Source organism: Nicotiana tabacum, chromosome 17, assembly GCF_000715075.1.
Source record: "Nicotiana tabacum cultivar K326 chromosome 17, ASM71507v2, whole genome shotgun sequence".
Classification (NCBI taxonomy): Eukaryota; Viridiplantae; Streptophyta; class Magnoliopsida; order Solanales; family Solanaceae; genus Nicotiana; species Nicotiana tabacum.
The window spans coordinates 112,352,915-112,497,093 of record NC_134096.1 but is presented as its reverse complement, the minus strand read 5'-3'; the positions used below and the strand labels follow the sequence as shown (position 1 = coordinate 112,497,093).

Genomic DNA, 144,179 nt, shown 5'->3' with positions numbered 1-144,179 from the left:
CCAACATCCAGACTTGTAGCAATAGATTACAACCCTCAAAGTCTGAATCCCTACTTGCACCAATCTAGAGCGCGGTACATCTCAGCTAAGATCATTGGGATGATAGTATAATTTTATCCTTCGATACCATCCATTAAGGTCCTGGCGATCATGGCTAAGCAGGTATGAATTCTTCCTCCTTTCATTGGAAAGATCAACAACCCCAGGAAGCAGACAATGAAAACATAAAGCTGACGATGCACCCACCCCAAAGAAGAAATGGCTATTTCATCATGATAAAGACGATATGACTTGTTATCCCCATAACGCTCGTGAAGAAACTCAAAAGGGATGTATGATTTATTTAGACAGAGCGGTTCGTCATTCTTCTTAAAACCTAACATTTTCAAAAAATCGCTAGGAGTACGATTCTCTGGTACCAGTAATCCTAGACTATCCCATGGCAACTTGGCGAAACCTCCTATTTCTTCTAGGAGAGGAGTCATTTCTATATTGCCAAATCAGAAAACAACTCTTTTCTCATCCCAGAACATGGTGGCGGCCTCGATCAGCTCTCTATTTGGTTGAATGTTCAACAAAGATGGCAGGTCACCAAGTACTCTCCTCACATGATTCTTGTCACAAGGCGCAAGATCTTTCCAGCAGTCAAGTAGCAAAGGCGAGATATTCTGGACCATAATGAACCTGGGGATTTCCTGCTTCATTTTCTGCAAACAAACAAAGGTTATCCCTTTCCCCCTCCAGATTTGACTACTTATGCAGTAATGATCAACACGTTGGCACATTTTCTCAAAGTAATGCACATAATGTGATAGTGTCCATTGGGATTGTGGAAATCTCGTCGGACTTTGTATAAGGCTCATCTTAGCAGGTTGTTACGTTAACAACGCTTCAACCCATACAAGGTTTAGCATGATGCATGTATATTTCAAATTGGAGTAGGGTTTCTAGAAGGGTCTATACTGGTACACCCAAGTGGACAACTTGAGAGGAAAAGGCACGGGGCTGTCGACTGCACCGCTGATCGACTAGTCTACCTTAAATAAGCCTTTCCAATTTAAGAAGGGTTATTACAGGAAAGCGCGGACACTCATCAAACACCGCTATGTTGATAATTGGCACGATTGGAGAATGATGCGGGGCATGCTTTATGCAAAAATAATAACACATTGACAAATATTTGCATGATAAAAGTACGTAAAAGCAATAAATAAAATAGTAAAAGTGAACATGATGAGAAAAGAAAAGAAAGACAAAGAGAGAAGTTAGTTTAGCTCATGAAAAATGTGCGAGAACGTAATGAAGCAGGTAGGGAAATAGGGATAGGAGAGTCAAAATATAGCAGTCTTAGACAAGATGAAGGAGATGAAGAGAGATCATACATGTCATAGCAAATAAAGGAGAATAAGGGAAGGGATGTGCATATAATAACGTTTTAAAACAAATAAAGGTGAATAAGGAAAGGGATGTGCATGTAATAGCAGTTTAAGACAAACAAAGGAAAACAAGGAAAGGGATGTGCATGTAATAGCAGTTTAAGACAAAGAAAGTAATCCACATAAGTCAAGTTCATTATGGTAAAAGCCTAAGTATGATCCCCAGCAGAGTAGCCATGCTGTCGCGCCCCGTTTTCTCGCGAAAGTGGGTTTCAATGTGTGAAAACTCTTTTAAATGAGGTATTAAAAGAGAAGAGTCTCCACCTAACAATTTTGAGGTGTGTTAGGGAACTTATTTTCAAATAACTCTATTCGATTAGTCCGTGTCACCAAAGATCGGGTAAGGGCTCAAAGTACCTCAAAGAGAAGGTGTTAGGCACTCTTCGAGGTCCACAATTGTGGGTCCCAGTCGAACTTTAAATTATGTGGATTACATAATTAGACTAGGTGATCAAATAAATAAAGGGAAATTTAGAAGCCGAAGAGTCTTATTAGAACACGTGAGAATCGGCACAAATCTTAATGACTACAAGGATACAACTAGGTAACAAATATGTAAGAAAATGGGGAGGGGGGTCCTAAATTTTTTAGCCTAACCCCGTGCAACATAAATAATACATCGCAACTACCTTAAGGTGGGGGTTGTTCATATTATTCAGCGGGAACGAACTATCATCTCCTACTACCCAATTACTATATTTAAGTTATTTACCTAAAGGCGCTCTAATTCATTTCTAGGTCGTACCCTACGCGTGCATTACTCGTCCCATGCCTATGATCCAGGAGGCTTTGGACTTCTATTTAGATGGTTCTAGACTCTTCTTAGGATGCTCAAAATGATAAAATTAGCGCACATTCAAAAACATGCAGGACTACACATAAATACAAGTAAAGGAACAAGTTAACCTACACACATAAACAACAAATGTACGCGGGCAGTTTAGGCAGTACAAATTTTAGGGGGATTAAGATGCATTAGAGTTGTCAAATCTTATAGGCATAATTTTTAGGCGATTCTGATTTCCAGTATCATACACACATCATTGTTATTTCTGACTAATGAATCCGCAGATTAAGGTGTTAAAAAGCCCCTATAGACATGATCTCTAAATCGCTTATGTAATGAGGCAGTAAAACTATTTGAACACCCCGAATTAACGACGTTTGATTTCATAAACACTTTCCAGATGAGTGATAATATCCTATAGGCAGGATTGACAATTGAATTTGATTTTATAATGCATCATCCCTATAGGCATGTCATCTAGGCGGGGCAGTGTAATGAAAATAACAGAAGTGTCGATCAATTGATCAAGATCCTATAGTCATGATGTCTAAATGAGCAGCGTGCTGAGAGCAGTCAGTGGATTAATTGAAACCCTATAGACATGGTATCTAGGGGGACATTAGCAAAACATGTGTTATTGTATCCTATAGGCATGCTATATAGAATCGTTTAGTAGTACACATGGAAACAAATATAGCAATTACTTGAGCCAACATGTTTTGACAAGTTAAGTGAAGTGTGTGCATGATTCCTATAGGCATTTTTTCTATTAGTGTACAACAAACTAAACATATAAGGCATGTTGAACAAAATAGCAAATAGAACACACAGACCCTATAGGCATGTTCTCTGCTCTTTTGTGCAAGCATTAGAATATACCCGTCTTCCCAACTTCATTAGCACCCCAATTGTTTATTTACAAATTATTACAGGCCCATATAATGAATATAAGTAAAAATATTACACAAGGAACAATAGCAGGCCCAAAAGGAGATAACCCAGTACTACCTGGGTCTTCAGCAAGCTTTCTTCGCACCAGCAGCAAACCCGGACCCAAACTCGACTCGGGCATTAGAGTATACCAATTACAAGCTTCAAACTCATATATAGACCCATACATGGAAACCAACCAGACAGTTCTAAAGCAACACCTCATAGAGACGAGGTTGTATGACATTAACAAGATTCGCAAATACATTGGTATTTTAGAAGCAAGAGTGACAGTATTGGTTAAATAAAGAACACAAAATTAGGAGAGTCAATAGACTCAATTTGCAACATGGTAAATACAATATAAGTTAAGTCATTGAGCAGGGGAGAGCATGATAAGGATAGTCATAACACTAGGAGACATGCCACTTTGGATCAACAGGGTAAACATATTAAACACATATGAAGTGAACACGCTAGGCTTTTCAGAATGAATTCAGAATAGAGCATTAGTCATAAAGGATTTTACAACTTAGGGAGGTCTAAGTCATAAGGGGTCAAGCAAGATCATAGTCAAGAAATGACAATTGTACATGACAAACAGGCAAGCAGGCAATCGATGAGAAGCCTAATCATGCTGAGTATAACACAAAGATCTCACAGTCAAAAGGTATCATGACAAGAGGACATATTATCTTAAGGTTAATAGAACAGGCAGACTCAGAACTTATGCCAGTCAACTATACATGATCATGGTATCTAAATGTATTAGGATTCAACTAGAAGCATAAGCAATACCAAAGAATGCAAGATTGGCCAAGCATAGAACAAAGCAACATTACGACAACGAATATGGTTCATATAAGCAGGTAAAGAGAACAGAATTCACATAAAGGAATCATCAGCAGAAGTTCATCAAGGCAAATTCTGGGTAAGATATGAATCTTTAGGAATTTCAGTGCGAGAATCCAAAATAAGGCATGAGAAAACTCACAATAAATAATAGAACAACAAAACAAACTTAAAGATACCAAGTCATTCAAGCTGAACATATAGGAGTTTAAAGAATTAGGCAGGTTGTGACACTAAGAGATTTAGAATTGCAGAATGGCTACAATGCAATTAAAACTTCCAATGATTACAACACAATATTGGAGTCATATTGGTTCGAACAACATGGATATGCGAAGCACTGGAAACAAGCAAAAGAGGATAGAATTGCAAAAGTCAAGACACTCACCAGTTTGCAAAATCAACAAACAAAATGGAAGAGGAGTGTCAGAAACAACTCAAATATCACCAGCAAAGAGAACAACCAAAAGACTCAAATCCTAGTACGTCAGAGTTCACATGAGCCTCAAATGAGCCCCGAGTAGTGCTCGCACTAGGGAGGTCGTTAGAGAGGGTTCCAATGGCCTTGCCTTTTAGCCGACCAAGAGCAATAGATTCATAATAGTATCGAGTGAGTGAGAGTATGAGAGAATAACAGTGGTAACAATAATTAAGTAATAATTGTTCCCTCTAAGGGGAACTGGAAAGGGGGGTTTATATAGTAGCAAGCTTGGACGAACAAACAAGGAAATATAATCAATCAACATAAAAAAAAAAGAATATCTTCCATGTATGCTCAAAATAACAGAGAAAGTAAGAAACTCCGAACCCTAGTTGGAATCGGATTTAGGGCAAATTGTTCACAAGCCCCAATCACGACAGAATCACCGGGGACATATCATATACAAGAGAAATTTTCTCTTCTTAAGTATATAGAACCACAATCTTACCCAGAACCATAGAATCAAAGCCAGATCTGCGAGTACCAAACTTGCCATAAGTATAATGGTAACGAAAGTTACCATAAATGAGTGATAGTAGCAGAAAAGGTAAGTAGAATCCGCGTATGAACACGTACAAGGAAGGAATAAGAGAGAATCTCCATGGTCGGCTAGGGTTAGTATGAGAGTGGAGAGATGAGAGAATACAGAGGTGGCTGGGTGGGGAAATGGCACTATTGGAAAATTGATCTATGGTAACGCATGGAAAACCGTTCCAATAGACAGTCAAACAGTTGCCATAGAGATATCGGAACGGTTTAGAGCCCGTTCCATCAGCCCGCGTGCCAATAGAGCTATAAGAACGGTTCTTGCAACGGTTTGTGTCGATGTTGCTATAGAGGCGTCTATCGCAACGGTTTTCGCTCCCTCTGTTGGAACAATTATTCTTTCCAACTGGAACGGTTTACAACTGTTACTATAGTGTGCATGCAACGGTTTATAACCGTTACCATATTCTTTAATGCAACACTTAGGTAAGCTATTGTTACGGTTATGTATGGGGATGGGAATTTATTATGGGTCGTTGATCATTGAAGATCAATGGCCAAGATTGAATAAGAAATGGGACGGGTTAAGTGCAACAGGTCGCGACAGGATTTTAAAGGGGTCATTTGGTTGGGCTGCTGAAGAGCGAAGTAGAGTGGGCCAAAGGTTTTGGGCCTGATTCGGTCTGGAATTAGCCTTGTATTGGGCTAGATTTTAAGTACAAGAAATTAAGAAAAAAATAATTTAATAAAATAGCTAAATAAATATAAAAAACTATTTATGCAACTCAATATGTTAAAAGATGAAAGTTGTAAATAAATAAAAAATATTTTGACTTTGAAAAAATGACAAAATATAATTAATTGTAAAGCATAAGCTATTATTGCAAAAATGTGTAAATAGCTCAAAGATAAAAAATGTAATTATATGAAATGAAATAAAATGTTATAAAATATGCATGTGGGTATAAATAATAAATTTGGATGATTAAATCATCATAAAATAATTTAAGGGGTAATTAATGAATATTCAAGTAATTTAAATGCAAGAAAATCTATTTTAAAGCCTTAATAATTATAGAAAATACTTGTATAACTCTTGTAGATTAAGTAGTGATGCAAAAAATGATATTTTGAAAGTATATATACTATTTGAAAAATATGAGGGTAACATTGGATATCAACAGTGTATAATCGAATACATGGCACAACAGTCTGTAGGTACTCTTTTGTAGCTTGCTGTAAAAGAAGAAACACAACATTAGACAGCAGCAGAAGCTCCGAAAACAAAACAATGTCAATCAAACTTAGAGTAGCCCTTTATGGATAATAACACGAGTTGTTTTTTTCCTTTCACCTTCTTCGTGTGCGCCATCAAGCCTTTGCATTTGAACTTCTTCTTGTCCCAGCATTGATTCCATGAGAGATCACTACATAAATAACCCACCATGTTAAATAAACTTCGTTGATTCAACTTTTAATCCTTAGGGGAAGTTCATCAAATCAATTTTACATATAAAATGAGGATACTATGTATATAGCTAGTCCCTAGAGTAGGATTATTTTGTCCATTTATCAACAAAAATATTAGATTCATTGATTAAATCTCTAATTTGAATCTAAAATTTCAGGATTACATACATGATAAACGCGTTTAGCGAGTTGAATTTTGTTAATAATGTTACCTCCGGTTCGGGTTAATGCAGTAGATAGTGGAAGTTGTTTGGAAATTCAGTAAATGAGCAAAATAAACAAGCTTTGAATCATTCAGTTAACGAGAAAAACAGATATAATGCATTCCACATTTGACTAAAATACGCAGATATAAAGAATATCAGAAACAATAATAATAGTTAAGATAAACTACAGATGTACGTTATGCAATTATCATAAGCGTTTCAATTCAAAAAGAGAAACAGATAAAATGTTTTCCGCATTTGACTAAAATGCGGGAACAGAACATACTAGAAATTTCAATGTTGTAGCGTAAACTTTAACTAATTTCGAATCTATCGATAATATTACTAACAACAAACTATGGAAAATCTAATTCCAAATCGATTCAGTTAACAGGGAGATACTAAAATGCGCAGAAAAACAGAGAAAAAATTTCAGTTCATTTGTGTGTAGCATACCTTCTGGCAATGCATGTTCAATCTGAACTTCCTTTTTGTCAAGATTTGGTGATAAGTGTAGGTATTATTTATACTTGATAATGCAAAGTCAAAAATTTCTTTTTGGTCCTTTTTTCTTTTTTACTTCTTTGTCTTTTGTGAAAGACAAAGTGTCCCTCATTAGTTGTGGAAAGTCTTTTTCTTCTCTTTATATTGAATTGCTCTTTGTTGGACTCGTAAAGCGCTAGTAAAAGGGAGAGGCACATGAGAAATTGTTCCTGAAGGTAAAACGGGTTGATTTACCCACTCCCCCCTACGCGCGAGATATACGTGAGGTCTAATCCAAATCTGGTTTTGCTAAAATTATTTTTTTATTTTTTGAGGTTACCAAAATATGTCTAAATTCATTCTCTTTGAATTGAATTTTGTAATGTCTCATTTATTTCTTTGTAACTGCCATGCTTTAATTTTTGTAACAACTGTAGTTAATCTTTTGTAACAACTCCATCTTTAATTTCTATAACAACTACAGATTAATTTCTTCATCTGTAATTGTCCAACAGCTTTGCCTACAAAACGCAGTCTTCTTTGTGAATTATCTAATACAGAAAACACCTTTATATCTTCTCTTCTTTCTCGGCAATTATTTTATGCGAATTCTAAATTTTCAGCCACGAGTGCACGTGTTTGGAGGTGATGTGGAATCTTGGGAAGCGACCGGTCTTAATGATTTGCACCTAGTCGGGCCGAAATCGCTTTCAAGACAGTGGCTTGCCACGATACAGTATTTTCGATAAGTTGTTCTTGTTTCATTCTTGTTCTTGGTCAATATTATCTACTATTTTTCTTATAATTTGATAGCAATTTTTACATATAATATTGATTAATGGCTATCACTTTGAACAAAACACTTCCTGATCTGTCAAAACTTGAGCCTTTAGATGAAAACTATTATAAGCGTTGGTCCCAAAAACTTTTAATTTTTTTTGAACAATTAAAAGTTGATTACGTTTTGCTTAACAAACCACCTGCTGATGTTGTTGCTGATAGTTCTAATACTGCTACTACTACTGTTGTTGTTGATGATGATGCTAAGAAAAAATTTGAAAAGGATAATAAAATTGTTTAAGGGTATTTGCTTAACCATATGACTAACCCTCTCTTTGATTTGTTTATAAATTATACATCTGTTAAAGTCATAAGAAGAAGTATATGGTTGGAAAGTGGATCAAGTTTTAGATGGTTGATGATAAGCCGATCATAGAGCAGGTTCACGAGTATGAGAACTTGATTGTTGATATTTTGAACAAAGGCATAGAGATGTGTGAGATTCTTCAGGATAATGTTCTTCTTGAAAAGTTTTCACCTTCCTAGAGTGATTACAGGAATCAACTGAAACACAAGAAAAAAAATTTAACTCTTCAAGAACTGATCAGTCACATGAGGACTGAGGAAGCAACCCGTGTCATAGATGAGGAAGCTGAACGGTTTAAGAATAATATGAAATCTCTCTCTCTTAATTCTTCTAAAGCTAACCTTGTGGAATCTTCTAGTACTTTTGTGAAAGACAAGTTTAAAGGAAAACAGAAGAAAGGACATGTGAAGAAGCAGAATTACTTCAATAAGCTGGAGGGCCATATTCAAAAGATGAAAGGATCTTGCTATAGATGCGGAAAAATTAGTCACAAGGCTTTACACTGCAATCAGAGACAAGGACAAAGCTCAAAGCATGGAGGGAAAGCTTCAGTCCAAGCTAACCTTACTAAGGGTGATGATGTCATTGTAGTTGTGGTCATTGAGGCAAACATGGTGGCTAACAAGACTGACTGGATACTGGACATAGGCACGTCAAGGCACCTAACAAGGATCGGTTTCACGACTTTGAGGAATCTGATGATGGCGAGTGCTTCTACATGGGTAACTCCACTACATCTATAGTTATGGGTAAAGGAAAAATTCTCCTTAAGTTAACTTGTGAAAAAACCTTAGCCTTGAATAATATTCTGTACGTACCCTCCCTTCGTAGAAACTTAGTTTCTGGTGCGCTTCTCAACAAAGCAGGTCTTAAACTTATTTTTGAAGCTGATAAAGTTATTATTTCTCGTGGGGGAGACTTTTTTGGGAAGGGTTACCTCAGCGGGGGTTTATTTGTACTGAACATCGCTCAAGAGATTACGAATAATGCTATTACTTTCAATTCTGATTTTATTGTTGAGTCTATTGATTTATGGCATGATAGACTAAGTCATGTTAATATTGCTTCTATTAAAAGACTTAAAAATAGAATTAATTCCTGCAGTTACTATTAATAATTTTTCCAAATGTCATGTTTGTGTAGAAGCAAAACATACCAAAAAGCCTTTTAAGAATGTAACTAGTTGAAAGACAGAATTGCTTGAACTAGTACATCTAGACTTAGCATATTTCAAGAACATTGTTAGTAAGGGTGAAAAAAAATACTACATCACTTTTATAGATAAATTTTCTAGATACACTAAGGTATATCTTTTTAAGTCAAAGGATGGGGTTGAAAGCATATTTTTGAAATACAAGACAGAAGTAGAAAATCAATTAGACAGAAAAATCAAGAGATTTAGATCTGACATGGGTGGTGAATATAGTACTAATACTCTAGAAGTCGTTTTTGAGAAAAATGATATTATACATGAGGTTAGTGCTCCCTATACTCCCCAACAAAATGGTGTAGCCGAACGAAAAAATAGAACCCTTCAGGAAATGATGAATTTTATGTTTTTGAGTTCGGGTTTATCTGATAATATGTGGGGGGAGGGGGGGAACTGTTTTATTTCCATGTGATATTGTTAATACATTCACTCATAAGAAGTTAGATAAAACTGCGTATGAGTTATGGAAAGGGTTTGCCCTTAACTTGAAAATTCTGAAAGTGTGTGGGGCTTTGGCTAAGGTTAGTCTACCTTATTTTAAACAACTGTTGGACCCAAGACTTTTGATGCTACTTTCATTGGTTATGCTCAAAATAGTGTTGCGTATAGATTTATGTCTTTGAATAATAGTTCTATTTGTGAATCTAGAGATGCAGAATTTTTTGAGCATGTTTTTCCATTAAAAAATAATGTGCCTAGTGATATGCTTAATAATGCTTATACATCTATGTATGTTAATTCTCATATTTTGCCTTCTTCTAGTGTTACTGCTAATGAGCATGAAAATGAACTTAGAAGGAGTAAGAAACGTAGAATTGAAGCTAGCTTTGGTCCTGACTTTATCACTACTTTCTTGACTGAAAATATTGATCTTGATATTTTGAATGATGAATTAGTATCTATCTATTTAATAGAAAAATACCCTAAGACTTATAATGAAGCAATGATGTCAATAGATGCTAATTTTTAGAAAGAGGCCATTAGAAGTGAATTAGACTCTATAGTTTCTAATCACACTTGGGACTTGTCTGATTTGCCTAAAGGTTGTAAACCCATAAGTAGCAAGTGGATATTTAAGAAGAAATTGAGACCTGATGGTACAATTGAAAAATATAAGGCTAGACTTGTTATTAGGGGTTTAAACCAAAATAAAAGCATTGATTACTTTGACACTTATCCTCCCGTGACTAAGATAGCGACTATTAAAACTCTTGTTGCTTTAGCCACTATTCATAATTTAGTGATACATCAAATGGATGTTAAAATGCCTTTCCTAAATGGTGATTTAGAGGAACAGATCTATATATCTCAATCTGAGGGATTTGTGATCCAAGGGCAGGAGAATAAAGTATGCAAATTAAGAAAGTCTCTATATGGTCTAAAGCAGGTACCTAAGCAATAGTATGAAAAATTTAATAGCACATTAGTGGGTAATAATTTTGTTATTTATGCATCTAATACTTGTGTTTATTTCAAGACGATAGGATGAGATTGTGTGATTATATGTCTGTATATGGATGACATGTTAATCTTTGGCCCTAATGTGAATGTTGTTAACGAGACTAAGAATTTTTTGTCTTCTAAATTTGAAATGAAAGATCTTGGAGAAGCAGATGTGATTTAAGGTATTAAAATCAAAAGAACTTCTAATGCTTTTTCATTATCTCGGTCTCATTATATTAAGAAAATATTGAAAAGTTTTAATTATTTTGATGTAGCTCATGTGAGAACTCCTTATGATCCTAGCATACACTTGAGAAAGAATAAGGAATCCTCTATTTCTCAAACTGAATATGTTAAGATAATTGATAGTGTAATATTTTTCATGAATTATACACGACTTGATATTGCTTATGTTGTTAGTAGATTGAGTAGATATACTCACAACCCCAGTAGTGAACACCGGAATGCTCTTCATTATTTGTTAAGGTATTTGAGAGGTAATATGGATTGGTGTTTGTATTTTAATAAATTTTCTGCTGTTTTAGAAGGATTTTGTGATGCAAACTGGGTTATTGACAATGATGAAGTTAGCTCCACTAGTGGCTATGTGTTTACTTTGGGTGTAGGTGATATTTCGTGAAGTCTTCAAAACACACTTGTATAGCACGATCTACTATGGAGTCTGAATTCATTGCTCTTGAGTTGGCAGGGCAAGAAGCCGAGTAGTTGAGAAACTTATTGGCATATGTGCCTTTGTGGGGAAGACACGATTCACCAGTTTCTCTACATTGTGACTCACAAGCGGCAATTAAAATTGCCAAAAATAGTGTGTACAATAGAAAAAGAAGACATATTCGCATTAGGCATGGTTGCAGTAAAATAATTGTTGAAACATGGTGTTATTTTCTTGGAATATATAAGATCCGAAAAAAATTTAGCGGGTCCTTTAACCAAGGGTTTGGCAAGGAGAGTTATCCTTAAAATGTCGAGAGGGATGGGGCTAAAGCCCATGGATTGAGGAAGTATGGTGGATACCTGTTTGTGGTCAAACGAAGCCATATGAGACCTCAATATGCACTATATTTTCTATCTCTATGACGTGTGGTAGTGCTTTATAAGGTTGAGCTTATTTTGGTCTTAATGATTCCATAGCCTTAAGGTGGTCTATATGTAGATAGACTTGATAGAATCACCTACGTGAGTGTAAAGGTGCGGTCGCCTTATATGAAAGACTTGGGATATCTTACTAGAGCACTCATGAGACCCAGGGTATGTGCATGACCATAAAAGAACTTTGTTAGTATCGCGGAGTTTGCAGAAAATTAAGGATATAGTATGTGTTGTGTGGGTCTCAACTAATGTTCATTCAGTTCAAGAGTACTTCACTTTATGGATGTTAGTTGTTGCCTCATTTATACGTGTCAATTCAAATCGAAAGATATTGACACTTAAGTACATGTTCCTTTTTTTGCCCAGAATATTCTAACTTTGTCTTTGCATTAGTGTGGGATTGTTAGTATTATTTATACTTGGTAACGCAAAGTTAAAGATTTCTTTGTGGTCATTTTTTCTTCTTTACTTCTTTGTCTTTTGTGAAGACAATTGTGGAAAGTCTTTTTCTTCTAATCAAAGTCTAGTTTTGCTAAAATTATTTTTTTATTTTTTTAGCTTACCAGAATATGTCCAAATTCATTCTCTTTGAATTGAATTTTGTAACGTCCCATTTATTTCTTTGTAACTGCCATGCTTTAATTTTTGTAACAGCTATGTTTAACTTTTGTAACAATTGTAGTTAATCTTTTGTAACAACTCCATCTTTAATTTCTGTAACAACTATAGATTAATTTCTTCATCTGTAACTGTCCAACTACTTTGCCTACAAAAAGCAGTCTTCTTTGTGAATTATCTAACACAGAAAACACATTCTTGTTCATAACGATTACAGCCACGAGTGCACGTGTTTGGAGGTGATGTGGAACCTTGGGGAGCAACCGGTCATAACGATTTGTAACCAGTCGGGTCGAAACCGCTTTCAAGGCAGTGGCTTGCCACGACACAGTATTTTCGATAAATTGTTCTTGTTTCATTCTTGTTCTTGGTCAATATTATCTACTATTTTTCTTACAATAAGAGCTTTACAGTCATCTTCAGTTTGTTCTCTAGTTTCTGTCGGAGTTCCGACGGATCCAATTTTCCAGCCATTGTAATCTTGTACACAGTTGCAATTTGCTCTATCTTCAACCATGAATTAAGCCCTATTCAACAGAAATTAGGAAAAACAAGTAATAACAATGCAAAATTCTTAAATTCTAAAATTATCGGATTGTTACCATGCAAATCGTGAACACATTTGAGAACTTTTTTTGTGCAATCTTCACAAGAACAATGCATGTCAATTTGGAGTATTGCAACTTTTTCTTCTTCCATTTCGTGTGAAATCTTTTGCCCTGTTAGTTTGATGCAAAATTTTCTTTGGAAGTTGCTGAGGCTGTTTAAAAAAAACTAGGGGGAAAAGTTAGTTATATGGGGAGCTGAGCTGTAACAGGCCACGAGATACGGTTAAGCAGTAAGAAAATATTTCTATTTTAAAGAAGACTTATTACACTTCACACATATTTAGCGAAAAATACAAAATACACGTCATGTATGTATATTATATACCCTTGTAATACCATTAAGGTCCTAAGTCAATCTATAATTTTTACAAATAGAATTATTTAGGCCACAATTTAAATTGGGGCAAGTGCACAGATAGCCATTTTTGGGATGTTATTTAGAGATTAGCCAGTACATATTTTATCCTGAAATTTTAAACTAAAAATCTTTACTTCAGGACAATTCAGAACACTTTTGTCCCAAAAAATTAAACTGAAAAACTGAAATTCAAGACACACTGGCTAATTTCTAAATAGCGGTCTTTTAGAGTGGCTACATGATGTCATTTCTACATCTACATTTTATTTTTGTGTAGTGAATTTATGTGAAACTAACCTCGCGGTTATTTTTACAAGTTTCACAAAGTTATGATGGCCAGAAAAATGAAAAATTACGTGTTCTCAAATTATGTCGGACGGTTCATAACTTTCACAAAGTTATGCTGAGCAGAAGAACGAAAAATTTTGTGTTTACAAGTTATGCCGGACGGACCATAATCTTGATACAAATAATTCTACGTGTTGGAGAATTTTCACATTTATACTATTTCTTTTATACAATGTTTGGATAGACCGCCGTTTGTTATAATTTAATAATATTTTTATTATTTGGTTGAATGCGGTACTATATAATATGTAAGTTTATTAAAACACCCTTAACTCTTAATTACAATTATATATAGTAAATTAAGGTAAAAGATAAAATAGAAACTTTAAAAAATAATTAGGTGGTGCAGGGATGGGTGGTGGTGAGGGGTCGTGAGTGGCGGTGGGGTGGTTGGCAAGAGGGTTGGGGTGGGGGTGTGTGATGGATGTGGTTGGGCAGTGTGGGGGTATAATGCAAAAATGAAATACGTAATCATGCAAAAAATCCTATAACGACAAAGGGATCGTACTTGCACCACAAAATCAACTTTCAAGGAATATAAGGTTTCTGTGAACAAGAAAATAGTGAATTCACCTACAATAAAGAAAGACCTAAATAGTACAATAACAGATCTCAGACGTTCAGTGCAACAAAACGCAGCAGCTATTGTCCGTCTCGAACCAATAAAATAGTAGTAGAATGGCACAGAAGGTAGTAAGTGATACAAAATTCATAAAGAAAAGAGTTATTTTGTAGAGGACAACACATTACACATTAAAGATTAATGAAATTAGGCACAATGGCAATCATTCTGCAGCAGTAGGTTCTTCTGATGTCTGAGTAACTTTGGCATCACTGGGAGGTGCATCTGAAGTTCCATTTGGTGCTTCATCTTTAGCATTCTTGGAATCTTTCCCCTTGGCGTCTTTTCCATCCTTGGTGTCTTTTCCATCCTTCGCAGCTTTGGCGTCCTTGGCAGGAGGGGGAGGGGGTGGTATCATGTGAGGTGGTGGGCTGTGCTTAAGCTTCAGCAGTATGTGGCGCATCCTTGAAAGTTCAGTAGGTTTCCCAGGTTTAGGCCCTTGGAGAACTGTGACGGATGGCTTCTTCTCTTGATCCTTCTTCCTTCCCTTCTTCTCAATGGTGGCCACCTCCTTAGGAATGAGCTCAGCTATGGCTTTCCAATATTGTTTGTCAGCTTCTTTATGGAACTTTTCTTGATTACTCAAGTACAACTGTCAAGGCGAAATAACTTGTCAAAGTTATAGATAAAAAAGTTTTAAGCAAGAGTATGAAGGATCAAATGTAACTCCAGTTAGTAAGAGTAACTATACTCTCTAAAGCTTCACCTTCTCTTTCTCACGGTTTGTTGACTGGTTGGTCTCAACAGTGAGCTTTCTTTTCTCATAGAATGCTTTCTTATATTCTTCACCTTCCTCAATAATTTGGTTTCTGATTTCCTTTTCCCTCTTCTCCTTCTCCTCAAGACGGATAGCATTTTGCCTGCATTCACCAAAAAACAAGTGAAAAATGGATTATAGCAAGGCACATATATACGAGCACCTTCAAAATTCCCAACAGAGAATTGCGCACATATCCATAATTTGATCTAGTATATGCTAATTAAACCTCCAAAATTTGTCACTCATTTGACATTCTACATGCATATGAATTGCTCGCTATTCCTCCTTTCAACTACGGGGAGTTAGAAAAATCTGTGGCCAATAAGAAGCATGTGCTACTGTCATGGGATTCTTTTTTATTTATGGGAGAAAAGCAAAAAGAAACATCGCCTAGATGGCTAAAATTCTCTTCTCCAGCAACAGTCGTTCGTTGCTGTTCAACACCTCACCTCCTAATACAAAGCCATAACCCAATCCCTGCCCCCACACACAATTGTTACGTTTGCAACTGCCCTTCATTGTTATCAAAGGCGACTGGTAGTGGAGAGGATAAAAGTAAAAAAATAAAAATGCATATATTTATTATTTAATGCAAGGAAAAATAATTATAAACACAATTAATAATCATATTGGGAAAGGATTGAGAGAGCTATAATTAAGTGAAAGACAGTAAAATCACGTCAACCAAATTCAAGAGCTGTATACATTTTTTTAATGAGGTGCAATGCAGTTTTAAGTTTCTAATCACGATCTTAAGGCTAATTTTATTGCACTAAATTTCTAATTTCTTAATTCTAATAACTAAAAACTCATTCACATTAACAATTAATATGTGACTTTGCGACTTTATTTATTACAAAGTGTCATGGCGTTCAACGTAGTGCCTTCAATGATCTGTTGTCTAAACACGATAAAGAGTTCAACAAGTAGTTCCCTATGCACCTAGTTTCAAGGCTGAAGGCATGCCTCAAGTTATAACATCACTACTCCCCGTTCTAATGTGATCGACAACAATCCTATCCCTTTACTGGTTCTCGTTTATTTCAATCTTTGCTTCTTGTTTTTGTTGATGTAAATGCCTTCATGCAAAAAAAAAAAACTCCCCTATCATTTATTTGAACAATTATTATTAACTACTACATTTGTATAGGTAAAAGGATGGGATCTTGATGGATCAGGAGGATAAAAAGGTCCTGTTGAGCCATTGCACCCCAGCTCATTTGTTGTTACTACTATTATGACTGAGTTTGTCTTCTTCTTTTTTTAAAAAAGGCAAAAGTATCCCTTTGTGTCGCTCACATGAACTACATGCGTCTTTTTTTAGACTTAAAATGCACATAAGAATAGTTGAAGGTTATATTTGTAATTATTAAAGTGCAAGAGGGATATTTTCTAGAATGTCCCTTTAACCCTCTCTATTGCGATAAAGATCAACTGCTATGGAATAGGAGCAACATCTGGTCCTAATCCAGCCAATAGCACCAATAGAGTGCTACTCCATATGTATCACCCCCACGCCACCAATAGAATGCTACTCCATTTGTATCACCCCCACGCCATACCTCCCCCATTTCTTTTTTTCCCTTTTTGGAAAAAGCCACAACCCCCAATTCAAACAAAATGATGATTACCAAATGGAAAAGGAATTGTACAGAACCAATCATTCTCAATAAAGAATTAGCCAAGCGAAACTTGGCCGATATTTTCCTAAGCTAACTTTCCAGAATATGCTTTTTTAGCACACTACTACCAGTAGAACAAAGTCAAATCAACTTTAGATCTCAATTAACAATGAGATGCAACCACTAATGTAGAACTTTGTATCATCTGTCTAAGTTCTTTCTCCATACGCGACGATCTATGAACCAATTCCAGAAATTAATCTAGCTCTAACAATATCTTTTTTTAGCTTTAAATATAACTAACTAGCTATTGCCACAAACTTTACTTAATTTTACCACTAAAGAATAACTAACTTATTGGGGATATACCACACTAAAAATTATTCTGTCCCATGGCACAAAGAAGTAATCTTTACACCACTCAATGCAGTAGAAAATCAGCACCAATAAAGTTCTCACAAATTTTTGATCGTTATGCATCACCTCCGGCAAAAGATGACTAGCAACAAAATACTCGAAAAGATAAGATCTAAAGAATCCAATTTTTCTATTTTCAGTCTCTTTTCTCCGCTAAGAAATCATAAGGATGAGCCGTTTACACAACTAAATCTATTTAAAATGAGAACAAACCGAAAACTAACAGATCTATTAATATCATCACCAGATCTGCAAATCAAACCATAAAATAAAAAATTGCGGAACTAAAATCACAGTTCGATATAGCTCACTAAAGAGCTTACGAACTATAAAATAAAACTGATCTTATCAATGAACTGGCATTTACAGTAATTAACAATAAGCAATAGATCTATCAATATAAGTTAAAATCTAAAAAAACAGCTCAATTTCGATTTTTTCCAATTTTGGCAATATAGTGAATTAAAATAAATTCGCAATAAAATAGGAATGAAGTAGAACAAACCTACGCCATTCGCGGAGTGCAAAACCTTCCTCTCGCATTTCATTAGGAGGAGGAAGGACGGGTCCATCGGAGCTGAAAATTCCCTCAGAATCATCACCTAGATCGTAGGGCTTACCATTCCCATTCGGGATCGGAGCTCCGAATGGATCGGTTTGGCTATCCGACACGAACCCGTAGGGATCGGGACTATCGACGGTATGAGAAACGTGTTCCACCGTCACTTCCTCCTCATACTCTCCACCGAATCCGCCAGAGCCATGGTACGGCGACGTGAAAGAGGATTCTTCGTAGCTGCCGTAGTCTCCGTCGTCGAACGGAGTTGATGCCGCCGGTGCCGGTGCCGGTGCCGGCGACTCACCGTCCATACTGAACGCATCGAATGAAGCCATTCCTCTTCTCCTTCTCTCTTCTTTCTCTCTCTAGCTCTGCAAAATCCCTGGATTAAGAGATTTTTCTCTCTCAATACATATATATAAGCACACACATAAACGTGAGAATCTCTGTATATATATGTGTTAATTATGTTCTTATACTGTTTATTCACTTTTTTTACTTTATGTTTGCAGTCAAAAATGGGGAATTTACAAGATGAATTTACTATAGACAAGGGTAAATTTATTACAAGAAGATATGTAGTCAACTTTAAGTAGTTGGATGGAGATTTTGTTGACTAAAGAAGATCTTATTTGTGGTTATACATTTTTTACTTAATTATGAATAATAACATTTATTTCATGAAAAATATATAAATTTTGTTCGATTTTGTAAAACACCTCGAATGAAAAGAAAAAAAAAATTACGTAAGAAGAAAAGAAGAGAAGAAGGAATCATGGAAGAGAAATAAATATTAATTGTCATTAAACACTAATAGCATTAATGAAACAACTTGGCTAGAAGTTTATGGATTTCACTCTTTCAATCAAGTATGCCTTTAACATTCACAATGTAATTGAATATGCTATGTATTTTTTATAATAGTTTATTTTGCTTTAATTAAAAAACTATAAGACGAATATTTTTCAAAGTTGTTACGATAATGTTTTTTAACATGTTATAAGATATGTACTTTTTCAATTTACCTATTTTAATTTCGTTCACCCTTCAACGAATATTCTTTGACATTTTAAATTTTGTCCATAATCTTATTATCACCCTAAAAAGCAATATGAATTTAAATTTATCTATTAGTTATTGTCACGACCCAAACCGATAGGCGGTGACGAGTGCCCGAGTTCTACCTATTGAACACCCATAAGCATTCGTCTAAGATATAAACATGAAATAAGTGTAGGTCATGCATAACGTCTGAAAATAAACTATTAATTCATATGAACAACCTACGTGGGAAAACATGCCCAAAAGACATATATACATACATATATATACTGTAGGGCGAGCCGACAAGGCCACATACTATATAAATATACATGACTGTCTACAGACCTCTAATAGAGTGTACAACTGTATAAAGGAAGAGACTGGGCCCCGTCGTACCCATATATATATATATGTAAACACATCGTACCAAAACTCAAAGCAGCTCCGGATCAAATGGAGCACACCAACTCTCGCTGATCAAGGATCCTAAGAAGGGGGGCCGTCAGCCTGTCTACCTGCACCTGCGGGCATGAAACGCAGCGTCCCCAGGCAAAAAGGGATGTCAGTACGAATAATGTACTGAGTATGTAAAGCATGAAAATCAATACATAAAAGACATAGATGAAACATGGGGTAAAGAATTTCACCTGTGAGTCTAAATAACTTTGTGAATCCTGAAACATTTATAATATCATGCACGTGCGTGTAAATGCCGTATCATGCATAGGTATAGGTGTACATAACATTATCAAGCCTCTGAGGGCATCCCATCATATCATCTCGGCCACTGTGGGCAAAATCATCAACATATACCAGCTCATCAGGTAGTGGTGATATATAACGCCGTAACCTTTTTCCATATCCCATATACATATAATATACGCGTATATAACGCCTTCTGGTCATGGGTCAATGTACATGTATAAATGCATGAAATGCATAAGAAATACGTTAATAAGATTTCTCGAATATCATAAAATTTATATTCCTTTCGGACAAACTTTATCAAATACATATTTTTCTGGGACTCATGAACAGAGGATATAATAATAATTCACATGGGGAATCAAGAATATAGACACCCCTAGTATTTCTATGAATAGAGTCATTTATGAAAGTTGCGTATTTTGCTCGTTTCGTTTGTATCATTTGGATCATGCCAAAAAGAAAGAAGGGATAGCCTTAACATACCTCAAGTCGTCAATGCAACTCAACAACAAGCTTATGACAACTAGCGCGCCAACCCTATAACAAAGAAATACGTGTACAATTTAGATGGCGGTAGTATATTATGTATCTCAAATGATAACTCGATTCTAAAATAAAACGGGCAGCATTTCCCCTGATTTTACTGCTCCCTCAAGCCTACTATAGGCGAGATACAAACATAATACAATCAGCAACTTAAAACCAACCTAATTACAATTCGAGACCTTCAATACAACAAAACCCTCAAATAAACCATAATACACCCAATAAACAAATTATCAATTAGCCTGCAACTACAACGACGAGCGACCAGCCTACTACCCTACCACATGTGGCGTTTCTCCACGCCATTTTTATCTTTCCAAACTCCATAAATCAGCAGCACAATAGACTGCCCAAAAGCAACACAAAACAGCCCACAAAACAGTCTACTACAAATCAAATAATTCGAACTCACAGCTTTCGATCACCGTCCCGTGTGGTCTAACTATTAAGAAACGAATTTATCAACTTTTCTTGATATTTTAAAGCTTAAATACAAAAATTATAAATTTTTATTAACTATTAAATACATTCCAAAACTCAAACTACAAAGAAAAAGAGGGATGATATAGTGATACTTACGTCGTAGGGATCGTTCTGATGTTATCGCTTCTCGATTTCGTATCCGGGATGTTAGTATTATTTGAAACTATTAGAGAGCTCAAAGACCGTTCTTTTATGGTGTCTCTGGTCAGATTCTATGTAAAATGAAGAGGGAGAGACGAGTTAAAACATATTTATCAAACTTTTGAAAAGTCAAAAGGTGCTAGCTTGGCACCCTCTGATTCGCCCATTTTCCAATACTTATATCTTTTTATTCGGATATCGTATGAACAAACGGTTAAAAGCGTTGGAAACTACATTCCAAGACCTTCAATTTGGTATATAATATGTCCCAAAAAGACCTCATATAGCATACGAAATTTATTTCTCAAAAAGCTCTGTTATATGGCAAATTCTTAGTCGATTTTTCCGCAATTTTAATCCGATTTTCCCCAAACTTTATGTATTTTTTCCAACCATCATATATAGTCATATTATGACTTTAAACTCATTTAAATCATGATTAACAAATATCATATTCATTGTACGTCACCTTCGGACGTACATGGTGTAACAGTTATCCTCTCCTCTCCTCATTTTCTTCAATGCAAAAGATCGGAACTTTTAACTAACTATTTCATCTCTTCTCTAAAACAATCAGTACTCGTTAGAAGACTGTTGTTTGCGTATAGATCCCCAGTCGTGCTTCTGGTTTCGTTCCAATCATCATATTGATGATATCTTCTAATAACATGGTTTGAAAGAAACATCGTTTTTTTTTTCTTTAATTTGTTAGTGCCATGTTTTCATTTACTTGTTTATCTTCCCTAGATCACCCAAATTTCGAGTTCATTACTCAGATAGTTACTTAGCCATTTGAAATTATCTGCTAAAGTCATCTTTCTTTCGTTTGTAACAGCAACGTCACTTAATTATGCCTTCAACACTCAGAAGGTGACTCAAATAGATTTCTCAAACTTTTAATCACCAAATACCTATTTTACCCTATAAATTATCAACTTTTACCTTCTTTATAATTTTTAAGTTTTTAATATTATAACTTTTTCTTTTTTTAATTTATATTATGGACCTACCTTAGAATAAATAAATTTTATTTATAACTAAACAAGTAAAACTAGTATTTAAGCATATATATAATGTTGGAATAATAAAATATTGAGCATAGTAGAATGAAAGAAATAAAAGTTTAAAAAATATATATTCCATGCACGTACTATAGAAAATAGTTATTTAAAATAAAAGTATTTTTATAATATACATTATATACTCTTGATAATTATGCTCAATTATATTATTATTCCGACATTACATATGCTAGAAAAGTTTTTTTATTTTATTTTTAAATAAAATTTATTTGTTCTATAGGTAAGTCCATAATGTTGATTAAAGAGAGAAAAAATTATAATATTAAAAAGGAAAAAAAACACAAGATAAAAGTTGATAATCTAGAGGGTAAAGTAGGTATTTGACAATTAAAAGTTTGAGAAATCTGGTTGAGTGAGATTCTGAGTGTTATAAGCATAGTTAAGTGACTTTTCTGTTACCAACAAAAGAAAGATGACTTTACAAGATAATTTCGAATAGTTGAATGACCATTTAAGTAATGGACTTTCCCAATTACTTTATAAACAAATTAATTAGAACTTAGAGCGATCAATGTACGAAAGTGAAAGAAATAATAAGAAGACAAGACAAAAAATATACTACAAGTGAAATTATTTTGTGGGAGGTCTGGGTGTTTTGCCCCCCTCCTCTGTATCGATAGTTTAACTAAGAAAAATGCATAAGTGTATATATATATATATATATATATATATATATATATATATATATATATATATATATATATATATATATATATATATATGTGTGTGTGTGTGTGTGTGTGTGTGAAAGCAAACAAAATATATGATATGATGTGTCCAATTTTTTTCTCCTCCCTTCCTTTTCGCCTTTATGTCGATTCAACCACAATTTTCCCTCTTTATTCACATCTTTCTAATCCTTGCACTCCAAGTGAAGGGAAGAAAACAAAAAAAGAAAATCGGATTAAAAGATACACTTTTATCCAAAATAACCTTCGGTTTCACCTCTTTCAGTTCCACTCCCATAGTCCCATTTTATTTATTTCCTCTTCATTTTTCATCATTCATTTCCTTCTTTTCCTCTTCTCTGCATATGGAATATCTCCAGAAGTTGAAACTCACAATATTTAAAACAAGTTTGATCCATTTTCTCAGTTCCATTTGACTTTGCTTTTTGTTCAAGATTCACCTTTTGCTTTGCCCCGTCAAAATATCAAAATTGGCGAGACTCCGTATAAGAAATTAAAAGTTGTATTAATCAGTTATCCAGGTTACATTGGACAGTAATTTGTACCTCGTTGGTACTAAAGACAATGCAAAAACTAGACTACAATAAGCACAAAATTTTCCGCTTATCCTATTTGGTATTCTAAACCAGGAGAGAGGACGCTCGAAAAAGAAAAGAAAAGAAACGGTCAATCATACCCTCAATTAGCTATGGAATCGTCAAATTTGAAATGTCCTCCAGAAAACCCATTGGGCATAGCCATTACAACTTTACATCCCATCTATTTTGCCTATCCAAATGTACGATGAAAAGGGAATTCAGAGCATGCAAGAACTCCCCAAGTATGTGGCTTATGAAGTGAACCTCATTCCGATCTCTAAGTTGGTTTTGCGTCTCAGGGTCACAAATCCACACGGAAAATCACAGGGCATCCACACTTTACAGATTTGAACTGCTTGCAAAGGGTAAAGAATCCACCTAGCTGGGCTCCCAAGAGGTGATTCAATTTGCTCTGTCAATCCAGAGACTTGCTTCTGTTGTGGGAGTGCATCCGGATATAGTTGAGCTGGAACAGCAAGGAGAGCAATTCGTGGTAAAGATCCCAATTGGCTTCACAAATCACAGTGACATGCATTCCCATGTGTACAATCTCCATGCAGTTGATGTACAAGCGGAGGTCAAGAATTCTTTATATACAGTTCATGGCATAGCAGAAGTGTTCTTTGGGAATCTACCAGAAGATGGTAGTCGCTGCATACCCCGAGAATACTCAGGTCTCAATCTTTTATTGGAGAATCCCTGCTGCAATGATCTGGATCAAAGAGCAACATTAAAATGCATCCAAAGAAACAATAAAACTAGTTTGCCTCAAACAAAGCCATGGAGAACGCAAATCCAAAACAAAGAAAACATAAATTAGGATCAGATGGCAGCAAAAAAACAAATAAGCAGAAGAATCTGTATATAACCACCCCCACCCCAAAAAAAAAAACCCCAAGACACAGTTTCATTTAGGTTCTCTCTGGGAGGCGACATAAGTAAATCGCCTTCCAAGTAGAGCAAAATACATTAGTCTAGGAAGAAAGTCAAATGGCAGAAATCACTTGCCTCGGAGAACCCTGACGCTTGTGAGAAAATTGACCCAGCTCTGACTTCAAAGCAACTAGAGCCCTTTCAGCAGCCTAGGGAGACAAATGTGCAGCCAAAAATTTTAAACCAAAGAGAAAAGGGATCAAAGAGGAACTAAAAATGTAAGCTCTACAATCTAAGGTACCTGTGCTTTAGCATCATCCCATGTTGAACCAATTCCCTTGCCAAATACTTGTCCATCTATTTCCACCTGTATTGTTATCACCAAGGGACACAAGTAACTAAGCAAAATGTCAGCAAGCTAAAAAAAAATATTAACATACATGGCAACTCCGCCATCTTAAGTGCATACTTGTTTCTTGTAACTATGAGAATCACTACTTTGCAAACAAAATAACAAACCATATCTCCACCGACCACCATCTATGCATTTCTAATATCGACCTTAATATTAGCAAACAATGCTTTCCAGAAACCTCGATATCAGATTAAACGTTAAATATTATTTAACCTACAAAAGAGAGCACTGGACACAAAATTCTTCTGTTGGTGCAGGAATTTCAAGGCAACAACAATGAGGACAGTTTTCGAAGGCCAGACAAGAAAGGTGAATTTATGGTAAGATCCTATGTCAGAGATTTTACAGTAGAGAATGTACATGAACAGTTAGCCATGGAGAAATACTGGAAAACTAGTGCACAAGGTGGAATGTTTTTCTTGGTTGGCAACGCATGAATGTTTGATTGACACAGTAAAAAAAGTGGGCTAGTCAATATTCATCCTCAACAGATGTTATCTATGTGAGAAGAATAGAGGAAAAACAGTAACATTGAAGTGCAACAGTTTCAAAAATGTCTTCAAGGTTAAATGAACAATGCCAAGACCAACCAAGAAGTTATTTGAATAGAATAACAGAAATGCTATATCTCATCAGCTCCCTTCAGGCTTAGCGGGTCTTGAACTTCTGTTGTACATATTCAAGCAATCTCATAGTGATACCTCTAAATTAATAAAAATCTTTTCTATACTGATTATTAAATAGATAGATAAAACACACACACACACACACACACACAGCGCACTAAATGCCAATGATAAAAGATGACCAAGATCCACTCTGCCAATGTAGCACAACGTCACAATTAGTGCAAAATCATAAATGGTACATCGCCTCTAAACCATGAGTAAAAAAGATGTAAGGAAGAGTTCCTAAAACTACAACTGTGCATGTTGTTTCGATCAAACAGCAATAGCAAAGAAGAAAGAGAAGTAAATAAGCAACCTGGGCGTATATTTCAGTTTTCCCCGGATTAGCTGAAAGTTGAGGCTGAGTTTGGAATGCCAAACCAAGTCCTTCAATCGCACACTGAAGAATCAAAATAATCAATGGCATAATCCAAGACCTCAAAGAAAAACTGAGGTAAATAGGGTACACTAAAATAGCAAACTTATAAAATCTTACCAGTTCTCTAAGGGAGGCAACTGAACCCACTGACTTCTTCAAGACCTCCAGCCTTGGATCCAACACTCTGGAAGGCTCTGATGCAAACGAATGTGACACACGATCCTCCTTGAGATATGATTGATACCCAAAAGGACTCATGTCGTCAACAAACCCATTATCACTTGCATTTGGAAACCTAAATCCATCCCCTGCTGTGGAACTGGGATCAGGTTTGAGACGTGACAAGTATTTGTCTGCAGATGCAATATGAAAAAAAGTAAGAAAGATCATACACATTTGGCAACATTAACATCTGACCACGATGACCATCAAAATCCCCAGATATTGCATATCGCCAGTTAATTTTTAAAAAAAAACGCTCTGCACCAAGTGTCCCGTATAAGACTAGTAGAGATGGATATCATCACCAAGAGCAAAGATAATTCGTTATCCCCCCTTAACCCCAATCTTCCCCAACCACAAATCTTATGGCTAATTTATATTTATACCAAAAATCTATGTTGCTCGGACTCTCCGAAAATGTTGTCGGGTGCGTGTCGGATCCTCCAAAAATAGTGTATTTTTGGAGGATCCGACACGGGTGCGGCATCATTTTGGAGAGTCTGTGCAACATAGCCAAAAATAGGTCACATTAGATACCTATAATATCTCTCAAAAGTTCCTTAACACAAGGATTCAACAGCTAATATCAACATAAAAAAGTCTGAGCAAAATGAAGTAATATGATCACAGCTGTTCCACTAAAGAAAGAAACTTTCTTCTCTCTCTGGCCTTTTTTTGGGTAAGGAGCTGGTTAACTGACATCACACACATCGTTCATAGAATATTCTACCGAAGCATTAGTCACACGTAACTAGAAGGATGACTTGAACGAAGGAAAAAGCAGCATCTATATACACTGCAAAACCTCCTATCTTTTTTTTCTTTTTCTTTTTTTGGGTCATTTTGGTTAGGAGGGAAAGGCGATGCGAGGCTCATTTACAAGTGATAAAGGTCAACATCAGCTGAAAATAAAGCATAAATGTCAGAGCTCGCATTGAAGTAACGAACAACTTAGTGAATTAGTAGGAAAAATCGAACTCTGTGGCGCGGCAGCATGAAATCCTTTTAGCATGACTATTGTTATTCCCACCAGGGCTTTTCAAGCTTATTCTTTTTTTCTCTCTTTTTTGATAAGGTCCACCAGGGCTCTTCAAGCTTATTCTCCATGTTCAAATAATATTCCCATTAGACCAAACAAAATTCACAAAGCAAAATGTCACTGTTAAGAGGCATCATTTACAGCGGAATCCTTTAGACAACTTCAAAGTCAGCACAAAATGAAAAACCCCAACCCTCTCTGAAGACTGCACAGGAATACTCATACTTCCCAGCAACAATGACATCAGTTCAGAACTTTACTCTATCACCACGTTTGCTCAAAGTACACTCCATGACCATGGAAATACATATTTGGTCAGCTAATACAAGAAGAGGTGATCTAATTGCAGTAAAGCCAACTTCTGCAAATGTCGAATCATTTCCTACTGTCAATTGTGACAGACAACAACACAACTTACCTGCCAGATTCATAAGAGATTCCTCAGCAGCCTGACGCTGTGCTTCCCTTCTCGTCCGGCCAATTCCTTCTCCAATTTTTTCTCCAGCAAACCACACCTACACAAGCAATAGAAACCACGATTCAATAAGATGGCTAGACCTCAGTAAAAAGAAAGCAGAAAACCAGGGAGGAAGCTCGTCTTAACAAAGCTGATGACGAGCAATTACGAGCACATCAATTGCTGACGTTCATGCTACTGAAACATGGCTTTACAAAGCTCACCAGAGACACAAGCAAGATCCATAGGAACTTGCAGATAGTGCTCCATGCTCCATTAAGTAAAAGTGAGACATAAAGCTCATTGGAATAGTGGAATGCGGATATAAGCGCTACAACATACCTCCACAGAAAACTGCAGTTCTGGACTTGAAAGCAAACCTGACTTGAATTCCACCTGCAAGTATTTGTCATAAGCATTCAGAGACCTCACAAAGAGGAGGGAGGAAACTATATTATAGTGCCGCATGATGACTGGGCATAGGGGGGAGAGTACCTTTGCTCCACACTTGAATGCAATATCCTGTAAAGCTCCAGCAGGTGTTTCTAAATATGGATCATAATGTCCAGGTTCAAGGTCAAGATCCCTGTTGCTGGAAGATGACCGACCCAAGGAGACTTCCTCACCTGTGAAACTAGAATTTGTGAACACAACATGATGTTCTGAATATAGATTTAGCTCATTTCATGTCTTTCGTCCAATGACATTCACACAGTAGTAGTATCAAAAACCTGTGTTGTTATCTTGTTTTTTCTTCCAAATTTCATGTGTGTACTTTATTAGAACAAAGTGCAGTTAATTAGGCTGTACGCATAAAACACTTCTACTTAGATCAGCACGGATGATAATATCTCATCACCTATTCATGGGCAGAAAAACGTATGCAAATACGCACTCCTATAAACCAAATCACATTTCCCTTTTATACAAGAAGTTTTTTTTTGGGTGGGGGTGGGGGTGGGGGGTGGAGGAGGTTAAACCAAAGCACTAAGCACGAGCCCGGACTGCTTAGTTTTGTGTCTCTGGATGTTATAGGAGGTCCATACCCCACAAACTTTGTAATTTCTCGTAAAATAGCCAGTCACTTTTCAGTTAGCTGTTTCCACTTCTGAGTTCTGAGAAGGATTATTGAATTAAAGCATCTATTATTGTGAATTTCCGGTACTTGACAGGCTTTCGGATAGCAACTTAACAACTAAGAAATAATGTTGGTCAATCAGAAATTGTCCAAGTTAAAGTGTCAAAACGGTTAGGAAAGATTTTACAGGAGTGATCTCAAGCATGGTTCATGAGTATACCTGGCATTGGATGAAAAGTAGGTTGTGACTGAGAAAATCTCATCCTGTCATCCCTAGGGATTACCTGGAAAAGGAACGCAAACAAACCACAGGTCGGCCATAAGTTCCTCATAAATGAACTTTCAAAGCTGTTGCCGTTAACAAATAGATAATTTACCTCTTTTGGCAGCCTCTGGCTTTCAAAAAGAACTCTATCAGATGGGACAGAGGTCTCCATTTTGGGAAGAAAAGGTGGATGAGGAGGCCGATTCTTGTTAATATGCATAGTCTCTGAATTTAAAGGAAATTCCTTGGGAGGCAATGCTCGATTAAGTTGTCTAGGGCTCATCTCTTCCTCCACTGGAAACCAACCGTGTGGCTGCACCCGAGGTGGTACAGACACTTGTAATGGAGTCCCCATAGGAAACTGTGGTTCACTTGATACTTGATCTCTCGTGTCTTGACCATGTTGCAATATAAGCAGTCTCCTCCTTGTATCAGGATCTAGTTCAGATTCTGGTACCTCGCCCTCTTCCCTAGCAGGAGAACTTTGCAAGCTTGTGTCCTGAGGACTTAATTGAGTTACTGATGATTTAAGAACAGAAGTCACTTGAGGGAGATGCTGAGCAGGAAAAGGCACCACTGGCGCTTGAATTGTTGATTGTGAAATAGCAGGTGGGACGGGGTACTGGAGAGCTGGTGCGATTCTTGGATCCGAATTTGTCATTTGAGAAGGAACACTGGTTGAAGCCAACATTGCTTCCTAAAAGGTCAGGATAACTAAATATTACGCTACAGCATTCGACACAAATAAAACAGGAGTTCCACTACATGCCAGAGGCAACGATAAACTGTAGAAGCGAAAATTAAAAATAGGGAACAGAAAAAGCACATCCATCGCTTATGAACCTCATGAAAAGTATGAATACAAATTCTCAAACTGAATGAAAGCACTCAACCATTACAATGTTGTACCTTTAGTCTCCTTTCAACCTCAGTATCAGCCATGCCATCAAATCCAAGTGAATCTTTATTCCCATTTACAGCTGAAGGATCATCCTGACCAGCAAATAACAGATCCTCTCATACATAGTTCATAAACATTTAATTAAAGACGGTGCGAAATTTCATCATCCATATTGGAGATAACCATGAAAAGCTAAGATCTGTTATTGGAGAGAAATGGAAATCTTTAGATTTCATTCTCACAAACCTCTGAAAGCAAATAGTTGCTAACATCTGGAGCAGAAGGAACTTGCTTAATGTCATCTTCATAAGCAACTTCAGATATTCGTTGTAATAGGCCCTCATCAAAATCTCTGCACAAAGTCAGGGGAGTCAAGCGAAACTCATCTAGGTGCAATCAGAATTTTTTTTTAAAAAAAAAATAACCCAGAGAGAAAACCAAATCTAAATACAATCAGATAAAATAAGTTGGACAAGAAAGGTGACTGGCACCAACTTATCTCTAGAGTCTCATAAAATACAACAACAACAAACCCAGTTTAATCCCATAAGTGGGGCTAGAGTCTCTTAAAATCTTACTTGAAAAATCCACCTCTGACATTGCAGGCTACATTTCTGGCAACACAAAGGACAGGAACAGAATTGTTGCCCTACAGTCAAATTGTTCAAGTGCTTCAGAATGTTAACATAATTTAGCTCAACACCTCAACAAAACACTAGAAGAATGCAGTACATACTTCAGCTTGAGGGGAAAAATATGGAGCAAATGCAGGAACAACGTGCACTCGTGGTTGATCCTTCTCATCCCACACTTTCAAGCGATCATCAATCACCAATGCCATCTTAGGATGACAACTTCCATCTTGGAATACATTGAACAAAGATTTCCTCAAACCTACAGCATATTCATGAGCAATTAGTGATTAGAGAAAGAGAAAGAAAAAGAATGATGGCCCTGGTGAAATCTAGGTAGTTTAGAAACTTGCCAGATTTAACACAGACAATACGATCCAAGAGCTCTTTTGAGTTAATCAAGTTTGAATCTGGGTCAAGAAGCCTCCACATTTCTAAAGCATAATCTCTTTCAGCCATTGTGCATACATAAACTTCAAAGCGCTTCCGACCCCTTGCAGTCAGATAGCTTCGGAGATCCTCCCAAGCAGGTCTCAATCTCACAAGAACACTAGTATCTCGGATCTGCCATGATACAGATTTCGTTATGCATCCCCAAAAAAAAAGGAAGATAAAGCTTCACACAATGAAACAGTTTAATGCAAAAGAAGAATGGCGAAGAGAAATAGACAGTCCCATCCCTAGACCCCTTTCAGTGTTGAAGGTAGGATTTACAACTGACTCGCATTCCTCATCTAGTAGTCTCAGCGGACCATAGATGGCACAATTAACAAAACAGGGATAAGAAGGTACTAAGATGATGGAATGCAAAATACACATACCATTGGATTAATACGAGTAAGAATAATGTTTCTATCTTGCAACCTAATCAGGGGTCTGACGATAGGTTGGTGATTATCAGACAACGCTGGGAAAACCTCAGACTGAGATTTGATCACCTTTCCATTGTCAATAACCTGATCATTTTCGGCATATTGCTTCAAAAAAATCTTATCCTCCTGATAACGCTTGACCTCAGATAGCATAGCAGAGGCACGCTGCGGATCTGACTCTGAATTTATTTTCCGTAGCAAGGCCTCTATTCTATCCTCAAATGAACGCATTGTGTTGGCAACTATGAGTGTCTCATCAAGGTCAAATACAATGCCAAGACATCTAAGGTTTAGCATTGTTAAACAAGAATTGTAAAGCCCTGATGCAACCTTAAATCCCCAAAAGCAAGGACACTGTCCGCCAAAATTCTTAGACTGCATGGCAACTAAATGAAGCTCCTCTCTTCCAAGTGACACTACTGCAGTCTGCATAAACAGAAAGTATGCAGTAATAATTTTAATAAGCAAGCAGTTGATATTTAAATGGGAAAGAGAAAGAGCCCAAATAAATACCAGATATAAAAGGAAAGATGTCTCAGGAAATCTAAGCCACAAAAGGCACATTCACAGAAGACATGGAAGATGCATTTGTGACAACGGTTGCAGCATGTTTATCCATTTGCAACATTTACAGTAGACTTTCAACATAGACTTTTTTATGTTCAGTATATCAGAACACTACCATTCGTAAAAGAACTTCACATACTCTTCGAGTTTTCGCTTAAATATAGACCCCTTTAGCAAGACCGAACATTACCATTCGTAAAAGAACTTCACATACTCTTCGAGTTTTCGCTTAAATATAGACCCCTTTAGCTTGCCCCAGCTTAGTATTTTTTAAAAAGATAAAATCAGGAACAAAAATAATCTCCCTTAGATTCAGTAGCTCTTTAATGAAACTTCAGCTTGTCCAGTAATATAAGAACAGATTGTGCCTTAATTAAAATCCTACAATAAAGCCCTATCCCATCAACCAACCCTTTTCTCAACTTCACACTGCATGACTGCAATACCCCATGTAGGTCTCAAATTTGATACAAAGCTGCAAAGGGAGTTCTGCAAAAGTCCAAATTTCAAGAAAAACTGCAAAAGGGTACATGCCAAATTAGCATCTCCCTCACAACAATTTTGGTCATAGTCCAAATTATCCATAGTCCAGTTGTTACAATTAGGATTTTGATTTTTTAATATGAAGGATCAAGAATTTAATTCCTCATTTTAAAATTTTGTTCTAGGATTTTTTTTTTTAAACCATAGTTAGTCAGTCTTGGAAATGATTCAAGTTCAATCAGGGTTTTTTTTTTCCTTTTTAACCATCTCAAGTTCAAGTTTTCAAGTTGAATTTGGTACACTGGCAATCAGCAATGGGTTTATACCTTGTTATCTCTGAGACAAGTGGAGTGCAAAAGAAAGAGCGAGTCTTGGGACAGCGACTTTGATTTTGTTGGTTCCAATTTGAAGCTTATTCCATTTCCAGTAGTAGATGATGAAGTAATTGTGTGTAGTACTGCCAGTGGTGGACACCTCTCACTTGGTGGCGAATAGTGAGAGATCCTTATTACCTTCTCTCCCCATACGACACCGTTTTCACCACCATACAACAATTCCAGTTCTCCCACCACTCTTTCTCCTTCATACAATACCACCACCGAATTATACATTTTTCTTTTTCCTTTTTTTCTCTGGAATCACAAAAAATAAAAATAAAAATCAATTTGTATCCTTTCAGTTTCTCATCATCTTCAATAGATCTTTGAAATTATGCTTTAAATCCAAGGAAAAAAAAAGTCAAATCATGTCAAATCAACTAATCAAACGTCATCGTTTTTCAAGTTTCAGTCAGATTATCCCAGATTTACCCAAAGAATACCCAAAGAAAGTGAATTTTAGGGTTTTTATAGAAGATGATGACGATAACGATGGTGATGAAGAAGAATTAAAATCCAGATTTTCTTCTTGTTGTTGTTGTTTTCAGTATAGAGAATTAAGAGAAGATTAAAGCTAGGGTTTAGATGATTTCTTGATAGTAGTTGTAGTTGTAGTACGGCGATGAAGATGACGATGCGGTGGCTCTCAATTGTTGTGAAACCCTAGATCCACAGAGAGTGAAAGGTCAATTTTGTACACGCTCTCTCTCCTCTCTCCTTTTTCTCTCTCTCTCTCCCGCTTCCACACGTAGATGTTTATGTTGACGATATAAATAGATAAAACAAAGAAGAAAAACAAAATTCGGTGTTAATTAGATATCCATTCTTGAATTCGGGAAAAGGAAAATTACCTAAGATCCTTTGTTGAATAAAACTTACTCCCTAAATTTACAAGCAAGTGGGATTCTTTTTTACTATAGAAGATAAGCACTTCGGTTACGTCACGTATATAAGGTGGAAAAAGAAGTACACTACTTAAAACAAAACGCACCCATTGGTACCTGAACCCATTTATAGGAAAAAGTAAATAAGGTATCTTTCCGTAGATTGTTTGGTATGTATTTGTTGTATTTTATATATTCCAAGTGTCAAATCTGTTTTAACATGCTTTAATTGGTAGGTGTTGTTCTTAAATGTAAATAAATTTTTAAGTACCGTAACATTTCTCAAATATTTTGTAACATTGAACTCCTTGTCATTTGAATCCACATTCTTAGAAAAAATGGTTGGATATTGTTTTTGGGAAAACTACACAGTAAATCGCTCCCAAAAATAATAGCCGATAAAAAAATATATATATCATTGTATAATATTTATTTATTTTTTTATAAATTTAGTTAGCGGATATAATTATTTTTGGATAGTTTGTCACATGTGTAATTTGCCTATTTTTGGTTGGCCGGCCAAATTTTTCTAAAACTACTTTTACCAATAAATTATTTCACTTTTTTCAAGTTATTCAAACATAGTTTTTGCTCATTCCAACTACAGAAGAAAATTATCATGAAACATAAATTTAATATTTCACTTAAATTTGGACTGAAATTACTACTCATCATTAACATGAAATATCATGATCCTATCCATGAAAATAAATGATAGAGAAATGTATCTAAGTAATACATGAAGCTAAAGTTAGAAGTGCAATAAAATATTACTTTTTTGTGATAAATATCTGGCCTATTGCCAAATATAATATATTTGGCTTACTGATAAAGGATGGTAGATGGAATGCAGCAAAAGTATGTCATTCTTGAGTTTCGAATACTTAAAAGAGTAAAACGATATTAATAAAGTCAACTGTATAAATAGAATTCTATATTATATCATTCAGTACTCTTTGTATGTTGACCAATAATATGACTACTTGTATTTCTATTTTATTTTAGGAATTGTAACACAACTCACCACCTAATGTCTTAAATTTTCAGAACTTTGAGGCATTATTATGGTATACAGTAGGAACCGAGTTCGCCTATTGCATGACGTATCGGGGATGAAATATAATAGATTGAAATATATCGGGGATGAAATATTTCATTTTAGGTACGATGTTAGAACATGCACCTTCAAAGATTATCGAGTCTGTAACCTCGGAACTGACTCTTACTCTGAATTAGCTCGAGAGAACATCATCGAACCAAAATGACGGAAGGCCGAAATATCCGTAACCGGTCGCACATTACGGCGGAAATCTCGGCACGTATCAATGAAACCAATTAATTAGCAAATCATGAGATTTTTTACCTTATATAGAGTTGTACCTAAAGTAGGAATCTCCTACTATATAAAGGGGGTCTAATTATTTATAAATGACATGGAAACTCACATCTCGAAGCAATAAACTATCATTTCTAGTTATCATTATCTCATTACTCTATTCCGGCATCGATTGTAGCACTTTCGATTCGAGGGTGATCAACCTTCATGGCCAAGATTGTTCAACTTGTGTGGTTTTGCATTTACTTTTCTTATCATTAACTTCAATCTTAATCTGATTTCTCATTTTTGTATCAAGTTAGATCACGTATCCTTAAACCCGTGTATAAATTCAATTGTTATCTAATTTTGAGAGTAAACAGTTTGGCACCCACCGTGGGCTAAGGATAATAGTGATTATTTAATACAAATCTCCATAACACACACTACTTTACACTTGCTCTTTGAAGTGTCTTTGATTCCACGCTAAAATACAAAAATATCAAACTCTCAATCAACACCTCTACATGTTGACAACGAGTCCGGTCACCAAGGCGAAAATAACAATATAGCGCCCGGTAACGAGATATTGCCTACTGATCCCGCTGGAATTCCGATTGTAAATCCGATTGACGCTAATTCGCATGTGGCTATCGATATAAACTTGCCTACCGACCCCGAAAATAGCGTTCGTGGTGGAGCTCAATTGGCAACTCGAAACAACAAAATGTTGAAGGAGACGATATCAGCCTACGAGTGATCTTCGAAATATTAGAGGCTCAACAGGCGGCGATAGCTCAGTTACAGAACCAAAGTCGTGCACCAAGCAGGGTTGAGCCCGATCCTCCCCGGGAAGTCACCCGCAGAGATGAACCGGTCATAGAAAGGTCAAACGAACATGAATCGGGGCAAACCCTGAGATTTATAAAGATACTCGAGGAGCTGACAAAATGGATAGAATCACGGGAGAAGAAGATCGAGGCTAACGACAAAAAAGATGGAAACCTACAATTCCAGGGTAGACTAAATCCCAGGAGCACCTCCGATATTGATGGGCCTGGATTCCAATAAGTTCGTGCAAAAATCCTTTCCACCCAGCCCGGCTCCGAAGCCGATCCCCAAGAAATTTTGTATGCCCGAAATACCCAAGTAAAATGGAACGATCGACCCAAACGAGCATGTAACCCCATATACATGTGCTATCAAAGGGAACGACCTGGAGGACGATGAGATCGAGTATGTTCTGTTGAAACAATTTGGGGAGACCCTCTCGAAAGGAGCTATGATATGGTTTCAGAATTTACCTCCTAATTCTATTGACTCGTATGTTATGCTTGCAAATTCTTTCGTAAAGGCTGATGTTTATGGGGTTCCCAGATCTTTTATAGCCCCCGATGATTCCGACGCCACTAAATCGATAATCGAGGAGCTGGAACATGTTATATTAAGCTTGCCCGATCAAAAGGTATACCTGGGCACGGGGCTAAGCTCCGAGCTCAGGGAAAAACTCATTCAATTTCTTATAACTAACGAAAATAGTTTCGCTTGGTCCCACCTCGATATGACAGGAATCTCGCCGGAGATAACCACTTACAAGCTAATCTTGGACCCGAAATTTCACTCGGTTAAACAAAAGAGGAGACCCCGGTCCTAGATCAAACATGCTTTCATCAAGGATGAGGTATCTAAACTCCTTAAATAAAGTCTATTTGAGAGGTTAAATACCTAGATTGGTTAGAAACCATAGTGGTAGTCCCTAAAAGGGGAAATAAACTAAGAATGTGTGTAGACTACAAAGATTTTGAATAAATCATGCCCAAAGACTCTTTCCTTTGCCCAACATCGACCGTATGATCGATGTCACGGCCGGCCACGAGATCCTCAATATTTTCGACGCATATTCTGAGTACAACCAAATACGGATGGACCCGGGTGATCATGAAAAAACTTCCTTCATCACTAAATATGGCACATACTGTTATAACGTAATACCGTTTGGATTAAAAAATGCTGGTGCTACTTACCAACGCCTAGTAAATCGGATGTTCCAGGAACAAATAGGAAAATCAATGGAAGTTTACATTGACTACATGTTAGTTAACTCCCTTTGAGTAGAAGACCATTTAAAATGTTTGCAAGAAACCTTCAGCATATTGAAACAGTACAATATGAAGGTGAACCTAGAAAAATGTGCATTTGGAGTAGGGTCGGGTAAGTTCCTCGGATTCATGGTATCAAATCGAGGAATCGAAATCAATCCCTATAAAATAAAGCCATCGAATATATCACGGTCGTGGACAACGTAAAGGTTGTGCAAAGGTTAACCGGTCGAATAGACACCCTGGGGCGATTTATTTCGAGGTCGTCCGACAAGAGTCACCGATTCTTCGCACTATTGAAGAAGAAGAATAACTTCTCGTGGACCCCGGAATTCCAACAAGCTTTGGAGGAACTCAAGAGGTATTTATCGAGCCTGCCCCTACTTCACACACCGAAGACGGATGAACAACTGTACTTGTACTTGGAGGTCTCAGAGATAGCGATAAGTGGAGTCCTAGTTCGGGAAGAGCAAGGTATGCAATTTTCAATTTACTATATTAGTAGAACCTTAGGTGAGGCCGAAACTAGGTACCCTCACCTAGAAAAACTGGTGCTCGCTTTGCTAAGCGCCTCTAGGAAGCTAAAACCATACTTCCAATGTCACCTCATATGTGTCGTAACTACTTACCCATTGAGGAACGTTATGCATAAGCCCGAACTCTCGGGTCGATTGGCCAAATGGGCCATAGAAATAAGTGGGTGCGATATTGAGTATTGACCTCGGACCGCCATTAAGTCTCAATTTTTGGCGAACTTTGTGGCCGGCTTTACACCGACCCTAATACCCGAGGTCGAAAGAGAGTTATTGATTAACTCAGGAACTTTCTCGGGAATATGGACCCTCTTCCCGGACTTGGCATCATACTAAAGCCACCAACAGGTAATATAATTGGACAATCTATTAAGACTGTGAAATTGACTAACAACGAGGCCGAATATGAGTCCATGATTGCAGGCCTTGAACTCGCCAAGAGCTTGGGGCAGAGATGATCGAAGCCAAGTGCAACTCCCTCCTTGTGGTAAACCAAGTCAATGGAACATTCGAGGTCATAGAGGAACGAATGCAAAGATACTTGGACAAATTACAGGTGACATTACATCGGTTCAAAGAATGGACTTAGCAACACGTACCTCGGGATCAAAATAGAGAGGTTGATGCCCTCGCTAACTTGGGGTCATCGATCAAGATGACAAGTTCAAGTCGTAGAATTTATGAGATTGGTGGTAGAAGAAAGCCACGCCGAGATCAACTCGACGAGCCTAACTTGGGACTGCGTACAAAGGCGGCCCGATTTAGCCTGTCCGAAGACAGAACCTTGTTCAGAAGAACATTTGATGTCCTACTTGCAATATGTCTAGGGCCGAGGGATACTGAGTATATTTTTAGGGAAATCCACGAAGGTACCTGTGGAAATCATTCGCGCGCCAAATCGTTGGTTCGAAAAATAATCAGAGCCGGTTATTACTGGATCAACATGATAAAAGATGCAAAGGAGTTCGTTCGAAAATGTGATGAATGCCAAAGACACGCTCTGATGATCCATCAACCCGGGGAGCTTCTCCACTCGGTTTTAGCGCCATGGTCATTCATGAAGTGGGGAATAGACATCGTTGGCCCTCTTCCGTGGGCACCAGGTGAGACTCAATTTATATTATTTATGACTGATTATTTTTCTAAGTGGGTGGAAGCCCAAGCATATGAGAAGGTCGGAGAAAAAGAGGTCATCGATTTCATTTGGGACCACATCATATACCGAGTCGGAATGCAGACGAGATCGTATGCGATAATGGGAAACAATTCATCTAAAGCAAAGTAACCAAATTCCTCGAAGTTTACAAGATCAAAAGGATCCTATCGACACCCTATAACCCTAGTGGGAATGGACAAGCTGAATCTACCAACAAAACCACAATCCAAAACCTTAAAAAGAGGTTAACCGATGCCATGGGAAGATGGAAAGAAATATTACCCGAAGTCCTGTGGGTATACCGTACAACGTCGAAGTCCAGTATCGGGGCTACCCCATTTTCTTTGGTTTATGGCACCAAAACTTTGATACCGGTAAAAGTCGGGGAACCGAGTATCAGATTCTGATATGCAACAAAGGAATTGAATGATGAAGCTATGAGTACGAACCTGGAGCTATTAGATGAAAGGCGCGAGGTCGTCCTTGTTCGGTTGGCCACCCAAAAATAACGGATCGAAAGATATTATAATTGAAGGGCCAACCTTCGACACTTCAATATCGGGGACTTGGTACTAAGAAAGGTCACGCTAAGTACACGAAACTCGGATGAAGGAAAATTGGGACCGAATTGGGAAGGACCATACCAAATTATTGAGATCACCGAAAAAGGATCCTACAAGCTCGGAACAATGAACGACGAGCAACTACCGAACAACTGGAATGTAGCTCGCCTGAAACGATATTACTGCTAAGGTACGACACCATCCATTTCCTTTTACTTGTATTTCGGACTAACTCTTGCAGGTGATCGACAAGGAAAAGTACGAGATTTTAGGTCTGAAAGCACGCGTTGCACTATTTTTCCCTTGAACCGGTTTTGTCCCAAATGGCTTTTTGGCAAGGTTTTTAACAAGGCAACAAATAAATCATGCTAACTTAGAATCGAAGGTTGGCAGCGAACCGGTGACGGTGATCAACACAGTATTCGAGATCTCTCTTCGATCAATCTCGAACACTGTGGGGCATTACCCTCCTATACCAACTTTAGCATGGAAAGAGACTTTGGGATTGAAGGGTCTCGATCGATAGGATTCGATGTAAGGGCCAAATGGTCAAATGAATTGTGCCCGCATAGACTGCTCGAACTCTGACACAAAGCATGTACACATACATTACTATTATGCACAAGAATAAAGAGAAGTCTCTTCCTTGCAAACATCTTGTCTTATAAAAAAATTTCCTTTACATTTTTTAAGGAATTCCCTACTTCCAATCCCCTAAAGGAAACGAGCTTGTCACGATCGAAAATCCGCCTAGCTGTGATGGCACCTAACCTCACCCGCTAGGTAAGACAGATAATAACAATCAGATTCAATTAATATTTAACTGACTCTAATACACTACCAAATGACTGGTAGTACAAATCATGAGCTTCTAAGAATAGAATTTACAAAGTTGGTGTGAAATAAAATACATCATCTATTTGAAATATACATGAACAAATTAATAATTCTAAATCTACCAAGAACAAGAGGCAGATGCGACTGGATCGCAAGTACATCTTCAATGCTAGCTCCCGCCATGTACAACAACATTAGCATCCAAAATCTGCACACAAGGTGCAGAAGTGTAGTATGAGTACAACCGACCACACGTACTCAATAAGTAACAAACCTAACCTTAGGTTGAAATTAGTGACGAGCTTGTACCAAGGTCAGAGTCCACATCAATATCCAATCACATCTCATAACAATCTAATTAAAGAAGCACAACGAACAACTCAAAAATAAAATGCTCAGCTCGTTCACAATTCCGGAAAAATAAACATTTTCTTTTCAAGTATAATAGTAAAACTCAATTCTTTTCACTGAAATCACCAACATATATGTAAGTTTGGAAACTGTGATTTTTCCTCCGAGTCACTCAATCCTCTCAGTCACTCAGTCCTCCCAATCACTCAATCCTCACAGTCACTCATGCCTCACAGTCACTTAATCCTCCCAAGTCACTCGACACTCTCACGCAATAGATACATGTGCTCACTAGGGGTGTGTACAGACTCTGGAGGGGCTCCTTCAGCCCAAGCGCTATAACAAGCCAATCATGGCATAAATCAATAAAACATATTGCGGCGTACAGCCCGATCCCATAAACATCCTCACCATCAGGCCCTCGGCCTCACTTAGCCATCGATCTCCGAGTCTCTCCGGATATAAAATATCATAAAAATCAGTCCAAAAATGATGATATGATGTATCAATAAATAACAATAGAGACTGAGATAAGAATGAACATGACTAAGTTTGAAATTACAATAGAAACAAATTCAACAACAATATGACCTCTATGGGTCTCAATAATACTGGAATATAGCCTTAACATTATTTTAATATGATTCTCAACTCAATTTATTTAACATATAAAAGTACATGGACGATGCCAAGATTATTTGACTACACAATTCCATGGAACCAATTACGTCATAATTTCTATGGTGCACGCCCACACGCATGTCACCTGGCATGTGCATCACCTCCAAACAAATCATATAACATGTATTTTCTGGGTTTATACCCTCAGCTCCAAGTTTAGAAATGTTACTTATCTCAAACAAGACGAATCCAATGTCGAGCAAGCTAATCAATACTCCAGAAATTCCATTCCGCGTGTATCCACCTCTGAATGCCTTCTTGTCTCCTCATTTCAACGCCAACGATCCGAAACTGAAATTCTACCCTTAATGGTACTACATTGATCTACTATACTAAGCAACTTCAATCTACAATATCAATATCCAATGGGACCAACATTAGTAACCAATTCCATAGTTTAGGCCATTTAGACAAATTATCAAACACCTTGTAGGCTCTTCCAACTACCACCATTTACCAACAATTCATTTCATCATCATTCTTTAACAACTTATACTCCCAACATCACATGTGTGACCAACCATTCACATCCAACCAACAGAATTCCATCAAATAATCACTTTTCTATCTCTACAATGGGTATTCATTTAAATTGAGAATTTATGGCTTCCAATCACCATACCATGAGTTCCAATACTCGATTCATACACATATTTCCATAATAAATCCATACATATATACATAATACTCTCACACCTAAGAATCATACTTCTCATGACCTACTTTTAATCCAAATCCGAAATTAAAAACTAGGGTATGGAAACTTACATCTTCGATGAAGAACTTGAGGAATTTCTTGTTGGATTTCAAGGGTTGGACAAGATTTTGATGAACAAAGCACTTGAGCTTCTTCCTCTCTCTAGAATTGCTCCATCTCTCTAAAACACCAGAAACTCCCAAAACAATGAACCCCAAACGAGTTTAATGAAATGGGGGGTCGGGTCATAAAACCCCGAAATTGCACTACCACGCCGCATGAGGTGTGGCGCGGTAGTGAAAAATGTGCCTAGAAACGAATTTTTGAAGTGTTCTGAAAATCCACACAGGCGCGCCGCATGGGGCGGCGTGGTAGTGTTAAATTCTGTCAGTTTTTGGTAATTTGGTCATAACATCTTGTAGGAGTGTCCAAATAATGAACGGTTTGAAGTGTTAGAAATTAGGCTCAAAGATCTTTCATTCGATAGGTTTTTTATCACATAACCATCACATAACTCAATATATGTATATAGATATACTCGTCCAAAATTTGGTCTTGTGCGTACTCATTTGGAACTTTGGTCTATCATGTAATTTTCCAACTTGACTTAGACTTAGGCCTATCTTTAGACCCCACATCACTTATAATATGCCTCGTACACTTATTATCATATCCAATTGATATCCATCATATTAATAGTCCTCGTCTGTACACAAAATAATATAATTAGTACACATCAACTTTCTTAATAGCGCTTAAGTACTTCGAAATTTTTTCAGAGCCTTACAGAGCCGAAGGGTCACCTTAACCTGAGTTCGAATAATCACTCTCTCATTCGGGGACTACCATCCGAAAATAAACTCGGATGGTTCGAGCTATTAGACCTCGGGGGTATAAGACCTATTAGGCAACCCCCAAATTTTATAGGCTAAGGCTACCCCCACTCGGGGGCTGCCGTCTTAGGCAAACCCGGATAACTTGGGATAACGATATTAACATGGGACAACACACAAACTATAAAGGCTATGGCCATATAAACTCAGCTCGAAGACGTCTGAAGCCTGTCATAAAAACAACAAGACCTTAAAATTTTCTTAACCGGTTCCAAAGTCTATCCTCGACAGATTGTGACTAAAATTCTAAGTAGTTTGGTAAAAGAAAACTTCCGGTCACACCGAACCCCCACGATGCCTTAAAATGAAATAGTTGAAGGCAAGGTTTCTTGAGTCTCTAAACAAAAACCAACTATTTTATGCCAAGGCATGTAGATCTTTGCAGGTAAAAATAAACAAGGCAAAGAGAAAATTTGAAAGTTGTTGAAGGGAAAAGCCTTATATTCATAATCAAAAATTTCTTTTACAAGGGCCGAACTGCCCGATGAAACTTTTTACAAGGTCCAAAAATGGCCTCAACAAAAAGATGACACAAAAAATAAAAGGCTAAGGTCGTTCTGGGTTAACAAAACCCGAGGAAACAAAGCTTGCGAAAAACACACTCTCGGAAAGTCATATTTTAAAAAGCATAAGTATTTCAGATAATAAGTTCTTGGACATACCGGGTCTCACGATGCTTTAGAGATAACGAAATCAAAAGCCAAGCCTATTCAGGATTCCATACATGACTACTTAATGCTAAGGCATTTCAATCTTTGCAAAAGATAAAAAGAAAATATAAGGAAAGAACTCGAGAATCACCAAAAAAGAAATAGAAAAGTTGTATTTACAAAGTATTGTCTTTACAAAAGGCCGAGCATCCTTGACATACCTTATTAAGTACAACAAGGAATAAAATCAAACAAAATCTACCTAATCTTGGCCGGAGCCAGCCCCGTCATCGGGATTTCCGGGGTCTTCTCCTTCCTCGGACCCAACTGAGCCCTCAGAATCATCTTCCTCGGGATATGCCAACTTCCTGGCCTCGGCTTCAAATACCTTGGCATCCTCAATCTCCGCAGATAAGTTAAAACCTCGAGCGTGAACTTCCTCGAGGGCCTGCCTACGTGATTGTCACTTCATATGCTCGACTATATTTTTTGATTGGTCTTGAGCCATTTTGGCATTAGCCTTGTACTGGGCCACCATTTCACCAGCTTCGGCCTTGACCACGATGACTTCTGGCATGGCCATTTTAAGGTCCTTGGCCAGATTATCTCGATCCGAGACGGCCGAACATAGCCGAGATTGAAGCTCATTGAACCGTTTTGTCTAGATCTCGGCCCTTTACTTTGCCGCTCTTAGATGGATTTTGGCTAAAGTTAGATGTGCCCGAACAACCTCTTTTTCTGAGTCCAGACGATCAATCTTGCCTCTCCATTCATCGTTCTCAACTTTGACTATATCCATCTCAGTTCGAAACTGATCAATCCGATTGAGTTTTTGTTAGACCTGCGGATTTTGACCATCAATCACCGAATCAAACTCATCATCACTTACTTCGAAAACTTTTACATGCTTAACCAAGTCAGAATAATTCTTCCGAGTAACCTCCAGCTCGGCATGGAGGTTCTTAGCCTTCCCTTCGAGTTGCTCACTAAGAAGTTTAAAGGCGTCTCACTTCTCAGTAAGCTCTCGGACTTTAGCTTCAAGTTGTTTCAGGTCATCCCGATGCCTAAAAAAAACCTCGTGATGAAGCACTAAAGCCTACAAGCAAGAAAATAAATTCTAAGTCATATGTGAAAAAATATATGTGTAAGTAAAAAATTCACCTAGGGAAGCATGAAGTTACCCGGTTCAACGCTTGTTGCGCTTCATTGAAAAGGCAAGGTGCATTCACCTCGTTCATCTTAGCTTGATCACCTTCGGTCACCAGACACTGAAGATAGTTGGCCACCCCTACTGGGGGAGAAAGAATCTGAGCATCCTCCGGAAGGGAAAAATAATGGTACGTTTTCGATCGAGATACGCACGCGGAGTAGGAAATTTACTGACCAATCTCGGGCTCGAAGAGGGCCCTCTTGCTTCTGTGGATTAGCTTTCCTCGGTATATCTAAGTTTCCCAAACTGGCAGCGTCTTTCGTGGCCATCGAGTCCACGCCATCGAAGATACCGCAGAAAAGGTCATGCGTTCCATGAGTCCCTTCGGCGGGACATTCTTTAGCAGTTTGCGCCTCGTTAAACATCGATTCTGTGAATGAGGGCGACTAGGCTACCTCTATTACGCCAAGTGCCTCCTTTATGGCATTGCCCGTGGCTCGCGAGGATCCAACCCCAACCTCCTCGGTTTTTCTAACTTGATGAGGGACAACCTCACCCCCCCCCCCGGGCTCGAAAGCTCCCTGACCTTCTGGCTGAGGCAACACACTATCCATCAGGTCAAAGGCCCCTCCTTTCCCATCAGACTAATCTCTTAATCAGTAAAGTGAATTCGGAGGTGGCGCTCGAGCACTGGTGTCTTCCTTGGGTATTCGCACCAATCGCCTCTTCGATTTATCCTTTTCAGGGACCGGAGAACTCGGAGCCTTTTTTCTTTTATTCTATTTATCCTGCTTCTGAGGAGGGGGCTCGATGAAGACGTCATTGTCACCGGATGGGGGGCTCATCTCAATATCTTTTGGTAAACCTGTAAATGGAAAATGAAACAAGTTAGAAATCAACGGCGTGGACGTAAAGTCCAATATAACTTATAGAAAGAATCTCACCATGGGAAAAAGGGCCTCCCATCGGCCCTTTGAAAGCTCACGCCACGCGCGTTCGGAATAAGGTTTATGCGACACGATGCCCTCGACCCACTCCTTCAGTCGAGGAACTACATCTAGCATCCGAGCAACAACTGCATAATAAAGAATCGATAAAAGAAGGGCAAAAGAAAAATGATAAACAAAACCTTAAAGGCAAAGTTATACTTATACTTCATGTGCCACTTCTTAGGAAATGGAATGTCCTCGACCGGGATTAAGTCCAAGGTATTCGCTCGAACAAATCGGCCCAACCAGCCTAGGTCCCGATCCTCGTCGATGCTCGAGAACAGGGCCTTACTGGCCCGACGGGCAAGTTTTATTAGCCCCACTCGATAGAGTCGGGGAATGTACAGACGCATGAGGTGATCGATGGTGAAGGGGCACTACTCGATCTTGTTTACAAGAAAGCGGATGAGGATAAAAATACTCAAGAATGAGGTATGAATTTGGCCTAGGATCACCGCGTACCTCTTATAAAAGGCGATGATGACCGGGGTCTAAAGGGCCCAACGTGAAGGGATAAGTGTAAACACTTAAAAACCCTCCACGTGGGTGGTGATTGCTTCATCGGGCGTATGAACCACTACGTGCTTACTGACCCAGTTGATGTCCTCCTTGACCTTGTCGAGAACACTGTCGGTGACCGAACATATGTATCTCGAGACCGGTTCACACCGCCCCGGTACCGAGGAGGTTTTCTCAACCTTGAAATCGCCTCCTGATGGACACCTCGTAGGGACAAACATCTTCAGAAGGGGTTCCGTTGTCGGTTCCTCAGTGACAACATACAAAACATTCTCAGTCGATTTCGAGGAAGAGGGAGTTTCTTTTTGAGGTTTGGATTTTGAAGTCTTTGCCATTGCTTCTAAATAGAGGAGAAAAGAGGGTGCTGATAAAAGAGAAGTTGTAATTAGCAAATAACTTATGAAAGCTTTCAGAAAACCAGAAGGAAAGAAGTTTGAAGATGAGAGTGATGAAGTTTTCTTAAAACACAAGTGCAAATATTTGAATGTAAAAGTTCTAATGAATGGATGAAAAGTGTATTTATAGTTTACTCAAACGGCAGTTCGTATCCTGAAGCAGCAGACCATTAACTGACACATATTTAATGCCTCGAAGACTGGACCGACGGGACTTTTCAGCTATTCTTATCACTTATGTCATGAATTTGTCGTCATTTATCAAAGTGAGAATCGGAAGCTCGTATAGTGAGAATCTGAGGCTCATTTCGTTTCTCGTCATTTACTCTCCGAAAAATGAGGGGGCTATCTGTATACGATAGAAATCAAGCCCGTCTATTGCATGATGTATCGGGGATGAAATATAATGGATTGAAGATTGATATTGGATTCCATCGAACCTAGGTACGAGGTTAGAACATGCACCTTCAAAGATTATCGAGTCTGTAACCCCGAAACTGACTCTAACTCTGTAATAGCTCGATAGAATATCATCAAACCAAAATAATGGAAGGCCGAAATATCTGTAACCGGTCGCACATCACGGCGGAAATCTCGGCACATATCAATGAAACTGATTAATTAGCAAATCATGAGAATTTTTTACCTTATATAGAGTTGTACCTGAATTAGGACTCCTCTACTATATAAATGGGGTCTGATTATTTGTAAATGACATGGTAACTCGCATCTCAGAGCAATAAACTATCATTTCTAGTTATTATTATCTCATTACTCTATTCCGACATCAATTGTAGCATTTTCGACTCGAGGGTAATCAACCTTCAAGGCCAGGATTGTTCAACTTGTGTGGTTTGCATTTACTTTTCTTATCATTAATTTCAATCTTAATTTGATTTCTCATTTTGTATCAAGTTAGATCACGTATCCTTAAAACTACGTATAAATTCAATTGTTATCCGATTTTGAAGGTAACTAAATTTTCGAACCAAGCGATTTGGCGCCCATATTATTTCTCCTAGTACCTTCGTGGATTTCCCTTAAAACTTACTCAATATCACCCGGTCCTAGACATATTGCAAGTGAACCATCAAATGTTCTTCTGAACAAGGTTCCGTCTTCAGACAGGCTAGATAGGACCGCCTTTGTACGCAGGGCCCTCGACTCTTTTGGATCTGAGATATTCCATGTACTTATTCCTCCAGTCCCAAGTTAGGCTCGTTGAGGTGATCTCGGCGTGGCCTTCTTCCACTATCGATCTCATAAGTTGTACAACTTCTCCCGAGTTGAACTCGTCATCTTTGACCGATGACCCCAAGTTAGCGAGGGAATCAGCCTCGCTGTTTTGATCTCGAGGTACGTGTTGCAAAGTCCATTCTTTGAACTGATGTAATGTCACATGTACTTTGTTCAAGTATCTTTGTATTTGTTCCTCTCTGGCCTCGAATGTTCGAATATTCCATTGACTTAGTTTACCACAATGAGGGAGTCGTACTTGGCTTCGATCACCTCTACACCCTAAGCCCTTGGCTAGTTCAAGGCCTATAATCATGGCCTTATATTCGGCCTCGTTGTTAGTCAATTTCACAGTCTTAATAGATTGTCTAATTATATTACATGTTGGTGGCTTTAGCACGATGCCAAGTCCAGACCCTTTTGCATTTGAGGCGTCATCCGTGAAGAGGGTCCAGATTCCCTAAGAAGTTCCTGAGTTAATTAATAATTCTCTTTCGACATCGGGTATTAGGGTCGGTGTAAAGTTGGCCATAAAGTGTGCCAAAATTTAAGACTTAATGGCGGTCTGAGGTCGATACTCAATATCGTACCCACTTATTTCTAGGGTCCATTTAGCCAATCAGCCCGAGAGTTCGGGCTTATACATAACGTTTCTCAATGGGTAAGTAGTTACGACACATATGGGGTGACATTGGAAGTGCAGTTTTAGCTTACTAGAGGCGCTTAGCAAAGCGAACGCCAGTTTTTCCAGGTGAGGGTACCTAGTTTCAGCCTCACCTAAGATTCTACTAACATAGTAAATTGGAAATTGCGTACCTTGCTCTTCTTGAACTAGGACTCCACTTATCGCTATCTCTGAGACCGCCAAGTACAATTGTTCGTCCGTCTTCAGTATGTGAAGCAGGGGAGGGCTCGATAAATACCTCTTGAGTTCCTCTAAAGCTTGATGGTATTCCCGGGTCCACAAGAAGTTGTTCTTTTTCTTTAATAGTGCAAAGAATCGATGACTCTTATCGGACGACCTCGAAATAAATCGTCGTGGGGTGGCTATTCGATCGGTTAACCTTTTTACGGCCTTTACGTTGTCCACGACCGTGATATCTTTGATGGCTTTGATTTTATCGAGATTGATCTCGATTCCTCGATCGGATCCCATGAATCCGAGAAACTTACCCGACCCAACTCCAAACGCATATTTTTCTGTGTTCAGTTTCAGTATGCTGGAGGTTTCCTGCAAACGTTTTAAATGGTCCTCTACTCGCAGGGACTTAACTAACATGTCGTCAATGTAAACTTCGTTTGATTTTCTTATTTGTTCCTTGAACATCCGATTTACTAGGCGTTGGTAAGTAACACTAACATTTTTTAATCCAAACGACATTACATTATAACAATATGTGCCATATTTAGTGATGAAGGAAGTTTTCCCTGATCACCCGGGTCCATCCGTATTTGGTTGTACCCAGAATAGGCGTCGAGAAAACAGTCGATGTTGGGCAAAGGAAAAGAGTCTTTGGGGCATGCCTTATTCAAATCTTTGTAGTCTACATACATTCTTAGTTTATTCCCTTTTTAGGGACTACCATTATGTTTGCTAACCAATCCGGGTATTTAACCTCCCGAAAAGTCCCTATATTAAGGAGTTTAGATACCTCATCCTTTATGAAGCATGTTTGATCTCGGACTGGGGTCTCTTGTTTTGTTTAACCGGGTGAAATTTTGGGTCCATGCTTAGCTTGTGCGTGGTTATCTTCGGCGGAATTCCTGTCATATCAAGGTGGGACCAAGCGAAACAATTTTCGTTAGTTATAAGAAATTGAATGAGTTTTTCCATGAGCTCGTAGCTTAGCCCCGTGCCCAGGTATACCTTTCAATTGGGCAAGCTTAATATAACTTGTTCCAACTCCTCGACCGTTAATTTAGTAGCGTCGGAATCATCGGGGGCTATAAAAGATCTGGGAACCCTATAATCATCATCCTCGACTTCTTTTTATTTATCTGAATCTGCCGAAGAGGGTATCAGTGATTGCTATTTGGCCCAGTTTTTTACCATATGATTTGGCCCTTCGATGTTGAAACGGTAGATGTCGGTAACACCTCCTCGATCGTGAACATTTCCTTCACAGCCGGTTATTCTCCGTAGATTGTTTTGACGTCGTTGGGTATTGGGAATTTCAGTGCTTGGTGTAGTGTCGAGGGCACCTCCCTCATGTTGTGGATCCAGGCCTCCCGAATAAAGCGTTATACCTCATATCCCCTTCGATCACATAAAATTTAGTCTTCTGGGCGGTTCCGGCGGTGTTTGCAGGTAACGTTATTTCGTCCTTGGTGGTCTCATATCACATGCCATGTTGAATCCGTTCAGAACTCGAACTGCAGGCACGATTTGGTCTTGTAGACTAAGCTGCTCCATGACCCTCGATCGAATGATGTTGGCCGAGCTACCTGGATCAATTAACACGTTTAACCTGAATTTTATTTACGAGTATAAATATTACCAGTGCGTCATTATGGGGCTACACGATTCTTTCCGAAATCCTCGTCGTTGAAATATAAAGTTCCCTCCGGTATGTAGTCCCGAGTTCATTCCTCTCTAGTGATGGATACTTTGGTGCGTTTCAACATTGGCCCAAGTTTGATATCAACTCCTCCGATGATCATGTTAATGACATGTTGAGTTTCTTCTTGTTCTGCTTGTTTGTTAGAATCATTATTCCTGAAATGATTCTTGGCTCAGTCGGAGAAAAGAACTCCCGAAGGTGCCCATTATTGAATAGACGGGCCACTTCCTCTCTCAACTGTCGATAATCTTCCGTTCTGTGACCGTGAGTGCCATGATATTTGCACATCTGGTTAGGATCCCTTTGGGTTGGATGAGGCTGTAGAGGTCGAGGCCATTTGGTATCTTTGATACGCCCGATAACTGATACAATTGCGGCAACATCGACATTAAAGTTATATTCGGATAGCCTCGGTGCGTCATTGGACTTGTCGAAGCCATTTTTGGTTATAAGTCCCCGTCTTTTTTTACCTCAGTCATTTCTCCTTTCATTTCTCAAGGGGTGTCGCTGGGACCCACTACTTTTCCGATCTCCATTATATGGTTGATACCGATCCATATTTGGCCTCGGTTCGTGATCGATATCTCTCTTGAATCTGTCGAAGGTTCTAACGGGATAGACAGACCCCGAAAGGGCCACGGGGTTATCATCTTCGACTCTGATTTTCGACTGATACCGGTTATGCACGTTGGCCCATGTAACAACCGGGTATTCTATTAAGTTCTGCTTTAGCTGCTGTGAAGCCACCGAGCTCCGAATATTAAGTCCATGAGTGAAAGCTTGAGCAGCCCAATCATCAGCGACCAGCGACAGATCCATTTGTTCCATTTGAAATCGGGACACGAACTCTGTGAGCATCTCGTTATCCTTTTGTTTGACTTTGAAAAGGTCTGATTTCCTAGTCTCGACCTTAATGGCACATGCGTGTGCCTTTATGAAAGAATCTTCAAGTATAACAAATGAGTCAATAGAACTAGGGAGGTTAATTGTGATACCATATCATAGCTCCCTTCGAGGTTCTCAAATTTTTTCAATAGAACATACTCGATCTCATCGTCCTCTAGGTCGTTCCCTTTCATAGCACATGTATATAAGGTTACATGCTCATTTGGGTCGGTCGTTCCATTATACTTGGGTATTTCAGGCATACAGAATTTCTTAGGGATCGGCTTCGGAGCCGCGCTAGGTGGAAAAGGTTTTTGCACGAACTCTTTGGAATCAAGGCCCTTCAGTAACGGAGGTGCTCCTGGATTTGGTCTACCCTGGAATTATAGGTTTGTACCTTTTTGTTGTTAGCCTCGATCTTCTTCTCCCCTGATTTTATTCGTTTTGTCAGCTCCACGAATATCTTTATAATCTCGGGGTTAGCCCCCGATTCATATTCGTTTGACCTTTCTACGACTGGTTGATACCTACGGGTGACTTCCCGGGGAGGATCGGGTTCAACCTTGCTTGGTGCATGACTTTGGTTCTGTAACTAAGCTATCGCCACCTATTGAGCGTGTAACATTTCGAAGATCACTCCTAGGTTGATCCCGTCTCCTTCAATGTTTTGTGTGTTTCGAGTTGCCGATCGAGTTCCACCACGAACGCTATTTTCGGAGTCGGTAGGAAAGTTTGCATCGATAGCCACATGCGAATTAGCATCAGTCGGATCTGCGATCGGAATTCCAGTGTGATCAGCATGCAGTATCTCGTTACCATGCGCTATGTTGTTATTTTCGCCTCGGTGATTGGACTCGTTGTCAACATGCAGAGGTGTTGATTAAGAGTTTGACATTTTTTGTATTTTATCTTGAAATCAAAGACACTTCAAAGAGCAAGTGTAAAACAGCGTGTGTTATGGAGATTTGTATCAAATAATCACTATTATCCTTAGCCCCACAGTAGGCGCCAAACTGTTTACCCTCAAAATCGGATAACAATTGAATTTATACGTGGTTTTAAGGATACGTGATCTAACTTGATAAAAAATGAGAAATTAGATTAAGATTGAAATTAATGATAAGAAAAGTAAATGCAAATCACACAATTTGAACAATCCTGGCCTTGAAGGTTGATCACCCTCGAGTCGAAAATGCTACAATCGATGCCGGAATAAAGTAATGAGATAATTATAACTAGAAATGATAGTTTATTGCTTTGAGATGTGAGTTACCATGTCATTTATAAATAATTAGACCCCTTTATATAGTAGGAAATTCCTACTTTAGGTACAACTCTATATAAGGTAAAAAATCTCATGATTTGCTAATTAATTGGTTTCATTGATACGTGCCGAGATTCCCGCCATGATGTGCGACCGGTTACGGATATTTTGGCCTTCCGTTATTTTGGTTCGATGATGTTCTCTCGAGCTAATTCGGAGTCATAGTCAGTTAACGGTATGCCGCTTCAGGATACGAACCACCGTTTGAGAAAACTATAAATACTTTTTTCATCCATTCATTAGAACTTTTACATTCAAACATTTGCACTTGTGTTTTAAGAAAACTTCATCATTCTCATCTTCAAACTTCTTTCCTTATGGTTTTCTCAAAGCTTTCATAAGTTATTTGCTAATTACACCTCCTCTTTTATCAGCACCCTCTTTTCTCCTCTATTTACAAGCAATGTCAAATACTTCAAAATCCGTTCCTCAAAAAGAAACTCCATCTTCCTCAAAACTGACTGAGAATGTTCTGTATGTTGTCACTGAGGAACCAACACCGGAACCCCTTCTGAAGATGTTCGTCCCTACGGGGTGTCCAACCGAAGTCGATTTCAAGGTTGAGAAAACCTCCTCGGTACCGGGCCGGTGTAAACCAGTCTCGAGATACATATGTTCAATCACCGACAGTGTTCTCGACAAGGTCAAGGAGGACTGCAACTGGGTCGGTAAGCACGTAGTGGTTCCTACGCCCGAAGAAATAATCACCACCCGCGTGGAGGGTGTTTTAAGTGTTTACACTTATCCCTTCGCGTTGGGCCCTTTATACCCGGTCATCATCGCCTTTTATAAGAGGTACAAGGTGACCCTAGGCCAAATTCATCCCCTCTTCTGGAGGATAGTCATCCTCCCCCTCTTTTTGTAAACAAGATCGAGGGGTGCCCCTTCACCATCGATCACCTCATGCGTTTGTACAGTCCCCGACTCTATTGAAGGGGGCTAATAAAACTTGCCCATCGGGACAGTAAGGCCCCGTTCTGGAGCATCAACGAGGATTGGGACCGAGGCTGGTTGGCCGATTTGTCCGAGTGAAGACCTCAGACTTAATCCCGTCCGAGAACATGCCATTTCCTGAGAAATGGAACATGAAGAGTAAGTATAACCTTGCCTTTAAGATTTTGTTTATCAATTTTCTTTTGCCCTTCTTCTTATCGATATTTTATGATACATCAATTTCTCGGATGTCGGATGCAGTTCCTCGACTCAAGAAGTGGGTCGAGGACATTTTGTCACAAAAATACTTACTCCGAGCGCGCATGGCGTAAGCTTTCGAAGGGCCGATGGGAGGCCCTTACCCATGGTAAGATTCTTTCGTTAAGTTATATTCGACTTTACCTCCACATCGTTGATTTCTAAGTTGTTTCACATTCCTTTTGCATATTTACCAAAATATGTTGAAATGAGGCCCCCATTCGGTGATGATGACATCTTCACCGAGCCACTCCCCCAAAGCAGGATAAAGAGAAAAAAAGAAAAAAAGGCTCCAAGTTCTCCAAGCCCTGAAAAGGATAAACCATATAGGCGATTGGTGCAAAACCCAAGGAAGGCACCAGTGCTCGAGCGCCGCCTACGAATTCACTTTACCGATTAAGATATGAGTCCGATTTGGCAGGAGGGGCCTTTGACTTGATGGATAGTGTGCCGCCTAACCCCGAAGGTCAAGGAGCTTCCGATCCCGGGGGGGGGGGGGGGTGAGGTAGTCCCTCTTCAAGTTAGAGAAACCGATGAGGTCGGGGCCGGATCCTCGCGAGCCATGGGCAAGGCCTCGAAGGAGGCACTTGGCATAATAGAGGTTGCCGAGTCGCCCTCATTCAATGAATCAATGTTTAACGAGGCGCAAGCTGCTAAAGAATGCCCCGCCGAAGGGACTCAAGAAACGCATGACCTTTACTGCAGTATCTTCGATGGCGTGGACTCGACGGCCACGGAAGATGCTTGTCACGACCCAAACCGATGGGCCGTGACGAGTGCCCTAGTTATACCTATCGAGCACCCCTAAACATTCGTCTAAGATATAAATATGAAATAAGTGTAGGTCATGCATAACATCTGGAAATAAACTACTAATCCTTATGAACAACCTACGTGAGAAAACATACCCAAAAGACACAGACACACATATGTATATAAATGAAAAAATATTTATTTGGCCCATACGAGTATTCAGGAATCATGCAAGATTATTAATTCCAAACAATGTTCGATCTAGGCAGAAAATAATTTAATTGCTCAAACATTTGAAAAATTTGCCGTTCTTATCCAATTAACGAAGCAAAACCATGGATCAATTGTCTACTAGACCATCTACTCGAAAGTTCAAAATCAGAACCAAAACAAACATGCACCTTAACAAAATCTCAATATTTATCAACTGTGTTTCAAACTAAACGAGCAAATTAATCATAAATGAACAGATAAGAATCAGCGAATAAAATGTTAAACATTAAAGCAAAAAATGACTAAATCACGATTTAAAATTGTTGATATATATATATATATATATATATATATATATATATATATATATATATATATATATACGGAATACGGTAGGGCGAGCCAGCAAGGCCACATACTATATAACTATACATGACTGTCTACAGACCTTTATTAGAGTGTACAATTGTATAGAGAACGGGACTGGGCCCAGTCGTACCCATATATGTATGCAAACACATCGTACCAAAACTTAAAGCAGCTCCGGATCAAAATAGAGCACACCAACTTTCGCTGATCAAATATCTTAAGAAGGGGGACCGTCAGCCTGTCTACCTGCACATGCGGGCATGAAACGCAGCGTTCCAAGGCAAAAAGAGACGTCAGTACAAATAATGTACTAGGTATGTAAAGCATGAAAATCAGTACATAAAAGACATAGATGAAACATGGGGTAAATAATTCTACATGTGAGTCTAAATAACTTTGTGAATCGTGAAATATTTATAATGTCAAGCACGTGCATGTAAATGTCGTATCATGCATATGTATAGGTGTACATAACATCATCAAGCCTCTGAGGGCATCCCATCGTATCATCTCGGCCATTGTGGGCAAAATCATCAACATATACCGGCTGATCAGGTGGTGGTGCGTATATAATGTTGTAACCTTTTCTCATATCCCATATACATATAATATACACATATATAACGCCTTATGGTCATGGGTCAATATACATGTATAAATGCATGAAATGCATAAGAAATACGTTAATAAGATTTCTCGAATATCATAAAATTAATATGCCTTTCGGACAAACTTTATCAAATACGTAATTTTCTTAGACCCATGAATAGAGGATATAATAATAATTCACACAAGGTATCAAGAAAATAGAAACCCCTAGTATTTCTATGAATAGAGTCATTTATGAAAGTTGCGTATTTTGCTCGTTTCGTTTGTATCATTTGGATCATGCCAAAAAGAAAGAAGGGATAGCCTTAACATACCTCAAGTCGTCAATGCAACTCAACAACAAGATTATGACAACTAGCGCGCCAACCCTATAACAAAGAAATACGTGTACAATTTAGATGGCGATATTATATTACGTATCTCAAACGATAACTCGATTCTAAAATAAAACGGGCAGCATTTCCCTGATTTTACTGCTCTATCAAACCTACTGTAGGTGAGATAAAAACATAATACAATCAGCAACTCAAAACCAACCTAATTACAATTCGGGACCTTCAATACAACAAAACACCAATTATACCATAATACACTCAATCAACAAGTTATCAATTAGCCTGTAACTACATCGACGAGGGACCTACTACCCTACCACACGTGGCGTTTCTCCACGCCCTTTTTATCCTTCCAAACTCCATAAATCAGCAGCACAATAGACAGTCCAAAAGCAACACGGAACAACCCACAAAATAGTCCACTACAAGTTAAATAACTTGAATTGACGGCTTTCGATCACCGTCCCGTGAGGTCTAACTAGTAGGAAATGAATTTATCAACTTTTCTTGATATTTTAAGCTTAAATACAGAAATTAAGAATTTTTATTAACTATTAAATACATTGCAAAACTCAAACTACAAAGAAAAAGAGAGGCGATATAGCGATACTTACGTCATAGGGATCGTTTTGATGTTATCGCTTTTCGATTTCGTACCCGGGATGTTAGTATTATTTGAAGCACTATTAGAGAACTCAAGGACCGTTTTTATGGAGTTATATGGTCAGATTATGTGTAACAAAGAAGAGAGAGAGACGAGTTAAATCAATATAACAACTTTTGAAAAGTCAAAAGGTGCTAGCTTGGCAACCTCTGATTCGCCCATCTTCCAATACTTATATCATTTTATTCGGGTATCGTATTAATGAACGGTTAATAGCGTTGGAAACTACATTCCAAGACCTTCAATTTGGTATATAATATGTCCCAAAAAGACCTCATATAGCACATGAAATATATTTCTCAAAAAGCTCTGTTACAAGGCAAATCCTTAGTTGGTGTTTCCACAACTTTAATCCGATTTTTTCCAAACTTTATATGTTTTATCCAAACATCATATATAGTCATATTATGACTTTAAACTCACTTAAATCATTATTAACAAGTCTCGTATTCATTATACATCACCTAGAGACGCATAGGGTGTAACAATTTTCCCCCCTTAGAAACATTCGTCCTCGAATGTTAAACTCCCAGATATTTATAGAACTTTTTGGAAGAGTCTCCTCTGTAATTGTGCTACTATCAACATGTAAGACAGAAAACCCAACAATACAAAGCCACACAGGGCCACAATCAACAATAACATCAATGGTCTTACACGACCAATGACATTAACTAACATAAGAATCAAGTACCATATATGTACCTAAGGCTGTTATGTCTCAGTCCGATCCTCCTCCGAAAGCGGAAACAAGTGAGGATACCTAGACTTCATGTCTTCTTCAGCTTCCCAAGTCATCTCCTCCACATTATTGTTCCTCCAAAGTACTTTAACTGAAGCTACGTCCTTAGTTCTCAATCTCCGAACTTGTCTATCTAGTATAGCAATGGGAGTTTCCTCATATGATAGATGCTCTGTGACCTGAACATCTTCAACTGGAACAACTCTAGAAATATCTCCAATACACTTGCGGAGCATAGACATGTAAGAAACTGGATGTACTGACTCCAAGTTGGAAGGCAAGTCTAACTCATATGCTACCTGGCCTACTCCGCGTATGATCTTATAAGGTCTAATGTATCGAGGGCTAATCTTTCCTTTCTTACCGAATCTCATAACGCCTTTCATCGGTGATACCTTTAGGAATACCCAGTCTTCAACCTGAAACTCTAAGTCTCGTCGTCGATTATCTACATATGACTTCTAACAACTCTGAGCTACTAATAGCCTTTCCTGTATAAGCTTAATCTTCTAAACTGCCTGTTGTACCAACTCTGGTCCTACTAACGTAGTTTCCCCAGGATAAAGAGAAAAAAAGAAAAGAAAAAAAGGCTCCAAGTTCTCAAGGCCGTGAAAAGGATAAACCAAAGAGGTGATTAGTGCGAAAACCCAAGAAAGGCACCAGTGCTCGAGCGTCGCCTATGGATTCACTTTACCGATTAAGATATGAATCCGATTGGGAAGGATAGGCCTTTTACTTGATGGAGAGCGTGCCGCCTCAGCCCGAAGGTCAAGGAGCTTCTGAGCCGGAGGGGGGGTGAGGTTGTCACTCTTCAAGTTAGAGAAACCGATGAGGTCGGGGCCAGATCCTTGCGAGCTGTGGGCAAGGCCTCAAAGGAGGCATTTGGCGTAATAGAGGTTGCGAGCCGCCCTCATTCAGTGAATCAATGTTTAATGAGGCGCAAGCTGCTAAAGAATGTCCCACCAAAGGGACTCATGAAACGCATGACCTTTTCCGTGGTATCTTCGATGGCGTGGACTCGACGGCCACGAAAGACGCTTGTCACGACCCAAATCGATGGGCCATGACGAGTGCCCTAGTTCTACCTATCGAGCACCCCTAAGCATTCGTCTAAGATATAAATATGAAATAAGTGTAGGTCATGCATAACATCTGGAAATAAACTACTAATCCATATTAACAACCTACGTGAGATAACATGCCCAACACACACACACACACACACACACACACACACACACACATATATATATATATATATATATATATATATATATATATATATATAAATGAAAAAATATTTATTTGGCCCATACGAGTATTCAGGAATCATGCAAGATTATTAATTCCAAATAATGTTAGATCTAGGCAGAAAATAATTTAATAGCTCAAACATTTGAAAATTTTGTCGTTCTTATCCAATTAACGAAGCAAAACCATGGATCAATTGTCTACTAGACCAACTACTCAAAAGTTTAAAATCAGAACCCAAACAAACATGCACCTTAACAAAATCTCAATATTTATCAACTGTGTTTCAAACTAAACGAGCAAATTAATCATAAATGAACAGATAAGAGTCAGTGACTAAAATGTTAAACATTAAAGGAAGAAATGACTAAATCACGATTTATCTATGTTGAGATACATATATACGGAATACGGTAGGGCGAGCCGACAAGGCCACATACTATATAACTATACATGACTGTCTACAGATCTCTATTAGAGTGTTCAATTGTATAAAGGACGGGACTGGGCCCAGTCGTACCCATATATGTATGCAAACACATCGTACCAAAACTTAAAGCAGCTCTAGATCAAATGGAGCACACCAACTGTCGCTGATCAAAGATCCTAAGAAAGGGGACCGTCAGTCTGTCTACCTGCACCTGCGGGCATGAAATGCAGCGTCCTCAGGCAAAAAGGGACATCAGTACAAATAATGTACTGAGTATGTAAAGCATGAAAATCAGTACATAAAAGACATAGATGAAACATGGGGTAAATAATTCCACATGTGAGTCTAAATAACTTTGTGAATCCTGATACATTTATAATGTCAAGCACGTGCATGTAAATATCGTATCATGCATATGTATAGGTGTACATAACATCATCAAGCCTCTAAAGGCATCCCATCGTATCATCTCGGCCATTGTGGGCAAAATCATCAACATATACCAGCTGATCAGGTGGTGGTGTGCATATAACGCCGTAAACTTTTCCCATATCCCATATACATATAATATACATATATATAACGCCTTATGGTCATGGTTCAATATACATGTATAAATGCATGAAATACATAAGAAATACGTTAATAAAATTTCTCGAATATCATAAAATTAATATGCCTTTCGGACAAACTTTATCAAATACATATTTTTTTTAGACCCATGAATAGAGAATATAATAATAATTTACACAGGGAATCAAGAATATAGTCACCCCTAGTATTTCTATAAATAGAGTCATTTATGAAAGTTGCGTATTTTGCTCGTTTCATTTTTATCATTTGGATCATGCCAAAAAGAAAGAAGGGATAGCCTTAACATACCTCAAGTCGTCAATGCAACTCAACAACAAGATTATGACAACTAGCGCGCCAACCCTATAACAAAGAAATACGTGTACAATTTAGATGGCGATATTATATTACGTATCTCAAACGATAAATCGATTCTAAAATAAAACGGGCAGCATTTCCCCTGATTTTACTGCTCTATCAAACCTACTGTAGGTGAGATAAAAACATAATACAATCAGCAACTCAAAACCAAACTAATTACAATTCGGGACCTTCAATACAGCAAAACCCCAATTATACCATAATACACTCAATCAACAAGTTATCAATTAGCCTGTAACTACATGGACGAGCGACCTACTACCCTACCACACGTGGCGTTTCTCCACGCTCTTTTTATCCTTCCAAACTCCATAAATCAATAGCACAATAGACAGTCCAAAAGCAACACGAAACAACCCACAAAATAGTCCACTACAAGTTAAATAACTCGAACTCACGGCTTCCGATCACCGTCCCGTGAGGTCTAACTAGTAGAAAATAAATTTATCAACTTTTCTTGATATTTTAAAGCTTAAATACAGAAATTAGGAATTTTTATTAACTATTAAATACATTGAAAAACACAAACTACAAAGAAAAAGAGAGGCGATATAGCGATACTTACGTCACAAGGGTCGTTTTGATGTTATCGTTTTTCGATTTCGTACCCGGGATGTTAGTATTATTTGAAGCACTATTAGAGAACTCAAGGACCGTTTTTATGGAGTTATATGGTCAGATTATGTGTAACAAAGAAGAGAGAGACGATTTAAAGCAATATAACAACTTTTGAAAAGTCAAAAGGTGCTAGCTTGGCACCCTCTGATTCTCCCATCTTCCAATGCTTATATCATTTTATTCGGGTATTGTATTAATGAACGGTTAATAGCATTGGAAACTACATTCCAAGACCTTAAATTTAGTATATAATATGTCCCAAAAAGGCCTCATATAGCACATGAAATATATTTCTCAAAATGCTCTGTTACAGGGCAAATCCTTAGTTGGTTTTTCCACAACTTTAATCCGATTTTTCCCAAACTTTATATGTTTTATCCAAACATCATATATAGTCATATTATGACTTCAAAATCATTCAAATCATTATTAACAAGTCTCATATTCATTATACGTCACCTTGAGACGCATAGGGTGTAACAATTTTCCCCCCTAGAAACATTCGTCCTCGAATGTTAAACTCCCAGATATTTATAGAACTTTTTGGTAGAGTCTCCTCTGTAATGGTGCAACTATCAACCTGTCAGACAGAAAACCCAACAATACAAAGCCACACAGGGTCACAATTAACAATAACATCAATGGTCTCACACGAACAATGACATTAACTAACATAAGAATCAAGTACCATATATGTACCTAAGGCTATGATGTCTCAGTCCGATCCTCCTCCGGAAGCGGAAACAAGTGAGGATACCTAGACTTCATGTCTTCTTCAGCTTCCCAAGTCATCTCCTCCACATTATTGTTCCTCCAAAGTACTTTGACTGAAGTTACGTCCTTAGTTCTCAATCTCCGAACTTGTCTATCTAGTATAGCAATGGGAGTTTCCTCATATGATAGATGCTTTGTGACCTGAACATCGTCAACTAGAACAACTCTAGAAATATCTCCAATACACTTGCAGAGCATAAACACGTGAAAAACTGAATATACTGACTCCAAGTTGGAAGGCAAGTCTAACTCATATGCTACCTGGCCTACTGTGCGTATGATCTTATAAGGTCCAATGTATCGAGGTCTAATCTTTCCTTTCTTACCGAATCTCATAACGCCTTTCATCGGTGATACCTTTATGAATACTAGTCATCTACCTGAAACTCTAAGTCTTATCGTCGATTATCTGCATATGACTTCTAACGACTCTGAGCTACTAATAGCCTTTCCTGTATAAGCTTAATCTTCTCAACTACCTATTGTACCAACTCTGGTCCTACTAACGTTGTTTCCCCAACCTCGAACCATCCGATAGGTGACCTACACTTTCTTCCATAAAGAGCTTCGTATGGAGCCATCTGTATGCTGGAATGATAACTATTATTATATGTGAACTCAATAAGTGAAAGATGATCATACCAGTTACCCCTGAAGTCCATCACACAAGCCCGTAGCATATCTTCCAGTGTCTGAATAGTACACTCAGCCTGATCGTTTGTCTGAGGATGAAATATTGTACTATGTTTTACCTGAGTCCCCAATCCTATTTGGAAGGACCTCCAAAAATTAGCTGTAAACTGAGCACCTCTATCGGAGATAATAGATATAGGGACACAATGAAGTCGTACTATCTCCTTAATGTAAATCCTTGCATAATCCTCTGTTGAATACGTAGTCCTGACAGGCAGAACATGGGCTGATTTTATAAGTCTATCAATAATAACCCATATAGAATCGAACTTACGCTGGGTACGAGGTAAGCATATTATGAAATCCATGTTAATCACTTCCCATTATCAAGCCGGAATCTCTATAGCCTACAATAATCCACTGGGTTTCTGATGCTCAACCTTAACTTGCTGACAATTAGGGCACTGAGCAACAAACTCTGCTATATCCTTCTTCATTCCGTCCCACCAGTATATTCCCATGATATCATGATACATCTTCGTCGTTCCTGGATGAATTGAATAACGACAATAGTGAGCTTCTCCCATAACCTACTGGCGCAATCCTACTACATTAGGAACACATAATCAACCTCGATATCTGAGGACTCCATCTCATGTAATCTCGAATGGTGTCTTCTCCTTTTAAGGGGTTGTATCTCTGTAGTGAGCTAGCATAAGATCTTCATACTGGCATTCCTTCACTCAGTTACTAGAGAGGATGTTGCCGTGTCCTGAATAGTAACTCTGGTACCATGTAAATCTAATAATCGAACTTCAAGATTAGCTAACTGATGAATCTCACAAGCTATCTCACTTTTCTCTAGCTGTAAATATGATAAGCTACCCATATATCTACGACTGAGGGAGTCAGCTACTACATTCGTCTTTCATGGATGGTATAACATATCAACATCATAGTCTTTTAGTAGCTCCAACCATCGCCTCTGACGTAAATTCAATTCCTTTTGCTTGAATATATACTGAAGGCTCTTATGGTCTATATAGATATCAACATGAATGCCATACAAATAGTGCCTCCACATCTTTAATGCATGAATCACCGCAGCTAACTCTAAATCATGGGTCGGGTAATATTTCTCGTGGTTTCTTAGTTGTCTAGAAGCATAAGTGATAACCTTACCATGCTGCATCAATACACAACCCAATCTAACGCTTGAAGCATCATAATAGATAGCATAACCATCGGTCCCTTCTGGAAGTGTCAGAATCGGTGCTGAAGTCAATCTGTCCTTCAATGCCTGGAAACTCCGCTCACAAGAATTAGTCCACTGAAACTTGGTTGCCTTCTGAGTCAACTTTGTCAATGGTGTTGAAAGGGAAGAAAACCCCTCTACAAATCTCATATAATATCCTGCCAACACTAGGAAGCTACGAACCTCTGTCGGTGTTGTGGGTCTAGGCCAAGTCTTCACTGCCTCAATCTTCTGTGTATCGACCCAGATACCCTCACCCAAAATAATATGACCAAGGAAGGCTACAGAATTAAATAAGAATTCACATTTAGAGAATTTTGCATACAACTTCCTTTCTTGTAGATCTTTGAGTGCAGTACGCAAATAATCTGCATGCTCAGCCTCTGAACGAGAATAAACCAAAATATTATCTATAAATACAATCACGAACATATCTAGAAAGGGCTTGAACACACGGCTCATCATGTCCATAAATACCGCTGGGGCATTGGTCAAATCGAACGACATAACACGAAACTCAAAGTGCCCATATCTGGTCATGAATGATGTCTTCGGAATATCCTTCTCTCTAACCCTTACCTGATGGTACCCCGGCCTCAAATCTATCTTTGAGAAACACCTGGCACCCTGCAACTGATCAAATGAATCATCAATCCTCGGGAGTGGGTACTTATTCTTGATCGTCGCCTTATTCAACTGTCTGTAATCAATACACATTCGCAAGGAACCCTCTTTCTTTCTCACAAATAACACAGGTGCTCCCCACGGTGATGTACTAGGTCTGACTTTTTCAAGCAAATCCCTCAGTTGTTCTTTCAACTCTCTCAGCTCTACATGTACTATTCTATAAGGAGGAATAAATATCGGCTGAGTATCTGTTAATGTGTCAATAGCAAACTCAATATCCCACTCTGGCGGAAGACCTGGAAGCTCATGGGAAAAAATATCGGGAAACTCATTAACCACCGGAATAGATTGAAGGGTCGGTGACTCTGCTTTCATATCTTGTACCCGAACTAAGTGATAAATATAGCCCTTTATGATCATCTTCCTTGCCTTGAGATAGGAAATAAACCTACCTATCGGCGATGCAGTATTACCTTTCCACTCTAGAACTGGCTCCCCTGGAAACTGGAACCGAACCATCTTTGATCTACAATCAACGTTAGCATAACAAGAAGCCAACCAATCTATACCCATTACAACATCGAATTCTGCCATATCTAGCTCAATCAGGTCTGCTACTGTAGAACGACTAAGAACTACTACTATACAATCTCTATATACCCGTCTAGCTATCACTGGATCCCCAACAGGTCTAGACACCTCAAAAGGTTTAATCAACTCAGGTTTTATCCCAAACTTGCTAGCAACCAACGGAGTGACATACGATAAGGTGGAACCTGGATCAATCAATGTATATACATCATATGAGGAGAATGATAATATACCTGTAACAACATCAGATGACGACTCCTGATCCCGTCGACCCGCTAATGCATAAATGCGGTTCTGAGGACCGCTCGAGCTAGATGCTCTACTTCTGCCTCTACCACGGTCGACTGGTGCTGTGATCCTTGCCCAGGGGGCGTACTAATGATGACGAACCAACTATAGATCCCGCTGGCTGAACTATACTTGCACCACCTCTCGTCGGACAATCTCTTATAACATGGCCTGGATAACCACAAGTATAACAAATACCCAACCCCCACGAGGCACTGCCCGACATGCTGCTTACCACACTGAGCACATCGTGGCAAGGGTGGCCTCATCTGACTTGACTCACCACTATACTGAGAACGAGAGGCCCTGGAACTTTGACTGGGCCTTGAATATGTGGAACGATCAAATCTCCTACCGGAAAACTGAGGGGGTGCACTAGCTGATGGTTGAGCTGGATACCTCGGATACTGATGTCTTTGACCACCTCGAAACTCACCATAAGGACCTAAAGATCTTGCTCTCTTACTCTGGCCCCTATCATGCTCACGATCGGCCCTCTACTCCTGCTTACGCTCCTCTACACCCTGAGCGTATGCCTGAATACGAGAAATATCAATGCCTGGATGAAGTGAGACCGACATACAGTCATTGAGCAGGTGCGACTCCAACCCAATCATGAACCGGTGAACCCAATCCTCCATCTTAGCTGCAATAGTGGGAGCATACCTAGAGAAAGAATCAAACTGAAGGTTATAGTCCCTAACACTCATATTACCTTGTCGAAGAGTCAAGAACCTATCAACTCTGGCCCGTCTAAGCTTTGGTGAAAAATAATGACGAATAAAAGCCTCTATAAAATCCTGCCATACTGCTAGAAGGTCATCCTCACCTCTGGACAACTCCCAAGACTCCTACTAAGTAATTGCAATATCCCGAAGTCTATAGGAAGCTAGCTCAACTGACTCAGCCGCAGTGGCCTTCATTACCCTCAAAGTCCTCTGCATCCTATCGATAAAATACCTGAGGGTCCTCGTTTGGATCTACTCCAGTGAATATCGGAGGGTCCAAATTAATGAAATCACGAACCCTAGCACTAATGGCCCTATCTGCATGACCAATACCAACCTCTTGGCGTCGAGCTTGTACGGCCACTAATCGAGTCAATAGCTGAATAATATCTCTCATCTCCTGACCCGGTACATCTGGATGAGGAGCTGGGGGTACTGGAGCGGGTGTCAGAGCTGGTGCCCCTCGGATCTCCTATGGAGAGGGCAGGGTATGTGAAGTCTGCGATGAAGTCTCACTATGCGACTCTCCCCGAGACCTGGTAACTCGTGGTGCTCTACTTGTAGTCTCATCATCCACGGACTTGCCCTTCTGAGCGGCTGCAGCCTTCTTGGGCATCACTGAAAACATAACATCTCGTTAGAAAAATGAATTCTTATATCGCACGATCTAAGATAAGAAAGAAAAGTAACCATCCTAAATATCTTGTAGCCTCCTGTCTATAAGTGTGGTGCACAACACACCCATAAACAAGACTCTACTAGACATGGTCTGTAGACAACCCTAGGACAGAACTGCTCTGATACCACTTTTGTCACGACCCAAACCGATGGCCCGTGACGAGTGCCCTAGTTCTACCTATCGAGCACCCCTAAACATTCGCCTAAGATATAAACGTGAAATAAGTGTAGGTCATGCATAACGTCTGAAAATAAACTATTAATTCATATGAACAACCAACGTGGGAAAACATGCCCAAAAGATATATATACATACATATATATACTGTAGGGCGAGCCGACAAGGCCACATACTATCTAACTATACATGACTGTCTACAGACCTCTATTAGAGTGTACAACTGTATAAAGGACGGGACTGGGCCCCATCGTACCCATATATGTATGTAAACACATCGTACCAAAACTCAAAGCAGCTCCGGATCAAATGGAGCACACCAACTCTCGCTGATCAAAGATCCTAAGAAGGGGGACCGTCAGCCTGTCTAGCTGCACCTGCAGGCATGAAACGCAGGCTCCGGGGCAAAAAAGGACGTTAGTACGAATAATGTACTGAGTATGTAAAGCATAAAAATCAGTACATAAAAGACATAGATGAAACATGGGGTAAAGAATTCCACCTGTGAGTCTAAATAACTTTGTGAATCCTGAAACATTTATAATGTCATGCACGTGTATGTAAATGTCGTATCATGCATATGTATAGGTTTACATAACATAATCAAGCCTCTGAGGGCATCCCATCGTATCATCCCGGCCACTGTGGGCAAAATCATCAACATATACCAGCTGATCAGGTAGTGGTGCGTATATAATGCTGTAACCTTTTCCCATATCCCATATACATATAATATACACGTATATAACGTCTTCTGGTCATGGGTCAAATACGTATTTTTCTGAGACCCATGAATAGAGGATATAATAATAATTTATATAGGGAATCAAGAATATAAACACCCCTAGTATTTCTATGAATATAGTCATTTATGAAAGTTGCGTATTTTGCTCGTTTCGTTTGTATCATTTGGGTCATGCCAAAAAGAAAGAAGGGATATCCTTAACATACCTCAAGTCGTCAATGCAACCCAACAACAAGCTTATGACAACTAGCGCGCCAACCCTATAACAAAGAAATGCGTGTACAATTTAGATGGTGATAGTATATTACGTATCTCAAACGATAACTCGATTCTAAAATAAAACGGGCAGCATTTCCCATGATTTTACTGCTCCTTCCAGCCTACTATAGGCGAGATAAAAACATAATACAATCAGCAACTCAAAACCAACCTAATTACAATTCGGGACCTTCAATACAACAAAACCCCAAATATACCATAATACACCCAATCAACAAGTTATCAATTAGCCTGTAACTACAATGACGAGCGACCAACCTACTACCCTACCACACGTGGCGGGTCTCCACGCCCTTTTTATCCTTCCAAACTCCATAAATCAGCAGCATAATAGACAATCCAAAAGCAACTTTAATCCGATTTTTCCAAACTTTATATGTTTTATCCAAACATAATATATAGTCATATTATGACTTTAAACTCATTCAAATCATGATTAACAAGTCTCATATTCATTATACGTCACCTTGGGACACACAGGGTGTAACAACGCTACATGTTTGGGAGACTTAGATGGGTGTTGTACTTTTAATTCTATTATTTCTAGTTATTATTATCTCATTACTCTGTTCCGACATCTATTGTAGTATTTTCGACTCGAGGGTGATCAACCTTCAAGGCCAGGATTGTTCAACTTGTGTGGTTTGGATTTACTTTTCTTATCATTAATTTCAATCTTAATCTAATTTCTCATTTTGTATCAAGTTAGATCACGTATCCTTAAAATCGCGTATAAATTTAATTGTTATCCGATTTTGAGGGTAAACAATAACAATTTGGTCAAAATATAACTCACATACAAAATTATTTTTCTGTACAATCTCGTAAAATATTCAACTTTATACAATTATGTTACTGTATATATATTTGTAAGTCATTTATATGTATTTTGTATATCGTGTATACATTACTACATGTTCGTTGAACATTGACTATACAATTGACATATACCCAACATACAACTTATTTATACATTGGGCTTTAATTCGACACAAACTCTAGCAAAGTCATCATGCATAAGTCAAAGTATTACTAATTGTTGTATAAATGCATCTATTTATTATATTTTTCTGGAGTTCTTGGCGCTTCTTATGATGATTTTGTTGTTTACTTTGAACTTTTGGAGATTAGTTGATCCAAGAGAATCAATGACTTTATCAATATACGTGTGTATAAAGCTTATGAAAAATAACTAAGTTTAGCATGGTAGAGGTTTACGTTGGGACTAATGATATAGCATAATTGAATACAATATCATTTTCGCAAATAGCCCATAAATTGGTCAAATAGTAGTTGCAACGTTATCGTTTGACTCTATCGGATTTGGATATGTTTTTACTCGAAGTATAATAATTTTTTTATGTCAATGCAAGCTGCGAGATAGAGGCATGAGAATGAGAGAGAGAGAGAGAGAGAGAGAGAGAGAGAGAGAGAGAGAGAGAGAGAGAGAGAGAGAGAGAGAGAGAGAGAGAGAGAGAGAGTGAAACAATGAGGAAGATGTGAGTCTAAAATAGAGAAGATTGGAGCTAGGTTTTTACTTTGCGTAGTAAATATAGATATGTTAGGTAATTAAATAAGAATCTCCTAATAGTGGTAATTAGGTTTATTATTTTACATATTGTATAGTTAAAAAAGAAACTATTTAGATTCGCATCGAGAAGTCAAGCTTAGGGGAGAAGGCAGTAAATCACTCCCTATCAAAGGCGAATCTATTTTTGTGTTCGAACTCGAGACCTCTAATTAAGAATGACGAGATACTTATCACCACCTTATAACCTTTGGCGGTATTCAGCTGATATCTTATGGAAATTGATGTAGCTTCATATACAAAATAATCCCATATAAGATTGGAATAAGTAATTGAGTCAAATAAAACTCTCATTCCTTGTTATAACAAAGACTCCATTAGATTGCCAGTTCAACATTTGACTATTTTAAGTAAAATAAAAAATAAAAAATATGAATCACCATATCATTAATTATCATATACGAAATAAGCTAATAGTGTATATGCGTGCTACCACGGTACCACCTACCAATCCATCCAAAATCCCATTAAAACATGCGCTTTAGATAACGCAAAATACTAATATACGATTAGAAGAAGAATTGAGTCACTTACATCTCATTCCTTACAATAATAGTACAATGAAAATACTATTGCCTTGTTAGTTAAATTGAGCATGACATGAGCTAGGTTGTAATTGAAAATCATTATCTCATTTGAAATATTATTATTCAAATAAACCTTTTTAACTTCAAGTTGTCTACCAAATAAGAATAATTTTATCCCTGATAAGTTAATTTGTGAATGTGACATAGTTCATGATCATGACAAAGAATGGTGACTTATTGTAAAATGCAATGTTGGGTGTTCAACATTGCTTTGCCTGGACTTTAGGTGAAAAGGAACTTACGAGAGCAGGGAATTGCGCAAAAAAAAAGAGATATGCTCACATTGAGTAAAGAAATAAAAGTGAAGAATCCCCTACTGATGTAAAGTCCTTGTATGTTGTGCTTAAAGAAATGTGAACTAGGTGTTATTTTGAATTGGAACTTTGGGGGAAATTGTAATTGTAAAAGGTGTAGGTCACGCATGAAGTTGTAGGTATTAAAGTTGCTTAGAGAGGTGAAGATACTCATATACAGATTATATCTAACCTGTCCCATAGCCTACGTTACGACCAAATGCAAAGTCCTACATGATCTAGATGAGATTGTTCATACATTAGTGGAGAGTTACATGATAGCCAAACTTATAGTACTCTTGAAGGCATGATTCACTTCTTTGTGAGGGCGAGTGATTGTTGTGTATTGCCCTAGGCTATTATTTGCAATTGGTGTGTGAATGTGCATTGTCTTTTTCTTGTGAGGTGTATTAAGGATTTGGCGCCAATTTGACCACAACACTAGTGGGATGTCATGACCGGGGTTAAGGTTGAATGTGATGACATGATGGTATCTAGTTGATTATGGCTGGCCATTTGACTAAGGTGGTTGTAGTGTTAGGAGCAATTTAGTTTTAGATTTGCCCGGGACGAGTAAAAGCTAAGTGTGGGGGTGTTTGATAAGCTTAAAGTTACTTAATATTTATGCCCGCTTTGTATCTTTGATTTGGTTGATTTGATAGAGATTTAGTCTGATTTTGATATAATATGTTGCCTTTCAGTACAAGTGGTGCAAAGGGGATCAATGGACGAATAGTGCACGAAGTGGGAGGACAACAAGTTGAGAAATGAGGAAATTCTCATGAGCCGCCGCACACGAGCAACCCCAAATGCGCAAGTACCACAGAAGTCTGCCAGATGTTCGCGGCCATGAGCGCGGTCATACTCCCAGGTGCGCGGCCCCGCACGTCCGTATCCGAAAATTCTAGTCAGGCCTATTTTTGTAAATTTTGAGGCATCCTTTTGACCTATATGGAGCCTAGCTCATCCCAAAATGAGGTATCTCAGATTTTGGAGCAGCTTTTGGAGAGAAGAAGGCATGGAAACAACATAGACTTTGAATACTTCATTTGAATCATTCAATACGAAAGTTTGTTTGATTTTGGGGATTGTAATATTTTCTTGTTCTCTTAATACTCTTCCGATGAACAACTTCTCAACTATAGAGTAATCTTTCTTACGGTTATTGACGGATATTGCGTTTTGACTATTGTTTTGGGTTTGCTTTTCTGTTAGTTGTCTAAATTCGTTGAACGAGTTTCTATTTGAACTGCAAGGTTAATTGTGGTAACTTTATCGAAAGAGAAATGTTGCTGCAATTCGCATTGTGTTATCTTGTTTGGGTTTGATTTCTCGACTCTCATAGGTAGTCGAAAGAGCATGTAGAGTTATCAATTGACCCAATTTAGAAGAATAGTCGAGAGACGTTCTTCGTAAGATCATTCATTCAACGTATTATTGCATATTTTCACAACATATATAATTATTTATGTAGTGAACTCTAATTCATTCGGAAGAAGAATTTGAATCCTTAAGATAGCCTAATCATTTGTTGAAATCGAAAGAGTCAATAAAAGTTAAGAATGGACATATCACATAGTTGCACATAATAATAGTTGATCACATATCTTGTCAAAACCATTATTTTTCGCTTTGATATTCAATCGTTGCTTCTGAGTCACTCAATTTCTATTATTATTCACAATCGATAATCTTAGTTTTTATTCTTAGTTCGGTAATAACTCAAAATCAACGGTTTATTTTTCTGAATAGTGTTAAGCTGAAGATTTATTCGAACATTATTTAAACTAATCACTGTGAAGACGATTTAATACTATACTATATTTAACTAGCGAGCCTAAGTTTTATACACCGGGTTTGAGCTCGTCAAATACCACCTACCAATCCATCCAAAATCCCATTAAAATGGGCGCTTTAGATAATGCAAAATACTAATATACGATTAGAAGAAGAATTTAGTCACTTACATCTCATTCCTTACAACAATAATACAATGAAAATACTATTGCCTAGTCGGTTAAATTGAGCATGACATGAGCTAGGTTGTAACTGAAAATTATTATTTCATTTGAAATATTATTCAAATAAACCTTTTTAACTTCAAGTTGTAATAATTTTATCCCTAATAAGTTAATTTGTGATTGTGACATAGTTCATGATCATGACAAAGAATGATGGACTTTAGGTGAAAAAGAACTTACTAAGCTTGTTCGGCCTTTTTCAAAATTCAGATATATTGGGCTTCGTTCAGCTACTTCTGTGGGCTTTCAAATTTTCTCAATGAGTTAACGGAAATTAACGGCAAGTTGAAGTAATACGAATAAATTCAACGGTCCCCACGGGACACGTCTTCCAAGTTTCTTCAAATTACCTAACTACCCTCTATCACAAAATATTCGAACCAACGTTCATAAAATCTAACGTTCAGAATTCAAAACCAACGGCTCAGATCCTTCGTTTCTTTGTAAACCCTGCTCCCACAACTTGGTCCTTTTCGTAAATAAACCTACTTCAAAATTAACGCATCTATTTTAATCAACAAATAAATTGTCTAAAAATATCCAATTTCTCTCTCACACGCATCGAGGTCCTGATCTTCGTTTTTTCAAATCATACCAAACCCAAAACGAAGCTCACAAGAAAACTTTCTATAAACCCTAATACTCCTTCCAAATTACCCCAAATTTTCGATTTTAATTACAAAAATACCTCAATTCTTTTGCTCTTCAGTTGATCCAGTTATAGGCATTTTTGAATTGATTTCTCTGTTCGGAAAATGATCGTTAGAAAGTACGGCCGGCGGAGTAGAAGCATGTCCCGGAACTACTCTGATTCAGGCTTAAACGGTGATGTTTCAGAAGAAGGTTCTCAAGATATTTACAGTTTTGGGTTTCCATCTCAAGACTCGGTTCACTTGAATAATTCAGATCCATACGCATATGATGCCGCCGGCTCATCTCAGGAATTGACGATTTTGCCCTCAAGAAAGGAAGATAGGGATGGGGATTTTTGGAATCCCAAGAAGGTAAAAAAGGTGTTTGATTGGGAGCCTTATAGTTTGAATTCATCTCAAGAATCCGACGAATTGGGGCAGAATGGTAGTTTGGGGAAATTTGATGGGGGTTTACTAGAACCGAAGAAGTTGAAGGGTAAGGAAAATGGGATTTTACAGAAGAAGAAGAAGAAGGTGAAATCTAAGGAGCTGGGATTGCCATCGCTGGGCCCCACAGCGACATTAATGGAGACACAAGAGTGTGGTGAGATGATGGAACATATGGATGAGGTGAATTTCGCTTTGGATGGTTTAAGGAAAGGGCAGCCTGTGAGGATCAGAAGGGCCAGTTTATTGTCATTGCTTTCTATATGTGGAACAGCTCAGCAGCGTCGCCTGTTACGCGCTCACGGGTATAAGAAATTTGGCTTTTAAACACAGTTTAGAATTTAGATTAGTATGAATCTTGATTGATTTCTTTGATAGACATAAATCTTGTCTTTCTTGAATAACTCAGTTATCACAGTGTTTGTTAATGGTAATTTGTGTATACAATTATAGGAGATAAATATATAAACATTCCCAGATAGAGAGAATTTTGATAGCTGACGTACAAAAAAATTGTACAAATTATCTTCAAGTTTTGTACAAATTGTTTGAGTTTGGAAAAAAATAGGGATGGTACTAAAGCAGGGGATGCTTGGTAGAGGAATATTTCAGTTTTTCCAGATGTATTGAGCAAGGCTCAATTATCTTCCAGTTTAATGTTTTGACCTCTGCTATCACATCATTCCTAACTCCAAAACTAATAATGAGCTTGGGTTCACTGATGAAGCTTTTCCATTTATAATTGGCTGAATGGTCCTAGTGTGATAGTGTTACATATGAATTTTTTTCTCAGTAATTGCTAGGGCTACATGTTGATGGATCCTTCAAGGAGGCTTCTTTATCTTATTCTTTGGAAATATGGTTCACCTTTAGAATGCGTTTTCCATTTGATTCGATATTCTAGTATGTAAATTTTCAAGATTGGAAGTACGTGAAGTATAATAGATGAGATAAATAATACCTTAGATCCTAATGGTAGTCATTGGTAACTCATGTGGGGATGACTTCTATTTTGAAATAATTAGACATTCCTCAGGTCTAGATTTCTGATAATCACAATTACTATGACTCTTATTGAAGATGTATATGATCTATCAGCTTAGATCCTAAACATGTAGCATTTTCCTTGAATTTAGTGGTCTGATTATTGATATTTATCCCTTTTTGCCCATTGGTATAACTGCCAAGTTTTTGATGTCAGGATGGCAAAAACAATTATTGATGCTGTTTTGGGACTCAGCTTTGATGACTCCCCTAGCAACCTTGCCGCAGCAGCTCTATTCTACATTTTGACCAGTGATGTAAGTTTCTTCGTCTCTAGCGGTATAGCCCTTTTATTTGGACAGAAGAACTAGGTTCTTGCATATTCTTCATGATTTGTCAAATAGGAAAAGGTTTTTTCTCCACTCTAGTTGGAACAGGGTGAGACAACCCAATTAAGGAAGGGCACAGGCATGTACTGACTCATTAAACTTGAAAAATTGGACAATTATGTATTGGTACTTTTGAAGTCCTTATTCTGTCTGTTAGCTGCCTAGTTGATGAGTAACTTTGGCATAATGTATGATTGGAAATAATCTCTTCTCAATTGATTTCAAGGCATCAGTATTTCTTTCCTTTCTCTCTTTTGGTGGATAACAATTTACAAATAAGCATACTGTGGATGCCCCTTCATCAATATATTATGTTCTGACTGTTTTAAAGTTTCTCCCTAAAAGTTAACATTCCTTATAAGTTGTATCTGTATGCTAAAATTACTCTTTGGTAAATTATTCAGTTACAGATATTGTTTATATTTGCAATTTTTTATTAATAGTTTAATACATGCTCATTTTATTGTATTATCATCCATATAAGTTATCTGAGAACTTCTCCCTTCCTTCTGTTTTTGATCTTCCAAATTTTTTCCAGGGAGGAGACGACCGTCTTCTTGATTCACCCAGCTGCATTCGCTTTCTTATAAAATTGTTAAAACCGGTTGGCGCTCCTGCTCCGATAGCAAAGGCTCCAACTATTGGGAGCAAGCTTTTAGCAATGCGCTTAGATGCTGATGTTTCTCAAGATTGTGTAAAAGGGCTAGATTCTACTTCCTCTTCAATAATCTGCAAGGTGCAGGAAGTTCTTGTTTCTTGCAAGGAAATAAAGCCAAATGATGGACATGACAGACCAGAGTTAAACCCAAAATGGATTAGTCTACTGACAATGGCAAAAGCTTGCTTGTCTACTATCTCCATTGAAGGTTTGGTTGGCACTTAATTGGTCCTTTAAGGGATATTATTACTTTGTTCGATCTGTCTTTTCTTCTTTCTGCGCAGTAAATGTCAAGGCTATTTAATATATATTTGTCCTTTAGGATGGGTGGGTTGGTTGCTATTTTGCTATAAGCATCGAAAGTTAATCTGGGTATCTTGTGTTTCCTTAACTTTGTGAGATTGCATTTTGGTTGCTACCTGTGTCTCCTACTAAGAGGTAAAAAAACAGAAAGTAGAAGAGCTAAGTAGTTCTGTGCTTTGCTTTTATATATGTTTACGGCTTATAATATGCTTTCCTAGTAACTTTTTTTAATCTGCATTTGTCTTAATTAGTTGATGTTGCTTTTAGATGTTTGTGTTTTCAAAACTTGAGATCTGACTCTTTTTCTATATCTGGAAATTCTATCATATGACGTTCTAGAATTTTTTAGTGATCAGACCCATGTTTTTTGCCAGTCTTACCTTTAGTGTGGCTTACAATTGCATCATTTTGAAGAATCATATGGATACTCGGGCTAACTTGACAGTGATTGATCTGTATTTCATCCATTTTCCGCATCGTATAACATAATTTTCATTTTCCTATTTCTGTCAAAATTCACTCAGATACTTCTGGCACTGTGCGGAGAAGTGGGGGCAACTTCAAAGAAAAGCTGAGAGAGCTTGGAGGACTTGATGCGGTCTTTGAGGTGGCAAGGAGTTGTCATTCTGTTTTGGAGGTGTGAGCCTGTGTGTTATTTTCTGTGTTGTTACCAGAGACGTGTCTCATAAATTTGTGACATATGAGAGCCAACAACGTGCTCTGTATTCCTCTTGTAGTTAAGCTCTGAGTTAGCGCTGACATGACCATGTTGGATTGGAAGAACATGATGACTTCTATTCCCCTATCACCCCCTTCCTACCCTTTGCTTTTATCCAGTTATAGCATGAACATATGCACATGTGATAGAAAATTTATATGGATTTTGGTATTTATCTAGATCTTTGGTGTATGTGTGCAATCTGTGTAGGACTTTGATGTTATTTGAGTTATTCTTCTTTACTCATTGTTGTTATCAATAAGTGGATGTATAGAAAGATGTTTTGATGCTTGCTGTTAGATTTAGGTGACAATGGACAGTGAGTTTTATGCTTAACAGGATTGTTTTCTTTTTTTGATATGTCAACTATGTGAAGCAGCTGCCATGACAATACTTTCTCTGCAGGGATGGTCAGAGCTAAGCTTGCAGTCCTTGTCAGATTCTAAAGATTATGCTGCCCTAGAAAGTCTGGTGCTACTTTTAAAATGTTTGAAAATCATGGAAAACGCGACCTTTCTTAGTATGGACAATCAGGTAATTTCAATTCCAACTTTACTTTTTAGTAGACTTCCTTTCAGAATCCTTGAAGTCTTGGATGTTCAGTTCTGTATCGGTTCTGTTTCAGAATCACTTGCTTCAAATGAAAGGAAAATTAGATGGTCTGAACTCCCCAAGGTCTTTCACAAAGCTAATCTTAAGCGTGATCAAGATTCTCTCAGGTACTATTGCCTCTTATATTTTCATATAAAAAAATTATTGCCTCTTATGTTTTTCGTTTTCCTTTAGTCCATTTGCTATTTTTTCTTTTGTCCCTTGGCTTTATGATGCTTCCTGACTGTTAACTTGTTTTGAAATTAGGTGCTTTCCTGCATAGAACTTCTTTGGACAGTTCTAACTATGGAAAAGTCTGTAACCTTTCAGCTGGAACTGCTCATGCTTCAGAATTACGTTCACTATCAGACAAGAAAGGTAAGCTGTTATTCTTTTCTTTCTGGCAAAAGGGCATTGGAGTGTGCCTAGACTGCACATTGATGGTATCATCTTCTTCCTCTGTTTAAAGACGGGGTAAGAAGTTGAAACTACTTGACAATAACAAGGCAGTTTCTTTTTCTTTTTCTTTTTTTATCCGTAAAAGAATTGGAGGAGGTAAGATTCTTTGGGGGGGTTATGGTTTAATGGAATTCCACTTTTCCCTGGATAAAATTCCACTTTTCCCTGGATAAACTTGTTTTAATATTGATATAGCATTGCATGTGGATCACTTGTGCTGATTGTAGCACACATGGTCAAGAAGAAGGTCATAGGTGCTGCTCTCAGAAGCCCAAAGTTCTAGTAACACAGAAATATCATCTCCTCTTTCTCTGGATTCTCACCCATGTATGTGGTGTGTTAAATTATAATGCAAGAGATTACTAAAATAGGAGTTTGTTAGGGTTTGTGGTTTGATGGCTCACTTTGTGGTGCTTGTTTTGTTATTCTTAATTGGATTTTTGATAGTTTAAAGATGCGCCTTTATTCGAGATGTCTCCACAGTGAAAGGCAATTGAAGTTTATCTGGAGGATACCGGAAAAAGATATTGAAGTAGGGCAGCTTTGGTATTTCTTGTTTGTCCCCAATATTTCTTAATGCCAAACATGAAATATGACCTCCCATACTGTTCACAGAAAGCGCTGAAATGCTAACAGTAAGCATATCAATTCAACACAGCTTTTTAACTTTTGAATTTGTCAACTTTCAAATAGCAATTTAGTGCTAGAGTTTGGCATTTTTGGCGAGGAATAGCTTGATTAAATAGTGAGTGGCCCTGTGCTGCATGGCCAGGAAAGTTTTCTCTTCAGAATGAAGGGGTCCCATAAAAGTCTTTCGTTGGGTAAAATATAAGCAAAGTCCAATTTGAAGTCTAGACTTGTTGGAAGAGCTATCAATCAAACAGACAATTCCTCTCTGATTTCTTTGTTAGTCAATGAAACTATAATTAGCTTCAGATGTTGAATAATTTCGCTTTTGAACTTGTAGATGGAAATTGTCAGATTTTGTGCATTGATTCTTCTACGACGTGCTATACAAGTGAAGGTTCCTGTTCTCAGAAGAACTTAAGTAGTGAAATTCACACCGATCAAATTGGTTCATCCACGTCCAATTTAGAGTCTGCTAGTACTTCCACCAGTGATTCTTGGCAGCTTAAATTGAGGATTGAATCTTCCAAGACTGGGTCATGTAGTGGAACCTCTGGGGACTTCAGTTTTGGGGTCAAGAAGAATTCATCAAGAGTGAGTTTTTCGATTGGTGATAGTCAAAGAAGTAATGGAGAGAAGAGACTTGAGCTTATGGAAGAGAGTCAAGATCCTTTTGCATTTGATGATGAGTTTGAACCTTCACGATGGGATTTACTGTCTAAGCCAAAGGCGCCTCAAGCTCGAAGTAGGCAGACATCGTTTCTTGGACGCGATGATGAATACCAATCTCTCACTGTGCTAAGCCAGCCAGAGTCAAGTAGCCAGGAGAACAAACAAGAGTCAAGTAGCAAGGAGAACAATCAATCTGATCAGGCCTCTTGTTCTTCTACAGATGAGGAAATGTCGACCCTTCTGGCAGATTGCCTTCTCACATCTGTAAAAGTAATTTGCTTCACTTCAATGTTAGAAATTTATGTATGCTATTTTGAAGCAAGGAAGGTCTTTCCTTTTTCCTCCATTCAGTATGGTTCTTTCATATGTTAATTATGAAGACACGTTACTTTATGTTGGAATGATTTATCACTCTACAGGTCAAATGTTTGTTGGAGAACCTTGGAGTCTTTAATTGTTCTTCATTTTGTTTTCAGGATTGCTTTAATATACTCAAACTTGCACAATTTCTTGACATATGCGAGTCTTTTAATGACAGGTTCTGATGAACTTGACAAATGACAACCCTATGGGCTGTCAGCAAATTGCTGCCAGTGGTGGGCTGGAAGCTTTGTCTGCTTTGATTGCCAGCCATTTCCCGTCCTTCAGCTTGCATATGGATTCTAATGGGTCACCAAAATCAGGTGTGCTATCTGATAGTGAAGGTCATCTCAATGATCAAGAGCTAGATTTTCTGGTTGCTATTTTGGGTTTGCTTGTCAATTTGGTGGAGAAGAATGGCTGCAACAGGTAAATATTTTCTTTTGATTTGTGCTTTAAGTTGTTAACCCTGTATTTTTGATGAAATAAGTTGCTTCATTGCAAGCATCAAGAAGATGCAAAGTTACAAGAAGGATCAATGTTAGCTCCATTACAATATAACAAAAACCCGCCCAGGGAGCTAGCCCTGTAGGCTTTACATAATCAGCTTTTGCGGCTATTTGTTTACTCATCACTGTATTTTGGGTGGCTCTCCATGCATTTATTGAACATTGAGAAATTGGCTGCCATCTTTGCAGTTGTTTGTAGTTTGTTCTTGAATATTGATGCTTGCATATCTTTACTTATTTGGTACATCCCTGATAGAATTCTTCTCGTGATGTGGATCATTAAATTCTGGGCGACTGTTTTTTTCTTGTTATGTGGATTATCAAAATTTTAGGTGTAATATTTCACAAATTCCTTAAAATTAGAAAGCGCACGATTCTATTAGTCAGAAAAGCTGCTAACAGGGTGTTCCTCTTTCCTAGTATGCAGAAAATCTCGTTGATCTCAATTTCCCGGCTGAATGTATATAACAATAGTTTTAGAAGGTCTGAATATACTGTCCTTCTGAAGGAAAAATGGTTTCCATCTCTTAGAAAATTACTAGGAATATTCCACGTAACAGGTAATCTGTGCGTCCCAGTTTTAACTGTTTCCTATTGAGTGGAGATCTTGTGGTAAATCTTGCTGCATATAAATATTACTGGACCCTATACTAGAGTCTAAATCAGGTCTTTGGGTTTTAAACTTCTTTTCATATAAAAGTGGTTCCTACTCCCACTTTATATTGTTGATGCCATTATAAAAAATATTTAATGGCACTCGTGTGACAGTGTAATAGGAACATGGATTTGTATGGTTAATTTAAAGTATGTCCACTTTTTATCAGTGTGTAGAGGCTGTGTAGAAACAATTATTATGGGATCAACACTCTAAAACAAACAATTTTCCTTTTTTTTTGTGTGTGGAAAAGCTGCTGTTTTCTTTTCGGGGAAACAATGTTTTTCTCCATATAAAGTTTTTCCAACACAAAAACGAAATACTAGATGTATACAAACATTGTTTTTCAAAAAAAAAAAAGAACCTAATGAAAATTAACCGTTTTCTAATCCAAGCGGTACTTAGTGGTAGGTGTCTGGGGTTGTTGAGCCTACTACATAGTGGGTAGACATTTTCTCTTGGTAAGTGGGATTAATGAAAGAATATCGCCTTAATATCCTTCTCTTCTTAACGTTGAGTAGCTCAGTATTAAGTAATTGAAAGAATATCTCAATGCTTAACTTTACAACTGTGTACCTGGTGTAACTTTATTCCCTATCTCACGCCTTTCGGCATAACTTAACTTTACCTTTGATCTAACTTAGTTTCTTTAGTTCATGCCTTTCAGTTTTCGTATATAATATACGTTTGTTGAGATTATAGCAGTGGACGTTTATCTGGTATAATTGTTAAATACAGGCTTGCACATTTTGGCTTAGAAATTAAGTACATGATTCCACATGAATTTTGAGATGCAATATTGTAAAAATATGGATAACAATCTTTGAGCATAGTGTGCAATTTAATTGATTAAGTGGTTATGCAAACATAGATGCACCTATGAAGAATTGCACCTTATATATTTAAGACAGCTGACATCTTTTAAATTTCCTTTTGGTTATAAGCTTGTGTAATAATGGCTTAAATATTATGGAACCTATTTTGTTCTATTAAGGACACTGAAATCTAGAAACAGGTGATATTTCCTCAGCATGACTAGTATCTCATCTGTTAGCTATCCCAGCAGATCATGCAACATAATCTGCTGACTGAGACATGTGTCTTTGCTGAACTCTCATCTCCGTGATAATTCCTCGTTAATTTTTGAAATTCCTTATACAAAGAAAAAATTAAAAAGAAAGGAAGAACGCCATGTATTCATTGATTCGATCATTTAACATTCTGCCATTAATGGTAGTTTGCTCATATCGCAACATAATCTGCTGATTGAGGCATGTGTCTTTGCTGAACTCTCATCTCCGTGATAATTCCTCGTTAATTTTTGAAATTCCTTATACAAAGAAAAATTTAAAAAGAATGGAAGAATGCCCTGTATTCATTAATTCGATCATTTAACATTCTGCCATTTAATGGTAGTTTGCTCATATCGCTTTACCAGATCTCTTAGAATGACATACTGGTATGTTGTCATGCAAGTCTCAGATTTCAGTTGTTGATGATAGAGCACCTGATAAAACATTTGCACTTCTTAAACCAAGCCTTTTGCTAATGGCAGGTCGAGACTTGCAGCTGCTAGTGTTTCATTGCCTGTATCAGAAGGTTTGTTTGAGGGGGAGAGCCAGACAGATGTTATCCCTCTGCTATGTGCAATCTTTCTGGCAAATCAAGGGGCTGGAGAGGCTGCTGAGGAAGGAAAAAGTTTGCAATGGGTAGGGAGATTGCTTTATCCAAATTTATTCTTTTCTGGCAATACCTGGAGTGCTTGTTACTGAGAAAGGAGTATTGCATAGCTATTTTTTATGTTGTTTGGTTCTGATTCTGGAATTATGGGGTTATTTCATTTTGTGCAGTTGTTTATTCTCCATGTGATTCACAGAGAAGTCAGTCGCCTAGCAGTGAAACTAGAGTGCAGACTCAAAAGATGATTCCATGAGCATGCTTTTATCAAATTCTAACCAATCACGCCTGTTTGCTGAAACATAACTTTTTGTTTATCCTTTAAAAGTACGGATAGAGTATTACATGTGCACATGTTATCATGGGAAAAAAATAATGGAGAGCTTGGTCTCCGAGTTGCTCTAGTGTGCTTAAGCTTTGCACATATTTCCATTTCGATAATGAAATAGGATGTTTACAATGTATTCTTTCTAATTTTAAGAACTCATTTTCTCTCTTACTAAGTAGCTCAACTACTCCTTTATAATTCAAGCTAGGTATAATTTGGTCAACACAAATGAAATCATTATTATTTTTGCATTGTTATTTCAAGGTCTAAAATGCGCATCTGACCTGGCGGTAAATAAATAGGATGCTGTTAAAAAGTTTAGTTCTATGTCTGGAGTGTTAAGTTACTTATCCACACTATATATTCTTTCTAAAAACCTACCCTTCAGGTTGTATGTATGTTCTAATTCTATATTCTGCGAATTGAATAAGGATACTGAATGTTCATTAATTTTGCGTTTTCCAACTTATCACAAAAATAATTTCTCCATTTTCTAAATCTGCTTAGTGATGCCAGCTTTGATTGTCAAATTCAACTTGCTGATCATATTGCAAGATTTTTGGCTTCGTGAGCTCTAATGGGACTAAGAGTTTGGCTACTTGTGGGGATATGAAATCCACTTGGGGTGGGGTAGGGGCAAGAGAGAACTAAAAGATTGGGGAGGGGGGGCGAGAGAAAGGTACTAAAAGATAGTGGAGGTTATTGAGTCTTTCAGTTGATTGAGCATGAAAGCAAGGTTAAACTAGCCTTATCATATACTAACCAGTGCTAGATTTTTTTTTGCTCGACTATGTTGCTACGAAATTGAATGCGGTTGTCTTGTACAGGATGATGAAGATGCTGTATTACAGGGAGAGAAAGAAGCTGAAAAAATGATTATAGAAGCTTATTCAGCTCTCCTTCTTGCCTTTCTTTCAACTGACAGGTTAGTTAAGTCTTTTGGAATTAGTTTTTAATCTGTTATCTCTTATTTAAATGCTCTCTTATGTTTAAATATCTTTATTTGGATCAGCAAGAGCATACGACAGGCAATTGCTGGTTATTTACCAGATCATAATTTGTCCATTCTTGTGCCTGTGCTGGAGAGATTTGTGGTATGTGATCTTGTCCAGTTCTTTGAGTTGATAAAGAATGGTAGTAAAAATTGTAAAATTCTTCCCAACTTTTAAACAGGGATACTCAATTTCAAATAACTAACCACTTCTAACATAGTTATCTAACTTATTGCCACAAGAAAGTGGAACATTGTTTCCTACCGATTTTGTATGTATGTGTTAATAGAGTTCTTATCTTAGTTGTATTGTTTATCCAGGAATTTCACATGACGCTGAACATGATTTCACCGGAGACTCACTCAACAGTGCTTGAAGTTATAGAATCTTGTAGGGTTCGGTGAGAGCAAAGGAACTTCGTTTTCTTTTCCTTCTGCACATTGTCCTCAATATGAGAAAGAAGATGGTACCAATGAGACTTTGTACATCCTACCTACCCTTCTCTGCAGCATTCATTATTACATGACGGGCATCTGTTGGTGCATTGCAAATCCTATCTTTGGTTTTGTGAGTCATGGGGGCTTTTGTTTGACTATGATTTTTCTAAAGTTTAGGGGACATTTTTTTTTTCTATTTTCCAGCCGATTGTCACCACTTGTGAGGGCTGAGATGCTTGTACATGAAGAACAATTATGAATGTGAAACACAGAATGTAATTTGTAGTAATTTTCTAGTGATGGTTTCTCTATCTGGTGATTTGTTATTTCACTGTATCTTTTCCTGTTGTATTAGTTAAGTGTGGAGACTTCCATATATTTCTTGATGAGAATCGTTATTACGGGTAAGCTTATAGTAAGCAGCATTTCACAAAAAATCATCTCGAAGTTGTAATTTTATCTTGTAAAATATGATTCTTCTGATAAAAATTTGGCTTGTGGTTTGTCTATTTGAACGTTGTGTGTTTGGCACTGTTAAAAAGTTTTCAATGAAAACACGTTTTTTTTGGTTGGTTGTCTAGGAAGCTTTTTCTTCAATTTTTTTTTAAAGGGTTCTCTAAAAAGTTGTTGAGATGGGTTATTAGTACCGCACTGTTTCTTCTTCTCTCCTTTTATTTTGTTATTTTTTCTTGATTGATTGGACTGCGTGCTAATTTACGAGGACTCGGTTATAACATGAACTACTAAGAAATCTTAACGAGTATAATTTGCGGCAGGGTAACAGTCATTTGATTAATATGAATTTGGCACAAGCCTCTGGAGAAAAGGAAAAAAAACAGTAATAATTTCTTAATTTTGCTGCTTTATCATGTTGGTTTCACAGTGAAATGAAATTCCTTTAATGTTGTAATCTTTCCACATGACAATTTATATTGGCACTTCTCTTACAAAATAATAGCGGCGGGCACTCAACTTTCGTGATATAACAGAACACGAAAAAGATGGAATATGGATTACATAACATGGTACTTTCCTCTTTCATATTCCAATTCTATACCAAATTATCGCTGACGTGCACGAAGCACCAGTCTTAATATAAAAAACCATCTGATTTTTTTCTTTGAATACAAGAAAACAACACACAACTCTCATGTGCGTTGGTGGAACAACCAATCCAGGTTATACATTATTCATTCATTTTGAGCTTCACCAGGAGAGTATACTGGACATACTTATATATTGCGACAATTTAACAAGTTACTTACACTAGATACTGTTTCGTATTCAAGATGCTTAATAGAAATTGCAGCAAATATTATATGTAGTAGATGGTGAACTCATTCACACTTTTAAGTAAAGGGAACAACAAACGCCTCAACCCCAAGCAAGTTGGCGTCAGCTATATGAGATAGAACAACCAAAGTGTTAAGTGCTTGCCAACAAAGCCTTACTGAGGCTTACTATTCTTAGTAAGGAAGTCGAGCACGAGTTGATTAACCTGGTCAGGTAGTTGTTCTTGAACAAAATGGTTTCCTTCTGGCAAAGAGGCCGTCTCCAGATTAGGTACTAAAGTTTTAAGTTCTCCATTAATGTAGTCTTCCATTCCTGGAAATTTGAGGACATAATCCTTCTTCCCCTCAATAAACAGCGCAGGAACATGAACTGTTGGATCTGTAACATCTATTTGTTCATGCAGTGACCTATTGCATCATGAAATTCATAAACAACCAAAATAAAAACGAGTAAAATAATATATCAGGTTACTTTTTCTTTGTCAACTTGCACACACCTTGGCATCACAAGGTACATTTAACAGTCCAGGTACATGCTAACTCTTTTTTTTTTTTTTTTTTTTTTTCTTTTTTTAATAAAAAAAATTATATATAATGGTAAGGGAAGGGGAAATGAGGGAAGGATTATAGGTTTTAAATCAAACCCCTCACTGACAAGGTGAAAGTTTATGTAGCCAACCAACTCAGCTACAAAGATTCCCCAAATGTGTTAAAGGTCTTTCATTTGATTTATCGATTTCTTGTTTTTTTTCTTTTTACCCCTCCCTAGGAGCTCTGCCACTTTTGCTCCCTTGATGATTAGAAGCCATAACCCGAGTATGGATGTGGAGGGTGCTTACCACTTGAACAAAACTCTTAGAACTTGCTTGTAGTACTTTATTATTTCCTAAGTCAGCCTCCCCTTGTAGAGGGGCAGGCCCATTATGAACCAAGTTCTAACCGTGCACCATTGGCTCTTGGGGATTTTTCAGTTATAAGAAAAAAGCCTGCCTCTCCCGACCAAGGCCATGAATGACTATAACGATTGTTGGTTTGATGTATGTGTGTGAGAGAAGTGAAAGTAGACTTTCCAGTAATAAAAAATGTAGATGTTTGTGATACCTATAGGGAACCTGCAATGCAGTTCTGAATCCAGAATTCTCATACAAAGCTCCATATGCAGCCAAGTCTTCCTCAGAAAACCAAGGGGGTAGAGGGGTTGAAGGTTGCACAATGTCCATGATTTCCTGATTTTCATTTGCTATTGGTACTTGACTTCTGGAGAAAAGAATGTATACATTCCTCACTACTGTTTTAGCATCGAGGCGACCAAAATCAGCCTCAGCTCTCCCAGGCTCCTGGAAAGAATTAAGATATCTCTAAGCTTGAATTAGAGAACTATATATCATGAGGAAAGCAAATTAAATTAGAGATGGTAAAAAACGTACCCCCCATCTTGAAATATAGAAGCCTTCAGGGAGGTCTTCTTTAAACTTGAGAGGGTGTGGGGGCCAAAATGGCACTCCCATAACAATAAATCCAGAGACTCTCTCCTCATAGAGATTGACAAAACGGGAAATGACAATAGATCCAAAGTCTTTACCAATGAGAAAAGCCTACATTATTGAGCAAACACAGAGATGAGAAAAACACAATTATACCAATAGAGAGACAGAATACCAGAACTTGACTATGACTAGTTCTGTACAATCTTAAGATAATGTATTGAATCTTCATTAGATTCTAACACCTCCAACACTATTATGTCCAAGTAAAAGGGATCACTTGCTGTGTCTTTGATGCAAGTTTCATAGCAGAGTTGTCATTTTGCACTACTACTTTTGTCTTATCTAAGAAGTAAGAGCTAAAGTTGATGTCATGTTACCAGCAGGTCCCGGGTGTCACGGGTTCGAGCCGTGGAAACAGTCTCTTACATAAATGCACTGTAAGGCTGCGTACAATAGACACTCGTATCCGGCCCTTCCCGAATCCCGTGCATAGCATTAACTTAGTGAACCGTTTTGTGGATCCCTTATATTTCGTTTACAGCTTGGGTCAAACCACTTTATTCTTTTCAGGCTACAACACTAGTCCAAATTCCAACCCCCAAAAAAAAAAGAACACTTTTTCCTCAATTTAAGAAGATGAATATACCTTAGAGATGCCAAGAGCATCAAGAAGTGCAAGGGTGTCATTGGCAAAATCAAGAAAGGTGGTTTTCTCGGGTTCGGGTGGCTGATCCGACAACCCGTATCCTCTGAAATCGGGTGCAATAGCTCTGTAACCAGCTTTGGCCACAGCTATCATTTGGAACCTCCAAGTATACCATATTTCGGGAAATCCATGCAAGAACAACACAACTGGGGAATTCCCACTTCCAATTTCAGCTACATGAAGCTTTAGCCCGTTCACTTCAACATATTTATGCTCTATTTGTTCCATCTTTCTGACTGTTGAATTTCTCTTTTCCTCTTTCTCACTTTCTGTTTGAGTTTTTCCCCTTGGGAGTTGAGTGAAATGATGAAATACGTATGGGATTTTTATACTTCACGAATTCATGTGAAGGTCAAAGTAAGTCACTGTTTTCTAAAGTTTAAGTTACACCTTGTTTGGATGGCTAGTTATATATGTTTCACAATGTATAATATATTGTATTGTATTGTATTGTACTGTATCATTTTGATATATATAATCTTTGAATATATTGTATTGATTGCTGTCGTTTTATGATGTCATGCACCCACAATATGAAAAATAAACTTGCACTATTATATAGAAAAAATAAGGTACGAGATAATATTATTATATAAAAAGGTAGGTTAAAGGATAAAATAATATTATTTAATAATAAAAAAAGACAAGATGAGAGAAAAAAATAAGGTAACGAAGCGACCACACCAAATTGATCGTTCTATAAAGTGACATTTCCGTCGTTACGTAACAACGAATTTAATGATACAATAAAATTATATTTAAGTAACAATCAAACTAAATATTATATTTAAAGTAACAATACGATACAATACAATAGTTAATAATCATCCAAACAAGCTTTTATATACACGGTAAGCCTAAAGAATGTGTTACACTCTCATATCATAATAGTACTAAACTACTAATTATGCATCATAGAAAATACAAAATATCTCTAGTCAAATTTGTTCCTTCATTGTGAATTTGTGACTCTTGCAAAGCAGAAAAGCATCTTTTAAATGTATTATAAATACAAATTATGCATCATACTGTATTACATACAAAAGTATTTCTAATCAATTTGTCCCATTAAAGTCTGGAGCAGGAGAGTGAATCTCGCTAAGCAGAAAAGCATCTTTGCCAAACCACTATCGACACTAGGAGTATATAATAATTCGTTGAAATTTTCCTGCTATGTGATAATTTATATCTGCCATTATTATTAGCTTGACTTCTAAGTATAAACATAAATCAGAGGAGTAATATATTATAATTAATATTCTTTCTTGGTATTATCTTACATTCCATTATCCTTTTTCTTGACTAACTGCCTGCTGGCCGAATTTTATTAGAGGTGAGTAAATAAGGGAGTGACACAGTATTCTAAAGATTTTTTAGAAACAAAAAGAAAAAACATATATAATAAAGTGCAGCTAAGTGCACTAAGCTCTTCCTATGTGCGGGGTTTAGGGAATGACCGGACCACAAGGGTCTATTGTACACAGTCTTACCCTCATTTCTATAAGAGGTTATTTTCACGGCTCGAACCCGTGACCTCTTGGTCACATAGCGGCAACTTTATTAGTTACGCCAAGACTCCCCTCCAAAAAAAAAAAAAAAAAAAAAAAATACTTATCATATCTGTCATCTTCTGTGAGGTCATGTCTCAAAAAAGATAAGGATATCATCAAAGAATCATAAGTTTAGTTGGTTACCTACATAACTTAGCAGGTTCCTTTTGTGAAAAAATACATATTAGTAGAATCCACATAACTAACTGGCTTATAATAAGTTACAAGAGCAAGTGTATTTTTAATTATCCTGTTTAAGACAAGTTCAAATGTACTTATATGCTAATAATCAGTTTATCTTTTGTTTTATATAAATAAAATCTACGTCTAGCCATCTGGGTGCCTACTTGTTTTGTTTGTAATGTAGTTATGCAATCAATTGGAAGCTATTGACACATAGACAACCAATAATATTGGTATAGAGCGCCTTATCAAAAAGAAAAAAGAAAAAAGAAAAGAGAAAAATAAAGAGAAGTTAACCAAAAAGGGTATGGAGATTAACAATAACACTCTGATTTTGGTGAATTTGCACATTAATTTTTCAATTTCTGAAAATTAAATTTGTACTATATATTTAAAAATTATATAAAATACTTTAAGTTATGATCTTCTATAACTAAAAAAGTTCTAAAAGTATCTGAGACAATCGTGCTCTAGAAAAAATTATTTAATTCTCCAAATAGGAATTACATCACATAAAATAGGATTTCGGGAGTAGTAATTCTTTTCAAATCTCAAGTTCCACAATTTCTATCATTTCTATTATCTTTTCCTCTGATATACCTACCTAATCAAGAATATAAAAATCTGTCTGATTTTAAAGGAAAGAAGACACAAAACCTTCATCTGTTTCATTTTCTCCACTCTGTCTTTAAAATATGTATCTATCAAGCCATTAGGAAACAATCTAATACTAGAAATAAAATACAATTCTTGGAAATGTAGACGGATATCACCAAAATGTGGTTCTTTTGAATTCAAAGAACTAAAATGTGTGGAAAAAAAACTTGGTGACAATTTTATATATAATGCCCTTTTAAAGGGCGCTATACCTTAACGGCCGTTTGCCCAGTTAAGTATAGCGCCCTTTTAAAAGGCTCTCTCTCTCTCTATATATATAAAGCCTTTCCTTACCGCGCTATACATATTATGTGGGTCCACCAATAATTCTTATGGGCTTAACTGACATAATAATAATTCAACTGGGTATAACACCCTTATTTAAAGCGCTATACCTAAAAAAAATTGTACCCTCGGATTGGTTTTTGCCTTATTTAAAGAGGTTAAGAATTTTTTAAAAATTCATTCACAAATATTTTCAAGTCTTCTGAAATATTTCTTCAATAAGTTGTTTTGCATTTTGTCATAATGTCTGAAAAGCGAGGGGGGGAGGGGGGAGTGAGGTTGTGGTAGCGAATAACTCAGTAACCTATAGTTTATCTCCACAACGTCATGTTAAGTTGCCACTTACAATGGAGTACGATACATTGGTGTCGTTGTTATGTAAAAAAAAATGAGTGTGAGCAAACGTTCGGTGAACCTTAAAGTAACCGGAAGATATCCGTATTTTGTAACTCCGCAAGGGGTTTCATGTTATGCTGAGTTTAACATCGAAGGCGATGAAACTCTGAGAGATTTTTTGAGGACTCCGGATGAATACCGGAAATTTCTTGTGATAAAAATGTTGGAAATGTACGTCATGGTTGAAGACGTTCGCAATAATGAGGTTGCGCAAATGAGGGATATCCCCCAATCATCGGGTGGTTATTTTGGAGCAGTTTTAGCCGAACAGATTCCGGCTGAAAGAGTTTGGCCTGATCTAAGCTTATCTCCACGGGCGAATGAGGAGCGAGGAAATAATTTCTCTCCTAGTTTACATAATCCACAAGACAAGTGGTAAATTTCAATTTTCCTTTATGTTACGATGTTTATTTTTGCTGTATTGAATTTGTATTAGTACTCATATATTCTACAGAGGGTACCAGCCAAATATGAATTTTACAAGTTATGAACCAACGCCCAGTTGGAATATGCCTAGTTCTGTTGTGTTGGATCATTGTGGTCCATCCGGGAGTCATCAACAACAGGATAATGTCCATCATGGGATGTCAACACATTACGATTTGTAAGTGAAGTAATATAGCTATATGTAAAGTATTTATCAATTTGAGTAACTCATTATTTTGTTGGTTGTGCAGTGAAAACGAGCATCCTGAAGGTCATGTCCTTACTCAATTGCCAGAAGATGACATATTTAATCGAGATCTGGTAGATGCACAGAGTCAGGAAAAGAGAATAGTGATTATGACAACAATGCTAATGAGTCTGGAGATGACACACCCTTCCCTGATGAGGGTGATGAGGAGGAGGAAGAGAATGCTGGACCTAATTTGACGAGGGAGCATGCTCCACCTCCCGTTAGACCAAGAGTGTACGAGTCCCACGTGTCGTTTCATTCAAGAGAGATTCCCTACCCTGATTATTTGCCAAGTATGTCGGATGTGGATGCCCTCACAAGGGATATTGACGAAATTCGGACAACAATGTGGGATGAATATAGAGCAAAGGTGGTGTCAAAGGGCATGCTTTTTCCCGATAAAGCGCGCCTAACTAGGGCGGTGCTAATGTACAACGTAAAAGAGTGTCGTGAGATCATGATACGCGAGTCATCTCCAGATGTATACAAGATAGTCTGTCGTAGATGATTTACGGGTTGTAATTGGATGATGTGTGCGAGGAAGAAGAAAATAAATATGTGGGTTATGGGTAAATACATTGGCACCCATAATTATGAAATGGACACATTTAGTGGGAATCATTTTAACTTGAATGTTGACTTGATTTCTCTTGTCTTGATTCCACACATCAAAGCGTCCATAAGGTACAAGATCAAAGAGTATATAACATCCGTCCACCAGGAATATGGGTGCACCATTACCAAAAGAAAGGTATTTTTCGGGTGCAAACGTGCGTTTGAAATTGTTTATGATAACTGGGATAAGTCATTTGCATCTCTACCCAGTTACATGGCTGCATTGCAATACTTTAACCCCGGGACTGTTGTTGAATGAAAGTTTGAGCGGAGTTCGGAACTACCAGAATATATATTCAAATATGTGTTCTGGCATTTAAACCAGCAATTGAGGGTTTTCTGCATTGCCGGCCGGTAATATCCATAAACGACACTTATGTCTATAGAAAGTATGATATTAAGTTGTTGATCGCCGTTGTAGTAGATGCTAATAGAAATATATTTCCCTTAGCTTTTGATATTTGTGCCAATGAAAGCCAAGAGACGTGGACACTATTTTTGAACCTCTTGAAAGAGCACGTTATCAAACAGCGCTCAGGTATTTATCTAATATCTGATCGGCATGGTGGTATTTTAAGTTCTGTACAGCAGGAACCGTATGCCTACCACCGTTACTGTGTGAGGCACCTGAAGGCCAATTTTCATAAGGCATATCCCAACAAGGATTTGCATGATTTAATGTGGATGGCTGCAACAGATCACCAAGAGTGTAAATTCAGGAGGTGCATCGAATCTATCAGGCAGGAAGACGAGGGAGTCTATCGTTGGTTGATGCGACATGAGCTTTACAAGTGGACTTTGCATGCGGATGGTGGCAGAAGATGGGGAATTCTGACTACAAATATGTTAGAGTCTTTCAACGGGTTATTGAAGTCTACACGTGGATTGCTTGTCACTGCCATGGTGCAGATGCCATTCAAGCATATGGCAGAGAGGTTTGTTGAAAGGGTTAGATGTGCATCGTCATTGATGGAAAGAGGTATTAAACTTATGCCAATACCAATAAAAAGATTTGAGAAATACAGGCGGCGAGCACATTGGCATTCATATTTACAGTATTGCAACGAGCAAAATATTTTTGAAGTTCGCACCGCTATCCATCAAAATCGGGAGAATAATACACATACCGTAAATGAAGCCAGAAGGTTATGCTCTTGTGGGAAATGGTCTATCTATCACATGCCGTGCTCACATGCCATCAAGTGCTTTCAACATACAGGTTTAGGGGCAACCAACTGCGTTGATAAAAAATATAGTGTTGCTGCATACTTAAACACCTATAGTGGGCAGATGCAGCCAGTGAGTGATGAGTATTATTGGCCGCCGAAACCATTTAAAATGGTGTGTAACAAGGACTATGTACGTCAACGACAAGTGGAAAAAAGAACGCGTATACGGAACCAAATGGATGTTGGTGATACCGTTTATGCGCACAAATATGGCATATGCTCGAAAACAGGACATGACCATCGTAAATGTCCTTCAGCTGGTTTGGGTGGCAGTAGTAATCCAGCTCCTGGTGGAAGTTCATCTAATGTGCCCAGCTATCAAGGATACACGTAGTGTTTTATTTTCTTAATGTGGTTGTAATAAGTGTATGTACTTGTTTATCTTGCAAAATGTATGAAATAAAATTATGTTTCAATTGCTGTTAAATCTTATTGATATTTAACATAAATACTTAAGTACAACAAATCCAACAAATCCCTGCAACATGGGAGACTATGTCGAGCCTCGTACTCCCGTCCATATCCTCACCTATCAACCCACGTCCTAGCTAAAGGGAGAAACGGAGGTGGTGTGCCCGGAGCTAAGGGTGGTAGAGGTGGCTGCAACTGCAGGAACCACTCCCATGCCCAAACGTGCAGCGGCAAAATTCCAGCAACGTCTTGCTGGGTGCCCATGCTCGCTTGGCACATCTGCATGTGCAAGTAACCGAGAACAACAGCACCCCAGCTGTAATGATGTAAATCATCTAGCCGCTCAAGATAATGAAGAAATCTCAAGGTGACTAGGTTCCCCGAAGTGTTCGGGAACAAACCTTCAAACATAAGCAGCAACAACAACCTCGTGTACCGGTGAATATGAAGCTCCGGTGTATTATCTGTGATATCAGTGTCCATCGCGTCCAAATGCTGCCTGTGAGCACGTGATTTTTGCCCGACTAAAAATACTCCTACAAAATTCAAAAAAATAAATAATAATAAAAAAGATTTTTTCTAATTATTTTAATTTTATAGAATTTTTAGGAAATCCTGTTAATTGTTGTTTGCATTTTAGTTGCATATTTAATATATTGAAAATATAAGAAAATACCACAAAAATATCAAAAATTTCATGCATTGCATTTTAGGTTTTTATTTGCATTTTTAGGATTTAAGTTGTTTATTAATTGCATTATTAAACAAAAATCACAAAATACAATAGTTGTTTACATTTTTAGTCTTTAGTCTTAATTATTTAGTGATAAGTTAATGAAAAATAAGTTAAGGATAATCTTACAAAATAGATTAATTTAGAATCTAATTTAGGATTTAGTTAGTTTGTTTAGGATTTTAATTAATTCAATTAGAATTCGAAAATCAAAAGAAAAAGAAAAGAAGAAAGAAATAAAGAAATGGAATTAAGGAATTTGTTTGGTCTTGTTCAAAATTGGGCCAAAAGCTCTCAATGGCCCAATCCACTCTCCTCCACTTAGCCCAGACCCGTTAAAAAAATCGGTCCGACCCCCACTTAAACCAAACGACGTTGTTTTCACCTTTTAATCCTAGCCTTTGATTTCCTCTCATCTAACGGTCCTAAATTAACCTCACCAAACCTTATAACTGTCTGAAAATATCCCTAACCCCCCCCCCCCTCCAAAGACCTCTCATTTTGATCTTCCTCCTCAACCTCTCAAAACCCTAGCCGCTTAGGATTCCCAAGACCCGGCCGTCGGCGGCCACCACCCAACCACGCCCAAAGCTTCACCTTACAGTCCTCACTTTCCCCTCATCACATACCTCCGTTTAATTTCACCGTAAAGTCACCCAAACGCCTTGAATTTCAGATATGACGAAATCAAGAAAACCTTAATTTCACTTCATTTTTGATTTTTCTTCAAATCTTGGTTCGTTTAGCTTCAATACCAAAGTCGGTTGCCTTGACCATCTACAAACTACCATTTCATATAGTTTTTCAGTTCATGAGGTCTTCAAGAACAAATGTTTTCCGTCACATTTCACTCCCTCGGCTGGCCCGTGCTCAAAATTGTCATATATAGCACTAAATGTGCTTTCGAGTATTAAATTAGTGCTCATATGACAACATTGAACACTGACCGGATTCTTCTGCCGGAGTTTGGTCAATCACCAGTCCTTTTTGGCTAGCATTTGATTGGTAAATTTTTTAATTTTTCTCTTTATCTGTTTCTTTGTTAATTTCATTAAATTCTCGTTTTGCACTCCTTTTTTTCCTCTTAGTTTAGTTTGGTTAGACGTTTTACATATTACCTATTTAATTATGTGTTTTGGATGATTAGTATTAGTTGAATACATTAGTTAGTCACATATTTGAATTAGAATTTTTATTATTGAATTGTTTCATCTTTTGCATTAGCATTTCCAGTTTGTGTGATAGTTTGTTTTATTTTTAATTTTTAGTTAACGAAAATTTTAAAAAGGGGTTGAGAGAGAATTAGGAAAAATAAAGAGACTTCTTGTTGAGCTGTTGAGAACTGTCAGTAGGTATTAGAAAGGACTAAAGTGCATTTAGATAAACTTGGAGTGATAAAAAAGGGTAAAATACAGAATTTTAAGAGTGAAAAAATAAAAGAAGCTTCTAGAATAGGGTTCTAGAATAGGGACAACTGTTTCAATTTGTTAAGAAAAATGCTGAAAACATTTGGAAAAGGGACAACTGTACAAAATTGGTTAAAAAAGATGCTGTGGTTTCCTTTTTTCACGCTGACAGATTCTTTTTTAGACTCTCTCATTTTCTTTTGAGCATAGCGTATATACTCTCGTTGGCATAGAATTGGGGGCATTCATTCATTCATTCAGCATTCCTCTCATATTCACTCACGAATATATGCTGATTTTCTTCTACACTCATCCTCACTGATTTTCCACAGAAAAACACTCTGAAATCTGGATTTAAAAAAAAAAAAGATTTAAAGAGCCACTTTGAATTCCATTGCAATATTTCAGTAGTTTCTGAGTTCTCGTTTGAGTGGATTTGAAGCTGTTTTTGCTGTTACTGCTGCTACTTCTGCCATTTTGTTAAGCTTGGCTTCATCTTTAGTTTCTTTGACCTTAGCTGAGAACTGATTCTGTTATTTCTTCCTACGATTAGCTGTTGCTTCTTCTCCAAAGTCATAGATTTATTTTCTGTTATTTGTTTTTGCTGTAAGCCAGGTATCTTCTGTCCAAACGATAGATTTTCTTTTCATTTGAATGAGAGTAGTTAAATTGGTTCATGCTTTGATGTGTTTCATTATTGCCTAATTGATTGATTTTCATCATGTTGCATCTTTGTTAACTCTACTGTATTGAAACCTAAGTCTAGTTGCAATATGAGTTTACTGCATTTATCATGCAAAAAAAAATGTTATTTTTTTAAAAAAGAAGATGTTTTACTTATTTTAGTGAATAACTGGTGTTTCCAAAGATGGGGTTTGGGTTGAGATACATGTCAAAGCAAGAGGAGGAAATAGAGTGTGTTGGTTCAAGTGTCTCTAATGGTAAGTGCCCTCCACTTCCAACTAAAAGGTTGTGAGTTCGAGTCACCCCAAGAGCAAGGTGGGGAGTTCTTGGAGGGAAGGATGCCGAGGGTTATTTGGAAACAGCCTCTCTACCCCAGGGTAGGGGTAAGGTCTGCGTACACACTACCCTCCCCACACCCCACTAGTGGGATTATACTGGATTGTTGTTGTTGTTGTTTGGTTCAAGTGTCTGAAGCACACTTTCATTAGGCCATTGCTAAGCTATTACATACGGGCATGAAGCTAAAAATTAATAAGTTAGAAAGTTGTTTTCTCTATTAGTACAGGCCGTGTATTTGTTCATTAAGGTGTAATCAGGCATTTATTACTGTCAAACCTGAGTTTTATAATGTAGTTATGTATGTAATTTTGGAATCGAACAAAATATTCATGCTCAGTATGTTGTATTTAATTCATCTCCTTGCAATGATGTTCTAAATTTTGAGTGAGTTGCCAATTATTGAGTTTTCATTTCCGCTATTGGGCCAAATAGGTGGCCCGTATGTACCAGGCATTATGGAGTCTTGAGGACTCTAAGCTTCAGGGGCATTTTGGGCCCAAATTCAGGCCCAGTTGGACCTTTCTAGTCCCATAAGCAGGCAGGATTAATGCTGCCTGTGATTTCTGCGTGTTAGGCCACAATTAGGGCCCAATCAACGCTCTTTTGGATTTGTAGAATATTTTGTTTGAGTACTCAATTAAGCATGATTCATAATCCTTCTACTAATCAATGCAACATCTCACCGTGCCCATTTCTAAAAAGGAAAGACAAATAAACTTTCAACTTTCAGATTTCTCGTAAAGCCATATGTTTCAGCATATAGATTTGAGTGCTCACCTATACTCCCATAAATCACGACCTCAAATTAATCTCAAATTAGCTTTAGGAAAATCATGAATATCCTAATTTGCTTTAGGCACGTTTAAATAAATCATCGTAATTATGGGTACGGTTCCCATGGCATAGTTATGATACATAATCCCCAATTCGAGTGTGCGTTTCACGTGACTCGACCATAACTTCAAATAATAATAAAAATTAACATGTTGTAAATCGCGGGTGCGTATCACGTGGCGCGATTCACAATGTGTACAAAAACAAACGAGTGCGCTACATTGCGACTTGTTCAAACAAATTCCATAAATACTAAAAACGGTTAAAAGGTAAAAATGAACATAAGTCTTAAAACATGTAATAAATCAGATAATTAGGCCAATTATTAATAGTGGAGCGACCGTGCTAAAATCACGAAATTCGAGAATGCCTCACACCTTCTCCCGAGTTAACAGAATTTCTTATCCGGTCTTCTGTGTTCGCGGACTATCAATAAGAGTCAATTTCCTCTATTTGGGATTTTAAAATGAACCGGTGACTTAGGACACTATAAATTATTCCAAGTGGCGACTCTGAATTAAATAAATAATCACATTTCGGGTAATGTCACTTTAATTGAAAAAACTCCCCTACCCCCCTCGGGAGAAAGGAGGTGTGACACTGCCGGACGGGCGTCAACTGCAGACGACTGGCCCCAATCAATGCAGTCTCATTCGGTGGCTGAAAACCGGTGAGCCGGTGCAGCATCTCTTGGTACTGCAAACCCGTATACTCTCGGATGTCATTCGACAAAGAAACAAGGTGTCCATCAACGGGCAGCCCATACAGGACCTCCACGTCCTGAAGCGTGATAGTGGCTTTGCCAATGGACAAATGGAATGTGTGCGTCTCTGGTCGCCACCGCTCTATCAGGGCCGTGATCAACGACCAATCCAGTTGCAGTCGGCCGATCTCCACAATTCTATAAAAACCCGTGTCCTGGAGGCGTCTGACTATACGGGGATAGAGAGGGTGAGCCCTAAGAAAGTTTCACATATCGTCTACTCTCCTGTCGCGGAACGTCTGGGCCAGTAACTGTCCCTCCCATATGTAGGACGACCTATGCTCGCCCTGTAGCAACAACAGCTCTAGCGTGGCAGGTCCGGGATACAAAGGCGGAACCTCCATGTCGGCTATTGTAAATTGAACAATATTAATTACATTATTTTACTTTAATATGTTAGTTTTATTATTTTACATGTTAGTTTTATTATTTTATATGTTTGTTTGTTACTCACCTATTTTTGACTATAATAAAATTAAATAATTAATTTTCATAATTATACAAGATTTAATTATTAAATATTCATATATGGGTTCCAGACTCGATATTTGAGGCTCAGTAGCACCAAGGTATCCTGAATTCTTGTGTTCATGATGAGAAAATTTTTCCGATTTATCACTCAATAGATCTGTTATTTTAAATGTTAGTTTATTATTTATATGTTAGTTTAATATTATATATTGATAGGCTATATGTACATCCCTGTTATGTTTTGATGATCCAACAAACTTACTGTCAAGAACCAGATAAGGAACTTGTTACACATTCTCAAGACCTTAAGATCAAAAGGTTCCAGCTTGGGATATGGTTCAACTCATCATAGTCAAAGGAACAGTAGAGGAAACATATAGCTACTGTTTCCCAAGAAAACTGCACAAGTCAACTGCCCCAGCTGTAAAGTTGCTGCCTGCACGCGTTACAGTACATCAATCAACTTTATGGGGAGTGTCTTTTACCTGCCTTGCTTATATCATCCTAGTGATGTTACAAATGCATTATTAACATCAAGGAAGGTAAAACAAATGACTTGAACACTTAGAGAATTTACTCAAGCACACTCACTGTGATTGATCATCAAGAAAACGATTCTCAAGTGCATCAAAAACAAAGAACAACACTATTACGGACCAGTTCCCCATATCAAGTTATTGTATGTCCTTAGTTGAGTTGTAACTTTGTAATAGTTCTTCAATTGTAATTCCTACTTAGCTTGTTTAGAAGCATTGCGTAGGAAACCCTTTGTAAATCCTAAACGCTAGAGTTAGTCGAGTTGTAATGTCTTTGTAATAGAGTTATTACAAAGTGGCTTGTAATAGAGTGTTACAAGTTAGTGAGGGATTAAGAGGTTAATTCCTAGGTTACATAGGTTGTAATCTGAAAGTTGCTTAGTAGTGAAGTTGAAATCCTACAAGGGTAGGTCGTGGTTTTTAATCCCGTTGAGCTGGGAATTTTCCACGTAAAATTCCTCTTGTCATTTACTCACTGGAGTGTGCGTGGTTTCTGTAGGAACTTATATCTGTGGGAACTTATAGAGAACCTGGTTCTCTATATAGTTTGGTGGACCCTTAAATTCTATCATATATGTTAGTTTTATTAATTTATATGTTAGTTTTATTATTTTATATGTTAATTTTATTATTATATATTTTTGTTTATGACTCACTTATTTTTTACTATAATAAAATTAAATAATTAATTTTCATAACTATACATGATTTAATTATTAAATATTCATATAATAATACTTAGTCCGGGAAATATTGTTGTTTTCTCATGTTATTTTCTTACGATCGTTGACTAAAATTGGACAGAGTTTGTGTTTGAACTATCAGCCTTTTTGACGTATTTTTGGGTATAAGAGATACTTAAATGATTAATTTCAATAACTACAAGGATACTACGCTAAAGGGCACTACATTTTACTACACTAAAAGGGCACTACATTAGGCCACAAGATGCCACTAGAGGGAACTAAAGTAACAATTTATATATTTTACTAGTCTTTAAGCAAATAAATAATCTAAACCGGATAAAAACAACAAATAAATTTAATCACAAAACATTCACGAAAATACATATACCACAGTAAAAAGTAACTAATTAACATTTTTTTAACAACTAATAATAATTTCTCTATTTTTACTAATTGTTTTAGCACACTAATACTATAGTCCGGATAAAAACAACAAATTAGTTAAATCGCAAAATAATCACAAAACAACATAGAACACATTAAAATCATCTAATATGCATTTTTTATACGAGTTTTAACAAAAACTAAGTCGGAATACCTCGATTTTAAGTTTTTGGAAAATTGAAGATTTGATGATTTGGAGCCGAAACAAGCAACCCACTCCGAGATAACGCCTTAGCTAGGACGTGGGACCGAGAATCTACACTTTTTGTGGGATCAGTGGGCTCCACTCGAGCTTTTTTTGATTAAAATTTTGGGGGGGGGGGGGGATTGGTTTGGTGGGGAAGAGGACTGGACGCCCTTTTATGTGGGTATAACGCCCTTTATTAAGGCGCTATATTATAGCGTCTTAATAAAGAGCGCTATACCTTTCTGCTCATTTCAGGCTCAAATATAACGCCCTTTTAAAGGGCGATATACCTTAACGGGCAAACGGCCATTAAGGTATAGCGCCCTTTAAAAGGGCGTTATATATATTTTGGTCACTATATTTTTTTCCACACATTTTGGTTCATTGAGTCCAAAAGAACCGCATTTTGGTTCCGGACTGCCTATAGTCTCAACAGCATTCAGTTTTACATTTATTCAACCCTTTTCAGCTTTACCAGGAGGGTACACTGGACATAATTACAGACATTCTCATATTGAAAATGTAGACTGATAACTCTAGGGTCACTGGCTTACTGTAGTACAGTTTTACATGTAGAAAACAACTAGGACTTGATAGAACATCACAGATGGAGTTACTCATTCACACATCCGAATAGATGCAACAACCGAACTGTTAAAAGCTTTTGGACAAAGCCTTATTGATGATTTTCAAGATTGGCTATTCCTTGTAAGGAAGTCAAGCACTAGTTGATTGACCTCGTCAGGTAATTGTTCTTGACCAAAATGGCTTCCTTCTGGCAAGTTAACCATCTGCAGATTAGGTACTAAACTTTTGAGTCCTCCACTTATGTAGTCTTTGATGCCAGGAAATTTGAGGAAATAATCCTTCTCACCCACAATAAACAGTGCCGGAACATGAACTCTTGGATCTGTAATGTTGGCTTGTTCAAGCAGTGACCTATTGCATGATGAAACTCATAGACAACCAGAAAAAAAAAAGAGAGAAAAAGAAGATATATCAGGAAAGTGTTCAGTAGCTAAATAACCATCAAAGTAACTCCAATAACTCGAATTTTCTGTCATTTTATGAATGTTAAACACACAATGGTCGAAGTTAGCACTTCAGCTATATATATACTCTACTATTTACTTTTTTAACTCTGCCTCTTCCTCACCACCGCCGTAAATGTCATCAAAATAAAATCCATTGTTGGTTGCTGTATATAACAACTGTCTGTGACATGAGTGTGGAATAGAAAAAAAGCTGCCAAAAAGGGACTTTACAGCTCAAATAGACATAGATTGTCGTTGTAGAGTCTGGAATCCAGATTTCTCATACAAGGCTCCATATGTTTCCAGGTCTTCCTCAGCGAACCAAGGGGGTAGAGGGGTCGAAGGTTGCACAATGTCCATGATTTCCTGCTTTTCATTGGCTATTGGTATTTCACTTCTAGAAAAAAGAATGTAGATGTTCCTCACTACTGTTTTAGCGTCAAGGCGACCAAAATCAGCTTCAGCTCTACCAGGTTCCTGGAAAGAAAATTTCTTGGAGATCAAAGAGAGCTAGGATTGATATCATCAAATGTAAATCAGCAAGCAAAACTGTACCCTCCATCGCGAAATATAGAAGCCTTCAGGGGGGTATTCAGTGTACTTGAGAGGTTGTGGGGGCAAGAATGGCACTCCCATGGTAATAAATCCAGAGACTCTCTCCCCGTGGAGAAGGATAAATAGGGAAATGATAGCAGATCCGAAGTCTTTGCCAATGAGAAAAGCCTACATTATTGGACATATATAGAGATCAGTACGACCCATGCCAAGAAAGAGAGAGAGTGCAAAGGAACAAGGATATAAACACCAGCATATATCAAGTTCTTATTTCACCTAGAATTACAGGTAATATGTAAATAGATCATTTCGTCAAGTTATGACAACACAAGCTCTAAATTGAATTGGAACAGGAACTCCTAAATGTGCCAGGAGATTATGGTGTCATCTATACTGTCCAAATTTTCATACTTCAAATGAAGTTTAGCCAACAACAACCAATGTATTCAAGATTATGAGCTTAGACCATGTAATGTAGAATGATTTTCAAGCACAAAATCCTTATAGTTGCTCGAAAGTCCCTGCGTTTTCTTTTCATCCAATATACAAGCACTTAAGTCAAAATTGAAGCTCAGATGTTCCTTAAGAATTCTTATATTAAATACTAGTACATGAAACATATTAAAGTATTTCAAGTTACATAAAGAACAAAAGATACAATTTTTTTTTAAATTCTGAAAAGGATGTAAGTTCAAAGAACACAAGAATGACTATAGATTTGTACAAACTTAAAAGAATGTGGCAACTAACTAGAGTAATAATGTGTATAGATTCAACTGCAAAATCTTAGTGTATTTAATTTATTAGAAGCTAAAGAAGGCTAGATTCTATTTATGCTTACTCAAGCAATCTACACATGGTCCACCTACTTCAAATACACCAGTTTACTTACCCAGTTTAGGTTCCTGTCTAAATAAGGATAGCAGTCATCCCTTGAACCATAAATCAATTTTTTTCAACGCTTAGTTCCTACCTATCACTATTTGAGGAGTCAATTGGTTTTTTCTTTCCCGCTTTCAATTTTTTTCTTTAACTACAACTTGTTTTGATTTATACTACTCTTTTAAGTAATTTGCTTTATTATAAGATATTAAGCAATGAATTCCGATCCAACTTTTTTTTTTTTTTTTTTTTACAGTAGAGTTATTCTAGCACCAGCCACCAGGAAAAGGGAAAAGGAATGAACTTTAAGCATAACACAGTAAAAAAATTACTTCTTCTTCTCAAAATTTTGAGAAGATGAATACCTTAGAGATGCCAAGAGCATCAAGAAGTGCAAGGGTGTCATTAGCCAAGTCAAGAAAAGTGGTTTTCTCGGGTTCGGGTGGCTGATCCGATAACCCGTATCCTCTGAAATCGGGTGCAATAGCTCTGAAACCAGCTTTGGCCACAGCTATCATCTGATATCGCCAAGTATACCATATTTCAGGGAAACCATGCAAGAACACCACAACTGGGGAATTCCCACTTCCAGTTTCAGCTAAATGAAGCTTTAGTCCATTTACTTCAACATATTTGTGCTCTATTTGTTCCATCTTGCTCCTTTTAACTTTCAGTTATGTTGAGAATGGAGAGTGACCGACAGTGTTTTCTTTGGAAATGTCGGACGACTATATACACTTTGTTTACTTTTGGATGGTTGTTATGTATGGTACCGTATTGTTTTAATCAACAGAATGTTTGGGCATCCGCTAACAATACGAAGAATAAACTTACAATATTATAAAAAAAAATAAGGTATGAGGTAAAATTATTATATAAAAATGGTATTATAAAAGATAAATAAAATTATTTAATAATAAGTAAGGGCAAGAGTCAATAAATCGCATTTGGAAAAATGTCGATTTTATAAGTCACAACAACGAAGTCGCCGTTTCGAATTGCTTATAAATCGTATTTATCATTTGTGATTAATAATGCACATTTATGAATTGCGATGTTTAACGCATTTGCAAACAAATGTCATTTTTAAGTCGCAATTGAAGAAATGAGATTTATAAGTCACATTCTCTGCATTTATAAGTCAAAAAGTCACATTTCAGAATATTTGTTACCTGACATGTAAATGGCATTTCATATTTTTGGAATTCTAACAAAAATTACACACTAAAAATTCAGAAGAGTTCGTATCTATATGTTCAGGGTAGTTGAAGGTTAAAGTAGGAAGCAATATCAATGAACTCACAATCACAAGGAAGAAGAAAGGAAGAACATAAAGAGAATAAGCATCCACAATTCCCTAATGACCAATCAAAAGCCTAGCCTTGAGATAGGAAGATAGTAGAACCCTTGAACATAAAATTGTTCAAAATCTAGGCTAACTTTATTACACAGTGCACTAAAAGTTAGATGCCCTTGAATTTTCATATAAGACTTTTTTGTCCAATGCAGGATGTCACAGTTGACACCAGAGTTCATCGAAATACTTGAGATTCCAAAATCCAAGAAGCTGAACATCCAGATTAAGAATGACTTTTGAGAAACTTGAGTATCAGCTCATTGACCTGGTCTGATAATTGCTCTTGAACAAAGTGGGAACCTTCTGGCAAGAACACTATTTCCAAATTGGTAGCTAAATGTTTCACATGTCCACTTCTTATATAGTCCTCTATTCCTGGAAATTTCAAGGTGTAGTCCTTCTCCCCCATGATTAGCAGCGCTGGGGCCTTAACTATGTGGTTTGAAATGTTAAACTCTTCATTGAGTGACCTGTGATATAGTAAATTCAGAGGTTTATTTCAAATACTTACCAATAGTACAATGGAAAGAACTGAACATGTAATGTCAAAATTGCCTTTTCGAGGCTTATCTGCAATTTGCATTAAGTCTCTTACCTATAAGGAACCTTTAGAGCAGTTTGAAATCCAGATTTCTCATATAGAGCACCATACGCCGAAAGGTCTTCGTCCGAGAACCAAGGGGGTAGAGGGGTTGATGAGTCCACTAAATCCATTATCTCCTGATCAGGTGCTGCTATTGGTATGTCACTTCTGGATAAGAGGATGTATATGTTGCGCAGAACAATTTTACAATCAAGTCTGCCAAAATCTGCTTCTGCCCTTCCGGGTTCCTGCATTTGAGAAAGGAAGTTACCTAATTGCAAAAACTACATACTTCATATTCAGTTTTTAGCAAAAAGATGACTGTACCTGCCATCTGGAAACATAGAAGCCTTCTGGAAGGGCCTCGAGAAATTTTCGAGGACCTAAAGGTACAAAAGGAGTACCCAGTGTGACGACTCCTATGACTCGTTCGGGGTGTAAGAGAACCAGTATCTGAGCCAGCCTAGCACCAAAATCTTTAGCAACTAGAGTTACCTGTCAGCTAAAGTTGTTAGCGGGAGAATCTAAATAGTAAAAGTATACGATTACAAGGAACTACTTAATAACGACATGAGGATTTCCTATTATTTGGCATAGACATAGCGAATCAAAGTGTTCTGACTTGAAACTTCCCACTTTTTGCACTCTTACTGATGATGATCCAAGAAACTTTCAAAGTCCATTCGTGCAAACAGACAGTGGACAATCTTTTAGTCTCAGTTCTCCCTAGATCTGTCCCATTTGCTTTTATGCGTTATCCCAAAATGTCGTCTGCTCTTACTTTTTCAGCCCAAAAACTAAGGTCAATTGAATATCTGTGATCTGCCTATCAGATATACCATTTTCTTATGGAATGATACGATCAGCTAGCTGTAGCTGTATATCAGCTAGGCACAATGCGGGATTTCTGTTGGATCAGAAAGCTTTTGGAGCTAGGACTATAGCATTATGAAACCCACTTTTACTCATCTTAATTACAACTTTATTATACTCTAACACATCATAAAAAATCAAAATATGCCCCTATATATTTCTCAACAAAATAATACAATTCCTACTTCCAGACTTCCGGTATTCTCGTAATAATCGTTATTAATACTGGAAAAACAAATGGGAAGGATGAGGGTATAGAATGATCAATATTTAGCACCAATAGGTTAAAAATAAAAATAAATTGTATCAACCCCTAGCCGTGTTAGTTTAGTAAGAAACTTATCCAATGCCATCTAAAGTGAGAGTATATGATAAAGGCATCCCAGTGCACCAAACTCCCGCTATGTGCGGAGTCCGGGGAATGGCCGGACCACAAGGGTCTATTGTATGCAACCTTACACTGCATTTCTGCAAGAGATTGTTTCCACGGCTCGAACCAAATTAAGAGTATATGATATTTACTCTAATATAAGTTTAACCAAATTACAAAGATAAAATGAGCATCTTTAAGTCAACTAGTAAACACGGCTCAAATCCAAAGTTCCACCAGATGCATTTGCAATATAAGATAAGAAAACAATAATTATAATCAAGGAGTGTAAAAATGAGTCTCAGATCAAATATAGTAATGGAACTACAAAAGTACTGACTTTAGAAATGCCAAGAGCATCAAGTAGAGCAACCAAGTCATTAACGAAGTCAGAGAATGTGGTCTTCTCGGGTTCGGGTGACGGGTCGGATAGTCCATAACCTCTGTAATCGGGTGCAATGGCTCTGAAACCAGCATTAGCCACAGCAACCATCTGGTGCCTCCACGAATACCATATCTCAGGGAAACCATGCAAGAACAACACCACTGGTTTTGACCCATTTCCAATCTCAGCTATATGGAGCTTTAGCTCATTCACTTCCACGAATTTGTGCTCTATTTGATCCATCTCTGATCTCTTTGTGTGTTGACTTTCACTTTCACTTTCACTCTTTCTCACTCTTCTTTTTTGGGAAAGAAGAAAGACGTATATTTGGGATTTTAAACTACTTCATAATCCATGTAAATGATCAGAGGAAATAGAGAGACTCTTGCTAACCACTATCAATAATAAATGTCGTGTTCTTATTCATGCTACATATTAATTAAACGTCTTCCTAATTTATTTAACACAGGATTAAAAATGATCACATGTGGCATAAGACATAAATAAATAATAAAGTGACAGACAATTTCTTGAAACACTACTAAAAAATAGGAATTAGCGACGAACAAGTTATGTAGCGAAACAGAAAAATTCGTTGTTGATGGATTAACGACATGTTATCATGAGATTTTATTAGCTACGAGCGATTTAACGATAGATTAGTAACAAAAGAGTACAAATTCATGCAAATCCAACAAAAAGTAGAGGCTGCATTGGTATAAAAAATCCATATAGGCGATATTATTTAGTTGACACTAAATTTTAGATATTTCCCAAGAGTCTTCTTAGGAAAATGATTTTGGTCATACTAAATACACCTAAAAAAGCATAAATATCAAATCATTACCAGATAATAGTTGAATTAATTCGATTGGCCATCTAGTCACTAATCCCGCTATATGTCTCGTGAAATTCTTGTCATAATGATAATTATTACGTATAATTATTTTGGAGTTTATCGCTCAAATAATCATTAATTAATAAAAACTGGGTAAAGGAAGACATATTTCTTTTTTCTTTTTGTCGCAAAAAGCTACTTTGTTATTGCTATTTCACTCGCAAAAGTCATCTTAGCCAGAAGTTGATATTTTGGTATCATTTAATGACATGGAAACACACTGATATCTACATGATTAAAGAAAATATACACTAATTATAAAGATAAATATTTTTTGTATATTAAAAAAATATACATATATATATATTTATCGACTATTATTTTAGACGTGAATTTCCCAATTTTAAACCTTTTAAAAATATTCTGAACTTGAGCCCAAGCCCAACAAATGGACCCTAAATCCAAATCCGAACCGCTAACTTCGCAACCATTTTCTGGTCTACGCCCTAATTTGTTCCTTCTCATCTCCCTCCGGCGAACTTCTCCACGTTCTCGTCATAATCCGGCTGTATCGAATTGTATGTCTCTATTTTTTTTTTCCCTCTCTCACTCAATCCCTTAGTTGTTATCCTTTCTGTTATTTACTTTGCAATTATTTTAGTGTTAAATTTTGGCTTGATTGAGCAGAAATTTAGAATTTTTGAATGATTAATAGAGTTGAATGGATCTGAATCGGTAGTTACCTGTTTGGTTCATCAGCATAGTTTATTTGCCTGTGCTTTTTGTATTCTGTATCCAGCTTTAGGGTTTCAATTGGGTGGTTTTGACTTATAAATTAATATTCCCTTGTCAATCTGCTAATAATTGTGTTTATTGGTTTCATTTTGGGCAAATTATTGAAATATTAACTAAAAGTTTGCTTCTTTCCCGTGGTTTTTGAAGTTGTTGTTATTTGCCAAGTAGCTGAGTGGAATAGAAGATCATGGAAGAAGAGTTAACTGATTTGCTCTTGGAGGCTGCTGGTAGAACGAATACGGGCGGAAGGAACCGCCCGCCTCCATTGTCTAGAAGGCATCACAAGAGTTCATATTCTGACGATGGAAGTGATTCCAGGGACGATGATTCTGATGATGATCGTGGGTATTCGAATAGAAAGCTTTCGGGTTCACAAGTTCCTCTCAAGAAGAGATTGGACCCTCCGGAAAGAGATGATGATCGTAGCAGTCACGGAGAAGGTGACGATGATGGAGATGGTTATGGGGATGAGCGCGATAGTGATGATGATTCTATTGGCAGTGATCTTTACAAGGACGAAGAAGACAGGCAAAAGCTTGCTCAGATGACGGAACTGGATAGAGAAATGATATTGACTGATCGTGCATCGAAGAAATCTGACAGGAGTCTGCAGGAAAAAATTTCTGGAAAAATTAAGAATAGGAGCCAACCCAGAAAACCAAGTTCACCCCCTTCACATTCACGTGGCATGCGCTCATCGACAAGAGCTTTGGACAGGGCAGCTGATAGAGATGATGCATTGAATGAGATACGAGCAAAACGAGCAAGACAGCAGGATCCGGAGGGTAACTGGAAACTGAGGGATGCAGGTCGAAAAGGTTCTGGAGGCAGGGGTTATTCACCAGTCAAACGTAGAAGCTTTACAGCTGCAGCCCTAGGTAGTAGTCCTACCAGGGGGGAAAGTGATTCACGCAGTAACGGGGGAGATTCATCAGGCGATGATGGAATGGATGACAGTGATGATGACAAATCACCAGAGTCACAGTTGCCAACGTTTGAGGATATAAAAGAAATCACCATTCGGCGGTCAAAACTGGCGAAATGGTTTATGGAGCCCTTCTTTGATGAGTTAATTGTGGGTTGTTTTGTAAGAGTTGGCATTGGGAGGTCAAGGTCTGGTCCTATCTATAGGCTCTGTATTGTCCGCAATGTTGATGCCACAGATCCTAATCGACAGTACAAGCTAGAAAATAAAACCACATTCAAATTTCTAAATCTTGTTTGGGGAAATGATAGTTCTGCTGCTAGGTGGCAGATGGCTATGGTTTCAGACTCTCCTCCTCTAAGGGATGAGTTTGATCAGTGGGTAAAGGAAGTAGAACGAAGTGGTGGTCGTATGCCCAGTAAACAAGATGTGTTGGAAAAAAAAGAGGCCATACAGAAGTCTAACACATTCGTTTACTCTGCTGACACTGTAAAGCAGATGTTGCAACAGAAAAAATCTGCAACATGGAGGCCACTCAATGTAGCTGCTGAGAAGGATCGTTTGAGAAGGGAGATGGAAGTGGCCAAAATGAAGAATGATGAGGCAGAGGTTGAGAGAATTAAAGCAAGACTGCAGGAACTGGAGGCTAGCAGGAAGGCCCAAGAGAAAGATGACAAGGCCCGCAGGCTGGCTGAGATGAACCGAAAGAATAGGGTCGAGAATTTCAAGAATGCATCAGAACTCAGACCAGTGAATCAACTGTTAAAAGCTGGTGAGGCTGGGTATGATCCCTTCTCGAGAAGGTGGACTAGGTCTACGAATTATTTTGCAAAAAGTGCTAATGAAGCAGCAGAAGGTGCATCAAATGGTGAAGCTGCTGCTGCATTGGCAGTTGTAGATAATAATGGGGCTGGTGGTATTGCCGACGGAGGAATGGAAGCTACAGCAGCAGCCTTGCAGGCTGCAGCAGGTGCTGGAAAGTTGGTGGATACTATTGCTCCGGTTGATCTAGGAACAGAATCAAATACGCTACATGATTTCGATCTGCCTATCTCATTGGCTGTGCTTCAGAAGTTCGGAGGGCCTCAAGGATCCCAAGCAGGATTTATGGCTCGAAAACAGAGGATAGAAGCAACTGTTGGATGTAGAGTTCCTGAGAATGATGGGAGAAGACATGCTCTAACTTTAAGTGTCAGTGACTACAAGAGAAGGAGAGGGCTCCTTTGAGATGTACTGCTGTTACCACTTCCAATCTGTTTCTTCTAGATATGAGCTGTTCTATGCTTTTGTTATTAAGCCAAATGGAGTCTCCTTCCCTTTGCATTGGTGTTACTGGGGATTTATTTACAAACTGTGAAACTAGAGTGCACTTTTTACCGTTATATCAAGTATTTTGAAATGTTTCTTGGCTTTGTGCATTGCAAAGACACTGGTAACTACCAGGAGCCTTTTAAGCTTTACTGAGAACATCACTCTTATCCTTCAAATATTTCGAGCATTTTTCTACCGAAAACTAAGATAATGGAACTTTATGTTAAGGAGAACATGGGTCAATTTTTGGCTAGTGGAGAAGATGATATGAATAAAGAAATTTTGGCATGCATGGAGCAAATTGGAGTTGGTTGCATCCAGAGATTCTTTGCATAATCTGTGCATGATAGGAAATGGAATCAGCATTAGAGTTTGAGAAATTGGACGAAGAATGCATTGGTGTCACTTGTTTTTTCTTCTCCAATTTACCCAAAAAGTACAAGAAAACTACTCGTTTTATTCGTGAATTTGTTTTCCAGATTTGTGCATTTCCGTCAAGCAAAAATGGCAATCAATTTGGACCGTTAAAACTCGAAACGAATATCAAAATTCCTTGTAGCTAATAATTTGCTTCACCTCTAATGAAATTCCACGACAAAAAAACATATACACGTGGTGTTTACACCAGATTACATGAATTTATCATGGTAAAGGGTAGAAAATGAATATATTAATTAATCATCCTTTTAATAAAATGGAATTTTATGCTTTTTCTATCAACTTAAACAATCAGTTATTGTTTTGTTAAAAGATATATTTATATTCTTAAAGAGTTGAATTTGACATTTCGTGAGTCATTTGACGAATTTATTAGAAGATGAATATGTTACACCTTTTAGAATGATCTTTTTGGCGAACAACATACGTGTATAAGCTCATTTTCTATATCGGACATATTTCCTACTTTATTTTCCATACGTAATTCCTGTTATAAAATAAAGACTATAAAAGTAAATAAATTGAAAACAAGTATAGAGGGAGATTGATATTTTATTCATGAATTGAAAACTCCTCTATTTATAGAAGAAAGGAAGCAGTTGCGGGGCTTTTCAGGAAGCAGCTGCAAGGCTTTTCTTGAGCTGCTTGTAAGTTGTCTGCATGAGTTGCTTGCAACCTGCCTGTTTAATAAGAAGTTGCTGCAAATCATTTCATTGAGTTGCTTGCAACCTACCTGCATCAGCTGCTTGTAAGTTGTCTGCATGAGCTGCTTGCAACCTGCCTGTTTAATAAGAAGCTGCTGCAAATTATTTCATTGAGTTGCTTGCAATCTGCCTGCATCAGCTGCTTGTAGATAAATTTCAACAGAGTACTAAATGAAAATCTTCTTCAGGAAGATTATCTATAGCGGAGTAATGAATGGACATCCACAATATAATATTTTCATAACACTCCCCCTTGGATGTTCATTAAAAGATAATGTGCCTCGTTAAAACCTTACTAGGACAAAACCCTAAAAATTCTAGTGAAGGAAAAAGAGTACACATATTTAGTAATACGCATTGCTAGCTGCCTCATTAAAAACCTTATAAGGAAAACCCGTAGGAAAAAAACCTTAGTAAGGAAAAAAAGAGTACATCGCATATTTTACTCCCCTGATGAAAACCTTGTTTCAAATATTTAAGTCTCCGCATTCCAATCTTGTATACCATCTTCTCAAAAGTTGAAGTTGGTAAAGATTTAGTGAATAAATCTGTCGGATTGTCACTTAAACGGATTTGTTGCACATCAATGTCACCATTTTTCTGAAGATCGTGTGTGTAGAATAATTTTGGTGAAATGTGCTTCGTTCTATCTCCTTTTATAAATTCTCCCTTCAATTGGGCTATGCATGCAACATTGTCTTCGTATAAAATTGTGGGTCTTTTCTCACATTCCAAACCATATTTTTCTCGAATGAAATGAATCACTGATCTCAACCATACCCATTCCCTACTTGCTTCATGAATAGCGATTATCTCAGCATGATTTAGAGAAGTAGCAACAATAAATTGATTTGTGGAGTGCCATGATATGATAGTATCACAAAATGTAAACACGTACCCGGTTTGTGATCGAGCTTTATGGGTATCAGATAAATGGCCTGCATATGCATAACCAACAAGATCTGCACTACCTTTGTTAGCATAAAACAAATCCATATCAAGAGTTCCCTTTAAATATCGCAATATATGCTTAATCCCATTCCAATGTCTCCGTGTAGAAGAAGAGTTATATCTTGCTAGTAAATTAACAGAAAATGCTATGTCAGGCCTTGTAGCATTAACAAGATACATAAGTGCACCAATTACACTTAGATAGGGTGTTTCAGGACCAAGGAGTTCCTCATCCTCTTCTGGAGGTCGGAACGGGTCTTTATTCACTTCAAATGATCGAACAATCATTGGTGTACTCAATGGATGCGTTTTGTCCGTGTAAAAGCGTTTTAAGACCCTTTATGTATAGGTAGATTGATGGATAAAGATCTCGTCTGCTAAATGTTGAATTTGCAGACTAAGACAAAGTTTTGTCTTTCCAAGATTTTTCATCTCAAATTCTTTCTTAAGATATTCAATTGCCTTTTGGAGCTCTTCTGGAGTTCCAACAAGATTTATGTCATCAACATAAACAGCAAGTATAACAAATTCTGATGCCATTTTCTTTATAAAAATATATGGACAAATAACATCATTTATGTAACCTTCTTTCAACAAATATTCACTAAGGCGATTATACCACATACGCCTAGATTGCTTTAAACCGTACAAAGATCTTTGTAATCTGATTGAATACATTTTCCGAGATTTTGAATTTGCTTCAGACATTTAAAATCCTTCAGGGATCTTCATATAGAATTAATCAAATGAGTCATATAGATTATGACTTACATTTAAATGACATGACATCTTCAGGTGTCTGGACTACAAGTCTGATCCTCACAATCTTTTACAATATTGTGCACTATATTGTATCAAATATATCGTCGACGATCATTTCGTATCAGTTCACAAGCGACATAACTTGTTGAGATCTCATCACTTTCTTTATTTTCAGGTACCTGAACTTCTTCTGGAGTTTCATGAAATGTTATGTCGTGGGCTCTTCCAGAGCTCATTTCCTCCTTATTATGATCATTTGCTCCTATTCTTTTCAAGGATTGTTACCTTTGGAACCGATTGGTCTACCACGCTTCATGCGTACAGTAAATTTTATCCTTCAGGAATTTTAATTTTAATAGGAGCATTTGCAACTGAAATATAATATTTAATTTTGGATCAGCAAATGCTTTTGGCATTTGACTTGAATTATCTTCTAAGCGAGGATCATATTAATGATAATTCGATTCATATAGCATATTTTTCAGTTGTTCCCCCAAGTGTTAGAAAAACTAACTCATATGCCCAATCTTCTTTGGGAAACATATCTTTGTGCATTGTGGTAGAGAAATTAATCATATACCACACATCAAAAGTTATTAGATAGTAAACATATTTGGTTTCTGATCCTAAACTAATTGTGAGGGGATGACTTATCATATTTTGTTGGTCTGATGCATACAAGTGCTGCTGTATGCAATTTAGAAAATCTTAGACCAACACATGAGGCTTTGTTCTCATAAGCAATAGTTTAGCTATTAATAGGAAGTATTCAATGCTAAACTAGCTTGGATATAAACCAGTATCATCAAGATGAACTATCTTAATTTCATAATCTGAAAATTATGCTCTTAATTGAGAAAGACAATTTCAAATGACAAACTGCAGGTTGACAATAAACATACATATAACCATCTTATATATGTATCTATAAGTGGTTCACATGATAGGTGAATAGGTCCATATTCACCTTTTATATATTCCAGAATTCGGGGATTTTAGTCCCAACTTTAGCTCGTATAATCAAGTTATTTTGAGAACAAGCAATACAAGAGAATTCTTGAAGAATCTTCTAGTTCTTCAGTATATGCTTATCTGAATTCTCAAATAGCTCATTTAAAAATGGCAGATGAAAACTTCAAGTTTGTCATGCCATGTGCTATCTCTAAGTAAACTTTTGGTTTACTATGACATAAACTTTTGCATCATTAAACTTCTGATTTACTGAGGCTACTTTTGTATCAGTAAATTTCTGATTTACTGTGATTGCTTTTGCATAGTAAACTTTTGGTATACTGTGATACATGATATAGTACAAATTTGAAGAATAAGGCGGGTAACTTCTCACATACATATTTACCCCATATGATTGTAGAAATATGAAGATTTTCAATCTTTCAATCATTTGTAGTCTCAGTATGATAGTCATTTGTATTAATAAACTTCGATTTATCATAACATATATTTTGACCACAATAATGACAAATAAGCTCTTCGGGAGCCTTCCATTTATTGTCCACAATCAAATATTATTCAGACACTACTTGTATCATGTGTCTTCTAGACAAACTGTTAGCTCTTCGGGAGCTTTTGTTGTACTACCAAATATTGCCCAGACACTTCTGGTGTCATGGGAGAAAATCATAATCAAATGAACAATATAAAGCTAATTCTAAATTTATAAATGACGAAAATTAAGAATTTTAATATTTCTACCACTAACTTTGTGACAAATATCTCCTTCAAGGAGAAATATCATTATCATCTGAATATTTTGTATCAATGCGGCAATCACATAGTCATTGCATCTTTTAAGGAAAGATACACGAGTTGTTATTTTCTTCGGGGAACTCAATAACTAACCATAATATATTAATGTGGTTGTAGTAGAAATCATTCTACAAGAATGCTTTTGCCTTAGAATGATACTTAATAAAAATATCCAAGATGTTTTACGTACAACAGGTACGTGCGACAATGATCTTTATGCCACAAAAATAATATTTATATCCTCTATTATTCTACCTCTTCAGGAGGTGAATTGTGGTATTTTTTTCATTCACTCCAGGGAATGAAAATGTACTTCAAAAATAACTTTAAATAACTCATTATTTTATTTAAGCACAGAAAGACACTGCTTCAAAATATTTTCCTACTTCAGGAGGAAATTTCAATTGTGTTACTTCTTCAGGAGCAAATTTTAAATATGAAATATTGAGTATATGTTCTCTCAATCATATTAACTCTTTTGGAGGTGAATTGTAATATATTTACAACAAGAGCGCGTTCATATTTACGACTTTATTAATATTATCACATTCACTTCAGGGAATTGATTAATATTGATCAAAAATTCTCATCCTTCAGGAAATCGAACATTATTATCTGAACGCGCATTAATCACATCAAATTGTGATGCTTCAACCTCTTTTAAAATATTTACTACTTCAGGAACAAATCGAGGCGTCTATATAATATAGAGAATATTTCTCTAGCTTATCTTTAATTGTAACCATAGAAAGCCTAAATTATCACTTCTGGTGGTCATAGGCATATACCACTTCTGGTGGTTAACAAAATTTAGTTACAATGAGATATACGAAATATAACCACTTCTGGTGGTTGTATATTTCTTGCAAACTCTGCCGGAGTTTAAGTGGATCTAACAGTGTTATCCACTTTGTAATCTTTTATTAAGATAATAAGGATGAAAACAAACACCAAAATAGATACTGTATACGTAACATATAACCAAGCAAGCGATGATAAAGATATTAAAATATAAGCAAAAGGCTCAAATTAAATTGCACAAATTTAGCCACTCCATATGTAAGTGATATCTACATCACTACTGCCAAGAAGAAAAACTCACCACCTCAAGGATATAATCTGCCTTATGATGCTCGGAATGAACAAGATCTGACCACGGACATAAGAGTGTCGCCTTACATCGGAGATGAACACTGAAATAGAAATTAAATTCGATGTAAGTGCTCAAAATGGCAGTGTCTCGTGCTGATAACGTGTTATAAAATAAAGATTATAAAAGTAAATAAACTGAAGGCAAATATAGAGGGAGATTGATATTTTATTCAACTTTCAAAGTTGTTTTCATAATGAACTGAAAACTCCTCTATTTATAGAAGAAAGGAAGCAGATGCGAGGCTTTTCAGGAAGCAGATGCGAGGCTTTTCAGGAAGCAGCTGGAAGGCTTTTCTTAAGCTGCTTGTAAGCTGTCTGCATGAGCTGCTTGCAACCTGCCTGTTTAATAAGAAGCTGCTGTAAATCATTTCATTGAGTTGCTTGCAACTTGCCTGCATCAGCTGCTTGTAAATTGTCTGCATGAGCTGCTTGCAACCTGCCTGTTGTTATTATTCTGTATTGCTATAATAAACAATTAAACTTTCTGGAAAAAGAAAACAGAAAGTTAGTAATACTTGTTTAACGAAATAGATTCTGAAAAATAAGAAAACAGTATAAGAATAAATCGAGCCCACTGAATACACAGTGTGTCCTTAAGGAAATTATTTCCCTCAAGTACCCGAGGTGCTGGAATATATCCTCCCATGATAGAACGATTTAACTCACCAGTGTATAGGTACCAAAACTCTGATGAACTGCGAACCACTCAATGGTCGTAAAACACACTGGAAAATATTGTGCAGAAGAAGAAGAAGAAGAAGAAGAAGAAGAAGAAGAAGAAGAAGAAGAAGAAGAAGAAGAAGAAGAAAAGAAGAAGAAGAAGAAGAAGCTCAGAAAATTTCGTAAGGAAAGATTCTGGGATTCAAACTCTATTTATAGAGTTGATGGCAATGTTTCTGAAAAGGTTTGCAACCTTTCAGAAACAGCCATGGCTGTTGAAAAGAGGTGTTTGAAATATTACGGAAAAAATATATTTAAAATAATTCGGAAAAGAAAACGGGCCTAACCGAACCGGGTCGCGGGTCATGGGTTATTCCGGATTGAATTTTTCGTTAATTATTTAATTAATTAATTAAATAATTGAAAGGAATTTTGTCCAAAAAGATTAATCAATCAATCTTTGACCGAAACCGAAGCCCGAGCCGAGCGAGCGACGACGGCGCGAGGCTTGCCTTTTTCTTAACTCTTTAAGAGCTAGAAGAAGAGCAATTATATATATACCCATCAAAAGCCTTTTCTTCCTCCGATATGGGACAATGTCCCTTTCCCAAGGGAAATTCAAATATTTTATTTTTCCTCCATTTCTCATTCACCCTCTTTAAACTACACAAGCTTAAAATCCCAACACCTGTTTAATAAGAAGTTGGTACAAATCATTTCATTGAGTTGCTTGCAACCTGCCTGCATCAGCTGCTTGTAGATAAATTTCAACAGAGTACTAAATGAAAATCTTCTTCAGGAAAATTATCTATAGCGGAGTAATGAATGGACATCCACAATATAATATTTTCATAACAATTCCAAGTATTTGCATCTTTCTTTTAAATTTTCTTTTGACGGTTTTCTAGGATCCAATGGTACCACACTTTTTATATATTACAAGTAGGTCAAAGAGTAAACAGATCATGGAAATAATTGTAGCAATAAATTGCTAATCAGGCAGTTAAATCATAATCATGTTGTTACCTTAATAGTCAAATCATAAGGTATTTTATTTCGTATATCTTCCAGATGAATGTCTATTTTTGTTAGGTGAAGTATTAAAGAATCATAACATTACCCTAAAGTCACTTTTTTTTTTTTATGGTTACGTAAAAGTCATTTAACCTTGTGTTCATTATCCAAAAGTCACTTTTTTTTCTTATGTTACACAAAAATTATTTTATTATGATGTAGTTATCACAATAGTCACTTTGACCAGATTTTGTAAAACTTTTACCTAAAAAGTCTATTATGCCCTTGGCATTATTAATCCTCCCATTATGTGGAGTAATACCTTATATATTATATACTATATAATATATTTTTACTTATGGTTAAAATAAGTTTAATTATTTTATTTATTATTTTATAATATATCCGTATATTTAATTTTGTCATGGCACTCAATTTGCTTAATCATATTCGAACATGAACATATATTGAAATATAAAAACGACAATTTAGTTAACAAATGATATATTTCAAACATAATATTTATTTGAAATAATAAAAACAGATTTAATTAACAAATGATAGTTTTTCATAGTCAGTAAAACTTTAAAAAAAATTCAAATATATTTGTGTTTAATATTAAGTATTTTAAAGCTTTTATCTGTTAATATTTTTTTTTTTTTGTAAAAGTGTTAATTTGATGTGTCAGTGTGCTAAATATGGGTATTTCGTTTATTTGATTAACGAATATGACTTGACTGATAAATCTGTGAGCTTTAATTTTATAATTTTTGTTAAAAATATTTCATTAGGTATGGTTAAGAATGTTGACTTGAGATTTATTCACAGTAATGTTACTGACTAATTTAATAATGCTACTTATATATCTTAAAAATTAATATTAAGAAAAAATTAAACGTACGAATACATTATAAAAATAATAAATAAAATAATATTAAGTTATTTTAATTATAAGTAAAATACATGGGTAAAAGTATATAATACAGTATATAATACATAAGGTATTACATAAATAGGGGGATTTATAATGTCAAGGGTATAATAGACTTTTCAGGTAAATATTTTATAAAATTTGATCAAAATAACTATTGTAATAACTAGAGCATAGTAAAATAATTTTTGTGAAACAAAAAAAAAAAAAATGACTTTTGGGTAATGAACACAAAATTGAATAACAATCCATAAAAGTTACTCAATTTTTTGTGTTCAGATGAGTTTGCTTTTATTTTCAAAGTCAGAGCTAATGTCTTTTCTTAACCCAATGTATACCATCAAAATAGCTACCAACTTTAGTTAGATTGAAATTTCTTTCATTCAGTTGCTCCTCCTTATTTTGTTCAAAATCAATTTGACCATTTATTAGCAAACACATTTACTAGAAAAGTTTGTTACAAACAAGTGACTTTACTAGTGAAAGTAAGTTGATTTCTACCACCAAGGTTGTGCCATGGATGGTCGGGATCCTTCTACTCTGAATCAGGTCTCAAATTGATTTGAGGATGGGAATGAAGAACTTTTTGTTACGAAATACTTATCGTATTAGTGAGTATATCCATGTAAATCTGAATTAATCGAGCCATTGAGTTATGAATATCGTATGCCTAAAGAAAAACAATCCACTTATTTCTTGGTTTTTCTCCGTGGGTTAGTAAACCGTTGGCGTTTGGTTATTTCTCTCGATCCTCAAATTAGTATGGCATTTGGCCTTGAGTTCATATTATTGAAGTCTATAATAAATTGATTGTGGCAAAACAAATATGAATTTTATATGATGAGTGTGCATTATATCGTGTGCCAAATTTAGGCAAACAAGCTTCTCTATTTGCTGAGTCGTTAGGCAATCAACTAAAAAAAAAAAGTAAAAAAGCAGAAGTAGATCGGAGTTGGTTTAATTACAAGTCTTTTACTTATATATTATTTTTTATGTTTTACTAAATTTGTCCAAGTTGTTATGATGTGATTATCAGAGTCGTTTCTTGTCACTGTTGGTGACGCGAGTAAGTAATAACTAATATATAGAACAATTATTGAGGAAAGGTTTAATTCCTTGTACACATTTCTATATGCTAAAAATACGTATCAAACAAATTTCCAACAATATCGTTACACGGACACTATAAATACAATATTGTCGTTAAACTGAATGGAATGGTTTTTAATTACTAGAACTACTTATTTCATTTTTATTTTGATCGTAAATTGAGAATTTACATTTGAATTTTCATCATTGATATAAAGGATGGAATCCAAGGGCGTAGCCAAATAATGAATAAAGTGTATAAAAATTATGAAATATCTAAGGTAAAATACTAAACAGGGTTATTTGGTACTTGTATAAGTGGAGATAACAAATAGTACTAATTAGTACCTAATAGCATAGCGGATCACTTTATTTTCGATGTGTCCAACTAAATCCATTATTTTTCATAAACTATTATTCAATTCTCTTTTCCTTTCTTCTTTCTTGTATTTTTGAATGTAGATCGTTATTTTCCCTCTTTAATCTAGATAGTTGTAAATCATGTTCCTTAGTGTTTGAGAATACGTAACGTTATTTCTCTACTCTCTATTTGTAATTCTTGTCTTGCATATAGTCTCTTTTTTCATTGTTATAGTTTGCGAAAATATAATTTTATCATTCAATCGTTGTAAAATAATATTTATACTCGAAATTAGTTGTTATGTCAACAGGGATGATTTTTTTTTTGGGTCAAACAATAAAATGCAATTAATTATGGATTAACTGGGGAAACTGATTAACCATGATTTACTAAATACACAACTTCACCATCCACTGGCCAATAATAATAATAAACAACGAAGGATACTAAATTAAATGTTATTAGTAGATTACAATTTCATCCTATTTCTTGTGAATTTTTTAGCAATATAAATTTCTAATTGGAACTTATAGTGAAGTAGGTAAACAAAAAGTAATATATGTCACAAGAAGATTTTATGTTGTTTCGAAGAAATAAAGGCACCAATTTCCTTTCAATGAATCTAATTTGTAATTTTCGGTAAGTAAACACCTATATTATGATAATTTATAAGGTGATATTTTCTAATGAAATGTTGGATAGTTCAATCATTTAAACTGTCCACCGGACCACCATATCTTCCTTCCTAAAGGGAAACAAGAAAAAAAAAAATGTAAGATGAGGAACGAAAATTTTTTCTTTTTTTTCTTTTTCCCATAAGGAATATGATATATTGAATTTATATTGAAATATAAACTAGGCTTTACTGGCCTCACGTACTAAACATTTCATCAGCATAATTATTAACTAGGCTTTTATTTTTTGATGAAACAATGTAGTACTCCATCCGTCACAATTTATGTGAAGGTGTTTGACTAGAGACGGCGTTTAAGAAATAAAGAAAAACTTTTAAAATTTGTGATCTAAAACAAACCGTAAAAATTTGTGTGGTTAAAAATTATCTCATTAAAGATAAAAGTAAAAAATTAAAGTTAAATTATTACTAAATATGTAAAAGTATTACTACTCTTTTTGGAACTTACTAAAAAGAAAATGTTTCACGTGAAAACATATTTTCTCGAGGAAAAAGCTCTCTAAATCAATAATAGCTATCTTAACGATTTGCCGTTCATTTGAAACGTTTTAAATATGTCTATGCTTTTTTTAGAAAAAGGGCATTATTATTACTGGATCCATCTTCCTGGTAAGATCGACCTATCAATTATGAAAAGTGAGAACAGTTACTGTTTTCTAATTTGGGTTTTCACATGGGACATTTCGAGTTTCTGTCAACAGTTCTGGGTCTTTATAGGTATTGATATTGTGAAAATATAAAGAATCTGCATTTTAATAAACAATTTACTTAACGAAAACCCAGTATCCAGCACATTAGATCCTGTTAAAGAGCGTTTTATTCCAATGTGAAATTTTTTGGTGCAAATCGGATTTAATCGCGCTCTAATGCAGGTATCAAACACTAGTGCAGGCGAGAAACTAAAAGAGAAAAATTCTGTTATCATTTGAAATGTTGAAGAGGGAGAAGTTCCAATATTTGCTTCGACAGTTCATTAGATACACAATAATGGTTACACAAAATACTCTTGAGAATATGTTTCTAGCACAAGACATTCACATGGAAAACAGTTAACAAACTGTTCCATATGATGTCACAATCAAAGAAAACCTTCCAAGATTATGCTAACCAAAGTTGAATCTCACCACACAAAACACAAACAAAGCATATGAGAGAAGGTTTAGGGCACAAAGGTGAATTTAGGATATAAATTTGACGATTTTAATATTTAAGATTCTTAGCACGGCACTCACTATACTTTTAAAATTATAATGATTTTTTACGTGTTTATGTTGCGCGTTATAATGTCAAAATCTTGTACAATGTCTGTTACTCATGAAAACATACGATGACAACATTGGGACAAGAGTGTATGATGTTTGGCTATAATTTCATATTTTTAGTGCATTACTTACCTTACATTGACAAGGTGGGTTGCTCTGATGGTAAGCACCCTCCACTTCCAACCAAGAGGTTGTGAGTTCAAGTCACCCCAAGAGCAAGGTGGGGAGTTCTTGGAGGGAAGGATGCCGATGGTCTATTGGAAACAGCCTCTCTACCCCAGGGTAGGGGTAAGGTCTGCGTACACACTACCCTCCCCAGACCTCACTAGTGAGATTATACTGGGTTGTTGTTGTTGTACTTACCTTACATTTTGATGCTCTAATGCTAAATTGTATTATATTTATGCTTAATTGAGTTTATTTTATATGTAGATACTTTGAAGATAAAATTAAGGAGCAAAGTAAATATTTTAATGTGTAATTTATACACTACAAATGTGGGATCATTAATTATGTGATTATGAAGAGCATTAAGTAGAGAAAATTGAAGACAATTGCAGACAAAGAAAGAAAAAGCAAAGAAACTTGAAAGCAAAAGTTAGGCGGAAACGTTACTGGATTTACCGCCTGGACCTGCATTACGGGATTTGTCCTATTTCGCCTGCGACTTGATTATTTCGGTCCTATATGGTCCCAACTCGTATGAAAGGGGTCCTAAACCTATTTTGGAGAAGGAAGATATTTTTTTAAGTAACTTTTGACCAAAGGAGAGCACATAGCCGCCGTGGAGGCCGGGTTTCATCTTTCTTCTGCCAAAGTTAGTAATTATATTTCTCTGTATGATTTGTTGTTTGGCTACCATGTCTATGTGGAGCTAAATTTCACGTTCTAGGGTTGTGGTTCTTTCATGGCTATTGTTATTTGGATATTGATTTTGGTTTCTTGATTATCATATTGGTTTATTTATTTAGGCTTACGTTTAATTATTTGATTGCTTGATCACCAATTGAATACTACTTACGAATATAGGGTTAAACTCGAAAGTAAGAATTCTAGATTGCATATAGGATTGAGTAGAGCAAGTTCTTGAACCTGGGCGTCGGGGAATGGATTCGCGATTAGGATAGACATATACCTAATTACCTTGCTTGGTTGATGTACATGAATTATAAATGTGTTCTTGTTGATTCTAACTCCATAGACATATAGGCGTTATGTTAGCTTGAATAAGCGAGTAAGAATTCGACAGATTCTTATGAGCAATATTAACCTTGTCAACCAATAAGCTAGATAAATTGGTTAGTCAATTCAATTGAAGAATACAATAGGAATGCTAGATAGCCCATAAGGCCATAACCCTGGATCGTTTTCATTACATTGATGACATAAAAATTTGTTCTTCCTTTGTTCAGAGTTCGTTATTTATTTTATTTTTAATTTAATTACTTTAGCATCATAATTTCTAGGTTTAATCCTTGTTTAGATAATTAGGATAGTCTGATCTAGTTAATAGTTGATAACAAGTCCTCGTGGGTTCGACATTCGACTTCTAATCACTTTATTACTTGACGATCGCGTATATTTGCGTATGTGTTTGGCCGCAACGGTATCCGATAGTGAGATTACTTATTGTGCGTCACATAGAACTACATGAGCTATGCAACAAGGGGATCTCCCTTGCTCTTTTTAATACTCTTGTGTGCTTGTTAAGACTTACAAAAGAAATTTTGTTATGAATATATTATATTATGGATGTTCATTTAGTACTCCGTTGTAAATAATCTTCCTGAAGAAGTTTATCCATATGAGACTCCGCCATAAATATATTTATCTATTTAGTACTCTATTGGAAATAAGCCTCCTGAAGAAGCTTATCCTTTCGGTACTCCGTTATGGATAAATATTACCCATGATAGAAGATTATCTATATCTGGCACAACAGTTTAGAGCAGCAGCTTACACAGCAGCTTGTAGCAGCAGCTTACAAGCAGCTTACATAGCAGCTTACAGTAGCAGCTTCCTTTCTTCTATAAGTAGAGGAGAATTCAGTTCATTATGTATATAAGTTTGAAGTTTGAATAATATATCAGTTTCTCTCTATACTTGTCTTTACTTTACAGACTTTATTTTATAACACGTTATCAGCACGAGACTCTGCCATCTCGAGCAAATACTTTGAAAGTATCAGAGGTACGAACTTTCTTTTTCTAAATAATGTCAAATCTTTCTAAACTTGAGTTTGTAGTCCTGGATATATCGGGCAAAAGCTACATGTCTTGGGTGCTTGATGCCGAAATTCATCTTGATGCGATGGGTCTGGCAGACACCATCAAAGATAAAAATCAGGCATCAAACCAAGACCGTGCCAAAGCAATGATATTCCTACGCCATCACCTTGATGAGGGCCTAAAAACGGAATATCTTACTGTTAAAGATCCAGTCATACTGTGGAGTAATTTGAAAGATAGATATGACCACCTGAAGATGGTTGTTCTTCCACAGGCATGTTATGATTGGACTCATCTAAAGCTACAAGATTTTAAATCTATCAGTGAGTATAATTCTGCTATGTTCAGAATTATTTCCCAATTGAAACTATGTGGTGATAATATTACTGATCATGATATGTTGGAGAAAACTTTCACCACTTTTCATGCCTCGAATATGCTCCTGCAGCAGCAATATCGAGAGATGGGATTCAAAAAGTATTCTGAACTTATCTCACATCTTCTTGTAGCCGAGCAACATAATAGGCTATTAATGAAAAACCATGAAAGCCGACCTACTGGTTCTTGTCCATTCCCTGAAGTGAATGAGACGAACTTCTACCAAGCTAAACGTGGAAGAGGACGTGGCCCCAGTCGTGGTCATGGCCGTGGTCGGGGAGAAAACTCTAATCGTGGTAATAATAATGCACCAAAGAACCCTCCTCACCACCAGCAGTGGAAAAGAAAGGAACAAAAGCATGAAGCGGTGCAAGCAGCAAAGCCAGAAAATGCATGCTATAGATGTGGAGGAAAAGGGCACTGGTCACGTACATGTCGTACGCCAAAGCACCTGGTTGAGCTATATCAAGCTTCCCTGAAGAAGACAGAGAAAAATGCTGAAGCAAATTTTATTTCTGAAGATAATTTAGACTTCATGCATTTGGATGTAGCTGGTTACTTTGCACTCCCAGAAGGAGAAACAAGTCATGTGATCGGTAGTGAATCTGTAGAGATGTAAATATTTTAATTTCTATTATTTGTAGTAGATAGTATAGTTATGTAATTGTTGTACATAAATAAAAGTTATAATGTTTACTATCATATTTATTTTGTTTATGTCATTTTGAAGAATATGGATAATCCTCAAATTATGTTTGGATCAAAGACCAATCATGAAGATATTTGTGTAGTTGATAGTGGAACAACTCATGCCATATTCAAAGATCAGAAATACTTTTCTTATTTGCATAAGGAAAAAGCAAATGTTTCTACAATTTTTGGTAATATAAGTTTGATTGAAGGCTCCGGAAGAGCTATTGTATTTCTGTCTAAGGGAACAAAACTTATTATCGACAATGCATTGTACTCCTCCAAGTCCCGAAGAAACTTATTGAGTTTTATAGATATCCGCCGAAATGGGTATCATGTTGAGACAATAGATGAAATGAATGTGGAATATCTTTGTATTACAATGAATATTTCTGGCCAGAAATGCATTGTAGAAAAGTTACCAACTTTATCTTCTGGCTTATATTATTCAAAGATTAGTACAATTGAAGTACACTCTATCGTAAACCAGAAGTTTACTGATTCAAATACTTTTGTGCTTTGGCATGGCCGTTTGGGCCATCCTGGATCAATAATGATGAGACGAATTACTGAAAATTCGAGTGGGCATCCATTAAAGAACCTGAAGATTCTTACAAATAATGAATTCTCTTGTGATGCTTGTTATCAAGGCAAAATGATCACTAGACCATCACTAATGAAGGTTGGCATTGAGTCCCCTACCTTCTTAGAATGTATACATGGGGATATATGTGGACCTATTCACCCACCAAGTGGGTTGTTTAGATATTTTATGGTCCTAATAGATGCATCTTCAAGATGGTCTCATGTGTGCCTATTATCATCTCGCAACCTGGCGTTTGCAAAGTTATTAGCCCAAATAATTCGATTAAGGACACAATTCCCAGATTATCCTATAAAGGCTATTCGCCTTGATAATGCTGGAGAATTCTCATCTCAAGCTTTTGATGATTACTGTCTATCAGTTGGGATAAAAGTTGAACATCCGGTAGCTTATGTTCATACTCAAAATGGCCTTGCAGAGTCATTTATTAAACGACTGCAATTGATAGCAAGACCACTACTTATGAAAACAAAATTGCCTACTACTGTTTGGGGCCATGTATCTTGCACGCAGCATCACTTATCCGTCTCAGACCAACACATTATAATAAATATTCTCCGTCACAATTAGTTTTTGGTCATGAACCAAATATTGCCCATCTACGAATTTTTGGATGTGCTGTATATGTGCCAGTAGCACCACCACAGCGCAGTAAGATGGGCTCCCAAAGAAGGTTAGGAATATATATTGGGTTTGAATCACCCTCTATTATTCGCTATCTTGAACCATTGACGGGAGATTTATTTACTGCTCGATTTGCAGATTGTCAATTTGATGAAACAAATTTCCCACAATTAGGAGGAGAGAAAAAAGAAATCAAAAGAGAAATTGTGTGAAAAGTTTTATCATTATCTCACTTTGATCCACGTACCCCTATATGTAATCAGGAGGTCCAGAAGATCATCCATTTGCAGAATATAGCAAATCAAATGCCAGACGCATTTACTGATTTGAAAAGAATAACTAAGTCACATATCTCTGCAGAGAATGTACCTATCCGAATTGATGTCCCAGTAGGACCAACTATTAGCATGAGAGGTAGTGAACCTAAAGCACGCCTGAAGCGTGGTAGGCCTATGGGTTCTAAGGATCGAAATCCTAGAAAAAGAAAATTGACAAATGATCAAAATGATATTATGAAGGGATCTCCTGTAGAGACCCAAGATCTGATTAGTTATGAGATTCCTGAAGAAATCAATAAACCTGAGACTCAAGTGAGCGATGGGATTAATTTAAATCGATCTGAAATAGTGGTGGATAATATTTTTGCATATAATGTTGCACTTAACATTATGCAAGATAGTGAGGATTTTGAACCCCGATCTGTCGAAGAATGTCAACAAAGATCTGATTGGCCAAAATGGCAAGGGGCAATTCAATCAGAATTGAACGCACTTGCTAAAAGAGAGGTCTTTGGACCAGTAGTCCAAACACCTGCTGGTATAAAACCAGTTGGTCATAAATGGGTTTTTGTGCGAAAAAGGAATGAGCAAAATGAAGTTGAAAGATACAAGGCTCGCCTTGTCGCACAAGGATTCTCACAACGACCTGGAGTCGATTATGAAGAAACATATTCACCCGTTATGGATGCCATAACATTTCGATATCTCATCAGTTTAGCCTTACATGAAAGGCTTGAAATACATCTAATGGATGTGGTTACAGCTTATCTGTACGGGTCACTTGATAATGAAATTTACCTAAAAATCCCTGAAGGATTTAAAATGCCTAAGGCATATTCAAAATCTCGAAAAATGTACTCAATCAGATTACAAAGATCTTTGTACGGTTTAAAGTAATCTGGGCGCATGTGGTATAATTGTCTCAGTGAATATTTGCTGGAAGAGGGTTACATAAATGATATTATTTGTCCATGTATTTTTATAAAGAAAATGGCTTCAGAATTTGTTATACTTGTTGTTTATGTTTATGACATAAATCTTGTTGGAACTTTAGAAGAGCTCCAAAAGGCAATTGAATATCTTAAGAAAGAATTTGAGATGAAAGATCTCGGGAAGACAAAACTTTGTCTTGGTTTGCAAATTGAACATTTAGCAGACGGGATCTTTATCCATCAATCTGCCTATACAGAAAGGGTCTTAAAACGCTTTTACATGGACAAAGCGCACCCATTGAGTACACCAATGGTTGTTCGATCACTTGAAGTGAATAAGGACCCGTTCCGACCTCCAGAAGAGGATGAGGAACTCATGGGTCCTGAAACACCCTATCTCAGTACAATTTGTGCACTTATGTATCTTGCTAATGCTACAAGGCCTGACATAGTATTTTCTATTAATTTACTAGTAAGATATAGCTCTTCTCCTACACGGAGACATTGGAATGGGATTAAGCATATATTGCGATATTTAAAGGGAACTCTTGATATGGGTTTGTTTTATGCTAACAAAGATAGTGCAGATCTTATTGGTTATGCAGATGCAGGTTATTTATCTGATCCCCATAAAGCTAGATCTCAAACCGGGTACGTGTTTACATGTGGAGGTACTATCATATCATGGCGCTCCACAAAATAATCTATTGTTGCTACTTCTTCAAATCATGCTGAAATAATAGCTATTCATGAAGCAAGTAGGGAATGCGTATGGTTGAGATCAATAATTTATTTTATTCGAGAAAAATGTGGTTTGGAATGTGAGAAAAGACCCACAATTTTATACGAAGACAATGCTGCATGCATAGCCCAATTGAAGGGAGGATTTATAAAAGGAGATAGAACGAAGCACATTTCACTAAAATTATTCTACACACACGATCTTCAGAAAAATGATGACATTGATGTGCAACAAATCCGTTCAAGTGACAATCCGGCAGATTTATTCACCAAATCTTTACCAACTTCAACTTTTGAGAAGATGGTATACAAGATTGGAATGCGGAGACTTAAATATTTGAAACAAAGTTTTCATCAGGGGGAGTAAAATACGCGATGTACTCTTTTTTCCTTATTAAGATTTTTTCCCACAGGGTTTTCCTTATAAGGTTTTTAATGAGGCAGTTAGCAATGCGTATTACTAAATATGTGTACTCTTTTTCCTTCACTAGAATTTTTTCTACTGGGTTTTTCCTAGTAAGGTTTTAACGAGGCACATTATCTTTTAAAGAACATCCAAGGGGGAGTGTTATGAATATATTATATTATGGATGTTCATTTAGTACTCCGTTGTAAATAAGCTTCCTGAATAAGTTTATCCATATGAGACTCCGCCAAAAATATGTTTATCTATTTAGTACTCTATTGGAAATAAGCCTCCTGAAGAAGCTTATTCTTTCGGTACTCCGTTATGGATAAATATTACCCATGATAGAAGATTATCTATATCTGGCACAGCAGCTTACAGTAGCAGCTTGCAGTAGCAGCTTACACAGCAGCTTCCTTTCTTCTATAAATAGAGGAGAATTCAGTTCATTATGTACATAAATTTGAAGTTTGAATAATATATCAGTTTCTCTCTATACTTGTCTTTACTTTACTGTCTTTATTTTATAACAAATTTTACTTTTTAAACCACATTATTGGTAGTTATATCCCAAACAGGTTTAATACCATTATCACTTTGGCGGGAAGAGTCAAAACTGCAAATTGCTCTTGCTTTGACCAAAAGAGTAAAGGAAATTAACTTTTCAGATATTCATTGGAAAATGCAGTCCGCAATAGCTGAAAAGAAAACCAAAAGAAATTGCTCATTCTATTTAGGAAATTTTGCTTTATTATAAATAAATATCCTTTTAAAATATTATTTTCTATAGCTACCTCTTAATTTTTATAACAAAATATGTATTTATGATCACTTCCTACCGTTAAGCCATTAAATATGCTATGTAATATTTTTCTCTTTCCTACTTTATGTTCTTTCTCTCACAAGATCACCGTATAGTATCCAACTTATCTCTCCATGATCTCTCTCTCCACTATCTCTCTCACCCAACGCCAGTCTCTTCCCCATTTTATATCCACGATTCTCCACTGATTCATCTCAATTGTCTCTCTCAATTTTCAATATTTTTTGCTCCAAAAAGTTGTGGTAAGTGTTAAAGTTGTTAGATTTTCGCTGGTACTGTGCTTCTTCTGTTTCTCTTTACTAATTTTTTTATAAATAATCACCATTATTATGCTTTCACCAGAAAACTCGAAATTTCATCTCCAATGGCTGATTCAACAACTCATAAGAGGGTTACCCGAGGTATATCCACCAAAACACTCAATTTCGAAGGGAAATCTTTCGATTTGCAAATCACTCAAGCGGAACATGTATTTGCAAGTTCAACAGCAAATACATACAACAGAATACAATTGGCTTGAGAATACATATGAAAATACTTAGTTGGAATACATAACAAAAACTAGAACAACTAGTGTATTTTAAAACGTTGTTGAATGAAATAAAATACATCTAAATACATTTAAATACAACAGTCAAAAGTCACTATAATAAGTATAATTGAGTTTGTTGAGTTATATTAGGAGTCTATCATGTTAATTGATTCACTTACCGTTTTTAAACAGCTGGAGAGACCTATTTTTTCGCAGATTTTCGTTACTATATTCACGAATACAGCTCGCAAATACATATGAATACAGTCTATGTTAGCTGGACTTCCCTGTTTTTCGCCAAGTTTTGCTACTGTATTCATGAATACAGTAGCTTGAATACATCGAATACACTCTATAACAAATGAAAAGATAGTTGTAGGAAGTAATTAAGTAAATAATAGCTATAGGAAATTAATAGCCACAAAACAATAGTGATTTTTGAAAAGCATGACAAGGGAAATAAGCCAGTAAGGAGCCGATGCTACGGGTGGCATGTGGGCCGGGCCCGGTCCTAAGTGGGCTTCGCGGGCCCGGTCCTAAGTGGTCCGGTCCTAGGCGGGCCGGTCCTAAGCGGTCCCGGGCTTCTCGAGCTTCTCGTTGGAACCGGTCCGGGACCGGGACCACGAACTAGCGGTCCCGTGTTAAGTGGGCCGGTCCCGGGCCTAAGCGAGCCCAAACGATCCTAAGCGGGCCCAGTGGGCCCAACGAAAACTTTCTATTTTTAGGCAATTCCTAGTAAATTATATTATAGAATTGTCACCTAAATTTTTTAATTCAAATTTAAAGACAAAAATATTGTAAAGAAATATTAAAGCAATGCGTTATAATATATATACTATACTATACTATATATATATCTTAAGATATATAAGCTATATTCGATTTATATACTATATATCCATCTTAAGATTTATACATTAATATTCAATTTATATACTATATATACATCTTAAGATATATATATATATATATATATATATATATATTAAGATGTATATATAGTATATCGTAAGATGTATACTATCGAATATGGCTTATATACTATGTATATAGTAAGATGTATATATATATATATATATATATATATATATATATATATATACTATACTATACTATATATATATCTTAAGATGTATATATAGTATAGTATATATATAGTATAGTATAGTATATATATATATATATATATATATATATATATATATATATATGAGAGAGAGAGAGAGAGAGAGAGAGAGAGTATAGTATATACTATATTATACTATATGTATAGCTTAAGGTATATAAAAAGACAAAAATATTGTAAAGAGATATTCAAAGCAATGCGTTATATTTTTATTATAGCATTAAAAAATCATGGCAATATCTTTCTTAGTCTTCATCCCCCCTATTGAATGAGCACAACAAGATGCTAATACCACCATTGAGAAGAAAAAGAAACTAATCAAGATGTGCCAAAATACAAGTTACATATTAATTTACATGGTATCTCTTACAAATTTCATAAATCCTTCAAGGTCCGGAGGAATTTCCGTTGGTGGTTGCGGAAATGAAGCTTGGTCATCACCGCTTCCAGGCGAAGCATCATTCTCCGCAAGTTCAGCTAGCATTTCTTCATAAGTTTCGTCTACCTCTGGTTGTGATTCAGCAAGTCCAAAATTTCTTTTTCCGAACGGATCCAATCTCTGAAAAGTACTGATTTTTCCAAGCTCTCCCTCATAGACGCTCTATAATCACCGAGTTGAAGTTTTGCTTGACTGAAAGCGCTCTCTGATGCCACTGTTGAAGCTTGAATAATTAAAATGTGTCGGGCCATCCTTGAAAGAATCGGAAAGTATTTTTCTTTGTCCTTCCACCATTCCAAAATATTAAAGGAGCTGTCAGGATTCACTTCCTCAATTCCCTGTGACAAATAAACTTCAAGCTCATTTAGTTGTGAAAAATCACTAGTACTGAAACATTGAGAACCCCTGAACCCTGCCCAAGCACTAAGTGCTCTTACTCCCGCAGTTCTTTTAGATGATTGAGAACTAGAAGAAGAAGGAGTTGGAACATTTGGTCTAGCATGATCTAATGCAACTTAATAAGCATTATAAATAGTTTGAACATTTATTTTAATTGAGGCTATTGCGTCCGCAAGTGTAGACAACTTCTTATCTTCAAGTGTTAAATCATTATAAACAGTTTCATACCAAAATTGAGGACCTCCTAATTTCATAGTAGGATTTAACAATGCAGCAACACCATAAATAGGGGAAATAGGAAAAAAATATATGGAATTAATAGCAAGTTGATAAATTTCCCCACCCTCTGAAAAATGATCAAATAAATTTGCAAGTTCTGCAATATAAACTAAACAGATAGAAATAGTAGGATAATATTGCCCAGAAAATTCATTTGTAGCAATATAAAATTTTTCTAAAAAATCTACAAGTATTTTAACATTAGCTCAATCCGCATTTGTAAGGTGTTCATCATCATCACTTACATGAGCATTAAACGTTGAGTTTATGGGGTTTCTATATTCATATGCAACAACTAAACTTTCATACATGTAATTCCATCTAGTTGGACAAGGTTTAGGAACCTTTCTTTCTCTTAGGCCAAATTCATCGCATCTTTTAAAATATTCTCTAAGTCTACTTCTATGGTTTGAATAAAAAAGCCAATTAAGAGCCATTTTAACCTTTTCAATTTCAACATTTAAAATTTGCATATCATCACCCACAATTAAATGGTAAATATGACAAATACATCTAACATGAAAAATATTACTAAATGCCGGACTTAGTGTAGTGGTAAGCAAGGCTACAACATTTGTGTTACTAGTAGCATTATCCATTGAAACTGACATTATTTTATCACTAATGCAAAAATATCTACAATATCTATTATCGTGCTAGAAATAAACTATCTGTGTGACGTGAATTAATTATTCTATAAGCAATAATGCGTTTTTGCATTATCCAATCCTCATCAATCCAATGACTGGTGACAGTAAGGTAATCACAGTCATTACCACTTCTACCAATATCAGTTGTAATAGCAACACGACAATTTATATGAGTAAATAAATAGCGCAAATATTGTTCATATTCATGTTTATATTTATAAATATCACTCTTTACGGTTGTGCGAGGAAAACCTTTATAAGTAGGATTATAAACTTTTCTAATATAATGCACAAAGTGAGGGTTAGAAGGAAAACTATAGGGTAAGCACATAACAGTAATCATTTTTGCCAATTCTTCCCGATCTTTTTTTGGATCATAATATAAAATACCACCGGTAACAGTGTTAATTCCCGGTTGAAATTAATTTGACCCGGTACTAAGGTCAGCCTGACTAGGTGCACTTGTCCCCTCGGCCAAAGCTTTCATATGAAAATATCTAGCTTTATCTTGAGGGTGTAGTAATATGTGTCTAGTCAAACTTCCCGTCCCCTCCCCTCCCCCCCCCCCCCCCAACTTCCAACATATTTAAAAACTAACTCTTTGCCACAAGTTTTACACTTAGCCCTTTTTTTCTCTTAGTTGAGTAAAAAATAGCCAAACAAGAGATGTTTCTGCTCGTTTAGAAGGTTGTCTAGAAAAAGTAGGGGCAGTAACATGAGGGTCAGACGGGGGATCATTTGGATTATTATTAGTTGGGTTAACTTTAGGAGCAGGACTAGTGGGTGTATCGTCATCCGGTTGCGTTTCATCAAAATCTATTTCTTCATCATCATTTTCATCAATAGTCGGATTACCATAAAGAGCATTCATATATTCATAGTTTAATTGTTCACCGGGGGCAATATTATGGTAAAATTGACTCTCGGTAAATTGTTATAAACTATTATCGCTATCAAGAATAGCAGGTGTAGGACGGGTAACAGGTTTCGCCCGGGGAGCCGGGGGAAGTGGAGGAGGAACAGATTGGCCACTAGATTCACCACTCTTGGATTTTTCCTTATTTTTACTAAATATTTTTTAGGGAATAAGTCATCTTAATTAATCAAGCAAAGTAAATAAAACAAACAAAACTATAATATTAAAACTTAAGAGTTGGAACGAGTTTACCGAATTGACAAACAACTTGTTGAAAAATAGTTATCGTTGAAGACTTGAAGACTTCAATTCACCAACTTCACAATTTTGCACAAATTGTAACAATTAAGTAAGCAATTATAGAAAAATATTATAGAGAGATTGAGAGAGATTGATAATTTTGTGAGAAAAATGAAAGAATGAGGGGGTATTTATAGTTGAAAATAGGAAAAAAAGTATAATTATAAAAAGTTTGGGGTTAAAACAAAATTTGGGGGGTTAAATAACTATTTTACAAATAGCCAACAGCTATTTTGGCAGATCAAACGGCTAGTTTTTAAATGGCCAAACGGTCATTTTTTTTAAAAAATTATCCGTTGGGCCTGTTTATGACCGCTTGAACCGGCCCACTTCTGAGCCGGTCCCAATCCTAAACGGTTCCGGTCTCGCGGGCCTCCCTATGAAACCGGCCCACCACCCCACGGTTCCGATCCTATCCGGTTAGGACCGTTTAGGCCCATCGCCCATGTGGGCCGGTCCACCCTAGCCGATGCTATATATAGTTGTTCTTCATAAAGGACTGGCAGAGGGGAAACCAACTGCCAAGACTAAGAACCCAATCAACCTACTCTACTACTGCACTACATTTAATTCTCATTCTCTCTTTCTCCCTCACTTCACAAAAGTACAAAAGAGGCTCAAACCCCAAGAACTTTTCATCCAATAAAATCTTTTTTTACCACTAAAATTTTCCAAAGTGCACACTACACAACACAACACCCACTAAAAAACCATCTTTCAATTTTCCTGCACTTTTTTTTGCCGCCTCCATCACTAAAAAATTACTCTTCAACTTCCTCAACTTTCACCTTCATCTCTTTCTCACAGCTAAACAATACCTCAGACATCAGCTATGAAAAACTACACATTTTTATGTCCAAGAAAAGACAATGGACAGTGTAATTAATAATACAAAGAGAACTATCAATTCTAGTTTGTCTCAGTTTTTTCACCATTTTTGTAATTTCCAGTTGACTAAAAGGTCCTTATATGCAATTGTTTCTTGCTTTCTGCTTTTTCTCATAGCTTACAACAGTTCCACTGTGTTCTACATTCAAGTTCCAGTTCCGGCCAACTCCTCGCCGGAGATTTCTAACTTTTTAACTGAAAATGTCGCCAGAAAATCAAGAAAGTTGGTTTCTTTATCTGCTTCAACTAAACTCTCATCTTCTGTGATATATGCAGTAAAAGAGGAAACCCCACTTCAAAAAACAAACACCCAGTTGACAATTTCTCGCAAAAATCAAAACTTTGTGAGTTTTACATATAATTCAGTGGCTTATCATCCTAGAAGAAGGCGAAAAAAGAAGTCTTTGGTGAAAGTTCTTGGTTCGGGGGCAAGAATTAATGAGTTCTCAATGAGAATGAAAATTTTTTTTGGAGCTAAATCATCCAATACTTCCTGTAAGTATAGGTTTTTTATGACTTGGATTTCTTCAATTGAATCTTTTGGTGAAAGGGAACAGTTTGCTGTTGAGAGTTTATTCAAAACACATCCAAATGGCTGTTTGGTAGTTATGTCCACTTCAATGGATTCACCAAAGGGAATGCAAGTTTTAAAGCCTTTCTTTGAGAAAGGATTAAGGGTAACTGCAATCTCACCTGATTATTATTATTTGTTTAAAAATACATTGGCTCGAGCCTGGGTTGATAGCTTAATGAAGGGTAATATAGATCCAGGGGAAGTTTCTATAGGTCAGAACCTCTCAAATTTGCTTAGACTTGGTTTATTGTACAAGTTTGGTGGGATTTATTTAGATACAGATGTTATACTGTTGAGAAGTTTTGGGAAGCTAAGAAATGTAATTGGGGCTCAAACTATTGATGTTGAAACAAAAAATTGGAGCAGGTTAAATAATGCTGTAATGATTTTTGATAAGGGGCATCCTTTGTTGTACAAGTTCATTGAGGAATTTGCACTTACATTTGATGGGAATAAATGGGGACATAATGGTCCTTACTTGGTTTCAAGGGTTGTGTCAAGGGTAAGTGGAAGGGATGGATACAATTTCACAGTTTTGCCTCCAATGGCTTTTTATCCAGTTGATTGGAGTAGGATTGGTAGTCTCTTTCTTGGGCCAAGGAACGAGACTCACTCAAAATGGTTGCTCTCTAAACTCCGGCAGATTCAGAGCCAAAGTTTGGCTGTGCATCTTTGGAACAAACAGAGTAGAGGGCTTAAGGTTGAAGAAGGAAGCATAATCCAACATATAATGTCAGATTGTTGTGTTTTCTGCAATTCTTACTCCGCAAAGTTGTAAGTATACGCCGCGAACAATTAGTTATCGACTTGTTTTTTTCTTCATTAATTATTATAGGATTATGGACCACCTCAGTTCATTCCATAGGTTGTGTTTCAGAAAATTAGGTGGTACAGAAATAATGCAGGATCCATGTATTCTACTTGATTGTCTATGTGATTAGCAAATTATACATGATAGAAAAGCAAAATTATTTCTAAGTTCCCAGCGACTGAAGTTCTATTGGCACACCATTTTAATTGGATAAATATCTTGATTCTTTGTTTGACTTTGGCAAATACTTCAGTTGTCCTTAATATCTAAGGTACAAGAGCAGTTGGAAGCAAAGGTGAGAGGGCGGCTGTAAAATGGTGAATATTCAGGACCACTATATGTGTTGTAAGGCTGTTCACCTATACACTGATCAAACCTTTGAGCTACTACTGATTAGCACTTGTCCTTTTAATTTTGGTCCAGAGTTTGTTAGCATTGTTGTTCATGAAATTATGCTGGCTCTATGGAAGCAAGTGAAACTTTTCCCTCTAAATCTGTGTAGGAGACTACCTGTCTGAGAATAGGTCAGACAGCAAGTTTCTTCTGAAATTACTCTAATAGTTATACAGAAACTACACTAATAACTAATAAAGTATTTCATAATTTTATCTGGTTAGTTCCATGTGAATGTAGTTGTGCAGAAAGGTCATGGAGATCTTGTGAACCAACCACCTTCAGCGTATATATCTCCTTAGTTGGTGCAGATTATGTTGTTGATCAGAAGCAGATTACTATGGAGAACATTTGGAAATTTTCTTTCATCTCTATCTAGTAAAATCAATTTAAGTAAAGTGACCACCAAACATATAGAATCAGCAGCTCCTAACTTTCTTGATGCTTCTTTTGCTCCTTGACCAGGACTAGTCTGTCTGACAGTTGCTAATTGATGGCTTCTTGACACTGATTATTGAGCTTTCACTGCCTACATTACTTTATTATAACTGAATTTGTATCCTGTAGTGATCTTCATATTAATCCTCTCAAGACTACAATAATGTCATTAAACTGAGTTTTTCTGAAGAGGCCAGAGGAGATTAAGTTTTGTGGTCGCATGGTACTAGAATGTGAGGTTCTCCGTATCTCTGCCTTGCAACAAAAAAAAAATATATAGATGGAGATCGAACTATACTTAATCTAGCGGTCAATTGCTAAATAAACTTTCCTGAAATTGCTCAATTTGGGATTTCAAGCAGTGTTAGGGTACAATGCTAAGTGTTGGTAAAGTTTCTTTAGGAAATGCATATGCTGCACATGACTGCTGTCTTTTGTGTAGATACTACTCCATACTTGGGCCAATCTCTTTTCGTCTTTTTATCTGTTTTTTACTCACCTCTCCAATTGCATTGCTGATCAAAATTGGTGTATTTGGTGTTACAAAGTCTATAATTTACCCAACTTGCAGGACTAAAAAAGGTAGGAGTATTAATGTTTTAGCTGGTGAAACTTTGATGATCAGTCCTTTTCTTTTTATTAGTGCATGTGGTCCTTTAAGTGCTTTCATTTTCAGGTCTATCTGTTCGGTATACCTCCAACTCAATATCTCCAGAATGCTCAAAATAATTGCTACTATTATTCTTTAAAGACGTTAGAAGAGGATGAGTATTTTAGATGGAAAAAAGCGGTACATTTAATTCCTTTACCATTGAGGACTGACCAAAACTTTGACTTGCTATTTAGCATTTATTCACTCTTGTTCATCTTCCAGTTAACCATTACATGACAGAAACTTCAGATTTCTGCGCGTTTTGTTAAAGAAAAACAGAAAGATGAAAGGAAGATAAGGCAAAGGGAAAATAAGGTTAAACCATAGACCATTGTTCTTGAGAAATACTGCATGGCTAACATTAATCCCTATGGGTAAACACAGAGGTATATGGTAATGTAATCCACTCTAACTCACAATAATGCCATGGAAACAGAAGAAGAAAATAGTGGTTCAACAAAAGTCTTTGTAAAATACCAATTTGAACCTATATACAGATGTTCAATATCACTATTGTTTTTTTAAAAAAAAAAGGAAAAGAAAAAGAAGAAGAGGAAGAGGAGGAAAGTCTATGTATTACTTCTAAGTTTCTCGATATCAAATATTCCAATGTCATCAAGATACAAGACTGCTTCAGCCCTAAGGACGAATGAGTATAATTTTCTTTTATATCTTTATCTTATTGTGTGATGCAATTAACTCTTCACAATTCACAAATATTTTGAAGCTGGCAAGTTTAATAAGTGTCTCGCGAGCAAATGCCAACTTTCTTCTCACTGCTGCTAAAACTATGATATCTTATACCTCTTCATTGTATATGCATTAGATGTTTGACATCTTCAAGCTCCAATTCACCACCTTGATGTGGCCTATCATTCTGGAACATCATTTCGATTTCTTCCAGCGATTTCCCCTTTGTTTCTGGAACACATTTATGAACAAAAGCAACAGATAGAGCTGATATAGCAGCAAACACAAAAAATGTTCCTCCAACAGTAATCATACGAGATACTGAGAGGAAAGACATTGCAACCACACCACTACTAACTCTACTCCCCACTGCACCAAGAGCTGATGCTTGGGCTCTAAGTCTTAAAGGGAAGATTTCAGATGTTAAGACCCAACAAATAGGACCAATCCCCACGGAAAAGAATGCTACATTTCCACATACACATAAAATTGCCAATTTGATACCAACTGAACCATTCCCCAGTAAAGAAAGTGTGAGGCCAAGACCAAACAGACAAGTAGTCATACCAATTGTACTGACATATAACAAAGGTTTCCTACCAACTTTGTCAATGAGAAATATGGCTATCAAAATGAATATTGTTTTTGTGAACCCAACAGCAACAGTTGCAGCTAAGAGTTGAGTGTTACCCTTAATTCCGGCGTCCTTAAAAATTGTTGGACTATAATACACAGTTGCATCTATACCTGTGACCTGTTGAAAGCACTGTATCCCGCAACCTGTAATCAGCATTCTTCGAACACCAGGTGAAGGATTTAGCAGTTCACGCCACACGGCTTTCTCTTCATATTTCTCTGCATTAACATGCCCTGCTGCTTGCTGAATTTCTGCTAACCTCTCCTCCACTTCACTTGCATTTTCATTAGTTTTTAATAGCACCACCCTCGCTTCATCAATCCGATTTTTCATCACCAACCATCTTGGAGATTCAGGAATAACAAATAGCGCGATACCAATAAAAACTGAGGGGAGAATCCCCACACCAAGCATGACTCTCCAATTTATATGGGGGGGTAAACCAGAAAAAGCATAATTCGAAACATAACCTAAAAGAATTCCAAGATTGATGAATATCTTAGGGAAAGAAGTAAATGATCCCCTGGCAACTGTAGGTGATATCTCAGCTATATAAACAGGAGCAATCATAACTCCAAAACCAATACCAATTCCAGCCAAAAACCTGCCTATCATTAACACCCTGAAATTAGGAGCAAGAGCCATTATAAGAGCACCAGATTGAAACACAATGGCTGCAAAAGCCATGGTCCATTTCCTGCCAATGGCATCTGATGTTTTTCCTCCTGCTAAACTCCCCAAAAGCGAAATTATGCTTAGGATTCCGACAAGGACTTCTTCTTGCACTTCAGTAATTTTCAAATCTTGCTGAATAAAGATAATAGCTCCACTCATAACACCAACATCTGTAAATGGAATTGTTCCTATTAGATACTAGCTTTCAATTAAACAGATAACCAACTAAAACATTGAGGTCAATATACAAAAAGGGGATGGCTTTTATACCGAACTATTAAGGAGAAGTGGCATCAAAATGCTAAACCCAAAGACACTAGTCAGCAAAAATTACAACTCTAATCACTCATTTGAACTGCCAAGAGCAGATACCAGCATAATCCAGTGTCCTCTAGCATTAGACCCTTATCACAAAAAGGAAAAGATTCATTTCCAAGCTTATCATAGTTCAAACGGAATCCTAATCCACAACATAAATGAATCTTGTTACTTTAAGTACATGCCTTTTAAAAGATATATAATGTACACAGCCAAATCAATAGTAAAGCAGAGAATTAATATAAATGTTGAAGGAACAGATAAAAGGGAAAAACACGACAGGACAAAAACAACAACAACAACAGCCCAGCATAATCCCACTAGTGGGGTCTGGGAGGGTAGTTTGTACGCAAACTTTACCCTTAACCTGGGCAGAGAGGCTGTTTCCGATTCGGCTCACTTTACTCCAAGAACTCAGTGTCTTGCTCTTGGATGACTGGAGCTCACAAACTCGGAAGTTGAAAGTTGGAAGTGGAGGGTGCTCCGTGAGCACCCCACTCTTGTCCGACAGGACAAAAAATAAGCAGTATTTATTTGGAGAAGAAGTAGATATACCAACCATATCCAAGGAGCACAGAATTAAGTGATGCAAAGATAGCACAAACCAAGACATATTTTCTGCTGCTGTCATTTCCTTTTTCTTCACATAATACACCATCCTCTTCCACTGTATCAGAATCCATCCTCTTATACTTCAGAACACCGCCATTCCCATTTTCTTGAATACCCATCTCCATGTATTTCTCTATACACTAATCAAATAAAAAAGAAATGTTTTTTTTCTGGGGTTTTATTATTTTTTCTCCTTGTTTCATATGATCATATCATATGAACAAAAGAGGAGGAAGAAAGAGAGAGTTGTATCTCTAATGTGTGAAATCTGGGATCTGCAGTTTCCTCCTCCTTTCTGTTGGAAAGACTATTCCTAGATCTAAGGAAAGAAGAAGAAAGATTGTGAAAATACCAACTTCGGACCAATGTGAGTCTGACACTCCAGCTTCAAAGGGTCAATGATGTTTTTCCTAATTCCTATGATGTAAAGCGCCACCCTATTGGTCTGTTACGGCAGGAGGAAGGAAAAAAACAAACAAGAACTGTTATGATTTGAAGGGGGATTTTCTCATACCAAAGAAAAGAAGGATACTACCAAATTTGTGTAGTTGTGTTATTACCAAAAATAAAAATTTTGATTGCCTTAAATTTTGTCGGTAGACAAGTTTACTAGTACTACAGAGTACGGAGTACTTTAGAACATAAACACATAAGTTTTGTTTTTGGGAAATAGTAACTGTTTTGCTTTTCAAAGCGGGAGTCATTGAAGTACTTACTATTTCCATTTTTTTTCTTGAATTTTGACTCAGATTTTGTATTAAATTGATACATGCATTTTAATGCCTTGATTTTGTGTTTGTTTCAATATTTGTTACTTTTTTTCTTAAGAAAATGTTAGAACGATGTCATTGAGGCAATCTGATCTCTTTTGATATTTAGTACAAAAGGAAGTCATTTTTCAGAGACAAATTTAATTTTAGTCTTTGTTACAAATAAAAAAATAAAAAAAATCTTCCATTTTGACTATTTCATTGCTAAACACGTTTTACAGAGAAAACTTATTGCGAAAAATGACTTTCTTGACCTATGGATGTAAGTCATTCTCTTTAGTCTTTATAACTATTTTGACTTTTAATTTCATATCAACAACAACTCTTTAGACTTTATAACTATTTTGAATTTTAATTTCATATCAGTTCCCCTCTTGGGGTGACTCGAACTCACAACCTCTAGATTGTAAGTTCATCTCCCTCCAAGAACTCGAACTCACAACTTCTTGATTGTAAGTGGAGGGTGCTTACCACTAGAGCAACCTACTCTTGTCAATCTTTAATATTATTATCAATCTTTAATACTCAAAAAATATCAAAACACTATCCGGTTTCTAATATTAATATTAATCTTTAACATATCTTTTTTCCTGAAAGATATTATTCTATATTAACTAATATTATGAAGTTTTTTTTTTTCGAAAAAATTATATTTCCTTGAAATCATTTTTTTCTAAAGAAAAATGACTGTTGTTCTACCAATCAATATGTTTTTTAACCAGCCAAACCCCTTTTGAGTGAACACTCAATATGGATGACATTATTGATTATCTGATAATTGGCTTAGTGTATGCATATTTTGATATATATTGCCTCACATTTTGCTCATGTCTCGATGATTTGAGATGTTTAATATGATTATTTGTGCTAAATTTTGGTATTTCTATGTGTAGGGATCATTCGGATGCAATTTGGGACGAAAGGGCGCGAATTGGAGCGAAATCGGGACAAAAACGCAAAAAGTGAAATTTGAGGGCCACAGTGAGCGTGGGGCACTCACTGTGGCGCAATTTACAGTAGCCAAGAAATTTGAGCGCCAGGGCCAGCGCCCCACGCTGCCTTGGACGCTCAAGACGGGAAAGTGTCCTATTTCGCCTGGGACTTGGTTATTTCGATCCTACACGGTCCCAACTTGTATAAAAGGGGTCCTAAACCTATTTTGGAGAGGGAGGACGTTTTGAGAGGAAAACACAAGCACAAAGCCTCCGTGGAGGCCGAAATTCATCAAGTTCCATCTTTCTCTCACCAAACTTAATAATTTTTATGTTTCTTTGTATGATTTGTTGTTTGGCTACCATGTCTATGTGGAGCTAAACTTCACGTTCTAGAGTTGTGGTTCTTTCATGACTATTGTTATTCGGATATTGATTTTGCCTTCTTGATTTATCATATGGGTTTATTTATTCAATCTTGCACTTAATTATTTAATTACTTGATCACCAATTGAATACTATCTACGAATCTAGAATTGAACTCGAAAGTGAAAATTCTAGATTGCATATAGGATTGAGTAGAGCAAGTTCTTGAACTCGGGCATCGAGGAACGGATTCGTGGTTAGGATAGACATATACCTAATTGCCTTGCTTGGTTGATTTACAGGAATTATAAATGCGTTCTTGATGATTCTAACTCCATAGACATATAGGCGTTAGGTTAGCTTGAATAGGCGAGTAAGAACTCGACAGATTCTTATGAGCAATATTAACCCTGTCAACCAATAAGCTAGATAAATTAGTCGGTCGATTCAATTGAAGAATACAATAGGATTGTTAGATAGCCCATAACCCTAGATCATTTTTATTATATTGATATCATAAAAATCTGCTCTTTCTCTGTTCAAAGTTCATTACTTATATTTTTTATTTAATTAGTTTAGAATCAAATATTTTTAGGTTTAATTCTTGTTTAGATAATTAGGATAGTCTAATTTAGTTAATAGTTAATCACAAGTCCTCGTGGGTTCGACATCCGACTTTTAGTCACTTTATTACTTGACGACCGCGTATACTTGCGTGTGCGTTTGGCTGCAACAAGTTTTTGGCACCGTTGCCGGGGACTTAGAAATTAGCTATTTTTCTAGATTAGACATTTGTTTTTCTATTCTTTCTTTAGTTTAGTTAGTATTTTGTTTTATTTTTATTTTAGCATGGCACCTTGGAATGAGAATTATTCGAATGATGGTTATTCTTATTTTGATGATCCCTGTCCATATTGTGGAGGACCCCACTGGTGGAAAAATTGTCAGAATGTTCCCGGGAGCGAGTTGTGCGCACAATCTCAATCCTTCAAGTGGAATATTTGTAATATGTGTGGTGGTCAAGATAGCCATTGGGATGGTTGTCCTAATTCTTTTCATCCTTCTCAGAGCCCTTATTATGATCTTTCTAACAATGTTTGTGAGTTTGATAGGGGCAATGAAGTGCAGGATATGGAACATGATGCATATATTAGGTATATTATGAGGCAAGTAGCAGAGCAACATGATGAACTCAAAAAAGATATGAAAAGAATGACGGAAACAATCACAAGAATGAAGGCTAATATGGAAGAATTGAATGAAGAGAGCGAGTTTCAAGAAAAGGAAAATTTTGAAAAAGTGAAGATTTTGAGCCAAACATGGCTAGTGGAACAAGCTGAAAAGTTAGAAATATATGAGGCTCAACGTGAGAAAATTACTGATAGGACGAGACACTTTATAGAAGGAAGAGCTGAACTGGGACAGGAGATTGAAAATTTTGGCACTGATATTCATGACTTGGGAGCTAAATTAATTGCAAAGGTTGATGCGTCTAACGCCCAACAAAATAGTTCTGAGTTGTGTGAAGCTGAAAAGGAGCTTATACGCCAAATTGAGGAGCTAAAAGGGGAGAGTAAATCATTCGTCCATACTTGTATTGATGATGTCCATGTCGAGGAAAGCACTCTAGAGTCATGTGAGGAAGTAGATAATATTATATATGAAGACTCTAGTGTGTGTACATATGAGGATGTAAAGAATAATACAATTCTAAAGTTAGGGTGTATTGGTCCTCATTCCATACATTTTTCAAAATTGTGCTTGGATGATGACATGGAAATCGAGTCATCTGAGCCTTTGGAGGAGCCAATGG

General features: G+C 36.8%; 9 protein-coding genes across 12 annotated transcripts; 3 read left to right on the top strand and 6 right to left on the bottom strand.

The window, feature by feature from the left end:
• Positions 1-14,478: 14,478 nt before the first annotated feature.
• Positions 14,479-18,492, bottom strand: LOC107815373 (clathrin light chain 2). Its single transcript, XM_016640942.2, has 3 exons — positions 17,900-18,492; positions 15,302-15,455; positions 14,479-15,187 (listed from the first exon to the last, which is right to left on the bottom strand). Exons 1-3 carry the CDS (start codon positions 18,286-18,288, stop codon positions 14,759-14,761), a joined length of 972 nt encoding a protein of 323 aa, XP_016496428.1. The 5' UTR covers positions 18,289-18,492; the 3' UTR covers positions 14,479-14,758.
• Positions 18,493-23,132: 4,640 nt separating this feature from the next.
• LOC107766631 (RNA polymerase II C-terminal domain phosphatase-like 1) lies at positions 23,133-33,196 on the bottom strand. Its single transcript, XM_075234856.1, has 18 exons — positions 33,071-33,196; positions 32,402-32,707; positions 30,975-31,451; positions 30,507-30,717; positions 30,258-30,415; positions 30,100-30,170; positions 29,768-29,873; positions 29,530-29,613; positions 28,733-29,317; positions 28,576-28,639; positions 27,773-27,903; positions 27,620-27,673; positions 27,239-27,335; positions 25,677-25,912; positions 25,497-25,580; positions 24,399-24,464; positions 24,233-24,306; positions 23,133-23,936 (listed from the first exon to the last, which is right to left on the bottom strand). The coding sequence occupies exons 2-18, from the start codon at positions 32,684-32,686 to the stop codon at positions 23,825-23,827; spliced, it is 2,895 nt and encodes a 964-aa protein (XP_075090957.1). The 5' UTR covers positions 32,687-32,707; positions 33,071-33,196; the 3' UTR covers positions 23,133-23,824.
• Positions 33,197-72,101: 38,905 nt separating this feature from the next.
• On the top strand, positions 72,102-83,313 carry LOC107766628 (wings apart-like protein 2). Of its 2 annotated transcripts, none has more exons than XR_012701413.1 (13): positions 72,102-72,948; positions 73,845-73,944; positions 74,555-74,882; positions 75,502-75,614; positions 76,101-76,229; positions 76,321-76,414; positions 76,554-76,664; positions 77,713-78,314; positions 78,583-78,833; positions 81,124-81,277; positions 81,419-82,498; positions 82,586-82,667; positions 82,886-83,313. XR_012701413.1 is itself a non-coding variant. In XM_016585438.2 (13 exons), exons 1-13 carry the CDS (start codon positions 72,320-72,322, stop codon positions 82,967-82,969), a joined length of 2,775 nt encoding a protein of 924 aa, XP_016440924.2. In that variant the 5' UTR covers positions 72,102-72,319; the 3' UTR covers positions 82,970-83,313. The 2 variants fall into 2 exon arrangements, 1 of the variants encoding a protein (XP_016440924.2); XM_016585438.2 differs by having other exon boundaries at positions 82,401-82,498.
• Positions 83,314-84,376: 1,063 nt separating this feature from the next.
• Positions 84,377-86,835, bottom strand: LOC107766627 (epoxide hydrolase 3). The gene is made up of 4 exons (XM_016585437.2): positions 86,428-86,835; positions 85,722-85,889; positions 85,396-85,631; positions 84,377-84,702 (listed from the first exon to the last, which is right to left on the bottom strand). Exons 1-4 carry the CDS (start codon positions 86,713-86,715, stop codon positions 84,450-84,452), a joined length of 945 nt encoding a protein of 314 aa, XP_016440923.2. The 5' UTR covers positions 86,716-86,835; the 3' UTR covers positions 84,377-84,449.
• Positions 86,836-99,996: 13,161 nt separating this feature from the next.
• On the bottom strand, positions 99,997-102,781 carry LOC107766629 (epoxide hydrolase 3-like). Its single transcript, XM_075234854.1, has 4 exons — positions 102,409-102,781; positions 101,162-101,329; positions 100,851-101,083; positions 99,997-100,511 (listed from the first exon to the last, which is right to left on the bottom strand). The coding sequence occupies exons 1-4, from the start codon at positions 102,694-102,696 to the stop codon at positions 100,262-100,264; spliced, it is 939 nt and encodes a 312-aa protein (XP_075090955.1). The 5' UTR covers positions 102,697-102,781; the 3' UTR covers positions 99,997-100,261.
• A 574-nt stretch (positions 102,782-103,355) lies between these two features.
• LOC107766626 (epoxide hydrolase 2-like) lies at positions 103,356-106,026 on the bottom strand. Its single transcript, XM_016585436.2, has 4 exons — positions 105,567-106,026; positions 104,311-104,478; positions 103,996-104,231; positions 103,356-103,870 (listed from the first exon to the last, which is right to left on the bottom strand). The coding sequence occupies exons 1-4, from the start codon at positions 105,852-105,854 to the stop codon at positions 103,624-103,626; spliced, it is 939 nt and encodes a 312-aa protein (XP_016440922.2). The 5' UTR covers positions 105,855-106,026; the 3' UTR covers positions 103,356-103,623.
• Positions 106,027-106,891: 865 nt separating this feature from the next.
• On the top strand, positions 106,892-109,580 carry LOC107766625 (protein RTF1 homolog). Its single transcript, XM_016585434.2, has 2 exons — positions 106,892-107,027; positions 107,392-109,580. Exon 2 carries the CDS (start codon positions 107,432-107,434, stop codon positions 109,394-109,396), a length of 1,965 nt encoding a protein of 654 aa, XP_016440920.1. The 5' UTR covers positions 106,892-107,027; positions 107,392-107,431; the 3' UTR covers positions 109,397-109,580.
• A 24,536-nt stretch (positions 109,581-134,116) lies between these two features.
• LOC107808382 (uncharacterized protein At4g19900-like) lies at positions 134,117-136,054 on the top strand. The gene has a single exon (XM_016632898.2). The coding sequence runs from the start codon at positions 134,480-134,482 to the stop codon at positions 135,848-135,850; it is 1,371 nt and encodes a 456-aa protein (XP_016488384.1). The 5' UTR covers positions 134,117-134,479; the 3' UTR covers positions 135,851-136,054.
• A 1,761-nt stretch (positions 136,055-137,815) lies between these two features.
• LOC107808381 (putative polyol transporter 4) lies at positions 137,816-140,839 on the bottom strand. Of its 3 annotated transcripts, XM_016632896.2 has the most exons (3): positions 140,246-140,838; positions 139,639-139,772; positions 137,816-139,538 (listed from the first exon to the last, which is right to left on the bottom strand). In XM_016632896.2, exon 3 carries the CDS (start codon positions 139,525-139,527, stop codon positions 138,175-138,177), a length of 1,353 nt encoding a protein of 450 aa, XP_016488382.2. In that variant the 5' UTR covers positions 139,528-139,538; positions 139,639-139,772; positions 140,246-140,838; the 3' UTR covers positions 137,816-138,174. The 3 variants fall into 3 exon arrangements, with proteins under 3 accessions (XP_016488382.2, XP_016488381.2, XP_016488383.2); XM_016632895.2 differs by lacking the exon at positions 139,639-139,772 and having other exon boundaries at positions 140,246-140,839; XM_016632897.2 differs by lacking the exon at positions 139,639-139,772 and having other exon boundaries at positions 140,292-140,431.
• Positions 140,840-144,179: the final 3,340 nt, after the last annotated feature.

Coding starts and splice junctions, on each gene's coding strand:
- LOC107815373 (XM_016640942.2), bottom strand. CDS start 18,288: ATGGCTTCATTCGATGCGTTCAGTATGGACGGTGAGTCGCCGGCACCG. Junction 15,456..17,899: donor GCACTCCGCGAATGGCGTAG/GTTTGTTCTACT, acceptor TGGTGAATGCAG/GCAAAATGCTATCCGTCTTG. Junction 15,188..15,301: donor CAAACCGTGAGAAAGAGAAG/GTGAAGCTTTAG, acceptor TCGCCTTGACAG/TTGTACTTGAGTAATCAAGA.
- LOC107766631 (XM_075234856.1), bottom strand. CDS start 32,686: ATGTATAATTCGGTGGTGGTATTGTATGAAGGAGAAAGAGTGGTGGGA. Junction 30,718..30,974: donor TTACTCGTATTAATCCAATG/GTATGTGTATTT, acceptor GTATCATGGCAG/ATCCGAGATACTAGTGTTCT. Junction 30,171..30,257: donor ATTTTTCCCCTCAAGCTGAA/GTATGTACTGCA, acceptor ATTTGACTGTAG/GGCAACAATTCTGTTCCTGT.
- LOC107766628 (XM_016585438.2), top strand. CDS start 72,320: ATGATCGTTAGAAAGTACGGCCGGCGGAGTAGAAGCATGTCCCGGAAC. Junction 72,949..73,844: donor CGCCTGTTACGCGCTCACGG/GTATAAGAAATT, acceptor TTTTGATGTCAG/GATGGCAAAAACAATTATTG. Junction 73,945..74,554: donor TCTACATTTTGACCAGTGAT/GTAAGTTTCTTC, acceptor AATTTTTTCCAG/GGAGGAGACGACCGTCTTCT.
- LOC107766627 (XM_016585437.2), bottom strand. CDS start 86,715: ATGGAACAAATAGAGCATAAATATGTTGAAGTGAACGGGCTAAAGCTT. Junction 85,632..85,721: donor TCTATATTTCAAGATGGGGG/GTACGTTTTTTA, acceptor AATTCTTTCCAG/GAGCCTGGGAGAGCTGAGGC. Junction 84,703..85,395: donor GCATTGCAGGTTCCCTATAG/GTATCACAAACA, acceptor ATGATGCAATAG/GTCACTGCATGAACAAATAG.
- LOC107766629 (XM_075234854.1), bottom strand. CDS start 102,696: ATGGAACAAATAGAGCACAAATATGTTGAAGTAAATGGACTAAAGCTT. Junction 101,330..102,408: donor ATGCTCTTGGCATCTCTAAG/GTATTCATCTTC, acceptor CCAATAATGTAG/GCTTTTCTCATTGGCAAAGA. Junction 100,512..100,850: donor ACTCTACAACGACAATCTAT/GTCTATTTGAGC, acceptor ATCATGCAATAG/GTCACTGCTTGAACAAGCCA.
- LOC107766626 (XM_016585436.2), bottom strand. CDS start 105,854: ATGGATCAAATAGAGCACAAATTCGTGGAAGTGAATGAGCTAAAGCTC. Junction 104,232..104,310: donor TCTATGTTTCCAGATGGCAG/GTACAGTCATCT, acceptor TCTCAAATGCAG/GAACCCGGAAGGGCAGAAGC. Junction 103,871..103,995: donor GCTCTAAAGGTTCCTTATAG/GTAAGAGACTTA, acceptor ACTATATCACAG/GTCACTCAATGAAGAGTTTA.
- LOC107766625 (XM_016585434.2), top strand. CDS start 107,432: ATGGAAGAAGAGTTAACTGATTTGCTCTTGGAGGCTGCTGGTAGAACG.
- LOC107808382 (XM_016632898.2), top strand. CDS start 134,480: ATGGACAGTGTAATTAATAATACAAAGAGAACTATCAATTCTAGTTTG.
- LOC107808381 (XM_016632895.2), bottom strand. CDS start 140,423: ATGGAGATGGGTATTCAAGAAAATGGGAATGGCGGTGTTCTGAAGTAT. Junction 139,539..140,245: donor TTCTGTGCTCCTTGGATATG/GTTGGTATATCT, acceptor TTCCATTTACAG/ATGTTGGTGTTATGAGTGGA.